This window comes from Symphalangus syndactylus, chromosome 11, assembly GCF_028878055.3.
Source record: "Symphalangus syndactylus isolate Jambi chromosome 11, NHGRI_mSymSyn1-v2.1_pri, whole genome shotgun sequence".
Taxonomy (NCBI): domain Eukaryota; kingdom Metazoa; phylum Chordata; class Mammalia; order Primates; family Hylobatidae; genus Symphalangus; species Symphalangus syndactylus.
In genome coordinates, this window is record NC_072433.2 from 113,610,878 (window position 1) to 113,754,310 (window position 143,433).

At 43.5% G+C, this 143,433-nt stretch overlaps 4 protein-coding genes and 2 pseudogenes across 8 annotated transcripts; 2 read left to right on the forward strand and 4 right to left on the reverse strand.

Moving 5' to 3' along the window:
* Window positions 1-6,723: 6,723 nt before the first annotated feature.
* On the reverse strand, window positions 6,724-58,080 carry ALDH7A1 (aldehyde dehydrogenase 7 family member A1). Of its 2 annotated transcripts, XM_055299162.2 has the most exons (18): window positions 57,720-58,080; window positions 56,389-56,442; window positions 55,725-55,790; window positions 47,139-47,219; window positions 46,066-46,189; window positions 40,303-40,435; window positions 38,619-38,663; window positions 34,588-34,665; window positions 32,096-32,193; window positions 24,320-24,361; window positions 21,442-21,536; window positions 17,906-17,990; window positions 16,280-16,386; window positions 14,011-14,127; window positions 12,178-12,275; window positions 11,911-11,984; window positions 8,308-8,383; window positions 6,724-6,986 (listed from the first exon to the last, which is right to left on the reverse strand). In XM_055299162.2, exons 1-18 carry the CDS (start codon window positions 57,990-57,992, stop codon window positions 6,932-6,934), a joined length of 1,701 nt encoding a protein of 566 aa, XP_055155137.1. In that variant the 5' UTR covers window positions 57,993-58,080; the 3' UTR covers window positions 6,724-6,931. The 2 variants fall into 2 exon arrangements, with proteins under 2 accessions (XP_055155137.1, XP_055155138.1); XM_055299163.2 differs by lacking the exons at window positions 16,280-16,386; window positions 17,906-17,990 and having other exon boundaries at window positions 57,720-58,013.
* Window positions 15,293-15,393, reverse strand: LOC129457866 (uncharacterized; annotated as a pseudogene).
* PHAX (phosphorylated adaptor for RNA export) lies at window positions 58,062-84,255 on the forward strand. The gene is made up of 6 exons (XM_055299164.2): window positions 58,062-58,278; window positions 63,029-63,532; window positions 65,632-66,245; window positions 70,772-70,892; window positions 75,484-75,567; window positions 81,896-84,255. The coding sequence occupies exons 2-6, from the start codon at window positions 63,170-63,172 to the stop codon at window positions 82,163-82,165; spliced, it is 1,452 nt and encodes a 483-aa protein (XP_055155139.2). The 5' UTR covers window positions 58,062-58,278; window positions 63,029-63,169; the 3' UTR covers window positions 82,166-84,255.
* A 725-nt stretch (window positions 84,256-84,980) lies between these two features.
* Window positions 84,981-85,335, reverse strand: LOC129493241 (large ribosomal subunit protein P1-like). Its single transcript, XM_055299175.2, has one exon. It carries the CDS (start codon window positions 85,321-85,323, stop codon window positions 85,021-85,023), a length of 303 nt encoding a protein of 100 aa, XP_055155150.1. The 5' UTR covers window positions 85,324-85,335; the 3' UTR covers window positions 84,981-85,020.
* Window positions 85,336-88,690: 3,355 nt separating this feature from the next.
* Window positions 88,691-93,414, forward strand: SPMIP10 (sperm microtubule inner protein 10). 4 transcript variants are annotated; one of them, XR_010114500.1, is made up of 3 exons: window positions 88,691-88,816; window positions 89,386-89,530; window positions 93,230-93,414. XR_010114500.1 is itself a non-coding variant. In XM_055299171.1 (3 exons), the coding sequence occupies exons 1-3, from the start codon at window positions 88,731-88,733 to the stop codon at window positions 93,375-93,377; spliced, it is 405 nt and encodes a 134-aa protein (XP_055155146.1). In that variant the 5' UTR covers window positions 88,692-88,730; the 3' UTR covers window positions 93,378-93,414. The 4 variants fall into 4 exon arrangements, 1 of the variants encoding a protein (XP_055155146.1); XR_008661087.1 differs by having other exon boundaries at window positions 93,168-93,287; XR_010114501.1 differs by lacking the exon at window positions 93,230-93,414 and adding an exon at window positions 93,168-93,199 and having other exon boundaries at window positions 89,386-89,639.
* Window positions 93,415-122,421: 29,007 nt separating this feature from the next.
* Window positions 122,422-135,752, reverse strand: LOC129492702 (bolA-like protein 3; annotated as a pseudogene).
* Window positions 135,753-143,433: the final 7,681 nt, after the last annotated feature.

Here is a 143,433-nt window from a genome sequence, read left to right on the forward strand (position 1 = left end):
TGGATACAAAGTCAACACAAGTCACTTCACTGCTAAACAGACGTTTGCTTTGACCAACAGTGACACCTACAGGTCAACACTGTAAAGACAAATTGATTATATCTGAATGTGGGCCAGATTTCTACAACCCTGGAATTGCCAGGCTGTAAGGATTCTCAAGAAGCAAATAGCAAATATTGAGTAGTTGTTGGATCTATGTTTCTATTTTCAAACCTAATCTACCTTGGGAAGTAAATGGTCTCTGCAATAATTTATGCATAAGATGGGGAATCCCATTCACCATAACAACTGAACTGGGCGCGGTGGCTCACACCTGTAATCCCAGCACTTTGGGAGGTCAAGGCAGGTGGATCACTTGTGGCCAGAAGTTCGAAACCAGCCTGGCCAACATGGCAAAACACTGTCTCCACTAAAAATACAAGAATTAGCCAGGCATGGTGGTGCGCACCTGTAATCCCAGCTACTCGAGAAGCTGAGGCATGAGAATCACTTGAACCCAGGAGGCAGAGGTTGCAGTCTGCTGAGACAGCGCCACTGCACTCCAGCCTGGGCAACACAGACTTAAAAAAAATATCCAAAATCATAAAATATATAGGAATAAACTTAAAAGTTGTTAAGACGTTGCATGAAATAAACGACAGAATTTTGCTAGGAACCATAAAAATTTGATCAAAATACGTATCACTGATGTTTTTAAGATCTGAGTATTACATATTAGTTCTTCCTAACTTATAAATTTGAGTCCAATAAAAATCCCAAAGAAATTTCTTTTTTAAAAACCTGGAAAATGTTTCTAAATTTTATTTAGGAAAATAATTAAAATATTAAAAGCTGAAAACGAATGTGGAAAACATCTTAATAACAATACCCAACATTTATTGAGCCCTTACCATGAACCTACCAGGCACTGTTAACTTTTATAATTTTACTATTTAATCCTAATAATTGCATGGGACCGATATTATTAGCATCCTCATACAGTGGAAATAGATTGTTTAAGCTTAGCAGCATCTGTGTTTCTTACCTAGGATAACAACTCTAATTTCTTTTAAGGGAATTACCTGTCCTTGATTTCAGCATTAGGACTATTAATCCAGGTGTTTTGCTCTCCCCTTGCCAAGGGGCAGGTAAATTACCTTAAAGGTAAATGATCCATGCTAGGTGAATTGCTTGGTCCTTTCCTGCAGTTTTGAGAAACAAAAAGCCTAAAAACAGTTGAAGTTCACTCATTCTAGCAGTGGCGTTTCTACGAGACAGTTGATTTTTACCTGCTACCTAGCTAGGTCCCTAGAGGTAAAGGAGACAAACTCAGGAAATAGCAACAGAATTCCATCTCCACTTGCAGACTAAAGGATAAAAAAAAAAGGAGTCACGTTAGCAGAATCTACAGAGCCACAGCAGAGGGGCCATCTAACAGGAGATGTAGACACAGAAAAAGGAATAAGCTTTCCGGCGACATGTCTCTAGAGGATCTCCTTCATGCCTCTCCAGAAGAGAAAACATGAGAAGCTCCTGGTGACAAACCAATTCCTTCTTCACGGATGTGAAATGACCAGGATGCTATAAAGTCACCATGCTCTTTCGCCATGCCCAAAGTTGTGTGTGTTGGCTGTTCCACTCTCCTATCAGCCTACAGAAGGACAAGCAAAGCTTACAGAAGAATGTTCCTTAGGAGGAAGCAGCAACCGTGAATCAGGATGAATGAGAAATCATCCCAATAAACACGCTTTGTGTACATTTTCCTTAAAAAAAAAATACTCTTGACATTTTTTTTTCTGCTCTGATTTTCTACCACTGGCCAAACACAATCAGAAGCCAGAGGATAAAGCAAGCCCAGATGAAGCGCACCGTAGAGATCAGCCCCTAAGGACACACTGCAGGAGAATGTTGGAGAGTGGATCTGGAGAGGCAAATTGGATCTGGGCTTTCCAAAACAGACCATGTTTGCTAAAGACATAATTGGTTTCCGCAGCTTGCCACAAAGAAACCAAACTGATACAACCCACGTTACAGACAAGAAAATGAAGTTCAAAGAGATCAGGTTACTTTTTGCAGGTTACATAGATAATATATGTAGAACTCTAAAACAATTTAAATAGAAGAAATTTAAAAGATCACAGAATTAAATGTTATTTTCCCTGTAGTAACTGCCCTTTTTATTGCTTAATTTGCTTTGTATGTTTCTCTTATTGTAAAATACAACATAAAACTCACCATTTTAACCCATTTTAAAATGAGCAATTGAGTAGCATTTAGTATATCTGTAGAGTTGTGCAATGACCACCACTATCTAGCAGAATCCTATAGAGCCACGGCAGAGGGGACATCTGACAGGAGATGTAGTCATAGAAAAAGGAGTAAGCTTGCCCTTCAGTCTGCATGTGGAAATGGCATTCTATTTATCTATATACACACACACATATACCAATTACTGAATCAGGATACACAGCTAAAAACAGATCCTGTTATATGTAAGAATGCAGTATACTATAAAAGAGGTATCAGTGTGAAAAGGACAACCCAATTGTCTAATTGGAGTTGAGGAATTATTTTTATTTTTAAAAGGGAAATAATGCAGACAAATCACAACATGTACCCCAAATCCAGATGGATTAAAGACAAAAATGTCAATAAAATATTTGTGGACCTTTCCAATAGAAGAAAAAATAAGAGCAAACTCTAACTGCCTACAACATTTTAAATCTAGAATCCCATATTCAATCAATATGGAGATAAAGTTCTTCCCCTTGGATAGGAGAGGTTTGGTTTGGTTTTCAATTTCCTCCAAAACAATCATTGGCAGGAAGCTTCTGCAGGATAGGCTCCAGCAAAAGAAGAGCATAAAGCAATACAGAGAAAAACAGGATGCAGTGAACAAGAGGCTGTAACATAGAAGAGCAGCAAAGGGGAGTTCAAGGATGACACCTTTGCAGCTGCCCTAGAGAGCAGCCACATGGGAGCATGGGGACAAAAGGCCCTTGGGGAGTCAATACCAGGAAAAAAAAAGCAAGCAAAACAAAAACTGAAACTGACACCAAGTAACTGGAAAATATTAATGATAGGCATGTGACACAGATCATCCAACTGTTTGGAAATTAGTAAGAGATTCTATTTATATGAAATATCCAGAATAGGCAAGTCCATAGAGACAGAAAGCAGATCAATGGTGGCTGGGGCCTGGGGGGGGTGGGAGTGGGGAATGACTGCTTAATAGGTACAAGATTTTGGGGGGGATGGCAATGTTTTGGATGGAACTAGAGAGTGGTGATGGTTGCACAACTAGAAATATGTAGGTAAGTAAGAGAAAACTAGAAAAGTCAACAGTAGAAAAGGTGGTTGTTGTCGAATGGAATCAGGAGTTGGGTAGAGTGAGAATGTGAGCTGCTAGTTTTTATTATAAGCATTCTAGCCCCATTTGAATTTTTTTTTTTAAACAGGGTCTTACTCTGTTGCCCAGGCTGAAGTATAATGGCATGATAACAGCTTACTGCAGCCTTGACCTCCTGGGCTCCAGCAATCCTCCCACCTCAGCCTTGTGAATAGTTGGGACTACAGGTGATCACCACTGCACTGGGCTAACTTTTGTATTTTTTGTAGAGACAGGGTTTCACCATCTTGCCCAGGCTGGCCTCGAACTCCTGGGCTCAAGCGATCTGCCCGTCTCAGCCTCCCAAAGTGCTGGGATTACAGGCATGAGCCACAGTACCTAGCCCCATTTGAATTTTTAGCTGTATGCAAGTATTACTTTGATCTTTAAAAATACACCTCACAATAAAGAAAAATCAAAAAGATATAGTTGTAACCTAACTTTCAAAACTTAAATTGGAAAAACTATAAAAGATCAATCTATTTTATTATATGAAAAACCTAAAACTCTGGTACATCAACATGTACTGTTTATGGGACTGAAGATTAATGGCAGCCACTTGTATCTAATCTCTTCACACCTCCTCTTTTAAAACTGTAAGACCAACAAATAGCACAAATAAAATGAAACGTGAGTGGTTATGTGGAAGGGGAGGTAAGTGCTAAGAGGGTAGAAATTGCAGAAATGGTCACCACTGCATATGTCTCCAGAGACCTAAATAAGGGAATCAGGGTAAGCAAGTGAATCAAGCCGGGTGTAAAAAATAAATAAATAAATAAATAAAAATAAAAACTGTGTTGGAGACCATAGGAATTTCATAAAAATACTGAAACCGAAAACACTTAACATTCCAAATCAGCTTTCCAATCTGCAACCTTTGTTAGAATGACGGCAAGAGGAAAATGGTCTGAAAGTGCCAGGGAACAGAAGAGGAAGGACACTGAGCCCTCTTGGTCCCTTCGGCATTTTCAGGAGACAGAATGCCACAGAGAATTTTCCACAGAGCTGGGCATGGTAGCGCACTCCTGTAATCCCAACAACTCAACAGGCTGAGGCGGCAGGATTGCTTCAGGCCACAAGTTCAAGATGAGCATGAGCAATGTAGTATGACCCAATCTTTACAAAAAAAAATAAATAATTAGCTGGGCACAGTGGCATGCACCTGTAGTCCCAGCTACTGGGGAGCATGAGGTGGAAGGACAGATTGAGCCCAGAAGTTGGAGGCTGCAGTGAGCCACTATTGCACCACTGCACTCCAGTGTAGGTAAAACTGAGACACCAAAAAAAAAGAAGTGTTCTGTGGTTGCAGAGCAGGAGAGAGAGGAGGCTTAACAGATTCCCACCCTGAAAGAGAAAGTGGGAAGCAGAGTACAAAATAGCACTCAATTTCCTTTGAGAAAACTGCCTCCCCTCCATTGTGAGAAGTCTTCATCTGGAGGGTCTGCCTCCCCACTGCTGCAGCCAGGAGCTAGGTCTTCACCCACTTCCCAGGGAGTCACAAGAGCCTGGCTGCTAGGCTCAGCGAATGGATGCTCTCTCCAAGTACAGCAAGATCCTAAGCAAGTTAGGCTTTAGTGCCGTGGCAGAAGCAAGCATGCTAAACACAATTCCCCACATCCACAATGGAGGCTTGGCATTGTCAGCAGTAGCGGTTGGAACACAGGATTTAGGAGTTATGAAATGCTCAATATAACCAGTAATGAGCAGCACAAGACCTCTCGCACCTTCAAATATAAGACCAGTAATAACACTCACAAATGTACATTTTAACTTGGGTAGTTAAAAATACTAACAAGTGATTTATATCTGCTAAATCAGCAAAAAAGAACAAAGAGGAACAAATTGAAGGCATATGTTTTAATGAACATTATAACCAAAAAAATTGAGTCCTTGTGCTAGAAACATGTAGAAGAAAAATTATAAATTTGTTTCAAAGAAAGCTTTCAGAATCAGTTTTACCTAAAATCTATAGCTAAGCACTCCCACCTACCCTCACTCATGACTTCTTCCTGCCAACCTTCTCTCAATAGCTATATCAGTATTTGGCTTGATTCATGTTCAATATTGACAACAGCATGTCTAGTTAAATACTGCTCACAGCTGGCCATGGGACATATTATGAATACCTTCGCTTCCCAGATACATTTATAATTGTTTAGTTTTTCATTTGCTTACTTCTCTGGGCCATAATTCAACCCCAAATTATTTGCCATTTGTCCAAATCTCTCCACATCCTGATGGATCAGATTGTCTACAAATGTCATCTTGTTCAAAGGCCTCTGCTCCAGTCCAACCTGGCAGGAGTAGAGGGGTGCCATGCAGAAGGGGAGCAGAGAGTGCCAGGAAGGCAGGAGAACAGGGGCCTTGGGTTGAACCAGCCCAAAGGCTCCTGCGCAGCTTCCCAATGAGAAAAGGTGAGACTATCAGCAAAGAGAAAGTGAACTTTGCCCAGCTCTCTGTGACCACATGCTGCCACATACACTGAGGATTGAGAACAGATCTAAGGGCAACTGCAGATGCCTAAAGCTAAAGAAAATGGTCTAAGGTTGTATAAAAAAAATCCAGATGCACTTTTTATTTTTTTTTTTTGAGACAGGATCTCACTGTTGCCCAGGCAGTGGCACAATCTAGGCTCACTGCAACCTCTGCCTCCTGGGTTCACACAATTCTCCTGCCTCAGCCTCCCTAATAGCTGGGATTACAGGCGCCTGCCACCACACTGGGCTAATTTTTGTATTTTTTGGTAAAGACAGGGTTTCACCATATCGACCAGGCTGGTCTCAAACTCCTAGCCTCTACTGATCCACCTGCCTCGGCCTCTCAAAGTGCTGGGATTATAGGCGTAAGCCACCTCGCCCAGCCTCCAGATGCACTTTCTATACAATTCTGCACAGGCAATTTTGGCCTCAGAGTCCTCCAGCAGGTGGCCAACTCCAGCACAGGAACAAAATCCGTCTACCCCACAAATCTCTTCTAAGTTGACAAAGCCTTCATAAGCAAGAACCACGACTGTGATGAATGCCTGTTGTCATTTTAAGCACTGCAAGTTATTCCACATGAATACTGAACTATGGTCCAAGCATATAGGGGAATGCATCTCCCTTTCAATCACACGCCATCCAACACATGCCATAGGTGGGTAATGTCAAGCAATATTCACCCTCCACCGCCGAATCCTTCGCTTGGTCAGGAGACACCCCGTATCTACTGCAAAGACTTCTCTTTTCTCCTCGGTTCTGTATTTTCCCAAATTCCCACCCTGGTATGTACTATTTTTTTTGAATTACAAAATAACCATTAACTTTTTAAAAGCCATGTACAACTAGTTGACATAATAAAAATCCATCTAACCCATCTTTTAGTAAATATGGCTATGTTGTAACAATTTTATTTTGATTTTTAAAAAAGGAGTCTCTTGATTTAATCAGGGCTTTGGGGTCATAGGGGGATTAGTCACTGTCACAGTCATAATAATGCATTTATTCAGGGAAAACTTTAATTTTGTCTTCTTCAAAAACAGCTGCCGGAACACCTCAAATTAAGGGATGTTCATCTAAAACACCTTTACTGAAACTTGATTCCTTGGGCCAGAGGAAGGTCTTTACTGTAGTTGATAGTACTAGTGGGAAAAAATGAACAGAATTAATGATAGTACATACATAACAGAAGATTTTCATGCCCACTTTTAAAATGTAGCAGATCTATATTAACAAGGTGAGATCTCCAAGTTATAACTTTTTAAGACAAACCTTTAAGATAAAAGACAATGTTAGTATGGATCCCGTTTTATTTAAAAGAAAAAAGACAGAAACATAAAAATCTGGAAAGACATATTATATGTGGGGTTTTTTTTGGTTGGTTTTTGTTTGTTTTGTTTTGTTTTGTTCAGTTTTGAGACAGGGTCTCACTCTGTTGCCCAGACTGGAGTGCAATGGCACGATCTCGACTCACTGCAACCTCCGCCTCCCAGGCTCAAGCGATTCTCCTGCCTCAGCCTCCCGATTAGCTGCGATTATAAGCACCCGCCACCACGCCCAGCTCATTTTTGTATTTTTAGTAGAGACGGGGTTTCACCATGTTGGCCAGGCGGGTCTTGAACTCCTGACCTCAAATGATCCACCTGCCTCGGCCTCCCGAACTGCTTGGATTACAGGCATGAGCCACTGCAGGCATGAATCACCTGAAGTCAGGAGTTCAAGACCAGCCTGGCCACCATGGGGAAACCTGGTCTCTACTAAAAATGCAAAAATTAGCTGGGCGTGGTGGTGCACGCCTGTAATCACAGCTACTTTGGAGGCTGAGGCAGGAGAATCGCTTGAACCTGGGAGGCGGAGGCTGAGGCTGAGGCTGCAGTGAGCTGAGATCAGGCCACTGCACTCCAGCCTGGGTGACAGAGCAAGACTCCATCTCAAAAAAAAAAAAAAAGTGTGCCCTCAAAAGTGCAATAAACAGCCCAGCATGGTGGCTCATACCTATAATCCCAGGACTTTGAGAGGCCGAGGCAGGCAGCTCACCTGAGGTCAGGAGTTCAACAACAGTCTGGCCAACACAGTGAAACCCCATCTCTACTAAAAATACAAAAATTAGCTGGGTGCTGTGGCTCACGCCTGTAATCTCAACACTTTGGGAGGCCGAGACGGGTGGATCACCTGAGGTCGGGAGTTCGAGACCAACCTGACCAACATGGAGAAACCCCAACTCTATTAAAAATACAGAAACCACGCATGAGACCATTTCATTGTTGGGTGCTGGGCACTAGATGAAGCTAGACAAGAAAGCTAGAAAAATAGTATCAAATAGATACTCAGAGGAAACAGCTGTGGAATGCTGGAAAAATCAAATCAAATGACACTGCACAAAGACAGCACAGACTGGAGAGTGTAAAAGCCCACTCCCAAAGGCTTTAAGCCCAAACCTATCTTCCCAAAACCTTTTCTTACCAAGTAGACCTTCTCATGTACTGTTTCCAGGCATCACTGCCAGACTCCCTGCCACCACCAGTGTGCTTTTCTCCTCCTAGAGAAATAAAAAATAATATCATATCTTTTGAGCAGTTTCCATGTGGGTTCATAGTTGGTATTAACGAAAAGAAGATACCAAAAGCATACCAGAACAACCTGATTATTTACTTTACATTTAGCCCACAATATCTCCCCTGCAAACAAATAAATCAAAGACAGAGACCAAGAGACCAAAACAAACAGAAAAAAGGAATTAAGAGGGAAAATAAAATATGAGGAATTAAGAGGAAATGGAAACAGAAAGAGACTGTAAAAAAAAAAAAAAAAATCCCATTAGCTGGGCGTGGTGGCACATGCCTGTAATCCCACTGTGCCCAGCCCATACATGTTATTCATAGTTTTTCTTTTGAGCAGGGCACAAGAATATGGGAGCTGTAACTGTCTTCTTTATCTCTCTCAATAACTTGTATTAAATTATCACGGAAAACACAGATATTCCCATTTGATAGAAATACATTAAGAAAATATAATAATTTTGAAATAAAAGCTTCTCTATTAACTAGTCACCTGGTCTTTCTCATGAGAGGGACAGAATCTCCATTAAATGGGTTCCAGAAAAATCACAGCTGAATGTTTGCCTTTCTAGCTCTCAAATGCACAAGCAAAGTAAAAAGAGATATAACTGACTTCAAAGAATGGGAAGCCAGTAAAAAGCCTGCACACGTTTGAAATAAAACAAGCCACAGCTAACAGCACCTCTGAAATTCCTGGCAGGAACAGAGTCGCAGAGGCTCTAAGGAACCAAGGCTGAGCACCTGCCTGAGGTTCCAGAGCTAGGGACGGCAGTAAATGGGACTGGGATGGTGTCTCTTGGTTCCTCACCCAGTGCTCATTCTACAAGATGACACCCCATGAGTCTTCCCCAACAAACTCTTTTATTGCACTTGAATAAAAGCTATTTCTACCCAAGGTGGGCAGGGAGGGAGTAGGGGGAGAGCGAGTAAAAGTAGAAGAAACAAGTCCTAGTCAAAATCTCCCAAGAGACTCCCTATCCAGCTACGCACATGCTGAGTGAATGAAAGAATCCACTTTCAAGGACCATGTTCACTATTCTGAGAACTGGTACCCCACTGCCCTCCACTTGCTAGCCAGGCCTGCAGGGCCCTCCCTGCCTGTTTTCTACTGCTTCTTCAGTCTGCAAGGGTACTGAGTGCATCCAAGAAGAAAATGAAAAGAACAGCTTCTTCTCTTTCTCCTACTAGTTGACTCCCATGTGTCCTGCTCCTGGACAGAAGCCTCTATCATAATAGAGGGTCAATACATAATGTCTAAAGCTTTCAAGGAGACAGCAGTGAAAGCACACTAGTTAGAAAAACTGACATCAATTCAAAGGTAAATTTGCTTTTTTCTTTTAGTAAAAAGAATCTCAGCCAGGTACAGTGGCTCACACCTGTATTCCCAGCACTTTGGGAGGCCGAGGCAGGTGGATCACAAGGTCAGGAGTTCAAGACCAGCCTGGCCAACATGGTGAAACCCCGTCTCTACTAAAAAAAATACAAAACTTAGCCGGGCATGGTGGCGTGTGCCTGTAATCCCAGCTACTCAGGAGGCTGAGGTGGGAGAATTGCTTGAACTGGGGAGGTGGAGGTTGCGGTGAGCCGAGATTGCACCACTGCACTCCAGCATGGGCAACAGAGCAAGACTCCGTCGCACAAAAAAAAAAAAAAAAAAAAAAAAAAAGAATCTCAATGTAGCCTCTGGGAAAGCAGGAGGAGAAGAAAAGTATGGGCAAAACTACTGTTTCCATTATAAGACTTTTTTAAAACTTTTATTTATTTAGAGACAGGGTCACACTCACTCTGTCACCCAGTCTGAAGTGCAGTGGTGGGATCATGGCTTACTGCAGCCTCAAACTCTTGGGCTTAGGCAAGCCTTGCACCTCAGACTCACGAGTAGCTGGGAATACAGGTGTGTGCCACCACACCTGGCTAGTTTTATTTTTTTGTAGAGACAGGGTCCTACTAACGTTGCCCAGGTTCATCTCAAACTCCTGGGCTTAAGCAATTACAGGCATAAGCCACCACGCCCAGCCCAAAACTTTTTTTTGGGAAGACAGAGTCTCGCTCTGTCACCCAGGTTTGAGTGCAGTGGAACAATCTTGGCTCACTGCAACCTCCGTCTCCCAGACTCAAGAGATCCTCCCACCTCAGCCTCCCAAGTAGCTGGGACTACAGGCACACACTACCATGCCTAGCTAATTTTTGTATTTTTTGTAGAGACGAGTTTTTGCCATGTTGCCCAGGCTGGTCTTGAACTCCTGAGCTCAAGCGATCGGCCCACCTCTGCCTCCCAAAGTGCCGGGATTCCAGGCATAAGCCACTGTGCCTGGCCACCAAAACTTTAAAAATTAACTATAAAAGCTTAAATGAAGAATAGTCAATTGACTGGGTGCAGTGGCTCATGCCTGTAATCCCAACACTCTGGGAAGCCAAGGCAGGTGGATGGCTTGAGCCCAGGAATTTGAGACCAGCCTGGGCAACATAGTGAAGGCCTGTTTCTAAAAAAAAAAAAAAAAAAAAAAAATTTAATTAGCTGGGTTGTGGAGGCACATGCCTGTAATCTCAGCTATTCATGAGGCCGAGGCAAGAGGAATGCTTGAGCCTAGGAGGTGGTGGCTGCAGTGAGCTGTGATCGCACCACCGCAATCCAGCCTGGGCAACAGAGCAAGCCCCCCAACTCAAAAAAAAAAAAGGAATAATCAATTGGAGAGAGCAGGCATGGGTTGGAAACAGGGATTAAATTACTACAAAAGGAGAAGATAGACATTCATGCATTCAGGCAACTGCACAGTGGAGTGCAGGGGTAAGGGGTGAACTGAAAACAGCAAAGTCAATGCATCAAATAGTAATTGTAGTATTTGGTCTAAAAATATAAAAGAATGCTACTAATGATATAAACTTTTACAAGTATTAATGCATGTTTGTTTTGCTTCTATATTTTAAAAAAACAACAAGCAATCTGTTTTATTTTACTTCGGATCATTTTTAATAAATAATACTTAATACACAATGGTTAGGGAGAGTTTTTTAGGAAAAACTACTACCAAGTTTCAGCATTAATAATGCATGGCTTATTAAGAGGAAACAGGAGCAGGGCCCAGTGAAAAGAAACAACTTTGTATTCCATCTAGTGAAAAAGAGTATGTTTAACATTTATATGCCTACTTTGCAAATAAAAACCAGAATATTTCATGTAAAATTTTCTGGCTTTGAAGCAGGGATTCTTAATCTTTTTTGGGTCTGGAAACTTCTCCCCAGAAAACAAATGCCACCATTTCAGGGGTTCACACATTTCAGGTTAAGGGCCTCTGCTCTAACCTGATGCTGCCTCTGAGGAGATGACGCAGGACTCTATGCGATAACTCTGAATACAGAATATAAGTTTTTTCAGGCATGTTAGATCACATAAGGTTATTTCAAAATATAAGGAGTGTTTCAGTCTCATGGTCAATCTTTTCTAAAAGCTACTACTGGTTTTTCTTTGCTGCCCAACATGGAAAAGGAGAAATGATTCTCTACGTACCAAAGGCACCTCCAATCTCAGCCCCACTCGTTGGAATGTTGACATTTACAATGCCACAGTCTGATCCCTTAGGTCTGTGTAAAAAGGGAAGCATGGTGAGAGCGATGAACAGGAAATTAAAAACAAACAAAAATAAATAAAAAATCTAAACCAAAGCTCAAAGGCTTTCAATACTGAAAAACTGATTTTCGACTACAACGGTTTTTTTAAGTCCACTCACCACATAAATAAGACTTATATAAATTTTCAAAATAGACAAAGTTGTACCCAAGCCAGCGAAAGATTCTGCCCAGATCTTTGGTGAAGATGCTACTTGAAAGTCCCTGTTTTACTTCATTATTCCATGCAAAGACCTCTTCTTCATTCTAAAAGGAGAGACATTGGAAGCTGTTAGATGTTACAGTGTTCAGGTTAAAGTTCACTAACATTAAACTCAGTTCCTGAGGTGTACCAGTATAATTTCAGTGTACAAAAGGAAACCAAAGAGTCAAGTTTACTCACTCTGTTTCTCTTATAATTCAGATCACTGATAATAAGCAAAACTTTTTGGGATTTTTCCCCTAATTATGAGAAACAAATATTAACACATTCTTCCTTTCATTCAAGCTACTACATATAATAGCTAATATCTATTGAGCTCTTATGTGTGTAACACACTGATCTAAGCACTTAACATGCATTTAGTTATTTAATCCTCATCCTATATCACAGGTTTCCTACTACCTCCCAATTTACACATTGGGCAACTGAGGCCTAGAGAAGCTAATCTGCTCAAGAGCTCACACAGCTTCATAATGTACACAAACACATTACAAAACACAAAATTATATTCTCTAGTCCCCATAAGTGAAACAATGATAGGTAAAATTTAAAGCAAATAATAAAGAAATGCAATGATGTAACTGCAACAAGATGCAATTCTCACTATTCTTTTACTCTTAATAATGGTACATTCAAATATTGATTCAATCTCTGCAGTCTCAAAATTAATCCTAAATATTTACTGGCAAGGCTAAGGCCTGTCTCAACCTAGGGAATGAGATCTTCTAATTCATTCACCTGTGTCAGTTTTTTGGGTTTTGTTTATTTGTTTGTTTTAGAGACAGGATCTCATCCCACCTCAGCCTCCCGAGTAGCCAGGACTACAGGTACATATCACACCTGGCTAATTTTTTAATTTTTTGTAGAGACAAGGTCTCACTGTGTTGGCCAGGCTGGTCTTGAGCACCTGGCCTGAAGTGATCCTTCTAAAGCACTGAGATTACAAGCATGAGCCATTGTGCCCAGCTTCTTCACCTATTAAAACCTCCACAGTTTGAGATCAACATATAAGATCAGGGAAAACAAAATAAAACTCCACAGCCTGTCCTCTGATGGAGTTTATAACTATAGGTCTTTTTTTTTTTTTTTGAGACGGAGTCTCGCTCTGTTGCCCAGGCTGGAGTGCAATGGTGCAATCTCGGCTCGCTGCAACTTCAGCCTCCCGGGCTCAAGTGATTCTCCTGCCTCAGCCTCTCAGGTAGCTGGCATTACAGATTACAGGTGCCTGCCACCACGCCTGGCTAATTTTTTTTTTTTTTTTAGTAGAGATGGGGTTTCACCATGTTGGCCAGGCTGGTCTCGAACTCCTGACCTCAGGTGATCTGCCTGCCTCACCCTCCCAAAGTGCTTGGATTACAGGCGTGAGCCACCATGCCCGGCCAACTATAGGTCTTTAGATTACCCCCACATCTTCTCATTTTGTCTGCTGACATGTTCACAGCACTCAGGCTATCAAACTATCCAGTACCACGGTTCAGGAGAAGGTGACTCTATGGCCTGCACAGCCCAGGATTAAGAAGTCACAGGAAATGATGACCACACACTCCATAAACTCCAACACTAGTCCACTACCCAGTCTGGTTTCCCTGGCAGCTAGCTTGGCATGCTACAGAGTTTTTAAGTGTTTATCTCATATTTTATCCTGAACCTTCATATATCTACTATTCAGATTACTTTCTAAAACCCTCTTAAAGGCTCATCAAGTGAAATTTAATCCGCCATCATTTTCCCCTTATCATTTATTTCAACATTAGACTAGCGAACAGAATGCATTTTTACCTTGAATTTAAAGACATAGAGAATCGGAGCAAAAGTCTCTGTGTGTGCAATGGACGCATCGTGGGCAAGACCTGTCACAATTGTCGGTTCTACGTAATTTCCAGGGCGATCCATAACCTAATGCAGAGAAATGAAATAAAAAGAATGAAAGCATTTTGTTTTCTAGGACTTGGGGTCAGAGGATGCAATCTTTGCCTACACTTATAAAAAAAAATTAGCATCATTTATAGGTGAATTATTTCTCCAAAATAACTTCCAATCATGAAAGAAAATTCTCTTTTCCTGATACTGGTTCTAACTTAGTTGGTCAGAGAAAAATGGAAATAAAGAGTCAGGCAGGGATGGAGAGCCATGCCATGTGACATAACCAAGTTACGTTGAACAAACACTGTTGCAAGAGGTTATTTTCACTCACCCTGTAGTGCAATGACTTGATCTCAGCTCACTGCAATCTCCGTCTCCCGGGTTCAAGCCATCCTCCCACCTCAGCCTCCCAAGTAACTGGGACTACAGGCACGCACCACCATGCCCAGCTAAATTGATTTTGTATTTTTAGTAGGGACCAGGTTTCACCATTTTGGCCAGGCTGGTCTTGAACTCCTTACCTCAAGTGATCCACCTGCCTCAGCCTCCCAGAGTGCTGGGATTACAGGTGTGAGTTAACATGCCCGGCCACAAACAAATCTTTCTATGTGGAGGTTTTTTTGTTTTTGATTTTTTTTTTTTATTATTATTTGGTTTTTTGTTTTTGATTTGGTCTTGCTTTGTTGCCCAAGCTGCAGTGCAGTGATGTCATCATGACTCATTGCAACCTCGAACTTGTGAGCTCAAGCAATCCTCCCACCTCAGCCTCCCAAGTAGCTAGCACTACATGTGCATGCCACCATATTCAGCTAATTTTTTTTTTTAGAGACAGGGTCTCACTATGTTGTCCAGGTGGGTCTTGAATTCCTGGCCTCAAGCAATCCTCCTGCCACAGCCTCCCAAAGTGCTAAGATTGCAGGTGTGAGCCACTGCACCTGGCAATATATGTTAATTTCTTTTTTAATGCTCACGATATGTATTTTTTTAATCCTTGCCTTAACTGACTTGTAAAAATAACCAATAAATAGATTCTAATTGCTCTGAATACAAAGTCTCCTACTGTACTTGAAAAGGAATTCTCCTTTCCCTACAAATACTAAGGACCCAATTCAAAAGCAACCACGACTCAGTTTCTTCTATGTCCTTCCAGAAATGTCCCATGCATTTTCTGTCTTTTTTTTAAATATGGAATGCTTTTTAAAATATGGATATGAATTTACATATCATCCTTGTGCATAGGCCATGCTGATCTTCTCTGTATCGTTCCAATTTTAGTACATATGCTGCCAAAGCAAGCACTGTTGTCATTCTTTAAAACATGTATTTCTCGCCAGGCACGGTGGCTCACGCCTGTAATCCCAGCACTTTGGGAGTCCAAGGCGGGTGGATCACGAAGTCAGGAGTTCCAGACCAGCCTGGCCAACATGGTGAAAACCGCTTCTCTACTAAAAATACAAAAATTGGCTGGGCATGGTAACGGGCACCTGTAATCCCAGCCACTCAAGAGGCTGAGACAGGAGAATCGCTTGAACCTGGGAGGCGGAGGTTGCAGTGAGCTGAGATCATGCCACCGCACTCCAGCCTGGGCAACAGAGCAAGACTCAGGAGCCTGAGGTGGGAGGATTGCTTTAGCCCAGGAGGAAGAGGCTGCAGTGAGCTAAGATCACGCACCACTGCACTCCAGCCTAGGTGGCAGAGCAAGACCCTGTCACAAAAACAAACAGAGCCAAGCGTGGTGCCCCATGCCTGTAATCCCAGCACCTTGGGAGGCCAAGGTGGGTGGATCACTTGAGGCCAGGAGTTAGAGACCAGCCTGGCTAACATGGGAAACCCCATCTCTACCAAAAAATACAAAAATTAGCTGGGTGCGGTGACATGCGCCTGTAATCCCAGCTACTCAGGAGGCTGAAGCAGGAGAATCACTTGAACCCAGGAGGTAGAGGTTGCAGTGAGCCAAGATCACGCCACTGCACTCCATCCTGGGCACAGAGTAAGACTCTGTCTCAAAAACAGACAAACAAATAAAAACATGTATTTCTCTGTTTTATAACAATATATATAAATAAAGATGGGAGAAGAAGGATGTCAAATGGGGTGGCTTTCCCAATATGCCCAGAGCCCTGCTTGTGTCTCAGGGAAAAGAAGTTTAAAAAGCTGTCACGACTGATCTCAGAGCATCCCTTACCTTGCCCCCAAAGACCACTGTGCCACCTTCTTTCTTTGCTTCTTCCACTGCTCCAAGAAACATGCTCACTGCCTGCTTGGTGTGGAGTGGCCCATAGAGAACATTAGCTGGAGAGAGAAAAGGAAGGCTGGCTCATCATTTTGCCCTTTATGGCATCATTTTATTATAACAGCTTTCTCAATGAACAGACCAATCCCTTCCTATATGCTCTCAGTTGAGAACATAAGTCAGCATCCTTTTTCCATAAAGAACCAGATGGTAAATATTTTATGCTTTGGAGGATATACGTGATCTCCATCCCAATGCTCAACTCCATAATTGTAGTGCAAAAGCAGCCACAAATGACATGCAAATGAGTGGGTATGTGCCGAAAAACTTTTTTTTACAGAAAAGGCAGGGCCAAGTCTGTTTGCCAACTTCTAGTTTAAAGGAATGGCTATCAATTACTCAAAGCACTGCACTCAAAATATAGGGTCAGTTTACTCCTTACAGTGTGACCATTCTCTAAGGAAACATCACAGTCTCAGTAGTTGGTGTGTAACTCAAGGGGGAGAGAATGATGCTGTCTTATGTTATGGCTGCTGGGGACTGGAGCATTGACAGTGACCCAGCGACAAAGGAAGAAGGAAGATGTAGGTAGGCCTCTATGAGGAGAAGGCAAGTTAGCAGAGCCATCCCCACTCTGGGTGAAGAATGTTTCCAGCAGACAGCACAGCAGGATAGAGCCTGGCATGCCTGGAACACTGAAAGGACGTTGGAGAAGGTGGAGCTCTGGGAGCAAGAGGGAAAACAGACACAGAAAGGCTGGTGAGAAGGCAAGCATGGCAGGAGGCAGACAGCAGACCAGGAAGGATTGGGAGCTTGTGAAAAAGAAGAAATCAAGAGGACTCTAGGTTTTAATCTAAAAGCAGGCCTGGCACAATGGCTCATACCTATAATCCTCGCACTTTGGGAGGCCGAGGCAGGCAGATTGCTTGAGGTCAGGAGTTCGAGACCAGCCTGGCCAAAATGGCAAAACCCTGTCTCTACTAAAAATACGAAAATCAGTCAGGCATGGTGGAGTGCACCTGTAATCCCAGCTATTCGGGAGGCTGAGGCAGGAGAATTGCTTGAACCCAGGAGGCGGAGGTTGCAGTAAGCCGAGATCAAGCCACTGCACTCCAGCCTGGGCAACAGAGTGAAACTGTGTCTCAAAAAAAAAGAAGAAAGGAAAAAAAAATTGAAAAGCAATGAGAAGTTACTGCGGAGTGTTTTAAGCAGGAGAGTGAATTATCTGATTGCATTTTAAAAATCAATCTGTAGCAATGGATGCAGAAAGGTCAGGGGATTCTTGCAGCCTTCCGTAAGAGGGATGGTGTCGGCTTGGACAAGGGTAATGATAATGAGAGAGAAGCGCACTAAATCTCATTCCATCTAAACAACCTCTCCCAGTCTCACCCACTAGCACACATCAAGCACCCAGGGTCGAAACCTAGGAGCAGACACGATACCCCAGAGCCTAATAACCTGCTTCATGTGCCTTCAGGCCTCTCAGGAAAGGGAAAGAAACTCCAAAACTCAGATCAGAAAACACTTGCTAACAGCTCTCAAAAAGGGATAGCTTTGAAAACAGAAGGAGATACTCACGGTCCCATGGGTTCCCAACTCGGACCTGTGCATAGGCCTTTTTAAGTCTGTTTACAACCTCATCATGGATGCTTTCATGTACAAACTAAACGAAAAAAGAGATATTCAAGGGCATAGTAAGATAAATGTACACGTTTTTAAACAATGAATAATTTCCTTGTTACTGAAATATTGTAATCTCTAAAAATATAAGCAAATCAAAGCATGTTTTTTAATTATATAATTTCTCATTTTAATATTAACTATATGAAGTTAAAAATTTCCTTTTAGGTAGATATTAGAATAAAATCATAAGCCATTTTTTTTTTTTTTTTTTAAGACAGAGTCTCACTCTGTCACCCAGGCTGGAGTGCAGTGGCGTGACCTCAGCTCACTACAACCTCCGCCTCCCGGGTTCAAGCAATTCTTATACCTCAGCCTCCCAAGTAGCTGGAATTACAGGCACCCACCACCACATCTGGCTAATTTTTTGTATTTTTAGTAGAGACGGGCTTTTGCCATGGTGGCCAGGCTGGTCTTGAACTCCTGACCTCAGGTGATCCACCCACCTCAGTCTCCCAAAGCACTGGGATTACAGGCGTGAGCCGCCGCACCCGGTCTGTAAGCCATGTCTTTATCACGTTTCCAAGGATGTACTTGGCTAAGCTTCATAAATGCATTAAAGAAGGCCTCAAGTACATCTGTCCCATACTGTAACCCTAAGTGCTAGTGAACACAGAGCATAGTCATAACTGATCTCTGCTGGGTAGCTACAAACACTTAACCCCTGGCCACATAGGTCTCCAGAGGAGGCCTTAATTAGGTGAGGACAACCCTTGCATTCTCTGGGTAGTTGTGAGGTCCATGCTATGCTCCAAGTGATGGAGCTGAACTTGCTAAACCATCTATGCTCTGGGTTAGTCTCCATGTGATGAATGAATTGACATTATTAGATAACTAGTCATGAAGCAGTCCATAGTTTTGGAATTTTTATATATATATACTGCTAACTCTAAGGAAATCTATTTGGACAATGACCAATATTATCTATTAATATTTAAAATTAAAATTGGCTAAATAGAGAAATATTTGGCTTTCATGTCATTTCATATTTTACCATGTAATAAAGGGTATAGTCATTTGGAGTACATGGTTTTTTTCTTAGCTTTAATGTAATCTTTAATGCAATTTAATGTTTATGGTGAACAAATTTAATAAACTTTATTGTTATAAATATAGTGTCAGATTATTTGAGAATGTCAGCTATGTAAAAATATTTATTTTCATTTGTGCAAAACACCTGAAAAAAGAAATACGAAAAAGTATGAGAGGCCGGGCATGGTGGCTCACACCTGTAATCCCAGCACTTCGGGAGGCCAAGGCAGGCAGATCACCTGGGGTCAGGAGTTTGAGACCACCCTGGCCAACATGGCAAAACCCCATCTCCGCTAAAAATACAAAAATTAGCCAGGCACAGTGGTGGGTGCCTGTAGTCCCAGCTACTCGGGAGGCTGAGGTGGGAGAATCACTTGAACCTGGGAGGTGGAAGCTGCAGTGAGCCAAGATCGCACCACTGCACTCCAGCCTGGCCAACAGAGAGAGACCCCATCTCAAAAAAATAAATAAATAAAAAAGAAAAGAAAAGTGTGAGTAAGGTAAAGATAATTTTCATATATCTTATGGCCGGGCGCAGTGGCTCACGTCTGTAATCCCAGCACTTTGGGAGGCCGAGGCGGGCAGATCACGAGGTCAGGAGATCGAGACAGGAGATCGAGACCATCCTGGCTAACACGGTGAAACCCCGTCTCTACTAAAAATACAAAAAAAATTAGCCGGGCATGGTGGGGGGCGCCTGTAGTCCCAGCTACTCAGGAGGCTGAGGCAGGAGAATGGCTTGAACCCGGGAGGCAGAGTTTGCAGTGAGCCGAGATTGCACCACTGCACTCCAGCCTGGGCAACACAGTGAGACTCCGTCTCAAAAAAAAAAAAAGAAATTTTCATATATCTTTTAGCTTATTCTAATTAATTTAGATTATGTCAGTCTCATTAAGAATTTGTTCACGCTCATCGTGAATGAGAGCAAAAACCCAAAGCCAATTCCTTAATAATTCAACTGAAGGCTTTTTTCATTACAAAAGGAAAACTGAACAATAATAAAAAAGGCTCAAGTCCAACAGAGCTTAAAAACAATTTTTTTAAAATGGCAAATGCAGCCAAATTTTGTACCTAACTAACACTTCCTCAGGGCTGGGCATGATGGCTCCCACCTGTAATCCCAGCACTTTGGGAGGCCGAGGTGGGTGGATTACCTGAGGTCAGGAGTTCAAGACCAGCTTGGCCAACATGGTAAAACCTCGTCTCTACTAAAAATACAAAAATCAGCCAAGCAGGGAGGCACGTACCTGTAAGTCCCAGCTACTCGGGAGACTGAGGCAGGAGAATCGCCTGAAACCAGGAGGTGAAGGTTGCAGTGAGCAAGATCGCACCACTACACTCCAACCTGGGCAACAGAGCGAGACTCCAACTCAAAAAAAAAAAAACTTGCTCAGTTATAGTATAGGCTTTTAGTAGCATAAAGTTATGAAAATCAAAGATGTAATATATACTAAACTGAAGTCCAGCTCAATCTTAGAGATTAAACTTCCCAAATCCCACACTGAAGCTAAACCACATCTCCTTATCTATACTTAATATTAATCTGTCCTCTCGATATATATATGTATGCAGGCTATATATGTATATAGAGAGGTCACACACTTACAGAGCCATTTGCTTTTCAGTGAATCATGTCATTTCAAGTCAAATCTAATTGTAGACCTGAGGCTAAAAATTAAAATGTTTATTGATTGGTTGAGATAGGGTCTCGCCCTGTCGCCCAGGCTGGAGTACAATGGTGCAATCATGGCTCATTGCAGCCTCATTGAGCCCATTCCTGGGCTCAATTAATCCTCCTGCCTCAGCCTCCCAAGTAGCTGGGACTACAAGCATGAGCCATCATGCCTTGCTAATTTTTTTTAGCTTTTTATAAAGACAGGGAATCACTTTGTTGCCCAGGCTGGTCTCGAACTACTGGGCTCAAGCAATACTCCTGCCTCAGCCTCCCAAAGTGTTAGAATTGTATGTTTACGCCACCATGCCCAGCCTAAAATGTTTAAAATGTTTTACTACTTAAAATGTTTTTATAAAAGAGCAAGACTCTATTTTTAGCTATAGTTTAATAATTCTTTTTATTTTTATCTTGCTTTATTCTCTAAATGACACTGGACTTCGTCCATATTGTTCTAGGAGTAGGACTGAAAATCGGTCTCATCTCCTAGTCCAACTCCAATCAACTGGTAGTCGAACCCCTATTAGCTTGGGGTGGGAAAAAGGCAAAGTCCCTGATTGATTAACAACATCTGCCATGAGCACAGAGAACTGGACCACATATTTGCCAGCCACATCTAGAGAGCACGTTGTTCTAGCAGTATTGCTGACACCTCCCTAACAGCAGAACTCATTAAAAAGTAATGTTTTAAGAGCAAGACAATCTCACGGGCCTATGCAGATATACTCACCAGTCGCCTAGCAGTGGTACACCTCTGGCCAGCTGTTCCCACAGCAGCGAAGAGAGCTGATGGAACAACTAAGCTGAGGTCAGCATCTTCAAAGGCTTAGGAAAGCACAAAAACACTTCCATCAGTGGACCAAAACAGGTAGACAGGGTATTTGTTAGCTGGTATAAAACAATGTTGTTTTGGCCGGGCGCGGTGGCTCACGCTTGTAATCCCAGCACTTTGGGAGGCCGAGGCGGGCGGATCACGAGGTCAGGAGATTGAGACCACGGTGAAACCCCATCTCTACTAAAAAATACAAAAAATTGCCGGGCGCGGTGGCTCAAGCCTGTAATCCCAGCACTTTGGGAGGCCGAGGCGGGTGGATCACGAGGTCAGGAGATCGAGACCATCCTGGCTAACACAGTGAAACCCCGTCTCTACTAAAAAATACAAAAAATTAGCCGGGCGTGTTGGTGGGCGCCTGTGGTCCCAGCTACTCGGGATGCTGAGGCAGGAGAATGGCGTGAACCCAGGAGGTGGAGGTTGTGGTGAGCCGAGATCGCGCCACTGCACTCCAGCCTGGGGGACAGAGAAAGACTCCGTCTCAAAAAAAAAAAAAAAACAAAAAAAAATACAAAAAATTAGCCGGGCGTGGTGGCAGGTGCCTGTAGTCCCAGCTACTTGGAGAGGCTGAGGCAGGAGAATGGCGTGAACCTGGGAGGCGGAGCTTGCAGTGAGCCGAGATTGCGCCACTGCACTCCAGCATGGGCGACAGAGCGAGACTCCGTCTCAAAAAAAAAAAAAAAAAAAAAAAAAAAAATGTTGTTTTTTGGTTTTGGGTTTTTTTTTTTTTTTTTTGAGACAGAGTTTTGCTCTCGTCGCCCACGCTGGAGTGCAATGGCGCAATCTCAGCTCACTGCAACCTTTGCCTCCTGGGTTCAAAAGATTCTGCCTCAGCCTCCCGAGTAGTTGGGATTACAAGCATGTGCCACCACACTTGGCTAATTTTTGTATTTTTAGTAGAAACGGGGTTTCACCATGTTGGTCAGGCCAGTTTCAAACTCCTGACCTCAAGTGATACACCCACCTTAGCCTCCCAAAGTGCTGGGATTACAGGCATAAGCCACCGTGCCCAGCAAACATTTTTATGAAGTGCAGTAAAAAAACATCAAAACTATTGTTGTAAAGTAAGCATATTAACGTTACAAAGACATATATACACATAAGGGGGAAAGGCACACTCTTCTTCCAAGGAAGATTATGAGCTCTACGATATTTAACCAGATATAGAAGGGTAAATTGAGGCTCTCACTCCTCTGGCCTCTTCATCTTTTATTTCTCAGGGGGTTTTTTGTTTGTTCTTTTTTTTTGAGACAGAGTCTTACTCTGTCACCCAGGCTGGAGTGTAGTGGCACTGCAGCCTTGACCTCCTGGGCTCAAGCAATCCTCCCACCTCAGCCTCCCAGTGGCTAGGACTATAGGTGCGTACCACCACACCCATGTAATTTTTGTATTTTTTGTAGAGATGGGGTTTCGACATGTTGCCCAGGCTGGTCTCAAATTCCTGGATCAAGTAATCTACCCGCCTTGGCTTTCCAAAGTGCTGGGATTACAGATGTGAGCCACTGCGCCCAGCCTATTTTAACTTTTCAAGCCTCAGTTTCCTCATCCATAAAATGGGGCAATAATGCCCGGGGTAATAATGGATGGTAGTAAGTAGTTAAGGAAGAGCTGTGCTCTGAGGTCTGGCTACCAGGATACAAATACTAGAATTTGTCACTTGCTATCCTGTCACTTCAGGTACATAATGATTATAAGTCTCAGAATATAACCTTCAAATTAGATTAATAGCAGTATTTACTTTATAGGATTGTTGTGGGGATTAAATGAAATAATGCATATAAAACTGCTGAACACAGTACCTGGCAGACACTAGTGCTCACTAAATGCGAACTATATTTTTTACTGAAGTCTCTCTTTAAAAGTTCATCCAGAGGCCAGGCGCGATGGCTCATGCCTGTAATCCCAGCACTTTGGGAGGCCAAGGCAGGCAGATCACTTGTGGTCAGGAGTTCAAGACCAGCCTGCCAACGTGGTGAAACCCCATCTGTACTAAAAATACAAAAATTAGCTGGGCATGGTGGCATGTGCCTGTAATTCCAGCTACCAGGGAGGCTGAGGCAGGAGAACAGCTTGAATCTGGAACGTGGAGGTTGCAGTGAGCTGAGATTGCACCATTGCACTCCAGCCTGGGAGACAGAGTGAGACTCCGTCTCAAAAAAAAAAAAAAAAAAAGTTCATCCAGAACAAACACTTGACCATACACTTCTTATATCTTACACATACTTCTTATCTGTATCAACTACAAATATCTAAGCATTTTTGTGACAAACTCAAACAGTTAAAAAAGAGCATTAAGTAATCTCCAAGCTTATAGGTAAGTGATTTTTTTTAATGCCTTAAGGACATGTTCCTTCCCAATATAAAAGCACTCAATATTCCACTAAAGACAAAATAATGTCTTTGAAATCTAAAGAAATGATCAAGTCACATAAGAGTTACTTAAGTTATTCTAGAGAAATGTGGCCTGTTTTCAGCAAACAGAAGAAAAAAAAAAAAAGAAATAATGCCACACTACAATGGCAATGGAAGTCTCATTCACAGGTTCCAGATGATCCCAGGTAACATGTTCTAAACATGAATACCTTTCCTTCCTAGTTACCTCTGCCTTCGAAACAAGCTTGTGTCCCGTCTCCCAAGTAAAATTCCTAAACAGAGGAACTAGGTCTCAGGCATACGCAACATGGAAGAAATGAGATCCCAAACAAGTTCCATATACTCAGAATGGCGATTGTGGAAACTGAACAGAATACAAACAAAAACAAAGAGACAGCCTTACCAATAATGGCATTGTTTCCTCCAAGTTCCAACAAACTTCTCCCTTTAAAAAAAATTATATATAAAAATTAATGCCTAGTTCCACATTTACTGCACACTGCTACATAGCCTAATCCCAATTAAATTATATAGCCTGTCCAATTATTTTTTATATAGCCTATCCCAATTACACCCTATCCCAATTATTTTTCAACTTATTTTCTAATTTATAAAGTAGCATTACTACTGTATCAATATCAAATGTCCTGATTTTAGTAACTACTTGGTTATACAAGAGAATGTTCACATTCTTAGGAAATACACCAAAATATTTAGTAATAAAGGGGACACATCTTTGACTTACTCCAAACAGTTCAACAATAATATGCATCCACAGAGTGTGTGTCTGTGTGTGTGTGCATGCACACGTGCATAGATTTTGTTGGAGAGAGAGAAAATGATAAATCAAATGGGGCAAAATGTAAGCAATCAGTGACTCTGATTAAAGGGTTTACAGGAATTCCTTATGTTGGTCGTATAATTTTGGTTTGAAATTATACATGAAAGTCTACAGCCAAACCAAACCAACCTGAACATGCCCAGTCTTGTCTGACATTATTCAAGAAAAATAAAGTAAAATGGGACAGCCACTGTAGAAAACAGTATGGCAATTGCCCCAAAAAATTAAACAACAGAGCCTGGACAACATGGCAAGACCCTGTCTCTACAAAAATTAAAACAAACTAGCTGGGCATGGTAGTGTCGGCCTGTAGTCCCAGCTACTCGTGAAGCCCAGGAATTTGAGACAACAGTGAGCTGTGATCGGACCACTGCACTTCCAGCCTGGCCAACAGGATGAGACTGTCTCAAGTAAGTAAATAAATAAATAAATAAATAAATAAATAAGAGAATTACCACATGACCGAGCAATTCCACTTCTGAGTATATAACCAAACATAGTAAGGCAGGGACTCTGTAGATATTTGTATACCAATATTCATAGCAGCATAATTCACAACAGCCAAAAGGTGGCAGCAACCCAAATGTGCATCATCTGATGAATTAATAAATGTGGTATACCAATACAGTGAAATATTATGCAGGCTTTATTTTTATTAATTTTTTTTTTTGAGACAGGGTCTGACTCTGTTGCCCAGGCTAGGGTGTACTAGCATGATCATGGCTTACTGCAGCCTCAACCTCCTGGGCTCAAGCAATTCCCCCACCTCAGCCTCCCAAGTAGCTGGGACAACAGGCATGCACCACCATGCCCAGCTCATTTTTGTACTTTTTTTTTTTGGCAGAGACAAGGGTCTTGGCATGTTGCCCAGGCCGGTCTCAGACTCCTGGGTTCAAGAGATCCTCCCGCCTTGGCCTCCCAGAATGTTAGGATTACAGGCATGAGCCACCACACCTGGCTTATTATAGAGCCTTAAAAAGGAAATCCTACTACATGCTACACGATGGTTGTACGTTGGGCCGGGCGCGATGGCTCATGCCTGTAATCCCAGCACTTTAGGAGGCCAAGTTGGGCAGATCAAAAGGTCAAGAGATCAAGACCATCCTGGCCAACATGGTGAAACCCCGTCTCTATTAAAAATACAAAAATTGGCTGGGCGTGCTGGCGGATGCCTGTAATCCCAGTTACTCAGGAGACTGAGGCAGGAGAACTGCTTGAACCCACGAGGCAGAGGTTACAGTGAGCTGAGATCGCACCACTGCACTCCAGTCTGGCAACAGAGCGACACTCCATGGTTGCATCTTGTAGACATTACGTTAAGTGAAATAAGGTAGTCACTAAAGGACAAATACTTGTAACCCCACTCAAATGAAAGTAGTCCAAATCAATGAAACAGAAAGAAGTAGAAAGGTGGCTACCAAGGGCTGGGTGTAGTGCAAAGGAGGGATTCGTGTTTATAGGGTATGGAGTTTCAGTTTTACAAGATGAAAAAGTTCTAAAGATAGGCTGTATGATCATGTGAATGTACTTGACACTACTCAACTGTGTACCATCTTAACCATTTCTAAGTAAATTTTATGTTGTGTGGACTTTCCCCCACAATTAAAAAGAAAGAAAGAAAGAAACCTATGGCCCATAAGGCCACCACAAAAATCTCTCCTTACGGCCGGGCGCGGTGGCTCACGCTTGTAATCCCAGCACTTTGGGAGGCCGAGGCGGGCGGATCACGAGGTCAGGAGATCGAGACCACGGTGAAACCCCGTCTCTACTAAAAAATACAAAAAAAAATTAGCCGGGCTTGGTGGCGGGCGCCTGTAGTCCCAGCTACTCGGAGAGGCTGAGGCAGGAGAATGGCGTGAACCCGGGAGGCGGAGCTTGCAGTGAGCCGAGATTGCGCCACTGCACTCCAGCCTGGGTGACAGAGCAAGACTCCATCTCAAAAAAAAAAAAAAAAAAAAAAAAATCTCTCCTTACAATTTGATAGTGTCTTCCAATCTTTCCTCTGTGCATTTATATCTAGTTGAGATTATATTATTTCATTTTACTTTATTTTTTGATGTCTTACACCTTTCCCCTAAGTTATTAAAAGTCAAGAAAAGAAAAATCACTCCATAGCATTCCATCATGATTACATATCAAATTTTATTTAGCTGTTTCTCCAGTGTTGAATATATTTGTTGATTATCTACTTAGGTTAGGACTCTTGATAGACATTGCCAACCTATATTCTAGAAAAGTTATATAGCAGTCCATGAATGCCATTCTTTTTTTTCAGTCAGAGTCTTGCTCTGTTGCCCAGGCTGGAGTACAGTGGCATGATCTCGGCTCACTGCAAACCTCTGCCTCCTGGGTTCAAGTGATTCTCCTGTCTCAGCTTCCCAAGTAGCTGGGACTACGGGCATGCGCCATCACGCCCAGCTCATTTTTGTATTTTTAATAGAGACAGGGTTTCGCCATATTGGCCAGGCTGGTCTTGAATTCTTGACCTCTGGTGATAAGCCCGCCTCAGCCTCCCAAAGTGCTGGGATTACAGGCTTGAGCCATCGCAACCGACCCACCATTTTTTTTTCTTTCTTTTTTCAAGAGTCACTCAGGCTGGAATACAGTGGTGCTATCATAGCTCACTGCAGCCTCAATTTCTGGGTTCAAGCAAACCTCCACCCTCAGCCTCCCCAAGTAGCTGAGAAAACAGGCACGTGTCACAACACCCAGCTTGTTTTGTTTTAACAGACAGGTTTTCACAATGTTGCCCAGGCTCTGGTCTCATTCCTAGCTTCCAGCGATCCACCCACCTTGACCTCCCAAAGTGTTGGGATTACAGATATGAGCCACTACACCTGGCCTATAGATGCCATTCTTACCTTACTCCTCTCAGCATAAAGATCTGAGAAATGTGTTTGCCTCAATTTTAGACATATGTTTATTTATTTATTTTTGAGACAGAGTCTCACTCTGTCGCCAGGCTGGAGTGCAGTACTGCAATCTCAGCTCACTGCAACCTCTGCCTCTGGGTTCAAGCAATTCTCTTGCCTCAGCCTCCGAAGTAGCTGGGCATGCCGCCACACCCAGCTAATTTTTTTGTATTTTAGTAGGGATAAGAATTTCACCATGTAGCCCAGGCTGGTCTTGAACTCTTGAGCACAGGCAATTCACCCACCTCAGCCTCCCAAAGTGCTAGGATTACAGGCGTGAGCCACTGTGCCCAGCCTTAGACATATACTTATTACTGATCTTTTGATCATCAATTTCCTTAAGTGCACTTTAAAATCAGCTTCCACGTGAATAACTTTTATTCATTTGTGATATCAGGAGCATATGTGACAACAGCAGAGTATCCTCTTATTTCCATTGCTCTGAAACAAGGTAAGCATCAAGTGAATATTAATTATGAAGACATGGCTGTTATTACCAAAAGCCACCAAATGCTACACCAACTCTAATCTCTGCTGCAATCACTGAATGAATGACAGCTTGCTGGCTATAGCATAGCACTATGCTAGGTGTTAAGAAAAGAGGGAAGGAAATGGAAGCTTTTACGCCTGACATTAGCTTCTCCTGCCTGGCTGCAAGTGACGTTTGGCAGAATAGGAGGGATCTATACTTTCTACATCTTTCCAGTTCTCCATCAGGCGCTCTCTGACTATACTCCTAACCACCAACTCCTCCAAGAAAAGCACCTATAACTTAAGACAGGTAGATACACTTTAAAAATTATAATTCTACTACTACTACTACTACTACTACTACTACTACTACTTAGCCAAAAACAACCAACTACCATCTTGAGTAAGGAAAAGGGGAGAAAGCTGAGAAGATGAAATCTGCTAGTGGGACTAATGATGTTGAGAATCTTTTCCTGTGCTAATTGGCCATTTAAGATGTCTATTCTAGGCCTGGTGCGGTGGCTTATGATTGTAATCGCAGCACTTTGGGAGGCCAAGGCGGGCGGATCACGAGGTCTGGAGTTTGAGACCAGCCTGGCCAATATGGTGAAACCCTGTCTCTACTAAAAATACAAAAATTAGTCGGGCGTGGTGGCGCATGCCTGTAATCCCAGCTACTTGGGAGGCTGAGGCAGAAGAATCGCTTGAACCTGGGAGGCAGAGGTTGCAGTGAGCCGGGATCTCCCCACTGCACTCCAGCCTGGGCAACAGAGCATGAGATTCCATCTCAAAAAAAAAAAAGAAAAGTCTATTCAAATCCAATGCCCATTTTTAATTGGGTTGTCTTTTATATTCTTACATGTTAAGAGTTCTTTATATATTCTACACACAAGTTCCTTATCAAACGACTTCCAAACATTTTTTGCCATTCTGTAGGTTGTTCTTTTCACTTTTTCCTGATGTCCTTTGAAGCACAAAATGCTTTAATTTTGATAAAAACTAATTTGTCTTTTAATTGTTGTTGCTTGTGCTTTAGTTGTCATTTCTAAGAAACCATCGCCTAATCCAAGGTCATGAAAACTTATTCCTATGTTTTCTTCTGAGAGTTTTATAGCTCTTTGATACATTTTGAGTTTGTCTTTGCATAGGAGATGTAGTAGGGGCCTGACTTCACACTCATGTGTATAGATAGCTAGTTGTGTCAGTACCATTTGTTAAAAAGACCATCCTTTCCCCTTTGAAATGTCTTGTCACCCTTGACACAACTGACCATAAATGCAAGGGTTTATTTCTGGACTTCCAATGCTATTCCATTGATTTTTATGTCTATCCTTATGCTGGTGCCACATAGTCTTGATTATCATAGTTTTGCCATAAACTTTTTGACTGAGAAGAGAAAGTCCTTCAATTATCTTCTTTTTCAAGATTGTTTTGGCCTTTTAGGGTCCTTTGCATTGTCATGTGAATTTTAGGATTAACTTGTCAATTGTTACAAAACAGAAAACTGGGATTTTTTACAGGAATTGCACTGAATCTGTAGATCATGTGGACCATATTGAAACCTTAACAATGTTAAATCTTCCAAAAAATGAAAAGGGGATATCTACTCATTTATTTAGGTCATCTTTAATTTATTTTGATGATGATTTGTAGTGCTCCATGCAACAGACTTACACTTCTTTTGTTAAATGTTTTCCTAAGTATTTTATTCTTTTTGACGCTACTACAAATTAAATTGTTTTCTGGATTTCATTTTTGGATTGTTCATTGTTAATGTATAGAAATATAGTTGATTTTTGTATCTCAATCTTGAGTCCTGCAACCTTGCTGACTTTTTTCATTAGCTGTTTTTTAATAAATTCCTTTTTAAAAGCAATGCCTACATAGTTAAACAGTTGACAGATTAGTCAAATGTTGTCTTATGCTGGGGTTAAAGTCTAAAATTCAGCCTAACAGCCAAAAATTGATAGCCAATATTATCCTCAAAAACCTTGGAAATCATCCATAAAGCACAGTACAGTATACAAAGCTATGTCTATACAACCCTTTTCAATCATGTATCCAGGATCCATATCCATGATCCATATGCATATGGATACATATGGATCCGTATCCATGATCCATATACATGAGAGAAGAGCAGATTTAAGCCGTCTATTCCACACTCACTGTAAGTTCTATACTCAGTGCTCCTGTTCAAATGATGACATTTTTCTCACCACTATATTATAATGAGAAATGATGACATTTTTCTTCTTTAATTTGCCAGATAGGACTAGTACAATTTGATAAGTGTAAAAAGTAAAGTAGAGGTTCCTCTTCAAAGACTTTCCTCCCCATCTAATTAAAAATAAATAATAACTACTCTTAAAAGCAAAATTTATTCAAAGACTTGTGCTCCTAAATATTTGCCCTGGCATGCTTATACTGGTCCAAGCACACATTAGGTCATAGCCTGTTCCTCTTCCTTATTTAAAAATGTTTTTACCTTTCTTAGCATTCCACAAGTTACTTTCTCCTTCCTTTGTTTTCCTCTACCTTTGCGTCTTTTAAAAAGTTCTAAGTTGCTAGCCAATCGGGACAAATACAAAATGTGAGGTCCCATTCCAGCCAATGGAAACTGGACACAGCAGTAGAGTGGACGCGTCAGGTTATAAATGACCCTGTCTCCTTTGTTCAGTGTACTCTCTGGCAAAACTGCTGGCGACAGCACCCTTTCTACAGGAAGTAAAAATGGCCTTACTAAATAAATTTATGTTCGGCCGGGCGCGGTGGCTCACGCTTGTAATCCCAGCACTTTGGGAGGCCGAGGCGGGCGGATCACGAGGTCAGGAGATCGAGACCACGGTGAAACCCCGTCTCTACTAAAAAATACAAAAAATTAGCCGGGCGCGGTGGCGGGCGCCTGTAGTCCCAGCTACTCGGAGGCTGAGGCAGGAGAATGGCGTGAACCCGGGAGGCGGAGCTTGCAGTGAGCCGAGATTGCGCCACTGCACTCCAGCCCGGGCGACAGAGCGAGACTCTGTCTCAAAAAAAAAAAAAAATAAATAAATAAATAAATAAATTTATGTTCAAGTACTATTTCTTTACAGCACCAAAAAACAAACATTTCAAACATAAATATTCTACGTGATTCAATTATACCCATTTAGAGAGAAAATGACTTCCTTTCATAATTTTTTTTTTAGACGGAGTCTCACTCTGTCACCCAGGCTGGAGTGCAGTGACGCGATCTCGGCTCACTGCAAGCTCCGCCTCCCGGGTTCACGCCATTCTCCTGCCTCAGCCTCCCGAGTAGCTGGGATTACAGGCATGTGCCACCACGCCCGGCTAATTTTTTGTATTTTTGGTAGAGACGGGGTTTCACCATCTTGCCAAGGCTGGTCTTGAGCTCCTGACCTCCTGATCCACCCGCTTTGGCCTCCCAAAGTGCTGGGATTACAGGCGTGAGCCACCGTGCCTGGCTTGAAATTTTTGTTTGTTTTTTTTTTTTTTTTTGAGACGGAGTCTTCCTCTGCCGCCCAAGCTAGAGTGCAGTGGCGCAATCTTGGCTCACTGCAAGCTCCGCTTCCTGGGTTCACGCCATTCACCTGCCTCAGCCTCCAGAGTAGCTGGGACTACAGGCGCCCGCCACCACACCCGGCTAATTTTTTGTATTTTTAGTACAGATGGGGTTTCACCGTGTTAGCCAGCATGGTCTGCACCTCCTGACCTTGTGCTCCGCCTGCCTCGGCCTCCCAAAGTGCTGGGATTTTCATAAATTTTGGTATTTAAATTTAGGACTTCCCTAATATTTAACTGCTAATAACTGTACCCTTTTCTTTTACTTAGACATTCAAATAAACATGACCACTGCCTCCATGGAAAAGGTTGGGGGGAAAACAAAAACTCAACTTTTAGATTTCACCTCCATATTTGAGAGAATGAAAATCCTCATTAGAAAGCCAACACTTACCAAACCTCTCCTGCACCATCAGGGCCACCTGTTTTCCCACCTGAGTGCTCCCGGTGAAGGACAGCAGGTTCACTCGTTCATCTTTGGCCATTGCTGTGCTGCAAGGGAACAGACACGGTCAGTCACCCAAGCAGAGAAACCCAGCAAGGACAACATCTAATGGTACCCAGCATTGAAGTGCCCTTGAAAAAGCAGTCCCTCAAAGCTACAAGAAAGTCTGTCCCAGGGGAGCAAGGGAAGGTCTTCATGAGAAGGAAAAAAGTTTTTCACAAGTAGAACCATTAGGCAGAAGAGGCTAACCTGCTGTGAGCATTTGAATAGAAATCACCTAGAGGAAGTTGTTAGGGAAGAAAGTCTTTCCTGTACTGAGTGAGTGACTGGACAATACGATCTTAGCATTTCCTTGCTGAGCATTCCGGTTTTACAGACTTCTAACTGCTGTGTAATTCCTTTAAGGATTAAAACATGGGCAGGACCAGCCTAGGCAACATGATGAAACCCCATCTCTATAAAAAATACTAAAATTAGCCAGGTATGGAGGCATGCGCCTGTAGTCCCAGCTACTTGGGAGGCTGAGGTGGGAGGATCGCTTGAACCTGGGAGGCGGAGGTTACAGTGAGCTGAGATCAATCCACGGCACTCCAGCCTAGGTGACAGAGTGAGACCCTGTCTCAAAAAGATAAAAATAAAAGAATTCAAACTTAAAACCCTGTAGGGAAATATCCTAAAGCAGGGGTCCCCAAGCCCCAGGATGCTGACCAGTACCAGTCTGTGGCCTATTAGGAGCCAGGCTGCACAGCAGGAGGTAGGCAGCAGGCGACCCAGCGAGCATTACTGCCTGAGTGCCACCTCCTGTCAGATCAGCAGCAGCATTAGATTTTCATAGGAGTGTGAACCCTATTGTGAGCTATGCATGCAAGGGATCTAGACTGCATGCTCCTTATGATAATCTAATTAATGCCTTACGATCTGAGGTGGAACAATTTCAGCCTAAAACCATCCCCCTGCCGTGGTCCATGGAAAAATTGTCTTCCACTAAACCAGTCCCAGTCCCTGGTGCCAGAAAGGTTGGGGACCGCTATCCTAAAGTATTCCTCATGGAAGCCAACTTATAAAGGCTATGCTAGGATTTCCAGTTGCTTCTAAGGAATGCAAATCAGACACTACTGATTTGAACCTCTTTGTTCCTAGTTCAGCTACAAAGGGTCCAGTGTGAGCCAAGCAGGGCAGCCACAGCATCAGTCTAACGTAGGGCTGGACGGCTTGGCTCAATTGCCTAGGTCAGTCTTCCGAGGTTCAACCCAGCAAGTATGAGCACTAATACTCAAAGTGGCTGCTGCTTAACATGCTCCTGTATATACTACCATAATTATCTGAGCTATTGCAAGGCCAGCACAAGGACTAAATACCTAGAATGCAAGAATACAGTCAAAGGCCAACTCATGTTTTAAATGACACTTAGATAATATTTCACTCTGCATTGTACATGTGGGAGTTGTATTTTCTAAAATTTTCTTATTAATATGAAAAACAAAGTAACTTATTGCTCCTTTTTGAGATTGCCCAGTAAGTACAACAGTATGTTAAAACTGTTGGAAGGCGAGGAAACTAACGCTTTAGCCACACCAGTATGGGTCGTAAGACTTGACTCCTGGAAAACTCACCTAATCAAAGTCTAAGCTGGTAAGAACCTCAGCTTTCATTCCAGTTCAGCACAATTATAGTCCATGTCATCTTAATATCATGCCAAGTAAAAGCAGCAAGACACAAAAGGCCACATATTATATGATTACATTTATACAAAATGTCTCAAATAGGCAAATCCATAGAGACAAAATTCTTTAGTGGCTGTCAGGGCATGAGGGATGGAGGGATGGGAAGAGACTGCCAATGGGTATGGGATTATTTTCTGGGCTGATCAAAATGTTCTGCAATAAGATAGTGGTGATAGTTGTACAATACTCTGAATATTTTAAAAACCACTATATTGTACACTTTAAAAGAGCATTTTATGGCACACGAATTGTGAATTATATGGCAATTAAAAAAGAAAAAAACAATTTTACTAAAAAGAGGCTTTGTTCCCAGGGTTCCCTTTTTCAGTCAGCTGAGAAACTCAGACAATAGGCTAGGTTCTTGGCAGGCAGTGAGACCCCAGACTACAATTTCATAGCTTTCTTTGTAAGTAAACACCTTGATAAACCAAGTGTCAGGAAGTCACAGGCTGCTCCCGATTATAGCAGTTTGTTACTTCGGAATATAAACACCTTACAAACAGTACCTCTGGGCAATTAAAAAGACAGTTCTTATTCATCCTCCAATAGAGGTTAGGCATTAATAAAATAAGAACCCAACAAAGTCCATAATAATATGATTTCAAAAACCATTCTCAACTCCTTAGTTATAAGTGAGTTCATTATTCTAGTAACGATGATTCTAGTTGGTCAGCCTGGGGTCCTTCAACAGAGGATGCTCTCAGCCTAGTAACCTACCCAATATCTGCTCCACCACAAGTCAAGGAACAAATTGCACCAGGCAGCTTGTTGTCCTCCAGAACCTTGGCTATTATCCTAGAAAGGAAAAAGCAATTACTGACGCAATAATTTAATTTCTTAAGTCATTTTTTTAAAAACAAGGAATAAATTCCAACCACTTGACTCTCCTTTTTTCAACTTTCTCTCCCATCTCTCAAATATACTACTCTCTTGCTTTTTCAGCCCACTTTTCAATTTCTAAGTCACTGTTCCTAAATGGACTTCTAACATTAAGAACCCTCTTATACCAGACTCTGTCCTCAAACATTCAGACCTAGATTTCTCCTCACATATTGAAAATGCCGTTTTCAAAAAACTGTTAGCAGAATTTTTTTTTTTTTTTTTTTTTTGGTCCTAAAAGAATCTTGAGGCCAGGTGTGGTGGCTCATGCCTGTAATCCCAGCACTTTGGGAGGCCAACGCAGGTGGATCACTTGAGGTCAGGAGTTCAAGACCAGCCTGGCCAACATGGTGAAACCCCATCTCTACTAAAAATACTAGCCAAGAGTGATGGTGGGAGCCTGTAATCCCACCTAGTCAGGAGGCTGAGGCAGGAGAATCGCTTGAACCTGGAAGACAGAGGTTGCAGTGAGCTGAGATCGTGCCACTCACTCCAGCCTGGGAGACAGGGAGACTCTATCTCAAAAAAAAAAAAAGAATCTTGAGAAGAAGAAAAAAACATAGAACATAAATAGAAGACACAAAGCACTGTTCAGGTAGCTCAAACTGTCATTGTTTTCAAGTATTTTCTCCCAAACTATGAGGACACATCTGGTTCAAGACAGCAAACTGATGACTGGGCCTTTTATTTATTTATTTATTTATTTATTTATTTATTTATTTATTTATTTTTTGGTCTTACACAAATCTATTAAAATGATGATTAAAAAGGAATAAGACCTAGAACGATGAAGGAAATTAGAGGTAGTCACCACCAGCAAATAAGAGATTTAAACACATCTCTGCAAAGCAGAGTTAGAGAAGTTGTAAAGCACAAATTGGGGAAGGGGAAGGGATCCCCAAAACCTAAAGTAAATGCCACACACACAAAAGAAGGAGCTGGGGCCACCCTGCAGAACCCTGAAAGAGCTTGGGGCTAGTTCCCACCAAATCATGTCGGTCAGAAAATATCAGTGCCCTGCAGGCTAAAGAATTGTGGACAAGCAGAGTTTTTTCTCTTGTTAAAATGAGAAATACATTTAAATACTACTTAAATCTGATTTTGAGTTATAAAAAAATGGCTAAAATAATTCTGGTTTCTCTGAAAAAGGATTCCATTCATTTTGAGTTTCCAGAGGACCAAAGAGCAAAGGTTATTTTCATCAATCATCTCAACTTACTGGCTACTTTCCAATTTGTTTAAATTTCAAAAACTCCCAAATCCCGTGCTCACTTTCATAGAAAAGGTATCATTATCACACCTAAGTTCCCCTAAAATATCCTTTATAGCTGTTTTCTTTCTTCCTTCCAATCCAGGATCCAATCAAGGATAATGAACTCCAGCTCTCATGTCCAAGACCAGGTTTCAGGATGTACAATTCTTCCCAGGGACTCCGGGTGTCTATATTGTCTGCACAAGTACACTGCACTCTCTTTAAGGGCAAGGCTTTTGTTTTGTGCCTATGGGTAAAGGTTAACAAACCCCTGCCCCTAAGGCATGAGAATCTAACTTGAAGTTGAACTCTAGCACTGTTCTCCACGTTACCTGATAAGTGTCAGAGTGTCGTCAGTGTTTCTTAGACAACCCGGCTTATGGTAAAAATGACCCCTGCCTGGTCACTTCCATCTGAACTGAATATCTATGAGCTATTAATGGGAATGCCATGCCTTTTGGCCTTTACTGAGTGCAGTGACACTTGTAACTGCATGTCCCTGTGGCCCCTGAAAGCTACAATTGTTACAAGAGATTTTGGTTTCTGTGAGGCATTAGGCTTTAAGCCAAGGTAACCCCACACCTCTACAATGTGGCTCTCACTTTCTTGTACCTGTATGATTGTGACAAGAACACTGATTAAAGAGGAATACCTGATGCCATCCTCCTGACAAGCTATGCTCCTGTCCTATATCCTTCTGAATACACAGAAGAACCATATGTGGCCTGTGGTCATGTTAGGAATCTGAAAATTTAGTTGAATTTACAAAGACCTCCTTGTAGCACTGCATCACCCACCCTTAGTTAATTCCAGCAAAATTTAGCATCATTTTACTTATTATCTTCTATTACAAAAGCAAATAACATTTTCAATGCTTTGAAAACTATCAACCAGCATATAAACTCTTATATGAACATTTCAAATTCTTCAACCATTTAAAGCAAAAAAAAAAAAAAGGCTTAAAGCAAAACCAGTATCAAAATGAACAACATTTTAACCAGCTACTTCGTAACAATTAAGTCAGTTCACTACCTCCACATTAATTATTCTGCTGGGTTTTGTTTTTTTTGTTGTTTTTTTGGGGGTTTATTTTTAGGCCGGGGCAGTGGCTCATGCCTGTAATCCTAGCACTTTGGGAGGCCGAGGCAGGCAGATGACTTGAGGTCAGGAATTCAAGACCAGCCTGGACAACATAGTGAAACCCCAAGTCTACTAAAAATATAAAAGTTAGCTAGCTGGGCATGGTGGCTCACACCACTTTGGGAGGCTGAGGCGGGCAGATCACGAGGTCAGGAGATCGAGACCATCCTGGCCAACATGGTGAAACCCCATCTCTACTAAAATACAAAAAATTAGCCAGGCGTGGTGGCACATGCCTGTAATCCCAGTTACTCGGGAGGCTGAGGCAGGAGAATCACCTGAACCAGGGAGTCGGAGGTTGCTGTGAGCCAAGATTGCGCTACTGCACTCCAGCCTAGCAACAGAGCGAGACTCCATCTCAAAAATAATAGTAATAGCCGGGCACGGTGGCTCACGCCTGTAATCCCAGCACTTTGGGAGGCTGAGGCGGGCGAATCACGAGGTCAGGAGATAGAGACCATCCTGGCTAACACAGTGAAACCCCGTCTCTACTAAAAATACAAAAAAATTATCCGGCTACGGTGGCATGCACCTGTAGTCCCAGCTACTTAGGAGGCTGAGGCAGGAGAATGGCATGAACGTGGGAGGTGGAGCTGGCAGTGAGCCAAGATCACACCACTGCACTCCAGCCTGAGTGACAGAGCAAGACTCCATCTCAAAAAGAAAATAAAAATAATAATATTCTAATATGAAGAACTCTCTTGCCCACAGACTCCACCCCAATTTCTCTACTAATAATTCTGAAATCAGAATGCAGACCACGCAAGCAATGGAACATCAAAGGTACATCCTAATCTTACATGGGAAGGCACCCTAACTCTATACATCCTCCAAATTCCAGAATGACAAATCAGTCACATTGCTTTTATGACTTAACCAGAGCTGCCAAATTCTCAAATACAAGCACTAATAATTTTTTAACCAACTTAAAGTATAATTAAAAAAGAAAGAAATTTGCTGTAGGCAACTCTAAGTGTTGAGCTAAAATGAACCACAAAAAAAATAATAATAATTTTTTAACCAAAAGATGCGATACATTTTAGTGTTAGATGAATCAGCAGATTAGTATAATAATCAGTTTTGTTAACACTCTATTAAGCAAAAGCAATAAAAGTATTAGCTGGATAGAAATCTATTCTCAAAACCATTAACTTGTTGAATAGTGAGAAAATATAGCTCCTAAACTGCAAAAATTTCCATTCCACTGAAGATGCTTTTATCTTCCAAAGTGACAAAATAATGTCTGCAAGAGTTCAATCAATATGTCAATATCTGGCATGTTTCCAAAGAGTTAAATTAAATGACATGGCACTGAAAGCACTCTGTATATAAAAATAATATTACAAGCAAAGGAGAAAGAGGTTATCCAAATTCCATGCTATGTGACTCTCTGACATCAGATTAAAAAGTCAGGGCCTATCAATCACCCTTTCAATATTATTGCATACCCAGGAAAAAGAAAGCCACATGTACTTACTTTGTGACAGCCACACTAATGAGGGAAGTGGTTGGAGCTCCTTTCCTTAAGAAGGTTAAAACAAAAAAAGAAAAAGAAAAACTTATTTAACGGAAACCATAAATACCTTTTATTATCAAACAGAAGCAAAAGTGTGAGAAAAAGCTCTGTCCAGTTAGACAACTAACAAGTGAGTCTAGTAACTGAAACAGAAATCTGCCCTTCAGCTGGGTGTCTTTGAGACCTAAGGAACAACAAAACTTTCATGAACATAAAAATGGCACCAAGCAATTCTGAATCAGCTTGCTGCACTGATCACAGGAATCACTACATTAACCTCAGCCAATTATAGGAACAGAGTGAAGCAGAAATCTACCAACGTGCTGCATTAAGTAAACTTTCCTTGGAAAACTCAGAGCTGAGGAAAACTACACAATGGACCTTTTTAGATTAGAATGTTGGAAAACATGAGTTCCTTTCACAACATGGGGCAAAACCCTGAAAGAGCTCGGGGCTAGTTCCCACCAAACCATGTCAGTCAGAAAATATCAGTGCCCTGCGGGCTAAAGAATGGTGGACAGGCAGGGCATGGTGGCTCACGCCTGTAATCCCAGCACTTTGGGAGGCCGAGATGGGCGTATCACGAGGTCACGAGATTGAGACCATCCTGGCTAACACAGTGAAACCCCGTCTCTACTAAACATACAAAAAAAATTAGCCGGGTGTGGTGGCAGACACCTGTAGTCCCAGCTACTCAGGAGGCTGAGGCAAGAGAATGGTGTGAACCCGGGAGGGAGAGCTTGCAGTGAGCCGAGATCACGCCCCTGCACTCCAGCCGGGGCGACAGAGCGAGACTCTGTCTCAAAAAAAAAAAAAAAAAAAAAAAAGAACTGTAGACAAGCAGAGTTTTTTCTCTTGTTAAAATAAGAAATGCAGTTATTAGTCCTCCCAAATATGTCCTATTTTACAGTTAGTTTTTGAATACATTCAACTGAGTACCACACATTTAAAACAAATTAATAACTAGTGGAACAGATACAAGCAAAATGAGCTAAAGACAATTGTCCTGATTTTCCTTATTTAATTTCTTCCACTGAACACAAAAGCAAAAAACAAGTAACTGTTTGCCATCTAAAATATAACATTTTTACTATCAGATATTTTGTAGAGTTGAAAAATTTAAGACCTAAATGGGAACACTGACCACCTAAATGGGAACACTGACCAACTGCCTCAGAATTACTTGGGAGTTCACTATCAAAGTTTTATTGGCCAAGTGCAATGGCTAATACCTGTAATGCCAACACTTTGGGAGGCCGAGGCAGGTGGATCACCTGAGGTCAGGAGTTCAAAACCAGCCTGGCCAACATCGTGAAACCCCATCTCTACTAAAAATACAAAAAATCAGCTGGGCATGGTGGCACATGCCTGTAATCCCAGCCACTTGGGAGGCTGAGGCAGGAGAATTGCTTGAACCTGGGAGGCGGAGGTTGCAGTGAGCTGGGTTCGCACCATTGCACTCCAGCCTGGGCAACAAGAGTGAAACTCCATCTCAAAAAAATAAAATAAAATAAAGTTTTATTGAAGAAGCCAGGTGTAGTGACGCACACTTATAATCCCAGTTACTCAACAGGCTGAGGTAGTAGTATCTAGAAATGGCTATTTTTATCACTCCCTACTAAATAGGAAAGTGAGCAGGTCTTACCAGAGGCAGACATTTCCACAGATCATGGCAATGGCGTTGTTCCAGCCATACACTGCCACAGGGAAATTGAATGCCGTGATGATTCCAACCAGGCCTACAGGATTCCACTGCTCAATCAGCGCATGACCAGGTCCTGAGGACAGGAAAAGGATGGAACATGCAGAAGCATGTTAATTTAATGCCCATCAAGTTAATAAAAACAAACGTACAGCAGACCGGAGAAGATTCCAGATGCCTCATAGTGGGAAATTGCTACACAGCCATGGGATATCGGTACATTAACTAATGTACAACAAAAGTGGTTATTACTATACTACCTTGTAAATCATAATGATATCCATTATGCCTCTGATCTTCATAGGAACTCTGCGTAGATCAGAGCAGTATCAGTGCACCTAGGAGACAAGGACACTTTCTAGAGACGATGCGTGCCCTAGGTGGTATGATCACAAAGGGCAGAACATGACCAGGGCACAGGGGCTTAGGCCCATGTTCTTTGTTTTGTTTGGTTTTGAGTCAGTCTCACTCTGTCACCCAGGCTGGAGTGGAGTGGGGCAATCTCAGCTCACGCAACTGCACCTCTCGAGTTCAAGCAATCCTCGAGCCCCGCCCTCCTGAGTAGCTGGGATTACAGGCATGTGCCACCATGCCCAGCTAATTTTTGTATTTTTAGTAGAGAAGGAGTTTCACCATGTTGCCCAGGCTGGTCTCAAACTGACCTCAAGTGATCCGTCCACCTTGGCCTCCCAAAGTGCTGGGATTACAGGAGTGAGCTACCACGCCTGGCCTCCAATATTCTTTATGTTACCTGATGAATCCCTGGGCCAACTTCTCTGAATTCAAGACAAGGTGGCTCATTTATTGGTGGAAGATGGGAAGGGGGAGTTTTAATAATTATATATATGTTGAATAAATTACGAAGGCCAGGCGTGGTGGCTCACTCCTGTAATCCCAGCATTTTGGGAGGCTGAGGCACGTGGACCACCTGAGGTTGGGAGTTCAAGATCAGCCTGGCCAACATGGTGAAACCCCGTCTCTACTGAAAAAACAAAAATTAGCTGGGGGTGGTGGCGGGTGACTGTAATCCCAGCTACTTGGGAGGCTGAGGCAGGAGAATCGCTTGAACCCGGGAGGCAGAGGTTGCAGTGAGCCGAGATCCTGCCATTACACTCCAGCTTGGGCAACAGAGGGAGACTCTGTCTCAAAAAATAAATAAATAAATAAAATGAATTACACAAATCTTTACATTCACTATAAACAAAGCTAAAATTACAAATAAGCTAGGAGCAGTGGCTCATGCCTACAATCTCCAGCACTTTCGGATGCTAGGACGGGAGAATCACTTGAGCTCAGTTTGAAACTTGGATCAACAGGGCAAGACCCCTGTCTCTACAAAAAAAATTAAAAATTAGTTAGGTGTGATTGGTTATATGCCTGTAGTCCCAGCTACTTGGGAGGATGAGGCGGGAGAACTTCTTGAGCCCAGGAGGTTGAGGCTGGAGTGACCTGTGATTGCACCACTGCACTCCAGCCTGGACAACAGAGGAGTAAGACCCCGTCTCAAAAAAAAAAAAAAAAAAAAAAGAAAAGAAAAGAAAAAGAAAATACAAACAAAAATATTGTATTTTAAATACAAACTTTAAAGTCACCCATAATCCCACAAGGTGTTTATTTTAATTAAAGGCAGCTGGACAGTATAGAACCATACCACAGGAATACCAAGGTTCACAAATCCCAGTTAAAACCACAGACCAACTAGAAAGGTGGCTGTCCCAGCCATCAGTCTTTCTGGCCACACTCACACTGCTAGCTAGGATGGGGGACCATACCAGATGCAGCACCTCACTCCTGGGCCCTCCTTAATCTAGGCACCTTAATCCCTAGAGATGAAGTGCTGGCACAGCCTCTTCCTGGCAGGGCCTGCCTCCTCCTCTCCTGCCCTCCCATCTCTGCCCTGATGTCACCCCCTTGCTTATAACCCTCTGGATTTTGGATACCTACTGTAGCTATTCTCAGAATAAAGTCCAATCTCCTTGTCAGACAAAGTCTCTTCCCGAGGTTCTCTTTCCACTCTACTTGCCCTACCACTGCACCCTCCAGCTGTGCTGAAGCAATGCAATCTCCCCAAATAAGCCAGACCCTCTCAGCCTTAACACAGGCTTCTTCCTTCTTTAAAACAACTTCCAGCACTCCACCCCTTCTCCTTTTTGTCCCATTTGGGACCTTACCTTGGCTAACCTTCTCTTGGAGGCCTTCCCCAACTGCACTCATGAGGCTGGGTTAGGGGCTCCCATCTACGTGCCCACCATCCTACCGTCTACTCCCTCATATTACTTACCATGCTAGATTATGCTGGATATAATTACCTGTTTATTTATCTCCCACTCTAAGGTATAATTTATAAGCTTATAAATCCCTTGAGGACAGGGACTATGCCTATAGCTCGAGTATCACCTAGTAGATTACCCGGCACCTGATAGATGCTCCATAAGCATTTATTGAATTAATAAAGCCAAAGTCACCCCAAAGCCTCTACATAGATGAGAAAACTGCTTTAAAAAAAAAAAAAAGTGTAAGCTAGGTATGGTGGCTCATGCCTACAATCCCAACACTTTGAGTGGCCAAGGCAGGAGGATTATTTGAGCCAAGGAGTTCTAGACCAGCCTAGGCCACATGGTGCGACCTCGTCTCTACAAGAAAAATTTTTAAATTAGCTGGGCTTGGTGGCATGTGCCTGTAATCCCAGCTACTCAGGAGGCTGAGGTGGAAAGATTGCTTGAGTCCAGGAGGTCCAGGCTGCAAGGGGCTATAATCACACCACTGCACTCCAGCCTGGGTGACAGAGATACTATCCCAAATAAACAAACAAACAAAAATGTGCAAGCAATTGAGAAAAATTTTAATTGTGAGGCAGGCATCGTAGTAGGTATAAATCAAATAGTTACCTGCTTGCACATGTACATATCCCCAAATTGGAGGTTTATTAACTTTTTTGTTGTTATTGTTGTTGTTGAGACGGAGTTTTGCTTCTGTTGCCCAGGTTGGAGAACAATGGCGTGATCTCGGCTCACTGCAACCTCCGCTTCCCAGGTTCAAGCGATTCTCCTGCCTCAGCCTCCCGAGTAGCGGGGATTACAGGAATGTGCCACCATGCCCAGCTAATCCGTATTTTTATTAGAGATGGGGTTTTTCCATGTTGGTCAGGCTGGTCTTAAACTCCCGACCTGAGTCAAGTGATCTGCCCACCTCTGCCTCCCAAAGTGCTGGGATTACAGGCGTGAGCCACCACAGTGGGCCTATTAACTTTTCTTAGCTAGAAACAAACTCTTGAAAGTGTTCAATGACATAAAGTTAATATTGGATAATGGGAATCATTGCTAAATATCTAATTAAGGACATTAATTGTCCTTAATTAGACCTAAAAAGACTCCCCCAACACTTTCTACAAGTAGGGAATTTACTCAATATTCCAAGAAAAAAGAGAAAAATACGATTTTTTGAAAAATATTTATTTCCTGATTATAAATGTAACCTAATAACAATCACGGAAATTCAGAAAATACAGAAAAATAGAAGAAAATCCACTACTAATAATTCTGCCACAGAGATAACCACTGCTACCACTTTAGCATACACTTCTATCCCAGCATTGCCAATGCAGACATACAGTCACCTGTTTTGCTCTATCCACATTGCAAACATCACAAATCGCTTACATTCGTAACCTCATTTTTTTTTTTTTTTGAGACGGAGTTTCGCTCTTGTTGTCCAGGCTGGAGTGAACGGCACGACCTCGGCTCACTGCAACCTCCGCCTCCCAGGTTCAAGCGATTCTCCTGCCTCAGCCTCTTGAGTAGCTGGGATTACAGGCATGCACCGTCATGCCTCGCTAATTTTGTATTTTTAGTAGAAATGAGGTTTATCCATGTTGGCCAGGATGGTCTCTAACTCCCGACCTCAGGTGATCTGCCCGCCTAGGCCTCCCAAAGTGCTGGGATTACAGGTGTGAGCCACCCTATCCAGCTTTTTTTTTTTCTTACTCTTGCTGTCATCTTATTATCTTCATTGTTAAAACCTCAGAGTATAAGATTGGTTCTTACAGAACAGCTTGTAATAGCAAAACACTGAAAACAACCCTATATATACATGATTTGGGAGCTGCCTAAATAAATTATAGTCTCTTTATAACAAAATAGCCGCAAACACAGATGAAGGAAGCCCCTTAATTGAATAATATGAAAACAATTTCAAGCCTGACACAGTGGCTCACACCTGCAATCCTAACACTTTGGGAGGTTGAGACCGGCAGATCACCTGAGCCCTGGAGTTTGAGACCAGCCTGGGCAACACTACAAAATTCCATCTCTACAAAAAAAAAAAAAAAAAGCCAGGTATGGTGGCATGCACCTACAGTCCCAGCCACTGAGGAGGGTGAGATGGGAGGACCGCCTGATCCCAGGGATGTTGAGGCTGCAGTGAACTGTGATCATGCCACTACATTCTGGCCTGGGCAAGACAGTAAAATCCTGTCTCAAAAAAAGAAAACAAAAAAACAATTTCCAAGATTTATTGTTGAATATAAAAGTATAAAACAGAATGTACAGTTTGCGGCCGGGCACAGTGGCTCACGCCTGTAATCCCAGCACTTTGGGAGGCTGAGGCGGATGGATCATGAGGTGAGGAGTTCAAGACCAGCCTGGCCAAGATGGTGAAACCCCATCTCTACCAAAAATACAAAAATTAGCCAGGTGTGGTGGTGCACACCTGTAATCCCAGCTACTCGGGGGTTTGAGGCAGAAGAATCGCTTGAACCCGGCAGGCAGAAGTTGCAGTGAGCCAAGATCGCGCCACTGCACTCCAGCCTGGGCGACAGAGCGAGACTCTGTCTCAAAAAAAAAAAAAAAAATGCATAGTTTCCTACATATTTGGGTGTATGTGCTCTAAAAAGATACACAAGGGCCTAGCAAGGTGGCTCATGCCTATAATCCCAGCTACTCAGGAGGCAGAAGGGGAGGATCACTTGAGGCCAGAAGTTTGAGACCAGCCTGAACAACACAGCAAGATCCTACAAAATATAAAAAAGACACACAAGAAATTGAAAGCATTCACTACTTCCATGGGGTACCATGGCTTAGTTACGGGGGTAGGAGGGAAACTTTTAATCCTTCACCCTTTTATTGCTTTCTTATTTTCTGATATGAATCTATCGCTTCTTCAAAAAAATTAACGTTAGTATAATTTAAAAATAAGTAAATAAAACCTTCCCATAAAAGTGTGGGTTAGGGGAAGACAACCTTCACAAACATTATTTTTAGTACATGCTAATAGTCTACCAAAATTGGCTTAGATTTTTTCCCCTTATGATTCAACATTTAGGTCATTTCTAATGTTTTTTATTGACGCCACAATGAACTTCTTTAAACATAACTTCTGTCTTATTTCAGATTATTTACTTAGATTCTTAAAACTGGGCTCTTTAAAGTTAGAGCTCTTTGGGTATATTTCCAAATCACTTTACAGATGAGTTAAAAGTGTCTTACCCATGGACTTGCCAACATTAAGTTTTATCTTTAAAACAAAAAGATTCCTGATCTAACATTTTCATCTGTTTTAATTTGCATTTCTTTAAAAGATTGAGGATATTTTCACATATTTATGCCACTTGAAATTTCTCTTTTGCAGTCTATAGCCAGAATATTTTATTTTTTTTGGAGCTCTGTATATCAGAGTACAAAACTCAGCTTAACTAATTTCACTGCTTACTTTCAGAAGGCAAGATAGGTCCTCCAATCATCCTTGATAAACCAACAGCATAGTCACAGATATCCACATACTCCTGAACTTCACCCACACCTTCCACTAAGATTTTCCCCATCTCCAAAGACACCTAGAAATATAAAACGACAAGCAGAATTTTTCCAACAGAATTCACATTATAAACATTAAATTAAAGAAAGGGGGAAGCGAAACATATTTTGTAAATGTAATAAACTGAAGAAAGTCTGTTTTATTTTCCAAAGAATTTTAAAACACAAGAATTGCCTTCACTTTTTCCTGTCTACCTTGTTAATCTTTCCTCTAAGGAAAGAATTTTTAAAATATATAAAGTACAACCGGGCACAGTGGCTCATGCCTGTAATCCCAGCACTTTGGGAGGCCAAGGCAGGCAGATCACCTGAGGTCAGGAGTTCAAGACCAGCCTGGCCAACATGGTGAAACCCCGTCTTTACTAAAAATACAAAAATTAGCTGGGCATGGTGGCACACAGCTGTAATCCCAGCTACTCGGGAGGCTGAGGCAGGAGAATTGCTTGAACCCAGGAGGGGGAGGTTGCAGTGGGCCGAGATCCTGCCATTGCACTCCAGCCTGGGCAATAAGAGCAAGACTCCACCTCAAAAATAAATAAATAAAATATAATATAATATAATATAAACTACTTTTCTTAAAAACTCTTCTAGCCAAGTGTGGTGGCCCATGCCTGTAATCCCAGCACTTTGAGAGGCCGAGGCAGGCAGGATCATCTGAGGTTAGGAGTTCAAGACCAGCCTGGCCAACATGATGAAACCCCATAACTACTTTAAAAATATAAAAAATTAGCCAGCCGTGGTGGCACAAGCCTGTAATCCCAGCTACTCGGGAGGCTCAGCCAGAGGAATTGCTGGAACATGGGAGGCGGAGGCTGCAGTGAGCCAAGATTTTACCACTGCACTCCAGCCTGGGTGACAGCGAGACTCCATCTCAAAAAAAAAAAAAACCTCACAATCTTATATACAGAAAAGCATGACAGCCTTATTCTCCACTCAAAGAATTGTGTATACACTACAAAAATACTTTACCAAGCTTCCTAGTACTTGGATCTTCTCCCGCAAGGCATCGCCAATCTGTCTTACTATTTCTCCTCGTTTTGGAGCAGGAATCTAAGAAAAGAATGCAATTTTTGTGTCTGATTCAAAGCATAAATTCATGTCTATAACACAGTATTGGATGTGTGCTGTAAAAGAACAAAGTACAATCACATCAAAGAAGACTTTTGATCACATCGAGACTGTGATATGGCCAGACACTGGAGCTAAAATAAGAAGCAAGGCATTCATGGAGCAAATATCTATATCTACTGGAAGGCACAGAGGAGAAGAAAAGGCAACAAATAATTACAAATTGCCATCAGGGTTTTAAGGACAAAGGAAATAAAAAGGAAGCTGAGACAGAGAAAAACAGCAAGATTGGAAGGGAAATGGGTAAGTTACTTTACCTTAAAGGTTGGCAGGAAGCCGGGCGTGGTGGCTCACACCTGTAATCCCAACACTTTGGGAGGCTGAGGCGGACAGATCACGAGGTCAGGAGTTCGAGACCAGCCTGGCCAACATAGTGAAACCCCGTCTCTACTAAAAATACAAAAATTAGCTGGGCATGGTGGTGTGCGCCTGTAATCCCAGCTACTCAGGAGGCTGAGGCAGGAGAATCACTTGAACCCGGGAGGCGGAGGTTGCAGTGAGCTGGCATCGCGCCATTGCACTCCAGCCTGGGCAACAGAGTGACACTCCATCTCAAAAAAAAAAAAAAAAAAAAAAAAAGGTTGGCAGGAAAAATCTCTACGGAGGTAATATTGAAGCTGAAACCTGAAGAATGGGAAAAGTAAGCCATAGGAATATTCTTCCCAGGGATAAGGAAAAAACATGTAAGAGGGATCCATGGAAAATAAAAGGGGCTGATTGGGAAGGCCAGTATGTCTAAAGCTAGAAGCTTGTAAGGTGTTGGAATCTTACTCCAGGTGCAGTGTGAAGTCTTGAATGTCTTTTAAGGTGCAGAATAAGAGGATTTGCTTTATCTTTTAATATCGCTATCTGATAGGTAGAGGATACATTGAAGGGGAAAAGAGTAGAAGCAGGGAGATCAATTAAGAATTTATTATAGGCCAGGCGCAGTGGCACATGCCTGTAATCCCAGGACTGCGGGAGGCCGAGGTGGGTGGATCACCCGAGGTCAGTAGATCAAGACCACCCTGGCCAACATGGGGAAACCTCATCTCTACTAAAAATACAAAAATGAGCAAGATGTGGTGGTGAGCACCTGTAATCCCAGCTACTTGGGAGGCTGAGGCAGGAGAATCACTGGAACCCAGGAGGCAGAGGTTGCAGTGAACCGAGATCATGCCACTGCACTCCAGCCTGGGCAACAAGAGCAAGACTCTGTCTCAAAAAAAAAAAAAAAAAAAAAAGATATAGTGACTTAGTCTTAAGATTGCAGTGGTAGCCAGGCGCTGTGGCTCACGCCTGTAATCCAAGCACTTTGGGAGGCCGAGGCAGGTGGATCACAAGGTCAGGAGATCAAGACCATCCTGGCTAACACAGTGAAACTCCGTCTCTACTAAAAATACAAAACATTAGCCGGGCATGGTGGCAGGCGCCTGTAATCCCAGCTACTTGGGAGGCTGAAGCAGGAGAATCACTTGAACCCAGGAGGGGGAGGTTGCAGGGAGCTGAGATCCCGCCATTGCACTCCAGCCTGGATGACAAGAGTGAAATTCTGTCTCAAAAAAAATAAAAAAATAAAGTACAGGTAAAAGGAACATTCCCCTCCATGAAACCTTCCCCCAGGCAGAAGCCAATCACACCGTCCCCCTAACTCCCACTGCTCCTAATCACAGCACTGCTCACACTTGTCTCACAGAGCTTAGCTGTGAGCTCAAAGCTCTTCCTTGCTCTCTCTTCCCCCCAAGTGTATCACCATGTCTTAGTACAGCTTTTCTGGATGGTCACTTTGTAATCTATTAACATTTAAAACATTCCTACCCTTTGTTTTATCTATTTATTTTTTGAGACGGAGTCTCGCTCTGTCACACCCAGGCTCAAGTGCAGTGGCGTGATCTCGGCTCACTGCAACCTCTGCCTCCCGGGTTCAAGTGATTCTCCTGCCTCATCCTCCCAAGTAGCTGGCATTACAGGCACCTGCCACCACACCCGGCTAATTTTTTGTATTTTTAGCAGAGATGGGGTTTCACCGTGTTGGTCAGGCTGGTCTTGAACTCCTGATCCCAGGTAATCCGCCTGCCTCGGCCTCCCAAAGTGCTGGGATTACAAGCATGACATTCCTACCCTTTAACTACGCAGCTCTGCTTACAGAAACTGAGCTTATATACATAAGTATGCAAAAGTATAGGTACAATGATACTCATTGCAGTGCTGTTTCTAGTAAAGAAAAAAAGAAACCAACTGTCCATCAGCACATGATTGGTTAATTATGGAACAGTGATAAAATAAGGTAGGTTTTTATGGGAAAACATTGAAAAGCTATAATAGAATAATAGAAAACAAGAAAACACTACGGTAAGTAAACTTTTGCTTAAATTTGGAGGAACATATACCAAGCTGTTCACAATGGTTTTTTCTGGGGAGTGAAATTATAACAGATTTTCATCCACAATTTATATGTTTGCAATGTCTGTCATTTTCACAACATATGCACAGTTTTGCAAACAGGAAACAAAAACCTGTAGCATTATATCAATCAGCACATAACCTATACATTTCCTAGCACATGGTGTGGGTTTAATGATGTTTCAATTGAATTTAGTCAGCACATTTATAAGTTTAGTTAAGTTGGTTAATTTCAACTCAGAATAGCCAGTATACATGGCTTTTACCTCCCATTCTGGACGCATTTTATTCAGTAAGTCTTTCAACAAATAATTATTGCACATGTTCTATGTGCCAGATACTGTGCTAATCCCTGGATATTCTACTGCAAATGAGGCAGTTACAATTCTTGCCCTCCATAGAGCTGACAGTCCATGGGGGTGATAAAGGCAAGAAACAGGCAATTACAATCTAATTAGTGGCAAATGCCATGAAAGGGGAGCTAGATTTCACAACTGGAGCAACCTGAAATAGGCTTTTTACAAGTTTAGAGCTTAGGGCTAAGACCTAAAGCATGCCAGGTGTTGTGAAGAGGTAGGCAAAGTGGAGGAAAAGCATATAGTTAGAGGGGTACAGAGCATATGCAAAGGCAGAAAAGCAAGAGAAAGTGGTTTTGGAAAATTATGGCCGGGGTGGTGGTTCACGCCTCTATTCCTAGCACTTTGGGAGGCTGAGGCAGGTGGATTATTTGAGATCACGAGTTCAAGACCAGCTTGGCCAACATGGTGAGAACCTGTCTGTACTAAAAATACAAAAATTAGCCACGCTTGGCACCTGTAATCCTGGCTACTCAGTAGATTGAGGCAGGAGAATCACCTGAACCCAGGAGGCAGAGGTTGCAGTGAGCCGAGATTGCACCACTACACTCCAGCCTAGGTGACAGAGTAAGACTCTGTCTAAAAAGAAAAAAAAAAGAAAGAAAGAAAAAAAAAAAACAGTTCCGTCTTCAAGGACAGAGAGACTTCTGCTCTTTCTCACCAGAGATGGGAGGGAAAATGAGGACACATGGGGATGCAGAGGGCAGAAATAGGCTGCATTCTGTGCTGAAACTGGCTCATGGAAGAAAGCAGCAAGTCTATTCCTTAGAAAGAAATCGGTTTCTATAAACTACCTTTCCATATGTTTCACTTTATTTCCATTTCCTTTGAAGAAAAACGTTCCTTTTGAAAAATTCTAGAATTGGCCGGTCGCAGTGGCTCATGCCTGTAATCCTAGCACTTTGGAAGGCCGAGGGGGGTGGATCGCTTGAGGTCAGGAATTCGAAACCAGCCTGGCCAACATGGTGAAACCCCGTCTCTACTAAAAATATAAAAAAAATTGGTGGCGGTCGCCTGTAACCCCAGCTACTTGGGAGGCTGAGGTAGAATCGCTTGAACCAGGGAGGCAGGGGTTGCAGTGAGCCGAGATAGCACCATTGCACTCCAGCCTCGGCAACAAGAGCAAAACTCTGTCTCAAAAAAAAAAAAAAAGAAAGAAAAATTCTAGAATTAACTCAAATGAACTACATGGAACAGTGGTTTGTCCTAACACAGTCAAGGCCAGCCAAACGGATGAGGGCCAAGCAGAGAAGCCTCACATGAGGGAGGATCGAGATGGGAAAGCTTCTGTGACGAGAAGGGGGTCAAGCTTTGGTCTGTTCTTACCAAGCCTCTCTAAGTCCCTGCCCTATTGGCAGGAGCCCCAGAGCACAGTTAGGGAAAACTCTGCCTCTTGCCTAAACCTTGAACTCAATTGCTTAACACAAAATCAAACAAGTAGGATCCCCAACTGACTGTCCTATTATCCAGGAAAGCAACCTGTTCCCACTTAGCACTCCCACTCTATTTACTGGGAAATCTAAAAAGCACCAGAAGTATGAGAAAGGATGTTAGGTGCAGAGGCTGGCATGGTGGGTAAGAGTTGACTGCCAAACGAGATCCTGAATGTGAAAATAGCAACAAAAAAAGTACAGCCCAATATTTAAGAAAGATCATAATGTCAGCTGGCACTCCGTAGGGCAAAGATAGGTTTAAAAACCAGTTCATTCCAGGTGTGGTGGCTCATGCCTGTAATCCCAGCACTTTGGGAGACGGAGGTGGGTAAATTGCTTGAGCCCAGGAGTTTGAGACCAGCCTAGGCAACAGAGCAAAACCTCATCTCTACAAAAAATACAAAAATTAGCCAGGTGTGGAGGAACATGCCTGTAGTCCTAGTTACTAAGGAGGCTGAGGTGGGAGGATTGCTTGAGCCCAGGAGGTCAAAGCTGCAGTAAGCCGTGAGCTGTGAGCATGCCACTGTACACTAGCCTGGGCGACTCTGTGTTAAAAAAAAAAGGAAAGAAAGAAAAGGAAACTTGGGAAGAGGAATGAGGGACTAATGGGAATTCTGTACTTTCTACTCGTTTTTCTGTAAACTTAAAACTGCTCTAAAAAATAAAAGTCTCTTAATTTCTTTTCTTCTTTGAGATAGAGTTTTGCTCTTGTTGCCCAGGCTGTAGTGCAATGGCTCGATCTCAGCTCACTGCAACGTCGGCCTCCCAGGTTCAAGTGATTCTCCTGCCTCAGCCGCCCAAGTAGCTGGGATTACAGGCATGCACCACCACGCCTGGCTAATTTTGTATTTTTAGTAGAGACGGAGTTTCTCCAGGTTGGTCAGGCAGGTCTCGAACTCCCAACCTCAGGTGATCCACCCACCTTGGCCTCCCAAAGTGTTGGGATTACAAGCATGAGCCACCGTGCCTGGTCTATTTTTTATTTTTTATTTTTTTTAAGTATATATGTACAGGAAGGCCGGGTGAAGTGGCTAACGCCTGTTATCCAAACACTTTGGGAGGCCAAGGTGGGTGGATCACGAGGTCAAGAGTTCGAGACCAACCTGGCCAGCATGGTGAAACCCTGTCTCTACTAAAAATACAAAAATTAGCCAGGCCTGCCACCCCGTCTGGGAAGTGAGGAGCACCTCTGCCCGGCCACCACCCCGTCTGGGATGAGAGGAGTGCCACTGCCCAGCCGCCCCACCGTCCGGGAAGTGAGGAGCGCCTCTGCCCAGCTGCCCAACTGACTGGGAAGTGAGGAGCGCCTCTGCCCAGCCGCCCCACCGTCTGGGAAGTGAGGAGCACCTCTGCCCAGCCGCCGCCCCATCTGGGAAGTGAGGAGCGCCTCTGCCCGTCCGCCCCATCTGGAAAGTGAGGAGCGCCTCTGCCCAGCCGCCCCACCATCTGGGAAGTGAGGAGCACCTCTGCCCCGCTGCCGCCCAGTCTGGAAAGTGAAGAGCGCCTCTGCCCAGCTGCCGCCCCATCTGGGAAGTGTGGAGCACCTCTGCCCAGCTGCCCACTGGGAAGTGTGGAGCACCTCTGCCCAGCTGCCGCCCTGTCTGGGAAGTGAGGAGCGCCTCTGCCCGGCCACCCCACCATCTGGGAAGTGAGGAGCACCTCTGCCCAGCTGCCGCCCAGTCTGGAAAGTGAAGAGCGCCTCTGCCCGGCCACCGCCCCGTCTGGGAAGTAAGGAGCGCCTCTGCCCAGCGGCTGCCCTGTTCGGGAAGTGAGGAGCGCCTCTGCCCAGCTGCCCACTGTCTGGGAAGTGAGGAGTGCCTCTGCCTGGCCGCCGCTCCGTCTGGGAAGTGAGGAGCGCCTCTGCCTGACCACTGTGCAACTTTCCAAGTGTGAAGTGACAGCCTTCTGTGTGATCTTTTCTGTCTTCTCCAAGTTTGCATTTTTGATGTTAAAGTTTACTTTTTAATTGAAAGTTTTAAATTGGAGAATATATTAAAAAAAAAAATTAGCCAGGCCTGGTGGCGCACACCTGTAGTCTCAGCTACTTGGGAGACTGAAGCTGGAGAATCACTTGAACCTGAAAGGCAGAGGTTGCAGTGAGCCGAGATCATACCACTGCAGAGTGACAGAGTGAGACTCTGTCTCAAAAGAAAGAAGTATATATGTATAGGAAAACAACAATTTAAAAAAAATTATGCAGCTGGGCATGGTGGTTCATGCCTGTAATCCCAGCACTTTGGAAGGCCAAAGAGGGCAGATCGTTTGAACTTAGGAGTTCGAGACCGCCCTGGGCAATATGGTGAAACCCCATCTCTACAAAAAATACAAAAAAATTAGCCAGGCATGGTGGTGTGTGCGTGTAATCCCAGCCACTTGGGAGGCTGAGATGGGAGGATCCCAAGCCCAGAAGGCAGAGGTTACAGTGAGCCGAGATTGAGCCAGTGCACTCTAGCCTGGGTGACAGAGCCAGACCCTGTCTTTAAAAAAAAAAAAAAAAAAAAAAAGCAATAACTTTAGGATGGTATGCAATGCAATCATCACAGGTCACAAAATTTTATAGACACCATGTATATATGGATGTACAATAATCACAACTATGAAATAAATACATGAAAGACTGGAAGGAAATGCACCAAAACCTAAACCTAATAATCATTTTGCATTGCAGAGGTTGGGGTAAGGGGACTAAATTTGTTTATCTTATTTACGGCATCAATATTTTCTTAAAATATATATATATATTATTTTTATGATCAGAAATAAATACAAGTAAGTTTTTAAAACAATGAAGGACACTGTTTTGGACAGTATTCTCTATCCAGGTAGGGTGAACTTTACCTAGCACATTGTTTACTTGTGGAAGTGGTATTTTTCTGCCCAAGGATACTTTTGATTGTGTATAATGGAACCCTAGGCCATACTTCTATCCATAATTAAAGTAGAGGAAAGATGTGCTTCATGCTTTACACAAAGACGTCTCTTGGCTGATAAAAAAAAAAAAAAGTGTCATCCAACCCAGGGCTCTCTTGCACAGGCTGCTACTCTGCAACCCACCCCAACTCCACCCAACCCCCCTTGCAATCACTGACTCAGAGAAAATACTGCAGCTCAGCAGTCCCACATCCAGCAGCACAGGCTTTAACTCAAATGTACTGAGGCTTTTCCTGTGCCAGGCTCTCCAGTAAGTCCTTTAAATGGAGATTAAATTTAACCCTCCCAGGAGGCAGGCACCCCCAGTCTTTTCTTTTTACAAGACAAAGCACACTGAGGATGGGGGTAGTGGGAAGGTTGGGAAATCAGGCTATCCCGGTTCGCCTTTACTCTCCCCTTTTCAGGAGCCTAGCTCCCACCTAGTGACAAGTCAGTGTGGCCAGCCCAGCACCAGTCACAGTTCCTACGTTTGCTCATTTAACCAATGGTGGAGACTCAGAGACCAAGGAGGCTGACTCTGTCTCACAGCCTGATTAGACAGTCAAGGAACGTGAGCCTCTGGCCCTGAGAAAGGGATGCTGCCACTGCTCTTTTTTTTTTTTTTTTTTTGAGACAGAGTCTCACTCTGTCACCCAGGCTGGATGCAGTGCAGTGGTGCTATCTTGGCTCACTGCGGCCTCCGCCTCCCAAGCTCAAGCAATTCTCCTGCCTCAGCCTCCCGAGTAGGCTGGATTACATGCGCCACCACGTTCGGCTAATTTTTGTATTTTTACTAGAGACAGGGTTTCACCATGTTGGCCAGGCTGGTCTCGAACTCCTGACCTCAGATGATACACCCACCTCAGCCTCCTAAAGTGGTGGGATCACAGGCATGAGCCACCAGGTCCGATCTGCTGTTGTTCTTTAAACCAGGAATGCTGACCTATTGCTGAGATACTCCCAGACAAATCTGGCAGGGGGAGAGAGGAGGAGCAAACGAATATTTCTAGCATAGATCTTCTATTCATTTTCTATTTAATTATAAATTCAAGTAATTTCAGTGAAGAATAGTGTTCACAGCTCAAGTTTATACTACACCAGCACAAAGTTTTAATTCATTTAAATTTATCCATTCAATGAATGGCAAGTACAAAAAAGGCACTACCCTAGAAATATGGCAGAGGTGTTTCCAAAACAGCAGGAGCCCTAGTACAGTATCACAGCCCCCAAGGAGCTCACATTTTAACAAGGCTGCACCGACCTGCTTATCGGATGTTTATGTATCACATTGCTTACAATAGGCAAAGTGATCTCTTCTGAATTCTAGAAACAAAGACCATACTTACATCTGTCCAGATTTTCCATGCTTCTCTTGCTTTCTTTACAGTTTCTTCATAGTCTGCCACACTGGCCTAAATTAAGAATTAGGGGGACAGAGAGGGGGAAATAAAGATAAGTGATGATGATCTTCTAGAACACACAAATATTTTCAGAAAAGAATTGGAAAATCTCTAGGATTCCCTAACATTTATGGCTGAGAATGATTCCCACAGTCTACACTTCCAAAAACTAGCTAGAATCCGGTAAAACAGGTTGGTATCCAACTATGCTCTAAAACCTTGCTTTTCAAAGCAAAATCTGTCAGCTTCATCTGGGAACAACATGTGAGGCATATTAGAAATGCAGAACCTTGAGCTCCAACCCAGACTTCAGAAATCAGAAGTTTCATTCTAACAAAATCCTCAGGTACTTCAAAAGCACTGCCTTAAATGGCCCCCTGCCTAGTCTTTCTATGCTTCACCTTTTCTGTGGTTCTTTCCTTTTCACGCCCTCACCCAACAGAGGACAGTCTCCCCCAGACAGTCCTAAATGACAAATGAAAAATAAACACATTATTCTCTGCCTTTGTGATTTTATATTATTCTTGACCTGCCTAACTGGCTTCTGCCTCTAAAGAAAGCCTGCACAAACTCCTTGTGTGTAATTCGAATTAAACACACACACACTTACCTGTCGGACTCTTGCTATTGGCTCGTTGTTAGCAGGGCAATAGGTCGTAATAACCTTAAAACAAAAGAATGACGATCATGTATAGAAAACGTAATCCCTTCTGAAGTAAAGGAATAGTCCAAACGGGGAAGAAAAACAAGAGAGGAAAAAATGACATAATATCCAAACTCAAAAAGCTGAGGTTAACTTCTGTTGCATATAAACCATCCTACAGAGGTTGTCTTTCATTTCTGACTTGAACATTAGAAACTACCTTTCTGCAAAACTCTCCCCTGACATATCAATATTGGCATATAAACAAAAGCCTTAACGTAACCAGTTATTTTGCCTCTTTTTCCATTAATAACAGCCCAAACTGACCAGTTTTAGTTATTTCTTCTCTCCCTTACTCTGCCCACCCTCTGCTCAGAGATGAAATGGCCAAGGCAGGAAAACCATGGGAAAGGCCTGTGTCCACATCAACTGGAGAGGTCTCAGGTCAACAATGAAAGGGAAAATTAAGGCACAGCTAAAAAGGCCTTCAAGAGCCTAATGATCAGATACCACATGGAAATCAGGATGAAACACTGAGGTTTGAGGAGCAATTAAAATTATCTCTATCTCCTACAGCCACGGATTACCAAAAGACGTGTTCCCTCTACCAAGGCAGGTTCATTATATAATATACAACGTCCAGTAAAGTTTGTTAACTGTTACATAACATCTTCCTATAAAAAAACTTTCTCTTAAAAAAAAATCTGGGCGATAATAACCTTACCTTTCCATTGTATTCTATAAAACATTGTATTGAGCAGTAATGGGCATCATGCACGGTGTTAAGCCCTGGGCAATGGAGAAATGCTGAAAACCCAGTCCTCAAAGGAGTTCACAGCCCAACGTACGACAAGGCAGGATTTCGGCAAGTCCGAGCTTGCAAACTCCCAGGGAATTCAGGAAGGAAGATAAAACTACACTGAAGAACGTTACCTGCGGTGCACGTCGCAGCTGAAGAGCCAGAGTTAAGCTCTAAATTAAGATCAGTTGCACCGCTCAGTGTGCCACATTTCTCACAAGACCATAGATCCCAAGACCATAAGGTTTTAAATATGGGCTGGAAGTTTAGCCCCTACGGCTCCAAAATGACGTCGATTCTGCATAGCACACAAGGACCTAAAATCTAAATTTTTGTTTTAAAGGCGCCCTACACGAGAAAACTTTTACTGTGGAGCTTCAAAATCTCCCATCCTGTACTACCGCCTCCAGCGCCAGCGGGGGAGTGGGTAGGTCAGTGGCCGCACGGCCTCCTCGAGCGAACCCCAGCGGCTGCAGAGATTTCTTGGGCGCCCGCGTACCTCTCCCCGGCCTCCCCAGCTTCCATTATACACGCCCTCGTTTTCCTCGCGGAGACCCAGCTCTTTCAGCCACGCATACTGGGGCTGATTGATGAGGAGAGTGGACATGAAAGCGGCAGGCCTGCTCCAAGGTCCAGGGAGCTTGCAGGTCTTTGGAGCGTGCACACACAGCGCGCGGGGAAGGCGCCACATACTGAGCCCGGGACTCGGGATGAGCCTAAGGCCCTGAGAGCTGCTGAAATAGAGCCCCGCCCCCCGCCCGGGAGAACCCATTGGGCAGACCCGACCCCTCCCACTCGGCACGACCCCGCCACCGCCCCGTCGACCCCTGGTCTTCCGGAGGAGCCGGCGGCTGAATCCTGCCTGGAACAATGGGAGTGCTACAGGGAGGAGTGGGCTGCTGCCATCTGGTGAAAGACTCCGGGAGCCACAGCTCCAGCTTGGGAATTCTTTTCAGCAAAATATGGGCGCCGAAGTACAGTAGGCTATAGCAGGGGTTCTGAAACTGTAAAATGCGTGTAATGACCTGGTCGTCGTGGTAAATGCACATTCTGATTCAGTAAGTCTGGGCTAGGGTCGGAGAGCGGACATTCCTAACCAGCTCCTTAGCGATGGTGACGCCTCTTGTCCCTGGAGTAGCCAACGGAGGGTTTGTATGGGGGGGGGGGTGGAGGAAAGGTGGTTTGTTTGGTTACAAACTAAAGTTTTCCAATTAATGATAAATATTAGATTGCTGCATTTCCTCTATAAATATCCTGCCTGGGTATATTCTTAATTTTTTTTTTTTTTTTTGGATACGGAGTTTCGCTCTTGTTGGTCAAGCTAGAGTGCAATGGCGCGATCTGGGCTCACTGCAACCTCCGCCTACTGGGTTCAAGCGGATTCTCCTGCCTCAGCCTCCCGAGTAGCTGGGATTACAGGTGTGCGCCACCACACCCGGCTAATTTTTTGTATTTTTAGTACAAACGGGTTTTCACCATGTTAGTCAGGCTGGTCTGGAACTCCTGACCTGAGACGATGTGCCCGCCTCAGCCTCCGAAAGTGCTGGGACTACAGACATGAGCGACCGCGCCCGGCCTCTTACTTTTTTTTTTTTCAGATGGAGTATCGCCCTACCACCCAGGCTGGAGTGCAATGGCACGATCTCCACTCACTGCAACTTTCACCTCCCGGATTCAAGTGATTCTCCTGCCTTAGCCTCCCCAGTAGCTGGGATTACAGGTGCACACCACCACACTGGCTAATTTTTGTATTTTTAGTAGAGATGGGGTTTCTCCATGTTGGCCAGGCTGGTCTCGAACTCCTGACCTCGTGATCTGCCCGCCTCTGCCTCCCAAAGTGCTGGGATTACAGGCTTGAGCCACTGTGTCCAGCCTATTCTTACTTTTTTTTTTTTTTTTTTTTGAGACGGAGTCTCGCACTGTCGCCAGGGCTGGAGTCCAACGGCCCAATCTCGGCTCACTGCAACCTCCGCCTCCTGGGTTCACGCCATTCTCCTGCCTCAGCCTCCTGCATAGCTGGGATTACAGGCACCCACCACCACGCTCAGCCAATTTTTTGTATTTTGAGTAGAGACGAGGTTTCACTATGTTGGCCAGACTGGTTTCGAATTCCTGACCTGGTGATCCACCCACCTCAGCCTCCCAAAGTGCTGGGATTACAGGTGTGAGCCACCACGCCCAGGTCTTACTCTTAAAGAATAAAGACAGTTTTGATCAATTTCCTTCATTCTCCATTTCTGTCTTCCTACAATATCCTTTCCACTCATGCATGCCCCATCTCATTTCACAACGACTGGGCCTACCCTGTAAAACGGAAATGCTAACATCTCAATCATCATTATTTGAACATGAGTTTAAAATATGCTTGCCCACGCTAGACTGCAGTGGCAGGATCATCATGGCTTACTGAAGCCTCAACCTCCGAGGCTCTAGTGAACCTCCTACCTCAACCTCCCAAGTAGCTAGGACTACAGGCATGCCATCACACCCAGCTAATTTTTGAGGGTTTTTTGTAGAGACAGGGTTCCCCCATGTTGCCCAGGCTGGTCTGCACCTCCTTGGCTCAAGGGATCTGCCTTGAGCCTCCCAAAGTGGTGGGATTACAGGTTTGAGCCACCACTCCTGGCCCCTTTCATCTCTGCATTCAAACATAAGCTTATCTCTTCCACATTTATAGTACAAATGATTTGAACAAACACTCTGCATGTATCAAACAGCTACTAGAAACTGCAGTTAGTACTAGGCATACATGAATGATGCTTCCTTTTGTAAATGCTACAGTTTTTTCCTGTTAGGGCAAGAACCATCTCTGACTCATCTTTGCATTGCTCGACAGTTCCTAGCATTGTTCCAAGTTTATGCTCACTTACATGAGTGTATGAACAAATGAACCAATGAATAACACCGTCGAAAGAGTACCAATGCCCTATTTGACATTGGTAATCTCTATCAACAACCCTGCTGCTGTCTTCCATCTACATGGAGGACCATGGTGCTAATTTTTCTAATTTTAATTCTCAGACTTTATTTATTTATTTATTTATTTTTTTGTTTTTTTGAGACGGAGTCTCGCTCTGTCCCCAGGCTGGAGTGCAGTGGCGCAATCTTGGCTCACCACAACCTCCGCCTCCCGGGTTCAAGTGATTGTCCTGCCTCAGCCTCCTGAGTAGCTGGGACTACAGGCATGCACCACCACATCCGGCTAATTTTTGTATTTTTAGTAGAGACAGGGTTTCACCACGTTGGCCAGGATGGTCTCCATCTCCTGACCTCGTGATCCGTCTGCCTCAGCCTCCCAAAGTGCTGGGATTACAGGCATGAGCCACTGCGCCCGGCTAATTCTCAGACATTTTAACTGATTCTCATCACTTTCTATCAGCCAACAAGATTCTTTGTCCACATATCCCAAAACCACATTCTTCCTTCTCTTCTCTTCCATTCGCTTCAACGAAATTAAAATACATAGACAGATGCACTAAGGATTAGGAGCAACACATAGTGTCAACAAGGAGTGTTGGCTGCCCTCTCTTCAAGTCAAGAAGAGAAGTGTGCCCACCCTTCTAAACCAATTCTGGCTGGCTGGGCACAGTGGCTCATACCTGTAATCTCAGAACTTTGGGAGGCCAAGGTAGAAGGATCGCTTGAGTGATCAGAAGTTCGAGACCAGCCTGGCCAACATGGTGAAACCCCATCTCTACTAAAAATACAAAAATTAGCCGGATGTAGTGGTGCACGCCTATAGTCCCAGCTACTTGGCAGGCTGAACCTGGAGAATTGCTTAAACCCAGGAGATGGAGGTTGCAGAGCGCCAGGCCATTGCACTCCAGCCTGGGGGACAGAGCAAGACCCTGTCTCAAAAAATAAATAAATAAGCCAATTCTGGTAATATAGGCACCAGCAACTGCTCACACTGAAAATAGGGATTGCATCCTTCTTCTACCTCCTTTTTTCAAAACTCCTGTTAGCCCTGCTTAACAGGAGTTCAGGAAAAATCAGAAATAATGAATTGTAATGATGTTGAGCAGGAAGAGACAGAATTAAATGAATCATATATGAAAGCACTTGTTGAAAACTGCAAAGCCCTATAGAAATGAAAATGTAGTGGCTAAACTCAGGACACCTTAAAACAGTTCTGTATTAAAAGTGGCAGAGGAACCAGGTGCTATGGCTCACGCCTGTAGTTCCAGCACTTTGGGAGGCCAAGGAGGGCAGATCAGGAGTCAGGGTGGTCAGGAGTTCAAGAGTGGGAGACAGAGTTATTACTCAAATCGATCTCTTGGAGAATTCAGGGACTAGTGTTTTTCAAAGATAGTTTGGGGAAGGGATGGAGTGGCTAAGCAATGGGTTCTTGCTGCTTATTGGTTGGGGATGCAGTCATAGGGGTATGAGAAATTGTCCTCAAGCAGCTCAACAGCTTCTGTGTGGGAACCCAGAAGCGGTTAGAGGTTCAGGTGGAACCATTGGTAGTAAGACATGCAAAATACCTGAAAAGGTATCTCAAAACGCCAATCTTAGGGTCTACAATAGTGATGTTATCTGGAAGAGTAATTGGAAAAGTTGCATACCTTGTGACCTCTGGGATAATGACTGGCAACGGTTTATGTCTACACCTTAGCAGAATTCAACCTGCTTTATCCTTCTACCCTGGTGGTCTCTTACTAGCTTTACAAAGGCGGTTGGCTTTTGGGGAAGGGTTATTATCATTTAAACTATAAACTAAATGTCTCCCAAAGTTACATTGACCGGCCCAAGGCCAGGAAAAATTAAGGGCAGCTTGAAGGCTAAAAGCAAGATAGAGATTGGCTAGATCAGATCTCTCCCACTGCCGTAAATTTCTCCCTGTTACAATTTTGGCAAAGGCAGTTCCAAGATAACCTTTAAAGAATGGGGTGGGTTGAGAGAAGGGCCTCTCAGGCCGAGTGAACAGCAAATGCAGAGGCCTGGCCTGAGGAACAACAGGTTCAGCGCGCCAGCGGTTAGGCAGGGGGACACACCAGGACCAGTGACCAGCTGCCCAGTCCACATGACCTTGTTTGCCATTGTAAAAAGTAAAATAGAGGTTCCTCTTCAAAGACTTTCCTCCCCGTCTAATTAGGAATAAATAGTAACTTCTCTTAAAAGCAAAATTTATTCAAAGAGCTGTGCTAACATTGTTAAATATCTGCTAGCCATAATAAAAAAAAATGTACTTTATGTTCTTAGCTCCCACAATTTAGCCTAAATATTTGCCCTGGCATGCTTATACTAGTCCAAGCAAGCATTAGGTCATAGCCTGTTCCTCTTCCTTATTTAAAAGTGTTTTTATCTTTCTCAGCATTCCACAAGTTACTTCCTCCTTCCTTTGTTCTCCTCTACCTTTGCCTCTTTTAAAAAGTTCTAAGTTGCTAGCCAGTCGGGACAAATATAAAATGTGAGGTCCGATCCAGCCAATAAAAACCAGCCACAGCAGTAAGGTAAACATGTCAGGTTATAAATGACCCTGTCTCCTTTGTTCAGTGTACTCTCCTGGCAAAACTGCTGGCGAGTGTACCCTTTCTGCAGAAAGTAAAAATGGCCTTACTCAATAAGTTAAATTTATGTTCAAGTGCTACTTCTTTACGACACCGGAAAACAAACATTTCAAACACCATGCTGAGAACTCAGTCCTTGTTTTGGGGAGGAATGCACTTGGAAGATTCGAGCTAAGGTACCATCGTCCCTAGGTATCCGCGGGTCATTGTTTTCAGGACCCCCACAGATACCAACATCCACCATGCTCAAGCCCCTTACATTATGTGGCGGTGCACGGTGGGTCCTTCCCATCCGCAGGTTCGGCATCCGTGGATAGGGAGTGGATACAGAGGGCGGACTATACTGCTTGAAAGGCTTCCCTGGAAGCAATAGGTAGAGTGGATTGTAGAGGAGCAAGAACAGAAGCGGGGAGGCTTGTCCAGAGCATACAGGCGAAGGATGTACGGCCAAAGAAGGAATCCCAGACGACCGCGATACGTGACATATTTATATTTGCACGAAAATAAAGTTTGGAAGAAAAGTGTTGGGGGAACAAGGGATTCATTTTCCCGGGGTAGTTGGAATGCAATGGGACACCTCAGGCCGCTGGGACAGGCTGGCCTCCGCGCGGGGGCGCCCGAGCAGCCGCGCCGCCGGGCCTTCCGGCCGCCCCGCCGGAAGTGCTCTCCTGACCCGCCGCAGTGCAGCGCACCGCACCGCGGGAAGATGGCGTTGGAGGTCGGCGATATGGAAGATGGGCAGCTTTCCGACTCGGATTCCGACATGACGGTCGCACCCAGCGACAGGCCGCTACAATTGCCGGTGAGTGTGAAAGGAGGGTGGGTGATCGTGGCTGGGCGCGCCGAGCTTGGGCCCCGGGGAGAGCACAGGCAGCGGTGAGGGTGAGGGGTAGGAGCTAGGAGCCCGGGCCAGAGGGAGGAGCCCTGGCTGTCGGGTCAGCGGCCGCAGAAGGGGCAAGTAGGCGTACCCCGGGCGGGCTCACGGAGCCCGGGCTGAGGGGGCCGGGGGACGAGGGGCGGCGGCGGCAGCGGCAGCGGCAGCGGCTGCGCGTGCGAACCCCGACCCGGCGGCTCCCTGCGAGGCGGGGCGCGCGAGCCCTGGCGCCTCCTGGAGGCCGGCTTGCGGCGGCCTTTTGCCGTCTCACCTCCGCCTACCGCTCTTTCTTTTCTAAACTTAGGGCTACCCCACCTCAGCGCCGTTAGGTGACCATAAAGGGGCAGATTTTGCCAAATATGTAGCATCTGGGGTGTGATGCTCATTTTCTCCCTGAGCCGAAGGGAGACTGAGGACCAGGAATGAAGTTTATCGCTCACTCAAAGACCTGGTTTTCCATGTTTCCACAGAACCTAGCTTTGTTATGCGGTACCATGGCACTAGGTTTTTGCATTAGCTTCTCTGGTTTTGTTTGTTGTTTTGAGGCAGTCTTACGCTGTTGCCCAGGCTGGAGTGCAGTGGCGCGATCTCGGCTCACTGCAACCTCCGCCTCCTGGGTTCAAACGATTCTCTTGCCTCAGCCTCCCGAGTAGCTGGGATTACATACGCCCGCTGCCACGCCCGGCTAATTTTTGTATTTTTGGTAGACATGGGGTTTCACCATGTTGGCCAGGCTGGTCTGGAACTCCTGACCTCAAGTGATCCACCTGCCTCGGGTTCCCAAAGTGCTGGGATTACATGCCTGAGCCACCGCGCCCGGCCTAATTTTTGTATTTTTAGTAGAGACGGGGGGCGGGGGGGTTCTCCATTTTGGCCAGGCTGGACTTGAACTCCCGTCCTTAAGTGATCCACCCGCCTCGGCCTCCCAAAGTGCTGGGATTACAGGCGCGAGCCACCGTCCCCGGCCCAGCTTCCCTGCTTTCTAAACGGGAATTTGTCTTGACTGCCGTGGTAGGTAGCAACCTCTTTGAGAGGGCGTTGGTGCCAGGCTGCCTGTGTTCAGATCCTGGGGCCACCGATGTGTGACCTACAGCAGGTTTATTTAGCCTCACTGCTTTTTGTCACCATCTGTGGAACTAGCATGATGTACCACTGATAGGGTTATTACAAGGATTCTATGGAGCATACAGTGCGCAGTAATGCCTGATAAGTGTTATCTCTGATTACTATTTGAAGATAGGAAGATAGATCGTCCCAACTTCCATTTCTAGCGTAGTAGGAGTTTAACAAATACAAATACTTGCTTTTGCATATAAATGTTTAGGAAATTAGTACCAAGATATTTTGTTTTTCAATCTTAGGTTGTTTTTACATAAATTGACCCATGACTTGGTAAATAAATTTAATGCCGTGGACTCTGGGGTTTTAAAAATATGCCCAGGCTGGGCGCGGTGGCTCACGCCTGTAATCCCAGCACTTTGGGAGGCCAAGGCGGGTGGATCACGAGGTCAGGAGATCGAGACCATCCTGGCTAACACGGTGAAACCCCCTCTCTACTAAAAATACAAAAAAATTAGCCGGGCGTGGTGGCGGGCGCGTGTAGTCTCAGCTACTCGGGAGGCTGAGACAGGAGAATGGCGTGAACCTGGGAGGTGGAGCTTGCAGTGAGCCGAGATCGCGCCACTGCACTCCTGCATGGGCGACAGAGCGAGACTCCGTCTCAAAAAAAAAAAAGTAACAATTATGTATGTCATTTTAAAACATTCTGACAGTAACTGAAAAGTTTGAAATCTTGTTGAGATCTTAGAACAAAGTGCTGCATTAGTTGTAAAGATAAGAATTTGTGGCTTTTAAATTGGCAAATTCCATGTGGAACTTAGAAGAGTAGGAACTTGATTGGTCTCAGACTTGTCTTTGAAGATCAGTACCATTTTGGAATGGCACAGTTGAATCTCTAAATTTTTAAAAATTAGGTAGGTGGAGTTTATGTGTTTTGTGAAATTGATTGTGTTTCTTTTCACTTGCAGAAAGTGCTAGATGGTGACAGTGCTATGAGGGCCTTCCAGAACACGGCAACTACATGTGCACCAGTATCACATTATCGAGCTGTTGAAAGTGTGGATTCAAGTGAAGAGAGTTTTTCTGATTCAGATGATGATAGCTGTCTTTGGAAACGCAAACGACAGAAATGTTTTAACCCTCCTCCCAAACCAGAGCCTTTTCAGTTTGGCCAGAGCAGTCAGAAACCACCTGTTGCTGGAGGAAAGAAGATTAACAACATATGGGGTGCTGTGCTGCAGGAACAGAATCAAGATGCAGTGGCCACTGAACTTGGTATCTTGGGAATGGAGGGCACTATTGACAGAAGCAGACAATCCGAGACCTACAATTATTTGCTTGCTAAGAAACTTAGGAGGGAATCTCAAGAGCATACAAAAGATCTAGACAAGGAACTAGATGAATATATGCACGGTGGCAAAAAAATGGGATCAAAGGAAGAGGAAAATGGGCAAGGTCATCTCAAAAGGAAACGACCTGTCAAAGACAGGCTAGGGAACAGACCAGAAATGAACTATAAAGGTCGATACGAGATCACAGCGGAAGATTCTCAAGAGAAAGTGGCTGATGAAATTTCATTCAGGTGAGCATTTGAATTACAAATAAGTACTTGACCAGATGGCTTCTATTTACAGGAAATAAAATAAATGCCAAATACTTAAATACTTTAATGATATGTTCCTCCCCCCACTTTTTTTTTTTTTTTTTTTTTTTTTGAGACAGGGTCTTGCTCTGTCACCCAGGCTGGAGTGCAGTTGCTCACTGCATCCTCCGCCTCCTGGCTCAAGGGATTCTCCTACCTCAGCCTCCTGAATAGCTGGGATCACAGGTACGCACCTCCACGCCCAGCTATTCTTTGTATTTTTAGTAGTCCAACTGTCCATGGCCAACGGGGTCTTGCCATGTTGTCTAAGCTACTCTCGAACTCCAGAGCTCAAGGGATCTACCTGCCTTTGCCTCAAAGTGCTGGGATTACAGGCATGAGCCATGGGCTGGCCTAATTTATTTATTTGTTTTTGAGAAAGGATCTCACTCTGTTGCCCAGGCTGGAGTGCAGTGCTGCAGTCACACCTCACTGCAGTGAGCCTAGAACTCTTGGGCTGAAGGGATCCTTCCACCTCAGGTTCCTGAGTAGCTGGGACTACAGGCTCAGGCCATCATGCCTGGTTAATTAAAAAAAAAAAAAAATTATGGCCTGACACGGTGGCTCACGCTTGTAATCCCAGCACTTTGGGAGGCCGAGGTGAGTGGATCATGAGGTCAGGAGTTCAAGACCAGCCTCGCCAACACAGTGAAACCCCATCTCTACTAAAAATACAAAAATTAGCTGGGCATGGTAGTGGGCACCTGTAATCCCAGCTACTCGGGAGGCTGAGGCAGGAGAATCTCTTGAACCCAGGAGGCAGAGGTTGCAGTGAGCCGAGATTGTGCCACTGCACTCCAGCCTGGGCGACAGAACTAGACTCTGTCTCAGAAAAAAAAAAAAAAAATTAGGAGTTTCACTGTGTTGCCCAGGCTGGTGTCAAACTCCTGGGAGCAAGCAGTCCTCCCACATTGGCCTCCCAAAGCGCTGGGATTATATGCATCAACCACTGCGCTGTCTGCAGAATTTTTTTTTTTTTAAGAGATGATCTTGCTCTGGTCACTCAGCTGGAGTGCAGTAGCACAATCAGAGCTCACTGAAGCTGAACTCCTGGGCTTAAGCAATCCTCCTGCCTCAACTTCCCAGATTGCTGGGATTATGGGTGTGAGCCACTGTGCCTGACTCTGAAAATTTTTCTTTAAGAAACTGGGGTAATTTGGTTATATGAATACATTCATAATGTATTTTTCTGTTTGTTTTTTGTCTGTTTGTTTTTTGAGACAGTCTTGCTCTGTCACCCAGGCTGGAGTGCAGTGGTGTTATCCTGGCTCACTGCAACGTCCCCTCATGAGAATTGCTTGAACATGAGAGAGCCACCTGAGTAGCTGGGACTATAGGCATTCGCCACCACACCCAAATTTTTTTTTTTTTTTTTTTTTTTTTGTATTTTTAGTAGTGATAGGGTTTCACTATGTTGGCCGGGCTGGTCTCGAACTCGTGGCCTCAAGTGATTTGCCTGCCTTGGCTTCCCAAAGTGCTGGGATTACAGGCGTGAGCTGCGCACCCGCTGTGTTTTCTTAAATTTGGACAAGCCTGATAGAATAATTTTGTAGACTTTTATGAACTGTTAAACAACTTGTTGTATTTAGTGCCATAGAGCTTTTTAAATAAAGCATATATTTTTAAATCATGGGTTGTTTTTGTTTGTTTAGTGTTTTCAAGAATTTTTGACTTTTTTCTTAACTTTGAGGTATATTTTACAGATAATATTCACCCATTTCTAGTGTTAATTTTTTTAGGAAACACACCAAGTTGTATAACCATCACCTCTGAAACATTTCTGTCACCCAGTAAGATCCCTTATGTCCACGTGCCAGTTTATAGTTAATTCCTGTTCTCATCCCAGATAACTGCTAATCTACTTTCTGTCTCTATAAATTTGCCTTTTCTGGATATTTCATATAAATGGTGTCATATAGTATGTAATCTCGTGCCTTGCTTCTGTCAGCTAGTGTTATGTTTTTGTTTGTGTGTGTGGTTTGTTTTTTTGATTGTTTGTTTGTTTGTTTTGAGACAGAGTGTCACTCTGTTGCCCAGACTGGAGTGCAGTGTCACGATCTCAGCTCACTGCAACCTCCGCCTCCCGGTTTCAAGCAATTCTCGTACCTCATCCTCTTGAGTAGCTGGAATTAACAGCCATGTGCTACAACGCCCAGCTAATTTTTATATTTTTTAGTAGAGACAGGGTTTCGCCATGTTGGCCAGGCTGGTCTTGAACTCCAGACCACCTCGGCCTCCCAAAGTGGTGGGATTCGAGGCGTGAGCCACTGCGCCCAGCCAATATTATGTTTTTGAGATTGATCCATGGTGTAGCAGGAATCAATACATTTTTATAGTGTGTGTATATATGCATATATTCATATTGAATATTCTACTTTTTGGCTATTATGAATAATGCTGTTACGAACCTTCACATCCAGATCTTTAAACATATATTTTCATATCTTTGTTTTCTTTTTTTTTTTTTTGAGACAGAGTCTCGCTCTGTCTCCCAGGCTGGAGTGCAGTGGCACGATCTCGGCTCACTGCAACCTCCACCTCCTGGGTTTTACGCCATTCTCCTGCCTCAGCCTCCCGAGTAGCTGGGACTACAGGCATGCACCACAAATGCCCAGCTAATATTTTTTGTATTTTTAGTAGAGATGGGGTTTCACCATGTTAGCCAGGATGGTCTCGAACTCCTGACCTTGTGATCCCCCTGCCTTGGCCTCCCAAAGTGCTGGGATTACAGGCATGAGCCACCACGCCCGGCATCTTTGTTTTCTTTTGTTTTGTTTTAGACGGAGTCTCACTCTGTCGCCCAGGCTGGAGTGCAGTGGCACAATCTCAGCTCACTGCAACCTCCGCCTCCTGGGTTCAACCAAATCTCCTGCCTCAGCCTCCCTAGTAGCTGGGATTAGAGGCGTGCGCCACCACGCCCGGCTAATTTTTTTTTGTATTTTTAGTAGAGACAGGGTTTCACCATGTTGACCAGGCTGGTCTCAAACTTCTAACCTCAGATGATCCATCCCCTTCAGCCTCCCAAAGTGTTGGGATTACAGGCGTGAGCCACCTCACCTGGCCATATTTTCATTTCTTTTGGGTAAATACCCAGAAGTAGAATTGCTTGGTGTATGGTAAATTTACAGTTCATGTATTTTTACCAAGTTCAGATTTTGAATTAACATTTTCATTAGCTCTAAATTACTAATGAACAGTGTCACAAATTTGAAAACATATATGGTTCAAGAGTAATACAGCTGGTAGGAAAACAAGTATTTACTTTCCAGGCAAGCCTATCTGAACACCAGTACTTGATTTTTAAAATACTGGGGAAGTTTGGAATTTGAGTGTTGGAAAGAAACTTAGAGATGTTGTAAACCAAAACCTTCATTTCACAGATTAATATTAGACCTGGAGTTAAACCCTGATCCTTGTGTTCCTAGTCTATTTCTCTTTCCGCAAAAATGCACTGCCTCCTGTTGAGAAGAAACAAAGGGTGCCAGGTCTGAAGTCTTTTTTTTTTTTTTTTTTTTTTTGAGACGGAGTTTCACTCTTGTTGCCCAGGCTGGAGTGCAATGGTGCCATCTTGGCTCACTGCAACCTCTGCCTCAGGGTTCAAGCAATTCTCCTGCCTCAGCCTCCCAAGTAGCTGAGATTACAGGCATGTGCCGCCACACCCGGCTAATTTTGTATTTTTTGTAGAGACAGGATTTCTCCACGTTAGTCAGGCTGGTCTCGAACTCCCAACCTCAGGTGATCCACCCACCTTGGCCTCCCAAAGTGCTGGGATTACAGGCGTGAGCCACTGCGCCCAGCTGAATTCTTGATCTGTTGAGAGTGTGAGCTTTGACACTGGAAGAATTACTTAGGCTACCTACGTTTCTAACCTCTCAATGACAAAATGAAAACGATAGTACCTGTGTTATACATTCTTTAGAGAATCAGCTGGCATAGTGCATGTAAGGTTCTTAGGATTGTGCTTATTATAATCATAATAAGCCATCAGTAAATGTTAGCTATTTCTATTTTTTGTTCTGAGGCAAGGTACTATCAAGATACTATGAGGGAAAGGTACTATCCCATTTTAAAGCTCCAGACATCTCTGGAATTACGAGAGCCTTAGCCTTTAGGCATAATAATTGAAAGTATATATGTCTGTTATTTATTTTGACAATAGTGGACTGCCTTTATCATCTTTTGCATTCAGGCCTGCATTCATCGTGCTGCGTGTGCATTTTGAAATCTGCTATAATCCAATAAGACAAGCCAATTATGAGAGTTTAGATGGAAACTTGAGGTTACCATCTCCTTCTGTGACCCAAGATTAGGAATATTTACATGTCAGTGATTCCAAGGATAAATATTGAAGATTTAGAAAACCAAGATTTACTAGAATCAGATTTTTATTCTAGCTGGAGACTAAGGTAGATTTCTTCAACTTTGTACAACAAACAAAGAGGTTAATTTTACTTGTTTCTCATCAGGTTACAGGAACCAAAGAAAGACCTGATAGCCCGAGTAGTGAGGATTATTGGTAACAAAAAGGCAATTGAACTTCTGATGGAAACCGCTGAAGTTGAGCAAAATGGTGGTCTCTTTATAATGGTAAGACTGCTTAACTGTTTTTGTTTTTGTATTGTTTATTCTGTGGTTTTTTTTTGTTTTTGATTACAAATTTAACTTGGCCTTTGTTGCATCTCTGATATATCATGCATTCTTACAGTATGTTTGAGGTTTTTAAACTGTTATCAACAATGAAGACTGGGTTAAAAAAAAAATTAGTTGCCAGGCGCAGTGGCTCACGCCGGTATTCCCAGCCCTTTGGGAGGCTGAGGCGGGCCGATCACCTGAGATCGGGAGTTCAAGACCAGCCTGACCAACATGGAGAAACCCTTTCTCTACTAAAAATACAAAATTAGCCAAGCGTGGTGGCACATACCTGTAATCCCAACTACTTGGGAGGCTGAGGCAGGACAATCAGTTGAACCTGTAAGGCCAGAGGTTGCGGTGAGCTGAGATCACACCCTTGAACTCCATCCTGGGCAACAGGAGCGAAACTCCGTCTCAAAAAAAAAAAGAAGAAGAAGAAGAAAAAGAAAAAAAAGATTAGTACAGTTGTTTTTGCAGTTAGTACTTTCCTGACCAAAAAAAAAAAAAAAAACATAAATTGTAGCCTGTTGCCGTATAGTCACCAAAACATTTCTTACATGATTCGTTAAAGGTAGGGGTTGAATTTTTTGTTGTTGTTTTTTGTTTTTGTTTTTGTTTTTTTTTGAGAAGGAGTCTCACTCTGTCGCCCAGACTGGAGTGCAGTGGCGCAATCTCGGCTCACTGCAACCTCCGCCTCCCGAGTTCAAGCAATTCTCCTGCCTCAGCCGCCCAAGTAGTGAGATCACAGGCATGCACCACCACACCCGGCTAACATTTGTATTTTTAGTAGAGACGGGGTTTCACCATGTTGGTCAGGCTGGTCTTGAACTCCCGACCTCAGGTGATCTGCCCACCTCGGCCTCCCAAAGTGCTGGGATTACAGGCGTGAGCCACCATGCCCGGCCTCCAAATTTACTTTCTTTGGATACATTCTTTCCTTGAATTCAGTGCTTTCTACATGCCAGGCACTGTTCTAGAGGAGGGAACTTATGTTGTGGTTGGGGGAAAGGAAGAAAGTCTATAAACAATAAATATAACTTCAAGTATGTTAAAAAGTGATACATTGACCAGACACACCTGTAATCCCAGCACTTTGGGAGGCCAAGGAGGGTAGATTGCTTGAGTACAGGAGTTCGAGACCAGCCTGGGCAACAAGGTGAAATCCTGTTTCTACAAAAAATATGTATATATTTATTAGCCAGGCTTGGTGGCACATGCGTTTAGTCCCAACTACCCAGGAGGCTGAGGTGGGAGGATTACTTGAACCTGGGAGGTCAAGGCTGCAGTGAACCGTAATCATGCCACTGCACTCCAGCTTGGGTGACAGAGCGAGACCCTGTCTCAAAAAAAAAAAAAAAAAAAAAAAAGTGATATATCCTATGGGAAAAGAAAGAAATCAGATGGAGCTATAGGGAATTGTAGCAGAGAGGAGGACATTGCAGTTAAACTAGAGTGGTCTGGGTAGGTGTTATTAAGAAGGTGCCATTTGAACAAAGACTTGAGGTGAAGCAATGAATACTGCAGGAAGAATAGACCAAGTAGAAGTAACAGCCATTATAGAAGTGAAGGGTGCCCAGCAAGGCCAGAACTGCGTGAAGTGAGCAGTTTACTTGCTTTAGGTTCAAAATTTGAGAGTCTTAAAAACTCAATAATCAAAATAAATAATATTTGAATGTACCAGTTTCAAAACTCAAAATTAATGCAAAAAATCCATAATGGACAAAATTTTAAAGATAGGCCCTTACCCTGTACTTGGCAAGACTGCTGTCTCCACCCTAATCTCTACCTATTTCCTGTCTTAACAAGGGGCCAATGTGGCAGGAGCAGAGTGCATGAGAGAGTGAGTAGGATATAAGGTCAGAGATAATTGGGCCAGGTCTAGTGGGAACTTGTTTGCCATCTTAAGGAATTTTCCTTTTACTTTAAATGAAATGGCCCATAGAGGGTTTTGAACAGATAAGAAATGCATTTCCTAGGCCGGGCTTGGTGGCTCACACCTGTAACCCCACCACTTTGGGAGGCCGAGGCAGGCAGATCACCTGAGGTCAGGAGTTCGAGACCAGCCTGACTAATGTGGAGAAACCCTGTCTCTATTAAAAATACACAAAAGTTAGCCGGGTATGGTGGTGTATGCCTGTAATCCCAGCTACTCAGGAGGCTGAGACAGGAGAATTGCTTGAACCCGGGAGGTGGAGGTTGCCATGAGCCGAGATCGTGCCATTGGAGTCCAGCCTGGGCAACAAGAGTGAAACTTGGTCTCAAAAAAGAAAAAGAAATGCATTTCCTTTCAGCTGCTGTTCTGAGAATAGACTGAATTGGGGATAAGAGTAGAAGCAGGAAAAGCCATTCCAGTGGGTCTGACCAGCATGGTAGCAGTGAGGTGAAGGTCAGATTCTGGGTGTATGTGGAAGATACGGCCAACAGAATTTCCTAGTGGATTAGATGGAGAATGTAAGAAAAGGAAGAGTCAAAGATGACTCCAAGGTGTTTAGCCAGTTTAAAGAGCAATATCCAAAAATTCACATTGGCTCCAAAGTCTCAAAAGTCTATTTAACATGAACATGGAAGGGTATGTATAATGGATTGTTTAATGAAAAGACACAGATTACAAACCAATTGGCCAGGCACAGTGCCTCATGCCTGTAATCCCAGCACTTTGGGAGGCTGAGACAGGCATATCACCTGAGGTCAGGCGTTCGAGACCAGCCTGTCCAACATGGTGAAACCCCATCTCTGGTAAAGATACAAAAATTAGCCGGGTGTGGTGGCATGTGCCTGTAATCCCAGGTGCTTGGGAGTCTGAGGCAGGAGAATTGCTTGAACCAGGGAGGTGGAGGTTGCAGTGAGCAGAGATTGTGCCACTGCACTCCAGCCTGGGCAACAAGAACATGACTCTGTCTCAAAAATAAATAAACCAATTTATATGACAGAATCCCATTTGGGGTTGGAGTTACAAATATATGTGGCATATGAAAAAGTAAAAAGATGTCCAGGTGTGGTGGCTCACACCTGTAATCCTGAGACCAGCCTGGGTGACATGGTGAAACCTAATCTCTACAAAAAAAAATACAAAAATTAGCTGGATGTTGTGGCACATGCTTGTAGTCCCAGCTACTTGGGAGGCTAAGGAGGTGGGAAGATCCCTCGAGCCCAGAAGGTCGAGCTGCAGTGAGGCATGGTCACACCACCTCACTTAGCCTGGGTGAAGAGCCAGACTGTGTCAAAAAAAAGTTAAAAGATTATATGTGTCAAAATGTTACAATGATTACCTATGGTTAGTGGGATTATGGGTGGTTTTTTCTTTTCTTTTTCTTTTTTTTTTTTCCTTTTTGATACAGGGTCTCACTCTGTCATCCAGGCTGGAGTGCGGTGGCACAATCACAGGTCACTGCAGCCTTGACCTCCCTGGCTCAAGCAGTCCTTCCATTTCAGTCTCCCGAGCAGCTGGGACTATAGGCTTGAGCCACCATGCCCAGCTAATTTTTGTATTTTTGATAGACACAGGGTTTCACCATATTGTTGACCAGGCTGGTCTCGAACTCGTGACCTCAGGTGATCCACCCGCCTCGGCCTCCAAAGCTCTGGGATTACAGGCGTGAGCCACTGCACCCAGCCTCAAATGCCAGTTCTTGAATAATACATTTATCTTCTCCAATTTAAGATAGTATCTATATCATAGACTAAATACCTATATACATTTGGCTTTTTTTTCTGGGTTTTCTATTTTGCTTCACTGATTATTCTAGTTTTATTTTGGTACCATACTGTTTTAATTATTTAGAGTTTATGATGTGTTTTAACATCTAATAGAATATTCATGGTGGGTGCGGTGGCTCACACCTGTAATCCTAGCACTTTGTGAGGCCGAGCTGGGCAGATCACCTGAGGTCAGAAGTTTGAGACCAGGCTGGCCCACATGGCGAAACCCGTTTCTACTAAAAATATAAAAATCCGCCAGGCGTGGTGGCAAGTGCCTATAATCCCAGCTACTCGGGAGGCTGAGGCAGGAGAATCGCTTGAACCCCAGAGGGGCAGAGGCTGCAGTGAGCCGAGATCACGCCACTTCACTCCAGCCTGAGCGAAAGAATGAAACTCCGTCTCAAACACTAAATAAATAAATAAATAAAAACATAAAAAATTTTAAAAAATAAATAAAAAGAGAAATAAAAACAATTTCATAGTATTCAATATCTAGACCTTATTCACTGACTTAGCCAGGTGGCAGATTAAAACAGAAAATCCAGTCATTTGTTAGGTCATTGAGCTGAGTGGCCTATTTCTCTTTGTTACCATATAGATTTTTTAAATCACGGAATTTCAGAATTAAATAAGACCAAATATCTTTGGCCTTCATTTTATAGATGAAGAAACTGAAACTCATATTTTGGTAATTTACTCATGTTACCTATTTCATAAGAGTCAGAATCAAGACTGGACTTCAGATCTGGTATTTCTTGTATCCCCTTAATTGTGTCTCTGTTAAAAGATGCCTTGACCATTTATGGGAAGAGTATATGCAGTTTAACTTTTCTGTTCCTTTTTGTAGAATGGTAGTCGAAGAAGAACACCAGGTGGAGTTTTTCTGAATCTCTTGAAAAACACTCCTAGTATCAGCGAGGAACAGATTAAGGTAATGATAATGTCCTCACCTCTTAAGCTGCATCGTAATTTGACTTCTGCTCACCCTCTAGCTTCATTTTCTATGGATACCATTACCTGCTCTGCCTTCAGCGGACTGATTTTGTTATTGTCTTATTCTAAGTAATATTTGTGCCTTTTATTTTATTTATTTATTTATTTTGAGGCGGAGTCTCACACTGTCACCCAGGCTGGAGTGCAGTGGCATGATCTCAGCTCACTGCAACCTCCGCCTCACAGGTTCAAGTGATTCTCGTGCCCCAGCCTCTCAAGTAGCTGGGATTACAGGCACATGCCACCATGCCTGGCTGATTTTTGTATTTTTAGTAGAGACGGGGTTTCACCATGTTAACCAGGATGGTCTCCATCTCCTGACCTCGTGATCCACCTGCCTTGGCCTCCCAAAGTGGTGGAATTACAGGCGTGAGCCACCACGCCCGGCTGGAGACAAAGTCTTACTCTGTTGCCTGAGCTGGAGTGCATCATCACGGCTCACTGCAGTCTTGACCTCCCTGGTCTTAGATGATCCTCAGCCTCCCAAGTAGCTGGCACAACAGGCAAGCACCACTATGGCCAGCTAATTTTTGTGTTTTTTGTAGAGACGGACCATGTTGGCCAGGCTGGTCTCCAACTCCTGGGCTCAAGCAGTCCTCCCACCTTGGCCTCCAAAAGTGCTGGAATTACAGGTGTTAGCCACCTTGCCTGGCCCTCCTTTATTCTTTTTAACCCCACATTTTCCTTCGTGATTTAGACCTTTTGAAGAGTTAAAGATGGTTAGGTCAGGCGTGGTGGCTCATGTCTGTAATTCCAGCATTTGGGGAGGCCGAGGTGGGCAGATCAGTTGAGTTCAGGAGTTCAAGACCAGCCTGGCCATCATGGTGAAACCCCGACTCTACTCAAAATACAAAAATTAACCAGGCATGGTGGCGGGCGCCTGTAATCCCTGCTACTCGGGAGGCTGACACAGGAGAATCGCTTGAACCTGGGAGGTGGACGTCGCAGTGAGCCGAGATCACGCCACTGTACTCAGCCTGGGTGACAGAGCGAGACTCTTTCTTTAAAAAAAAAAAAAACTTACAGGTGGTTAGCTTACAGAATATTAGGTTACCTTATTATATTTTGGTGATTGTCTCCTCGTGGCTTTGTTTCATTCATTCTTCTGTCTCCAGTATTATAAACTAGAAGGTGTAGACTCTTTAGTATTTTAAATCATGTTTGTTACTGGGAATATCTTTTATGGACATTCTTCTACAGAATGGGTTTTTCAAAACTTAAAATTTGTTATCTTTTAATTTGTTAATCAGGGAACATGATTTGCACTTAGCATTTATTCAAATACTAAATATTGAGAACTAAACTCTTGCATAGGAAAGAGGTAGTGCACATCTAACACAGCTGTTGTATTTGAGTAGCCCTGCATTTTCCCTATGATAACAATGGTGATAAAGGTAATCGGAATGTGTCTTTTAGCCATACTGACTGTAATGCTAATGATGACAGATAAAGCAACTTACCTTGAGCTGGTCCTGGTAATTGCATTTTGCATCTGCTCAGTGTTCTTTTTCCTTAAGTTTTCTGGCTCTTCACTTAATAGTCATTTTAATAGAGTCTGCTATATTGACATTCCTATAGGAAATGTTACTGCAGATTTAAAATCTCTAGTAACTACTTTTTTCATTTCATTGTAACAGTTGTTTCAGTAATATGATTTGTAACAATGTAAGTTTCCTTAGGAGCACAACTGTTGAGTGGTAGCAAAGATTGTACTCTAATGTTCTCTCCCCTCACCCAAAATAATTCTTGACAAAAAGTATGTACTTAAAAGATACCTTCTAAGTAACTAAACCTTGGACAAACAATATTCTCAGGCAAGAGAGAAGAAATACTGTAACATTTATTGATTTCCTCCCACTGGACCAAAGATTAATATTATGTAACTTAATCTTCACCACATTGTATCATCGTGGATGTTACTTTGTTATGCAAATGAAGAATAATCAAAATTATATGCCTGAGATCACACAGACCACTCTGACTCCAAACCCATGTTGGAGTTATTTTCACTGTATTATGTCTTTCTAATTCAGTTACTCCAGCTCATTTAGGGAAAGGATTTTAATACTAGAAAGTTTTTCTGTTAAACTGCCAGAAACTTTGCATTATAATAACAAAAAATAGAAACATTTGGAATATCTAATAATAGGGAAATGTTGACTTAACAAGGACATTCTTTTGTTTGTTTTTTTTTTGAGATGTCTCACTCTGTCCCCTAGGCTGAAGTGCAGTGGCACGATCTCGGCTCACTGCATCCTCCGCCTCCCAGGTTCAAGCAGTTCTCTCACCTCAGCCTCTCAAGTAGCTGGGATTACAGGCATACCACCACACCCGGCTAATTTTTGTATTTTTAGTAGAGACGGGGTTTCACCATGTTGTCTGGGCTTGTCTCAAACTCCTGACTTCAGGTGATCCACCCTCCTTGGCCTCCCAAAGTGCTGGAATTACAGGAGTGAGCCACCGTGCCTGGCCAAAAAATTCTTTTTAAAAAGAGACGATTTCACTCTGTCACCCAGGTCTCACACTATGTTGCTCAGGCTGGTCTTGAACTCTGGGGCTCAAATGATGTTCATGCCTTGGCCTCTCAAAGTGCTGGGATTACAGGTGTAAGCCACTGTACCTGGCAGTTTTGTTTTGTTTTGAAGAGGTAGGTCTTCTGCTATCACTCAGGCAGGAGTCCAATGGCACTCTCATAGTTCACTGTAGCCTCAAACTCCAGGGCTCAAGTGACCCTCTTGCCTCAGCCTCCCAAGTAGCTGGGACTACAGGCACACACCATCACTCTCAGCTTATTTTTTAAATATTTTGTAGAGACAGGGTCTTCCTATATTGCCCAGGCTAGTCTCAATCTCCTGGCCTTAAGCAGTCCTCCTGCCTGGGCCTCCCAAAGTCCTGGGATTACAGGTGTGAGCCACCGTACCTGACCAGTAAAATTTTATTATAGATCATTTATTTCAGATGCCACCCAAATGATGATGTTATAATTATTCTTTTAATTGCTATATTGCTAACAGTCACCATATGTAGAACTTAGAAGCCAGAACTTGACTAAGTTTGTTTTCCTGTTTTAAAATTCCATTTGGGTACATGACCTCACAATTAAGTTTTGTTTTAAAAAATACAAAGTTTTCTGAAGGAAAAAAGCAATAGTTTTAAAACTTTACTTGCTTTGTTCAAAAAGAAAAAAAAAAAGCTCAGCTAAAACACTAGAGTTAGATCCTTAACTTGGAGAGTTAAATATATATAGATATGGATGGGGGGGGGAAATTTTCCCTCAAATTACCTGCCTGCAATTGTGATAAAGATATTAACAACATGTTGCAACAACATTTTGGGGACCATTTCCCACTTTGTTCTATTAAATTCATAACACATGGGAATGAAGTTTGTTTTTATTTTGTTCTTTTTTTTTTGAGACGGAGTCTTGCTCTGTCACCCAGGCTGGAGTGCAGTGGCGCAATCTCGGCTCACTGCAAGCTCCGCCTCCCGGGTTCATGCCATTCTCCTGCCTCAGCCTCTCCGAGTAGCTGGGACTACAGGCGCTCGCCACCACGCCCAGCTAATTTTTTGTATTTTTAGTAGGGACGGAGTTTCCCTGTGGTCTCGATCTCCTGACTTCGTGATCCGCCCGCCTCGGCCTCCCAAAGTGCTGGGATTGCAAGCATGAGCCACCGCACCCGGCCTTGTTTATTTTTTTAATTTTTGAGATGGAGTCTCCTAGCTCTGTCGCCCAAGCTGGAGTGCAGTGGCGAGATCTTGGCTCATTCGGGGTTCAAGCAATTTTGCTGCCTCACCCTCCCAAGTAGCTGGGATTACAGGTGTCCGCCACCATGCCTGGCTAATTTTTGTGTTTTGTTTGTTTGTTTTTTGAGACGGAGTCTTGCTGTATCGCCAGGCTAGAGTGCAGTGGCGCAGTATTGGCTCACTGCAACCTCTGCCTCCTGGGTTCAGGCAATTCCCCTGCCTCTGCCTCCCGTGTAGCTGGGATTATAGACTTGCATCACCATGCCCAGCTAACTTTTTGTATTTTAGTAGAGATGGGGTTTCGCCATGTTGGCCAATATGGTCTCGATCTCCTGACCTCATGATCTGCCCGCCTCGGCCTCCCAAAGTGCTGGGATTACAGGCGTGAGCCAGCATGCCCAGCCTAATTTTTGTATTTTTTTTTTTTTTTAGTAGAGATGGAGTTTTACCATATTGGCCAGGCTGGTCTCGAACTCCTGACCTCAAGTGATCTGACCACCTCGGCCTCCTGAAGTGCTAGGATTACAAGCATGTGCTACCGCACCTGGCCAAAGTTTCTTTTTAATAAGGCTTGCCATATTTGGAGAGAAAAGGGCAACTTCGTAAAATTTACTCAGTGTTACCAAGCGTTATACTACTTAGAATTCTTAGCAAGATGCTTGGATACGCTTCCATATAAAATGAAAATGCTTCTGCTGTGGCTTCTTCATATTCTTTGAATTAAAGGTAAGTGAACTCTTGGAAAAAATTGCAAATCATCACACTTTTGTGAAGGCAGTATAATAGATTTTAAGAATATTTGGCCGGGTGTGGTGGCTCACCCCTGTAATCCCAGCAATTTGGGAGGCTGAGGCAGGTGGATCACTTGAGGCCAGGAGTTGGAGACCAGCCTGGGCAACATGGAGAAACCCCATCTCTACTAAAAATACAAAATATAGTTGGACGTGGTAGCTCACGCCTGTAGTTCCAGCTACTCAGGAGGCCAAGGCATGAGAATTGCGTGAACCCTGGCAGCGGAGATTGCACTGAGCTGAGATCAGACCACTGTCCTCCAGCCTGGGTGACAGAGCCAGACTCTGTCTCAAAAAGAAGAAGAAAAAAAAAAAAGAATGTAGGAGAAATCACCAGCTACTTGGGATGCTGAGGCAGGAGGATTGCTTTAGTCCAAGAATTCGAGGCTGCAGTGAGGTATAATTATACCACTGTACTCCAGCTTGGGTGATAGAATGAGGCCCCATCTCTATCAAAAACTTTTAAAAAGGAGAATATTAGCGAAATCATGTATGAGTTCAGACTTCATACCTTCACATGTTAGCCCTGTAATCTTGTGCCTCATTTTTCACATCGGAAAACAAGGATAGTATAACTACCTCATAAAGGCTTTTGTAAGGATGAAATGAGTTAATGTGTGTGTAGAGTCCTTAGCAAAATGCCTGGCACGTAAAAGTACTCACTTGATAACTGGTAGCAAGCCTCATTATCTTCTGAATTTACCTTTGTCTTTTCTCATGTATGTACCCTCCTTCTCCATCCTCAGTTCCTGAGTATTTGCTTTTCTTATTTCTCTTCATCAAAACACTCATATTCTGAAGTTTTCCCTTACTCGTTCATTTCAAAGATCTTTACACCTTCCACTGTTAATTCTGTGTGCTGCTTATAACTATTTAGCATAAATTTTAGGAGAGGCTCTCCTTTATCCCACCATCTTCCATAGTGCTTTTTATAAACAAGAAGGGATTGGGATTTGTATTCTTTAAGAATATAATAGGGACTGGCTTGGCTGAAGCTGTTAGGAATCCTTGCCCAGAAGATAATAGGGTCCCAGAAGTGTGTTCTGCCTACATCAGCTTCTTTTTGAAACCTTTGAACTGTCTCTGTTTTAGTACAGGTTGATGATCCCTAATCTGAAAATCCAAAATGCTCCAAAACTTTTAGTTTTGGTTTGGTTTTTTTTTTTTTTTTTTTTTTGAGACACAGTCTCGCTCTGCCGCCCAGGCTGGAGTGCAGTGGTGCAATCTCAGCTTACTGCAACCTCTGTCTCCTGAGTTCAAATGATCCTCCTGCCTCAGCCTCCCTAGTAGCTGGGACTACAGGTGTGTGCCACCACGGCCAGCTACTTTTTGTATTTTTAGTAGAGACAGGGTTTCACCATGTTGGCCAGGCTGGTCTGCAACTCCTGACCTCAAGTGAACCACCCACCTCTGCCTCCCAAAGTGCTGGGATTACAGGCGTGAGTCACCATGCCCAGCCTTCATTTAGGAAATTTTTAACTGTAGAGATGATACGTTATGGTAGAATAAGCATGGGCCCTAAACCTAACACTAGGCTGGGTTTAAATCAGTTTCAATCTTTACTTGCAGTGAGTACTTACTTAATATCTTGAACTCCATCTTAATATTGAGCCTAATAATATTTGCTTATTTTTTGTAAGAAATGGAGGTAATGATTTTAAAGGGACAGTCATGGAATAAACTTTTAATACATGGTAGTTCTTATTTACTAACGTTGTTCCTTTATTACAGGACATTTTCTACATTGAAAACCAAAAAGAATATGAAAATAAAAAAGCTGCTAGGAAGAGGAGAACACAGGTGTTGGGAAAAAAGATGAAACAAGCTATTAAAAGTCTAAATTTTCAAGAAGATGATGATACATCACGGGAAACTTTTGCAAGTGACACAAACGAGGCCTTGGCCTCTCTTGATGAGTCACAGGAAGGACATGCAGAAGCCAAGTTGGATGCAGAGGAAGCCATTGAAGTTGATCATTCTCATGATTTGGACATCTTTTAAGTACATTTTCAACAGTTTGAGGACTAAGCCTTTCTAAAATAACATTTTAATAAACCATTTTTACTGAGATTGCAACGTTTTGCACTGATAAACATGAGAATCTGGAGGAAATAATTGTTTTCTTGTTTAAAATATGTGCAGAAAGGAATGCAATTGATAGAACATTTAAAGATATCTCATGTCTGACAAAATAAGAATATATAGCACAGGATTTAATTTCTCAATCTGTTGCATGTGCTAATTATGAGTATTACTAGTTGATAATCAGTTTTGTCTAGGTCATAACATACTATTCGAAAGTTTGTTTGCTTTTTCAAGTTTATCTTTGTAGTGAATTATGCTTTGGCTTTAATTAAAACATTCCACTAAAATCATAATGGGACATATAAATTATTAAGCTGTTAGAAATGCATTCAAATTTGTTTTTTCTGTGTTCTAAGAACTCAGGCAATTTTAAGGATAAAAACTAACGTTGGCCAGGCACGGTGGCTCACGCCTGTAATCCCAACACTTTAGGAGGCCGAGGCAGGCAGATCACTTGAGGTCAGGAGTTCAGACTAGCCAGGCCAACATGTTGAAACTTCATCTCTACTAAAAATACAAAAACTAGCCAGGCGTGGTTCTGCATGCCTGTAATCCCAGCTACTCGGGAGGCTGAGGCAGGAGAATCACCTGAACCTGGGAGGCAGAGGTTGCAGTGAGCTGAGATCATACCACTGTACTCCGGCCTGGGTGACACAGCAAGACTCTGTCTCAAAAAAAAAAAAAAAAGAGGTGTATACTGATGATTCTTCCCACTCATTTGTTTGTCCGGAAGTAAATAAATGACAGAAGTTTTTCAAGTAACTATTTGTTCTTTTGGGGGTTTTTTTAGTTAGGGTCTCGATCTGTCACCCAGGCTGCAGTGCAGTGGCAGGATCTCGGCTTACTGCAGCTTCCGTCTCCCAGGTTGAAGCGATCATGTGCCTCAGCCTCCTGAGTAGCTGGGATCACAGGTGTGCACCACCACGCCTAGCTGATTTTTGTATTTTTAGTAAAGACTTTCGCCATGTTGTCCAGGCTGGTTTCGAACTCCTGGCCTCAAATGATCTGCCCACCTCTGCCTCCCAAAGTGCTGGGATTACAGGTGTGAGCCACCACACCCAACCTTATTCTTCTTAAATTTAACGTGTTTTTTGACTTCTTAATTAACTTGGTCATATACTAGATGTGATCTACTCCTGTGGATTACCACATACATTAAAAAAAATTTCAAGCTAGGCGTAGTGGCGCACACCTGCAATCTCAACACTTTGGAAGGCCAAGAGAGGAAGATTGCTTGAGCCCAGGGGTTCGAGACCCACCTGGGCAACATAGTGAGACCCTGTCTCTAATTTTAAAAAAAAGAAAAAAACATTCCCAGTGGCAGCCTGCCTAAGACTCTCTTACCTTATGTTAAAGAAGTCAGGTATTTAAAATGTTACATATGCCGGCGCAGTGGCTCATGCCTGTAATCCCAGCACTTTGGGAGGCTGAGACGGGTAGATCATTTGAGGTCAGGAGTTCAAAACCAACCTGGCCGACATGGTGAAACCCCGTCTCAACTAAAAATACAAAAAACTAGCTGGGCATGGTTTTGCATGCCTGTAATCCCAGCTATTTGGGAGGCCAAGGCAGGAGAATCGCTTGAACCCAGGAGGCAGAGGTTGCAGTGAGTCGAGATCGTGCCACTGCACTCCAGCCTGGGCGACAGAGCAAGACTATGTCTCAAAAATAATAATCATAAAATGTTACATGTGCATGAAGTTTTAAATTACTCATTGTTATTAATGAAGAAAATAAAGGTAGTTTAGACATTCCAAGAGTTAACTATAGTTTACAAAAATATATTAAGCAAAAATATGCTTGATATATTAAGCAGAAATTTTGTATATTAAGCAAAAATGTAAAATTCAGCAATTATAAACTATTCCTTACAGACAATGTACTTGAAGTCTCTTGGTAGTTCGAGAATGTGGTCATTGAAGTTGGATCTAAGAATAAAGTGGTTATCGGTTGCTTTTTATTTATAAAGAATGCAAAAATAAAATTAGATTTTTGGCAGTCCTTAATGAGCTTCAAGTGATTATATTTTTAAATCTTGAATGTTTTTTCATAAAATTGCTATAAGCAAGAAAAATATTTTTAAAAGGTAATTTGATACTGACCCTAAGACAATTTATGGGACGTGATTTTAGAAATTGTACATTAAGAAAGATAATTATTCTGAATACTTAAATGCCACATATTAATGTAAATATTGCCTATTTTTCTAGCAGAAGTTATGCCTATTAAAGGGCATTGATGCCTGAAGCCACTTTATTTTCATCAAGATTGTTTCTTCCTCATACCTTCCTGGTTTTTTAGCAATAGTTTCTTTTTTATTTCTTTTTTTTTTTTTTGAGATGGAGTTTTCACTTTTGTTGCCAAGGCCGGAGTGCAATGGTGCCATCTCAGCTCACTGCAACCTCTGCCTCCCGGGTTCAAGCGATTCTTCTGCCTCAGCCTCCCAAGTGGCTGGGATTACAAGCACACGCCACCACACCCAGCTAATTTTTTTGTATTTTTAGTAGAGGGGATTTCACCATGTTGGCCAGGCTGGTCTCAAACTCCTGACCTCAGGTGATCCGCCTGCCTCAGCTTCCCAAAGTGTTGGGATTACAGGCATGAGCCACCACACCCAGCCAATAGTTGTTTCTTTAACATTTGGAAACCACTCAGATTTCTGGCTTGTGTTACATCCTACTGCCATGCAGAAAGCAGTGCTTCAATTTTTAAGGTTATTTATTTCTTTTTTTCAAAGTTTAGGTTTTTATTGAATATGCTATAAAAGAGGTTTAGTCAGAAAGATCAAAGCCCATGTCCTCATCAGACTCCTCGGATTCTTCTTTCTTTGCTTCCACTTTCTTCTCAACTGAAGCAGCAGCAGTGGAGGGGGTAGGATCTCCAGCTGCTGCAAGTCCGCCAGCCCTTATATTGCAGATGGGGTTCCCAATGCTGACATTGTCTAGGGCCTTTGCAAACACACCAGGCCAGAAAGCTTCAACAATTACACCAGCTGCTTTAATGAGGGCATTGATTTTATCATTATGCAGAATGAGGGCCGAGTAGATGTAGGCGAGCTCGGAGAAGGAGGCCATGGCACGGGTGTGTGTGGGGCTGGCGCTGCTGGATGTGGTGCTAATCGCCAGATGAAGTGAGGCTCTCACCCCAGTGTGGCCTTAGCTTCCTTGGAATGACCAAGCACCTTGGCAGCAGCTGAGGAAAGGGCAGTTTTTAAGGTTCTTTAAAAATTTATCGGCCGGGCATGGTGGCTCACACCTGTAATTCTAACACTGGGAGGCCGAGGCAGGCAGATTGCCTGAGCTCAGGAGTTCGAGACCAGTCTGGGCAACACGGTGAAACCCCGCCTATACTAAAATACAAAAAATCAACCGGGTATGGTAGCGTGTGCCTGTGGTCCCAGCTACTCGGGAGCCTGAGGCAGGAGAATTGCTTGAACCCAGGAGGCAGAGGTTGCAGTGAACGAAGATCATGCCGCTGCACTCCAGACTGGGCACAGAGCAAGACTCCGTCTCCAAAAATAAAAAATTATCTAAGATGACTTTGAACCTTTCTGGCTATCCAAATGTATGGATATGTATTCTTTCAGTTTATGCTCTCATCAAACCAGCATATCTTGCAGTAATTAATTCTTCCTGCTTAGCCTAATATTAATATTTTTCCTACTTGCCAGTGGGTAGGACTTACACTAATAACCCTCCACCTCTGTTTTAGTAGTTTAAGCATTTATCCTCACTAGTAACCTTTCTTTATTAAAATCAGTTTTCATAATCTAAAATATTCTGCAATATGACAAATCTTAGGGGATAAAATAGGCTGGATTGGTTTGAGTTTAAACAAATTGGATTTACACTCTTGAGCTGCATGTAATAGATAGTGAAACATAAATGGGACACGTATCAGTTGTGCGGTATATAGTCATGTTGAGCATTTTTTCATGTACTTGACCTTTGCATGCGTTCTTTTGAGAAATGTTTACTAAGATCTTTTACCTTTTGAGACAGAGTCTCGCTGTGTTGCCTGGGCTGGGAGTGCAGTGGCATAGTCATGGTTCACTGCAGCCTCGACCTTCCAGGCTCAAGCGATCTTCCTGTCTGAGGATCCATCATGCCTAGCACCACACTGGTCTCGAACTCCTGGGCTCAAGCAATCCTCCTGCCTCAGCCTCCCAAAGTGCTGGTATTATAGGCATGAGCCACCACACCCAGTCCTTTTACCCATTCTTAAATCAGATTGGCCATTTTTCACTGTTCTTTATATAGTCTGGTTTTTAACCCCTTGTCAGATATATATTTTGCAGATGTTTTGTCCCATTCTGTAGGTTGTCTCTTCACTCTTGTTTCCTTTGCTGTGCAAAAGCCTGTCAGTTTGATGTAATCCCATGTGTTTATTTTTGCTTTTGTTGGCCTGTTTTGCTGAGGTCTTATTTTAAAAATCCTTGGGCCAGGCAAAGTGGCTCACACCTGTAATCCCAGCACTTTGGGAGGCTTGGGTGGGTGAATCACATAAGCATAGGAGTTCAAGACCAGCCTGGGCAACATGGCAAAACCCCATCTCTACAAAAAATTTAAAAATTAGGCTGGGCGCGGTGGCTCACACCTGTAATTCCAGCACTTTGGGAGGCCAAGGCGGACAGACCGTGAGGTCAGGAGATCAAGACCATCCTGGCCCACATGGTGAAACGCTGTATCTACTAAAAGTACAAAAATTAGCTGGGCATTGTGGCACGTGCCTGTAATCTCAGCTACTCGGGAGGCTGAGGCAGGAGAATCGCTTGAACCAGGGAGTCAGAAGATGCAGTGAGCTGACATCGCACCGCTGCACTCCAGCCTGGTGACAGAGCGAGACTCTGTCTCAAAAAAAAAAAATTTAAAAAATTAGGCAGGCATGGTAGTGCACACCTGTGGTCCCAGCTACCCAGGAGGCTGGGGTGGGAAGATCACCTGGGCCCATGATTGATTGAGGTTGAGGCTGCAGTGAGCCGTGATTGCGCCACTGCACTCAACCTTGAGTGACAGAGAACCTCCCTGTCTCAAAAAAAAAAAAAAACCTTGCCCAGACCAAGGATGTAGAGTATTTCTGTATGTTTTCTAGTAGTTTTGTAGTTTCAAGTTACATTTAATCCTGATCCATTCTGAGTTGATTTTTGTGTATGGTGAGAGATAGGGGTCTAGTCTCATTCTTCTTCATGGGGATGTTCAATTTCCCCAGCACTGTTTATTGAAGAGACTGTCTTTTCCCTCGTGTGTGTTCTTGGCACCTTCGTTGAAAATCAGTTGACTGTCGGTGGCATGCACAATATATAAAGAGGAAAATCAGCCATGGACCAATAGAGAATGTTAATTTGAAGTGATTATTTTTTAATTACTGAATAATTGTTCAGTTCAACATATTTTCTAGGATGTGTCAAATTTGTATTATGTCACAAACATCTTCATTTTTAATTGCTCATTATAAGAATGATGTTTTACTCAAAAAGGAATTTGTTTTATTTTGTTTTGTTTTGTCTTGTTTTTTGGAGACAAGGTATTGCTTTGTTGCCCTGACTGGAGTGCCGTGGTGCAATCACAGCTCACTGCAGCTTCGACCTCCTGGGTTCAAGTGATCCTCCTGCCTCAGCCTCTCAAATAGCTGGGACCACAAGTACACGTGACCATGCCCAGCTTATTTATTTATTTATTTATTTATTTTTAATTTTTTTTTTTGAGATGGAGTCTTGCTCTGTCACCCAGGCTGGAGTGGAGTGGCATCATCTCTGTTTGCCGCAACCTCCACCCCCTGGATTCAAGCAATTCTCCTGCCTCAGCCTCCCAAGTAGCTGGGATTACAGGCGCACACCACCATGCCTGGCTAATTTTTGTGTTTTTAGTAGAGAAGGTGTTTTACCATGTTGGCCAGGCTGGTCTTCAACTCCTGACCTCAAGTGATCCACCTGCCTTGGACTCCCAAAGTGCTGGGATTACAGGCATGAGCCACTACACTCGGCCAAATTTTTTTATTTTTTGTAGAGACCGGAATTTACTATGTTGCCCAGGCTGGTCTCAAATTCCTGGGCTCAAGTGATCCTCCTGCCTCATCCTCCCAAAGTGCTAGGATTACAGGCATGAGCCACTGTGCCAGGCCAGAAGGGGGATTTTTTTTAAAGCCCTGAAAATAGCTCTGAGCTGGACACTTTCTTTTTTTTTTTTTTTTGAGATAGAGTCTCACTCTGTCACCCAGGTTGGAGTGCAGTGGCGCAATCTCGGCTCACTGCAAACTCTGCCTCCTGGGTTCAAGTGATTCTCCTGCCTCAGCCTCCTGAGTAGCTGGGATTACAGGCACCCACCACCACACCTGGGAGCTGGACACTCTAACTGCTACTGTAACTGCTGGGAGTTACCATGAAGTTAGAAAAACATTGTTACATCAGAGCAGCGTTGTCGTCATAATTAGACTAGTGAGTTAGTGAAGTTTTAGATGAGAATTCCATCCATTGCTGTCAGGAATGGCTTCAGGGAAAGATACTTGTCTTACTTTGCCTAAACTCACTAACAATTGCTCTGATGAGAGTCTCTACAAATCTGCTAATAAGTAAGGACTTATGGGGTTCTGGGGTTTTTCGTTTGCTTGTTTTGCAACCTGGGAGCTACATAGATAAGGTCAATAACTTTGTGTTCCCCTTTGGCATCTATATAGAAAGCTTTATGTTCCGGACAGAAGTATGTGTGCAGGGAAAGCAAGTCTGACCTGAGTGTAGAGCATACATAAATTCAGAAGCCAATATAGTTTCTGCTTTTTGTGGCTGGCCAGACATTTCCTTTAGGCAGTTGGTAGGCCTGAGGCAAATCTAGGTGCCTTGCCTTTTCCCTTGAAGTCAAGTTAAAATGGGCAGGGCGCAGTGGCTTATGGCTGTAATGTCAACAGTTTGAGAAGCCAAGGTGGGGGGATCACTTGAGGTCAGGAATTTGAGGCCAGCCTGACCAACATGGCAAAACCCCGGCTGGGCATGATAATGCACTCCATCTCATTAAAAAAAAAAAAGTCAGATTAAAATGGACATTGTGGGCAAATTGTAAAGGACAGCATGTAGTTAGAGTTACAGATACTTGGCCCTGACTTGATCTTGGTGATACGTGGGTACTTAAATGGTTATCTTTTAGCTGAGTTTCAGTGGCACAGCCGCCTGTCCTGCAGCAGCAGGGGACCAGACATGAATGCACAACTGCCTCCAGTCCCTGGAATGATGCTAAAATGATTGTATTTGGCTCACAAGATACCTTTTCTTCTTGCTTTCCTAATCATCAGGTATGAAGAGATTCATTTGCCACGATTTTCATTAAAGCAAGGGATGATCCCAAGATGTTATGTTATGCCTTGGAAAGAAAACATGATATTCAGGAATGTGAATCTAAAGGTATTTCTCCGGCCGGGCGTGGTGGCTCACGCCTGTAATCCCAGCACTTTGGGAGGCCAAGGTGGGTGGATCACGAGGTCAGGAGATCGAGACCATCCTGGCTAACACAGTGAAACCCCGTCTCTACTAAATATACAAAAAATTAGCCGGGCGTAGTGGCGGGTGCCTGTATTCCCAGCTACTCGGGAGGCTGAGGCAAGAGAATGGCGTGAACCCAGCGGGTGGAGCTTGCAGTGAGCCGAGATCGCGCCACTGTACTCCAGCCTGGGCAACAGGGCAAGACTCCGTCTCAAAAAAAAAAAAAAAAAAAAAGGTATTTCCCCATAAGCACACATAAGAAAAAAAAAAAAAAAATTAAGCCGGATGCGGTGACTCGTGCCAATAATCCTAGCACTTTGGGAGACCGAGGCGGGTGGATCACTTGAGGTCAGGAGTTCGAGACCAGGCTAGCCAACTGGCGAAACCCTGTCTCTACTAAAAATATGAAAATTAGCTGGGCGTGGTGGCGGGCACTTGTAATCCCAGCTACTCCGGAGGCTGTGGCATGAGAATCTCTTGAACCCAGGAGGCACCGGTTGCAGTGAGCCGAGATTGCGCCATTGCACTCCAGCCTGGGCGACAGAGCTGGACTCTGGCTCTAAATAAATAAATAAATAATATATATAAAATTTAGCATATCTGTGATAGATGTGCATAACTATATGAAAGCTATTTTGATGTACTGTCACATAAACTTGCAAACAAATGTTAAATAGTAATATCTGTTTAAATGACCTAATTATATACTGAAGAATTTCAGAAACTCCACGTCATGCTATCTTGCAGTTGTTAAACTCATCATCAGAAGATGCCATTAATATTAAAGGTACACTACAAAGTGTATATTTTTTAGGTTATACTGCATATTCAGATAGAGAGGCATGGGAATATTTTGGCTAGTTTACACATGATTTACCCATTCAATGCTCCTCTTCAGTCAGCAGTTTTATTTATTCCTTTTTTTCTTTTTGGAGACAGGGTCTCGCTCTGTCATCCAGGCTGGAGTGCAGTGGCGTGATGACAGCTCACTGCAGCCTCAATCTGCTGAGCTCAATTGATCCTCCTGCCTCAGCCTCCCAAGTAGCTGGGATTACAGGTGCACATCACCACGCCTTGCTAGCTTTTTGATTTTTAGTAGAGATGAGGTCTCACTATGTCTTCCAGTTTGGTCTTGAACTCCTGAGCTCAAGCGACCCTACTGCCTCGGCCTTCCCAAATTCTAGGATTACAGGAGTTAGCCACCAAACCGGGCCTATTTTATTTATTTATTTAGAAACAGGATCTCACTCTGTCACCCAGACAGGAGTGCAATGATGCAATCATGGCTCACTGCAGCTGCAGCAACCTCCTGGGCTCAGGTGATCCTCCCACCTCAGCCTCCTGAGCAGCTGGGACTACAGGTACCTGCCACCATGCCTGGAGAGTTTTGGTATTTTTTATAGAGATGGGATCTCTACTATGTGGTCCAGGCTGGTCTCCTGGGCTCAAGCCATCCTCCTGCGTCAGCCTCCCAAAGTGCTAGGATTACAGGCATGAACCACTGTACCCGGCTCCAGTCAGTAGTTTTATAACAGCAGGAAAACTACTATAGGTAAAATGCTGCAGCCACTGTAGAAGATAGTGAGACCATTCTTCAAAAAATTAAACATAGAATTACCATATGATTCAGCAATTCCATTTCTAGGTATATGCTCAAAATAATCAAAAGCAGGGATTCCAACAGGCTTGTTTTAAAACATTTTTTGACTGGTGTGGTGGCTCATGCCTGTGATCCTAACACTTGGGAGGCTGAGGCAGGAGAATCGCTTGAATCCGGGATACAGGTTGCAGCAAGCCAGATCACGCCATTGCACTCCAGCCTGGGCAACAGAGCGAGACTCCATCTCAAAATAAATAAATAAATAAATAAATAAGTATGTTTACTCAGACTTACTACAGTCTTAATATTAGTCTGCATTTCATGTAATTTAGTGGCGTATCAAGGTCATTTTCAATGTCCTAAGTAGCTTCAGCATGGTGACAGTATTGACTTTTTTATTTATGAGAATTATAGGTTGTAAACTTTATAAGTTGAAATCAGTAAAGAAAAACTTTGTTTTGATTGCATCAAAACACTTATTCTTGACCTTGCTTTTAAAGCTATAATTCAGCATCATTTTTCAGAGCTATTTTACTTTTGCAATTTAGTTGACAGTGTTCCTACCAATGAAACTTAAATAAGTGAATTAAGTAAAGTGAATGTGCCCACACTGAGTAACTGCTGGTAAATGCTAACTTATGCTTTCCTTCCTTTTATTTATCCTCACCATTTTTCCATTAGGAGTTAAAAAACTGCATCTAACAGCATTAAAAAATATAGCACAGAGGCTGGGTGCAGTGGCTTATGCCTCTAATCCTAGCACTTTGGGAGGCTGAGATGGGGGATGATTTGAGGCCAGGAGTTTCAGACCAGCCAGAGCAACATAGCGAGATCCTGTCTATCAAAAAAAAAAAAAATTATCCAGGCATTGGGGTGTGTGCCGTAGTACCAGCTACTTGGGAGGCTGAGGCAGGAGGATTGCTTGAGCCTAGGAGTTCCAGGCTGCAGTGAGCTATGATTGCACCACTGCACTCCAGCCTGGGTGACAGACTAAGGCCCCATCTGTGAAATATATATATATGAAACACAGCATACCAGAGTTGGGGCTGCATCCCAAGAACAGACCAGAATGCTATTTGGCAATATTGAAGAATCAGAAGTAGATGTGTATTTAGTTAATAACTTCAAACAGTTGTTATTTATTTATTCAACAGTCATAACAGCATCATCATACTTTAAACCTTTTTGATACTTAGTAGTTGGCAAAGCTTTTTCATTCACATATATTTTATTTGCTACTCAAAGAATCCTTTAATATTCCCATTTTATATTTGAAAAAACTGAGTCTTCTGGGAGTAAATGACTTGAAAAAGTCACATTAAGTAGTGAAGCTAAAGTTCAACAATCTGCCTCCAGATGTATCATCTTTATAGTCTGCATGACTCTGGTAGTCAGATCACACTGACCCGCAAAGCATTGCTTTTAGAAAAGGGATGTTCCTCTGTTCAGCAGAGCTTCCTTCTCAACAAGGATAGTTAGAAAAACTATTGGGTAACTTCCATCTTTTTTGGAGAGGGGATGGGGTCTCACTCTATTGCCCAGGCTAAAGTGCAGGGGTGTGATCATAGCTCACTGCAGCCTTGATTTCCCAGGATCAAGGGATTCTCTTGCCTCAACCTCACAGACACGTGCCACCACACCCACCTAATTTTTTATTTTTTTTATAGATGGGGTCTTGCTCTGTTGCCCAGGCTGGTCTCAAACTCCTGAGCTCAAGCAATCTTCCTGTCTTGGCTTCCCAAAGTGCCGGGATTACAGGCATGAGCCAGGGCTCCTGGTGAAACTTCCTTCTTAATCTAACAAGAAAATTGTGTTTGATGTGATACACAGGAGATTTTCTTTTCTCTTAGCAAGCAGAAGTATGTGGGATCCATACTGGCCCTTTAGAAGACTCTCTGTTTTTGAATCACAGTGAAAGGCTTTGCCATGGGGAAGATCGGAAAGTTGTCTTGCAAAAAGCCCCACCAGAAATAAAAATTGCAGATATGCCTTTGCATTCGCCTCTCTCCAGATACCAAAGCACTGTGATTTCCCATGGCTTCAGGAGGCGACTAGTCTGATGAAAGAAGAATAAAATAATAAAGTGTTTCAATCTCTGTTCTCTTACTGTCTCTGATAAATGTTTAAGTTCGTTGTAAATTTGTGTTTCACCTACAAGTTCAATTTGTTTAAAGGTCTTAAGTCAGTTGTATAATTTATAGATTATACAAGCTTTAGCAAGGAAACAGACTGAGATAATCTGAGATGAAGTGGAGGAAGACGGAAAACTGCTTTGCTGACATTCATTTCACACTAACTACATAAGAATCAGCAGACCAGTCCAGTTCCACTGCCCAACCTTACCACATTCCTCTACCTTTCTCTCGCTATATCTTTATTATTCATCCTCTTTGATCTTCAATGTCAGATGAGCCAAACTGAAATAGAGTTGCAGTATGTTTAATTAATTAATTTATTTATTTTTGAGACAGAGTCTTGCTCTGTTGCCCAATGGCTCACTGCAACATCTGCATCCCAAGTGGCTGGGACTATAGGTGCACGCCAGCACGCCTGGCTAATTTTTTACTTTTTGTAGAGATGGGGTTTCATCATGTTCCCCAGGCCAGTCTCAAACTCCTGAGCTCAAGTGATCCAACCACCTAAACCTCCCAAAGTGCTGGGATTACAGGTGTGAGCCACCACGCCTGGCAGGATTTGGAAATATTTTTGCTGCTTGCTGATTCCACCTAACCTCCTCTTTTCTGACCCACGCCTCCAACACACATATATCTAAGATTCTGGATACTGGTAATTAATCACCATGGTAATTAGAAGTGTTTAGCAGACAACTCTTTGATGCATCAAACAATTTTAGTGAGAGAGATGTACTTTCTGTATTGGTTTAGAGTATACAGGTGCCAATTTCCTACAGCAAATAATTCATTCACATAATTTGGCTACATAACAACTACTATATGTAAAGTGGTACAGCCACTGTAGAAGACAGCCTGGCAGTTCCTCAAAAAATTAAACATAGAATTACCATATGATTCAGCAATTCCACTTCTCAGAATATACTCAAAAGAATTGACACCAAGAACGTGAACAGATATTTGTACACCAGTGTTCACAGCAGCATTATTCACAATAGCAAAGATGTGGAAACAACCCAAATGTTCATCACCTGATGAATGGATAAACGAAATGTGATATACACATGCAATGTAATATTATTTATCCACAAAAAGGAGTGATATTCTGATATATGCTACAACATGAAGGAACGTTGAAAACATCATACTATAGGCGTGGGCAAGGACTTCATGTCTAAAACACCAAAAGCAATGGCAACAAAAGCCAAAATTGACAAATGGGATCTAATTAAACTAAAGAGCTTCTGCACAGCAAAAGAAACTACCGTCAGAGTGAACAGGCAACCTACAGAATGGGAGAAAATTTTTGCAACCTACTCATCTGACAAAGGGCTAATATCCAGAATCTACAATGAACTCAAACAAATTTACAAGAAAAAAACAACCCCATCAAAAAGTGGGCAAAGGACATGAACAGACACTTCTCAAAAGAAGACATTTATGCAGCCAAAAAACACATGAAGAAATGCTCATCATCACTGGCCATCAGAGAAATGCAAATCAAAACCACACTGAGATACCATCTCACACCAGTTAGAATGGCCATCATTAAAAAGTCAGGAAACAACAGGTGCTGGAGAGGATGTGGAGAAATAGGAACACTTTTACACTGTTGGTGGGACTGTAAACTAGTTCAACCATTGTGGAAGTCAGTGTGGCGATTCCTCAGGGATCTAGAACTAGAAATACTGTTTGACCCAGCCATCCCATTACTGGGTATATACCCAGAGGACTATAAATCATGCTGCTATAAAGACACATGCACATGTATGTTTATTGCGGCACTATTCACAATAGCAAAGACTTGGAACCAACCCAAATGTCCAACAACAATAGACTGGATTAAGAAAATGTGGCACATATACACCATGGAATACTATGCAGCCATAAAAAATGATGAGTTCATGTCCTTTGTAGGGACATGGATGAAACTGGAAAACATCAACCTCAGTAAACTATCGCAAGGACAAAAAACCAAACACCGCATGTTCTCACTCATAGGTGAGAATTGAACAATGAGAACTCATGGACACAGGAAGGGGAACATCACACTCCAGGGACTGTTGTGGGGTGGAGGGGGGGAGGGACAGCATTAGGAGATATACCTAATGCTAAATGACAAGTTAATGGGTGCAGCAAACCAACATGGCACATGGATACATATGTAACAAACCTGCACATTGTGCACATGTACCCTAAAACCTAAAGTATAATAATAAAAAAAAAATAAAAAATAAAAAATAAATGATTTTACCTTAAAAAATAAATAAATAAATAAATAAACAAATGAAACAACCTAGACACAAAAGAGTAAATATTGTGTGGATTCCTCTTATGTGAGATCCTAAAATGGTCACCTTCATAAAGAAAGAAAGAATAGCTGGGCATGGTGGCTCACGCCTGTAATCCTAGCACTTTGGGAGGCCAAGGCGGGTGGATCACCTGAGGTTGGGAATTTGAGACCAGCCTGACCAACGTGGAGAAATCCCGTCTCTACTAAAAATACAAAATTAGCCGGGCGTGGTGGCGCATGCCTGTAATCCCATCTACTCGGGAGGCTGAGGCAGGAGAATCGCTTGAACCCAGGAGGTGGAGGTTGTGGTGAGCTGAGATTGCACCATTGCACTCCAGCCTGGGCAACAAGAGCAAAACTCCATCCAAAAAAAAAAAAAAAAAAAAAGGAAGGAAGGAAAGAAAGAAAGGAAAAATAGTGGTTACCAGGGTCTGTGGGGGAGGAGGGAATGGGAAATTATCATTTAATATGTACAGAATTTCAGATTGGAATGATGGAAAAATTCTAGAGATGGATGGTTGTCTAAGGTGAATGTACTTAATGCCACTAAATAGGATATTCAAACAGTGCTAGCCAGGTGTGCTGGTGTGGGCCTGTAGTCCCAGCTACTGCAGATGCTGACGTGGGAGGATTACTTGAGCCCATTAGTTAGGGACCAGCCTGAGCAACATAGCAAAACTTTTTAATTTTATTTTATTTGTTTTTGTTTGTTTTTTGAGATGGAGTCTCGCTCTGTCGTCCAGGCTGGTGTGCAGTGGCGTGATCTCAGCTCATTGCAGCCTCCTCCTCTTGTGTTCAAGCAATTCTCCTACCTCAGCCTCCCGAGTAGCTGGGACTACAGGCACGCACCAGGCCACCCAGCTAATTTTTTGTGTTTTTAGTACAGACAGGGTTTCACTGTGTTAGCCAGGATGGTCTCAATCTCCTGACCTCGTGATCCGCCCGCCTCGGCCTCCCAAAGTGCTGGGATTACAGGCGTGAGCCACCGTGGCCCAGCCAAGCACAGCTATTTTTAATGTGACAAATGCTCGGTATGCTGTCTTCATATCGCATGGCACGTATAAATTCTGTTTAACTTATGCCAGGCACTTCGTAGCATATCAAAGATAACTGAGATGGCAGCCTTGGATAAGAGGTGGTTCAGACTTGAGGTTCTTGGCATATTCTCACCAAAAAAGCTATTTAGTAATATTTTTAGTAGAGACTGGGTTTCACCATGTTGCCCAGACTGGTCTTGAACTCTTGAGCTGAGGCAATCCACCCATCTTGGCCTCCCAAAGCGCTGGGATTACAGGCATGAGCCACTGCACCCGGCCAGTAACACATTTTTTTTAAATATTAGGTTATTTATTTTAGTTATTTGTTTATTTATTTATTTATTTTGAGACAGAGTCTCACTGTGTCACCCAGGCTGGAGTGCAGTGGCGCAAACTCAGCTCACTGCAACCTCCGCCTCCCAGGTTCAAGCAAGGCTCCTGCCTCAGCCTCCTGAATTGGGTCTACAGGCGTGCGCACCATATGCCCGGCTAATTTTTGTATTTTTAGTAGAGACGGGGTTTCACCACGTTGGCAGGCTGGTCTTGAACTCCTGACCTCAGCTGATACACCCACCTCGGCCTCCCAAAGTGCTGGGGTTACAAGCGTGAGCTACCACGTTTATTTTCCTAGAGACAAATTATTGCTATGTTGCACAGGCTGGAGTGCAGTGGCTATTCACAGATGCAAACATAACATAGTGCAGCTTTTCTAAAAAACAATATCGCCTGGCGTGGTGGCTCATGCCTGTAATCCCAGCACTTTGGGAGGCCAAAGTGGGCGGATCACGAGGTCACGAGATCGAGACCATCCTGGCTAACACAGTGAAACCCCATCTCTACTAAAAATACAAAAAATTAGCCAGGCATGGCAGCACGTGCCTGTAACCGTAGCTACTTGGGAGGCTGAGACAGGAGAATGGCTTGAATCCAGGTGGCACAGGTTGCAGTGAGCCGAGATTCGGCCATTGCACTCCAGCCTGGGCGACAGAGCAAGACCCTGTCTCAAAACAAACAAACAAACAAACAAAAACAATATTTTAAGATTTAAGTATGTACATTTTTTAGACAGAATGCTATTGCACACTTAGTATACTACAATATAGTGTAAATGTAACTTTTCTTTTCTTTTGAGATGGAGTCTCGCTCTGTCACCCGGGCTGGAGTACAGTGGCGCGATCTCTGCTCACTGCAACCTCCGCCTCCCAGGTTTAAGTGATTCTCCTGCCTCAGCCTCCTGAGTAGCTGGGATTACAGGCACGTGCCACCAAACCCAGCTAATTTTTGTATTTTTAGTAGAGAGGAGGTTTCACCATGTTGGTCAGGCTGGTCTCGAACCTCTGACCTCGTGATCCACCCACCTTGGCCTCTCAAAGTGCTGGGATTACAGGCGTGAGCCATCACTCTCAGCCGTAAATGTAACTTTTATATGCATTGGGAAACCAAAAAAAATTTCTGTTATTCACTTTATTGCAATACTTGCTTTATTGCAATTCTTCCAGTGAAGGAAATTAAAAGTACTACTCAAGGGAATACATGAATGATAAGTGACATAGCCATATTGCTGATATGGGGAAAGTTTTAGTGGTCTACATAGAAGATCAAGCCAGCCACAAAATTCCCTTAAGCCAAAGCCTAATTCAGAGCACTTCCAGTGGTCTGCAACTGAACGTGCAATATCCCCCTCCCTGCACTTCTGGGTTAAATCACATTAATCAGGATGTATAAGGTATAAGTCACATTTGACGAAATGTGATTTAACCCAGGAATGCAGGGTTAGATTAATATCCAAGAATCAATTAATGTAACACTCTATATCAAAAGAATAAAACACAAAAGCCACATGATGATCTCAGCAGACACTAAAAAAGTGTGTAACAAAATCTAACACTCCTTCATGATAAAAACTAGGAATCAAAGGAAACTTCCTCAACCTGATAAAGCCCATCCATGAAAAACCCACAGCAAAAAATTTAAAAACAAACAAAACAAAACAAAAAACCCACAGCTAATATGATAACTAGTGGTAAAGAAAGACTGGATCATTTCCTCCTAAGATCAGGAACAAAACAGAGATGCCTGCTCTCACCAATTCTATGTGTCATAGACTCAGCTTCTTAAACCTCATGAGCCAGCCTCTGCTAGCTTCAGACGATTCTTCACCTTCTTAAACCTCATGAGCCAGCCTCTGCTAGCTTCAGACGATTCTTCTGCAGTTTCCTCACCTCTCAGCTTGCTCTGGATTAGGCTTTGGCTTAAGGGAATTTCGTGGCTGGTTTGACCTTCTATATGGATCACTTAAACTTTCCCCATGTCAGTGATATGACTGTTTCATTTATTAATATCATTCATGTATTCCCTGGAGTAGCACTTTGAATTTCCTTTAAGAACTTTTCCTTTGCATTCCAAACCTGGCTGTTTCATGCAAGAGGCTTTCTTTTGGCCTATCTTGGCTTTCAACATTTCTTCACCAAGCTTAACCATTTCTAGCTTTCAATTTTGGTAGAGTTTGAATGTATGTTCCTGTCCAAATCTCATGTTGACATGTAATCTCCAGCCTAGGAGGTGGGACCTGGTGGGAGGTGTGTGGATCATGGGGGCAGATCCCCCATGAATGGCTTGGGCCATCCCCTTGGTGATAGGTGAGCTTTCACTCTGAGTTCACACGAGATGTGGTCCTTTAAGTGTGTAGCACTTCCCCCCACCCTGACTCTCTCTTGCTCCTGCTTTTGACTTGTGATGTGCCTGCTCCCACTTTGCCTTCCACCATGAGTAAAAGCTTCCTGAGGCCTCCCCAGAAGCCAAGCAATGGTGGTGCCATGCTTCTACAGCCTGCACAACCATTAGCCCATTTAACCTCTTTTCTTTATAAATTACCCAGTCTCAGGTATTCCTTTATAACAATGCAAGAACCTAATAATACAAATTTAAAGTGGGAGATGTGTGTACTTCCTTTCTCTTGAACACTTAGAAGCCATCATAGGGTTATTAATTGGACTAATTTCAATATTGTTGTGTCTCAGGGAATAGGGAAGTCCAACAAGAGGGATAGGAATAGGGGAATGGCCAGTCACTGGAGCAGTCAGAACACACACCACATTTATCCATTAAGTTTGCTGTCTTCTATGGGTGCAGCTCATGGTGCCCCAAAACATGGTGTTCCAATAGTAACATCAAAGATCACTGATCACAGATCCCTACAACACATATAATAATAATGAAAAAGCTTGAAAAATTGTTAAAATTTCCAAAATGTGACACAGAGACATGAAGCGAGTGCATGGTGTTAGAAAAATGGCATTAATGACTTACTTAACACAGGGCTGCCACAGATCTTCAATTTGTAAAAAACACAGTGTCTGCAAAACACAAGAAAATGAGGTATGCTTGTGATTCTTTTTATATGCTGCAGGATATGATTTGATACTATTTTGCTGAGGATTTTTACATCCATATTCAAAAGGGATATTGCTCTGTACTTTTCTTGTGATGTCATTGTTCAGCTTTGCTATCACATTAATACTGGCCTCATAGAATGAATTGGGAAATATCCTTCCTGTTTTTTGAAAGGGTTTGAAAAGAATTGGTATAAATTCTTCTTTAAATGTTTGGTAGAATTGACCAGTGAAGCAATCTGTAGCCTGGGCTTTTCTTTGCAGTTAGGTTTTGGGTTACTTATTCAATTTTTTACTTCTAATACGTCTATTCAGATTGTCCTTTTTTTTCCTTGAGTTTTTGTTATTATTATTATTATTTTTTTTTTTTTTTTTTGAGACGGAGTTTCACTCTATCTCCTAGGCTGGAGTGCAGTGGCGCGATCCTGGCTCACTGCAAGCTCCGCCTCCTGGGTTCACGCCATTCTCCTGCATCAGCCTCCCAAGTAGCTGGGACTACAGGCGCCTGCCACCAGGCCCGGCTAATTTTTTGTATTTTTTTAGTAGAGACGGAGTTTCACCGTGTTAGCCAGGATGGTCTTGATCTCCTGACCTCGTGATCTGCCCACCTCGGCCTCCCAAAGTGCTGGGATTACAGGCATGAGCCACTGTGCCCGGTCTGAGTTTTTGTTATTATTGATAATATTAAAAATAAATAACGTTGAATTAATATGAATGTAGTTGGATTTATATTTGCCATTTTACTGTGTTTTCTGTATGCCTCATGTCCTTTTTGTTCCTCAATTTACATTTACTGCTTTCTTTTGAATTAAGTGAATATTTTCTTTTTTTTTTTTTTTTTCTTGGTGAGACGGAGATTTACTCTTGTTGTCCACGCTGGAGGGCAAAGGTGCAATCTCGGCTCACCACATCCTCTGCCTCCAGGTTCAAGCGATTCTCCTGCCTCAGCCTCCCTAGTAGCTGGGATTACAAGCTACTAGCCCGGCTAATTTTGTATTTTTAGTAGAGACGGGGTTTCACCATGTTGCCCAGGCTGATCTTGAACTCCTGATCTCAGGTGATCCACCCGCCTTGGCCTTCCAAAGTGCTGGGATTATAGGCATGAGCCACTGCACCTGGCCTAAGTGAATATTTTCAAAGTAGCATTTTAATTTATTTAATAGTTATTTAATACATTTTTTGAATTATTTCTTTAGTGGTTGCTCTCAGGCTTACCATATGCAACTTAATTTATCAGCCTCAGATTTCAACTAGTTTAATTTCAGTGAGATATAGACCTGTTACTCCGATATAGCCCTATTTCTTGCCCCCCATTTTTGTGTTATTACTGTTACCCATATTACATTTTTAAATGTTACAAATACAACAGTACATTGTTATAATCATTATATAATTTTATGTCTTTTAAAGAAGCTGAAAGAAGGAAAGATAGCAAGTATATATTTTGTTTTTTTAAATTGTTAATTTTTTTTTTTTTTTGAGACAGAGTCTCACTCTGTCGCCCAGGCTGGAGTGCAGTGGTGTGATCTTGGCTCACTGCAACCTCTGCTTCCCAGGTTCAAGCAATTCTCATGCCTCAGCCTCCTGAGTAGCTTGGATTACAGGCATGTGCCATCACACCCTGCTAATTTTTGTATTTTTTAGTAGAGACAGGGTTTCACCATGTTGGGCAGTCTAGTCATGAACTCCTGACCTCAGGTGATCCACCCTCTTTGGCCTCCCAAAGTGCTGGGGTTACACGCGTGAGCCACGGCACCCATCCAGGCAAATATATTTGTTTATGTTCTAGGTCCCAAAATACAGTGTATACATATTATTTTATACCATTGCTGTTTAAATCAGTTAAAAAAATAAAGCAGAAGAAATATGCATTTATACTATCTTGAATAATTACATAATTACACTTACTGGGTGTTAGGGACCAAATATTTTTGTCCCCTCAGATTCAAAGATTGAAACAGAAGAAATATGCATTTATACTATCTTGAATAATTACATAATTACACTTACTGGTTGTTAGGGACCAAATGTTTTTGTCCCCTCAGATTCAAAGATTGAAACCTAAACTCCCAATGTGATTGTATCGGGAAGTGAGTAGGTGTAGATGGAGTCATGAGGGTTTAGCCCCCATGATGGGATTAGTGTCCTTATAAGAAGAGGAAGAGACCAGAGCTCACTCACTCTCTCCACCATGTGATAACACAGCAAGAAAGTGGCCATCTGCAAGCCAGGAAGAAGGCTCTCACCAGGAACTCAATCTTTTGGGACCTTGGCCTTGGACTTCCCAGATTCCACAACTGTGAGACATGAATGAATGTTGTTTAAGCCACACAGTCTACTGTATTTTGTTACAGCAGCCAGAGCCAAATAAGTCACTACTGCTCTTTGTGTAGATTCAGATTACCTTCTGAGATTAATTTCTTTAGTCTGAAGAACTTCCTTTACTTTTTTTTTTTTTTAAGGCATGTCTACTAGCAATGAATTGTCTTAGTTTTTGTTAATCTGGGAAATCTTTATTTCACCATCATTTTTGAAAGAAGCTCTGGTGGATATAGGATTCTTGGTTGTCAGCTTTAGTTTTGCTTCTTTTTTTTATTTTTAGAGCACTTTGAATATGTTTGTTATTCCACTGCCTTCTGGCTGCCACTGTTTCAGCTGAAAAGTCAACTGTTAATGTTATTGGGGTTCCCTTGTAAGTGACTCATTGTTTTCTTTGGCTATTCTTTGTTGCTGAGTCTCCGCATTTTTCCTATAATGTTTCTATTTGTGGGTCTATTTGTGTTTATCCTACTTAGAGTTCATTGAGCACTCTAGATGTGTCAGTTAACATTCAATAAATTTGGCAAGACTTCAGCCATTATATCTTCAATTTTTTTTCTGCTTCATTCTTTTTCCCCTCTCCTTCATGCTTCCATTACTTCTGTGTTGATGAATTTAGTGGTGTCCCAAATTTCTCTAAGACTGTTAATTTTTCTTCATTCTATTTTCTTTTGTTCTTCATGTTACACAAACCCTATTAATCTATCTTCAAATTCACTACTTTTTTATTCTGCCAGTTTGAAGATACTATTGAATCCCCTCCTCCCTATCCCCAACCCCTAGTGAATTAATATTTAATTTCTTGTTATACTTTCCAACTCCAGAATTTCCATTTGTCTCTTTATAGTTTCTATCTCTGTTACTGTTATTATCTATTTAATGCAACATTTTTCTCATATCTTCCTTTACTACTTCTTTTTTTTTTTTATTATAAAAGGATACAGTTTAAGAACAGGCACGTGGAAGACATGCATAAGGCAAGGTATGGAGGAAGGAACAGGGAGCACCTATGCTGTCTTCAGGTGCACCACCCTCTCAGCACCTGCATGTGTTCAGCAACCTGAAACTATTCATTTTATTTTTTTCTTTCTTTTTTTTTTTTAATGACAGGGTCTTGCTCTGTCACCCAAGCTGGAGTCCAGTAGTGTGATCATGGCTCACTGCAGCTTCCACCTCCGAGGCTCAATCACTCCCCCTACCTCAGCTTCCAGAGTAGCTGAGACTACAGGCACATGCCACCACACTTAATTTTTTTTTTTTTTTTTGAGACAGAGTTTCACTCTTGTCACCCAGGCTGGAATGCAGTGGCACGATCTTGGCTCATTGCAACCTCCGCCTCCCAGATTCAAGTGATTATCCTGCCTCAGCCTCCCGAAGTAGCTAGGATTACAGGCGCCTGCCAACACGCCCAGCTAATTTTTTTGTATTTTTAGTTGAGATGGGGTTTCACCATGTTGGCCAGGCTGGTCTTGAAGAACTCCTGACCTCAGGTGATCCACCTGCCTCAGCCTCCCAAAGTGCTTGGATTACAGGCATGAGTCACATGGCCTACTAATTTTTTTAAAAATTTCATTTATTGGCCGGGCGCGGTGGCACATGCCTGTAATCCCAGCACTTTGGGAGGCCGAGGCGGGCGGATCACGAGCTCAGGAGATCGAGACCATCCTGGCCTACATGGTGAAACCCCGTCTCTACTAAAAATACAAAAAAAAAATTAGCCGGGCGTGGTGGCGGGTGCCTGTAGTCCCAGCTACTCAGAGAGGCTGAGGCAGGAGAATGGCGTGAACCTGGGAGGTGGAGCTTGCAGTGAGCTGAGATCGCGCCACTGCACTCCAGCCTGGGTGACAGAGCAAGACTCCATCTCAAAAAAAAAAAAAAAAAAAAAAAAAAATTCATTTATTTATTTGTAGAGACAAGGTCTGGCCATGTTGCCCAGGCTGGTGGAACTACTTCTTTAATCATAGTTTTCTTCAGTTCTTTGAACATATTTATAATGTTTCCTTTGAAGGCTTTGTTAAAACTGACTACTTGGCCAGGCACAATGGCTCACACCTGTAATCCAAGCACTTTGGGAGGCTGAGGGGGGATCGCTGGAGCTCAGGAGTTCAAGACCAGCCTGGGCAACATAGCAAGACCCCCATCTCAATAAACAAAAGAAAACTGACAGCTGGTCATTTCTGTTACTTGCTTTTTTTTTTTTTCCTGGTGAATGGATTATACTTCTCTCTTTTTTTGCATGTCTCAAAATTTTTTGTTGGAAAATGGATATTTTAGAAAATATATTGTAGCAACTTTGGGTACTAATTCCTTCCAGTCCCACCCAACTCTAGTGCATTTTGTTCTTATTTGCTTGTTTACTTGTTTAGTGACTGGCTGAATACTTTTAGAGAAGTTTAATCTCTCCCCACCCCCATTCCCACCCCCACATCCACCTGCAGTGTTAAACCTCTGATGTTGTTTCTCAGGATCTCAGCCTTGGCTATGCCCAGTTACCCTCTGATGACAGTGGTTTTGGCAGGACTCTCTTCAATATTTATTTCCCTGACTCCACCCAGCTGTTAAGCTCCACTAATTGCAGGCTGATTGCTCTATTGTTTTCGACAGCACCCTAAGGAATGAATTGCTCCAAAGACTAATCCCATTACATTTGGGCTCTTTTTTTTCAGTCTCAGCTCACTGTAGCCTCCACCTCCTGGGTTCCAGCTATTCTTCTGCCTCAGCCTCCTGAGTAGCTGGAATTACAGTCGCACACCACCACACCTGGCTAATTTTTGTATTTTTAGTAGAGATAGTTTCGCCATGTTGGCCAGGCTGGTCTCGAACTCCTGACTTCAGGTGATCTACCCACCTTGGCCTCCCAAAGTACTGGGATTACAGGCATGAGCCACTGCAACCAGCCTTGGGCTCTTTTGAAGGGATAGTTCTCAAGGTCAGTGAGATTTGTTCTTACTCCAGAAGGATCCTTCCAGCTATCTCTTTCCCTGGTTCTCTCAGTCAAACTAGCCAGCCTACAGTTTGTATCTCCAGCGGGTCTACCAATCTCCTTTCGATTGCCTGTCATGACAACCTCCTTTGTGTTGGAGAACCCCTTAGGCTTAAGCTTCTCCAAACACTTTTGCAAAAAAGTCATGTCCTATGGGAAGAAAGTAGGAGCTATGTGTATTACGGCCTGCTTCTCCCCTCAGGCAAAATCTCCAAGCTGTGGCTGTGGAGTTTGGGATGATTTTTAAAAAGGCACATAGGCCAGGCATGGTGGCTCACGCCTGTAATCCCAGCACTTTGGGAGGCTGAGGCGGGTGGATTACCTGAGGTTGGGAGTTTGAGACCAGCCTGACCAACATGGAGAAATCCCATCTCTACTAAAAATACAAATTTAGCCGGGCGTGGTGGTGCAAGCCTGTAATCCCAGCTACTCAGGAGGCTGAGGCAGGAGAATGGCGTGAACCCGGGAGGTGGAGCTTGCAGTAAGCCAAGATCGCGCCACTGCACTCCAGCCTGGGTGACAGAGCAAGACTCTGTCTCAAAAAAAAAAAAAAAAAAAATCTATTTTCTTCCCTCACACCTGACGCATATACTTTCTGTGCCACCTCCTACCATCCCCCGCCCCCCCCCCCTCCGCTCCTTCAGCTATACTCACTCTTTGTTGAGTCTCCCACAATTACCATTATTTCTGGCCCGGACTTCAATCCAGCCTCCCACATTATTCCTGATACCACACCTGACCCCCATGACTGTATCTCTGATCCACCTGGCATTCACCCCATTTCCCCATATTTCCTTCTTTCCTGTTCCTCACCCTCATCACACTTGGCTTATTGATGGCAATTCCACCAGGCCTAATCGCCACACACCAGCAAAGACAGGCTATGCTATAGTATCCTCCACATCTACTGTTGAGGCTACCGCTCTGCCCCTCCACTACCTCTCAGCAAGCCAAACTCATTGCCTTAACTCAAGCCCTCACCCTTGCAAAAGGACTGCATGTCAATATTTATACTGATTCTCTTTTCAGACTCAGCCCACTTACACACCCAAGTGAAATAAACAGCCTTGTTGTTCACACAAAGCCTGTTGGTGGACTCTCTTCACACAGACTCGCATAACATAGAAAACCTAAGTACGGACTAAAGAATTAGAAGAAATACTAAACTAATTCTCTCTTCTTATTTGGCAAGTACTGAAACCTAAGTAAAGGTATATGAGAAAAGATAAACAGTGAGCTATAATTTACATAACTATGCCATTCTATAACCCAATTCAGTCCAGGACTTGAGAAATAACTGGGAGTACCTCACAGAGGAGTTATTTTATACATCACATTTAAGGAGCAAAAAGCTGGTAGCCCTGAATTTCTAAAAGCTATTTAGGATAAGTAGATTTTTACTTCTTATAATCCCCTAATACTACCTTACCACTAAAATAGACCAGAGCCAATTAAGCCACTTCTCTTTAACAGGAAGCAGTATCAGCACTCTGTATCTATTAAGAATCTTTCCAGGGCCAGGCACGGTGGCTCACACCAGTAATCCCAGCGCTTTAGGAGGCTGAAGCAGATGGATCACCTGAGGTCAGGAGTTTGAGAACAGCCTGACCAGCATGGAGAAACCCTGTCTACTAAAAATACAAAATTAACCAGGTGTGGTGACACACGCCTATAATCGCAGCTACGCAGGAGGCTGAGGCAGGAGAATTGATTGAACCCTGGAGGCGGAGGTTGCAGTGAGCAGAGATCGCACCATTGCACTCCAACCTGGGCAACGAGGAAAACTCCGTCTCAAAAAAAAAAAAAAGAATATTTCCATTGTTTTCCCTTCCACTGAAAACAAAGGTAAATTTAGCTGGTAATGGAATAATTTCCAGCAAGGTCTTCGAGTAAAATTTTGAGGTATTTCTTATGTTTATACCACTCAACTAGAATTCAAAATCCAAGGTAATTACTGAGACCAAATAAATTTCCTAGGAATGAGGAATGGGAATGTTGCAGGGCATCCTGAAGGGGCTACACCCTCTATGAACAGATACCTTGCACTCCAGGAGCTCATTTGAGTAAAATTTTTGTACATTTCCAGAATTAAATGGGAAAAAAAGAAGGTGAACATAAGAGTTGAACTGAACAATGCACAGTGCTTGGTTCTGGCCTCATGAAAACATCTGAATATATTGCTTGCCTCTAATGGTGCTGTGAAAGTTATCAGGAATAAAAATGGAGTACCTAATGTTAAAAATAAAACCCTGACAAGTAGAGCCAGGGAAGGCTGTGAAGAGAGGATTCTCATGTCTGTATGCCTGATAACAAAAACTATCACAAAAGTCTCCGCAAAAACCAACCTCACACAAAGTCCATTGCAAACTCACACAAAAAAAAAACTTCTGCAAGGACATCTGCCTAGTAACTCTTTGTCCAGTTTCAGACTGATGTAACCCTTGTTACTGATCTCTGCAGCCAAGAATAATTATTTCAAAACAGTTATGCAATCCTCTTCATTAAAAAGAAAACAAAACAAAAAAACCTTTGTCTTCCTTTACTTCTCTGAATACATACATACTATGGCATGTGTATTCTCATTGCAATGCTCTAGTCCCAAGTAAATATAATTTTCTTTCGGAGAGCCTCTCTCTATGTGTTATTTAAGTTGACATGGTGTCAGAAATGGGACCTGAAAAAGATCACTTTTGGAAGACATTGGCACTTCTTGGAATTGGAGTGCAGTAGTCAGGTGAGCCCTTTGAGCTCTCTGCTTCCATGGCTAGCCTTTTCTGCGCTGAGTCCACTCTCAGGCCAGGCCTCCCTCTTTTTGGTAGAACCGCTTGACTTAGTTTGGGATCTGATTTGAATAAGCCCATCTTAATGGCAAACCATCCATCCCTCCTGAGATGATAAAAGACTTTTTGTCTTTTATGGTAACTTATTTCTTGTATAAGAATGTATATCTTTCTAGACTGAGTACTCTGGAGTCTATAGAATTGACATTCTACCTGTGAGGCGTGTCTTTTCTGGTTAATTTATTTTTGGTTTGGTTTGCACGCCTAGTTAAATATTTGACCTGCACTCCTGGGTTAAAATTTTTGTGAACATTCTTATCTTGGTTTCTTTTTATTTAATTTAACTCTTTTCCCTTGATTATTGCTAAAAATCTTTCAGGAACAAAATTAATTGTTCTGGATGGTGGGCAAAGGATGGCTAATTAAAAGCCAGTGGGGCATTCATCACCATCTAAAAGACTGGTTTAAACTTCTACCATTTCCTGACAGGATTTATAGAATTTTTTTGTTCTTGAGATATTAATAAGAAATGGAAAAGGATTTTCAAGCAATAAGGCATGCCAGGTTTTTTGGGACTCCAGAGAACTACAAATTATAGCCCATTTTTAAACTGATGCACATTTTTAAATTGATGAACAAAATTACATCAAGAAAGATTCAGGCCAGGCACGGTGGCTCACGCCTATAATCCCAGAACTTTGGGAGTACGAGGCAGGCGGATCACCAGAGGTCAGGAGTTTGAGACCAGCCTGGCCAATGTAGAGAAACCCCATCTCTACTAAAAATACAAAGAATTAGCGGGACATGGTGGCACGTGCCTGTAGTCCCAGCTACTTGGAGGCTGAGGCCGGAGAATCACTTGAACCTGGGCGGTGGAGGCTGCAGTGAGCCAAGATCATGCCACTGCACTCCTGGGGGGCAGAGCAAGATTCTGTCAAAAAAAAAGAAAAAGGAAGGAAGGAAGGAAGGAAGGAAGGAAGAAAGGAAGGTTGGTTCAGAGCTCAAATGGTGATTATTCAAACTATAAAAAAAAAAAAAAAAATTCACAACTATAGAGCCAGCATGTAGTCTTCTAAGTTCTCCATCTTTCTATTTTTTTTTTTTTTTTTTCTCCCTACTTTACTTTCAGTCTGCTGACAAGTCTACTGGTCTTGAGATAAAACTCACTGCTTATGGCATTCCAGCCATGATTTTTTTTTTTAAAGTCTTAGAATTTCAAATTTCTTAATTTGAAAAGGGCCTTCAAATTAATGACTTTACAAATTACAACATCTTTATGGTAACCAACAACTTAGATAGCTTTAGGAAATATAAATTAAAGTTTTCCTAACAATTGATTACAATGATAGAACACTGAATTGAAAAATTAATAATTTAAAAGAAAAAGAACTAGGTAAATGTTTATAAAAGGCTGTCATATCAAACAGGTCAACACTTTAAAGCTTAGAAAAATAATATCAGGAATCTCTGCTTGGCATAAAAATTTTACTTTTTCTGCCATACAGAGGCCAAGAAGAAACAACTGGGAAAAAAATGATAAAACTAACTGCTGAACAAAAATATAAGCTTGTTCTTGGCTTCTTAACCTTTACAGAAAGACTAAATATATTTGATTTATTAATAAATATTTTAAAAATTACAGCCTGGGCAACAAAGCATGACCTTGTCTCTACAAAAAATAAATCAGTAAATAACCAGTTATGGTGGCATGCACCTATAGTCTCAGCTGCTCATGAGGCATTACAGGCATGAGCCACTGCACCCGGCCGTTTTTTGTTGTTGTTGTTGTTTGCTTTTTTTTTTTTTTTTGAGACAGAGTCTCGCTGTGTCGCACAGGCTGGAGTGCAGCGGCATGATACCGGCTTACTGCAACCTCCACCTCCCAGGTTCAAGCAATTCTCCTGCCTCAGCCTCCCAAGTAGCTGGAATTACAGACCCACGCCACCCTGCCCGGCTAGCTTTTTGTTTGTTTGTTTGTTTGTTTTTTTATTTTTAGTAAAGACGGGGTTTCACTATGTTGGCCAGGCTGGTCTTGAACTCCTGACCTCAAGTGATTTGCTTGCCTCGGCCTCCCAAAGTGCTTGGATTACATACGTGAGCCACTATGCCTGGCCCTCTTACCTTTTTTAATGCTACATTTTTCATTTGGCAGGATAATGATACTATTGAAATCTCATAATCAGAAGCTTCTGCTGTCAATTTAGCAGATTCTAGCCTAAGAAATCCTTTTGTATTCATTGGTTAAATAAGAAAATTTCTGTGCTATTGTTAATACTACCTGCTGTAACTGGATAAATTCTTTGGGAAAGTTGAGACCCTTTATTAGTCTGTTCGCGAAGAAATACCTATGCTGGGCACAGTGGCTCATGCCTGTAATCCTAGGACTTTGGGAGACTGAGGTGGGAGGCTTGCTTGAGCCCAGGAATTGGAGACCAGCCTGGGCAATATAGCAAGACCCTTGTCTCTAAAGAAAATAAAAATATATTCTTTAATTATTAAAAAAAAAAAAAGAAGAAATATCTGAGTCTGGGTAATTTAGAAAGAAAAGACGTTTAATTGGCTGACAGTTCTGCAGGCTGTCCAGGAAGCATAGCAGCTTCTGCTTCTGGAGAGGCCTCATACAATCATGTCCGAAGGGGAAGGAGGAGCAGACACATCACATGGCCGGAGTAGGAGCAAGAATGAGAGCAGGGAGGTGCTACATACTTTTAAACAACCAGATCTCACGATAACTCACTGTCATGAGAACTGCACAGAAAAGATGGTCCTACCCATTCATGAGAACTCCTCCCCATGAGCTAATCACCTCCCACTAGACCCCACCTCCAACATTGGTGATTACAATTTAATGTGAGATTTGGGTGGGAACACAGATCCAAACCATATCAGACCCACATACACAAAACAAGAAAACAGGCCACAACAGGTATTTGTACAACATGCAATTCCGTATGGTCATTTGATTTAATCAGTTAGTTGTTTTTAAGCCTAGGTTTATGGCTCAAAAACATATTATGCAAATTGGGATTGTCATATTATTATTAATTTTACTTTGTATTTTTCCTTTTTAAACTTTGTATCTGTTACTTGTTAAATTTTTACAGAAGTACAACTCTTAACAAAATGATACTGGCTCAACACTTTGAGATGATGGTAAAAGACTATGGAACAGACAAAACTGAACTTAAGGCCGGGCCCGGTGGCACAAGCCTGTAATCCCAGCACTTTGGGAGGCCAAGGTGGGCGGATCACGAGGTCAGGAGATCGAGACCATCCTGGCTAACACGGTGAAACCCCCTCTCTACTAAAAATACAAAAAATTAGCCGGGCGTGTTGGCGGGCGCCTGTAGTCCCAGCTACTCAGGAGGCTGAGGCAGGAGAATGGCGTGAACCCGGGAGGCGGAGCTTGCAGTGAGCCGAGATCGCGCCACTGCACTCCAGCCTGGGCGACAGAGAAAAAGACTCCGTCTCAAAAAAAAAAAAAAAATGAACTTTAATAATGGACTTTAGGTATACTTAGCCTGAGAGCCCCTCCCTTCAGACCTCCCTTGTTGCTTAAATATTGCTAAAGGTCTTTTGACCCTGACTTCCAGTCACTAGTCACTACCCTCAGCATGAGAAGAAACCAGCAACTGGGACAAATTCATCCCTGCACTGAGGGACATCAAAACCTAAGTACAGGCTGGGCACAGTAGTTCACGCCTGTCATCCCAGCACCTTGGGAGGCCGAGGCGGCAGATTACTTGAGGCTGGGAGTTTGAGACCAGCCTTGCCAATATGGCAAAATCCCATCTCTATAAAAAATATGAAAATTAGCTAAGTGTGGTGGCACGCGCCTGTGATCCCAGCTACTCTGGAGGCTGAGGCAGGAGAATTGCTTGAACTGGGAAGGCAGAGGTTGCAGTGAGCTGAAATCTTGCCACTGGACTCCAGCCAGGGTGACAGAGCAAGACTCTGTCTCAAAAAACAAAACAAACAAAACAAAATACCTAAGTACAGGGTGATTAATCAGTGATACTTTCAGAGAAAGACCTTGATCAACAGAGGAAAATGTGAAAGTTGTCAGAATGAAAATAAAATCGCTACTGTTAAAAAACACACACACACACAAAACCCTAACAAATAGAGCCAGGAAGGCTATGAAGAGAGAGTTCTCACACTCGTATGCCTGAAAACAACAACATCACAAAAGGCTCTGCAAAAACCACAGCCTCACACAAAAGCTATTGAAACCTTAAACAAAAAATACTTCTGTAAGGACATCTGCCCTGCAACTGCCTGTCCACCTTTGGATTGGTATCACCTTTGTTATTGATCTTCGTAGCCAAAGATAATTATTAGAAAACAATTATGTAATCCTCCTTATTTATTTCCTTTAAAAATCCTTTGTCTTCTTTTACCTCCCTGAATACGCATATAGTTAATGATTGCAAAGCTTTATTCCCAAATATTATTTTCTCTTAGAGACCCTCTCTCTGTTACTTAGGTTGACCATGCTAATCCATTCACCATTCTGTGAGATCTGACTCGAAGACTATCTCATTATCCTAAAATATCCATTTTTCTGCTCTTCTGCTTAATTTTCCCTAAGTTTCTGTGACCCCTCCAAGTTATTTTCCAGTGAGCAATTCTATCATTCCTTATTTAATTTCACTCTCTTAAATGTAAACTCTAATTAATTTATACCTTTGGCCTACTCCTTTCAGAGCCCTCTTCTTTCACAATTTGTTAGTTTGAGATTGTAAACTTCCGCACAAGAGAGCAGAATATTATGCTGGGTGGGTTAGTCCCAGTGATTGCAAAAAATGCCAGTGAGTATAATTTTCATATGCTGAGAATACTGGTGATTACATTTCACACTCATTAGCTTCTTGTCAGGCTGAGCAACACCAAGAGCAGGTCTGTAGGTGGATCCCATATAGGGGAGTGTGGGAAAGGAGGTGAGCAGTGGCTGGAATCTAGCCAGCACCCCACTCACCAAGCTGTGTGAATCTCAGTGCATTCATTGAGGCCCTGGCAAATGGGGATCAATACAAAAATACTCAGTAAGACGTCTTCTCTGACTTTAACATGATTTACTGATAGAAGCCTGACTTTCAGAAAACATCTTTTTCTTCTTTTTAGAATGTGGGAAGATGTGTGTGATAGAATACTGAATAAGTTGAGATTTACCTAGTTTTGTGGACAACAATAACGTATATGACCAGAAAACAAAGTCAGTGCATCCAAATGTTTCTAGTATTATTTCTGCATGGTGGAGTTATGGATGATTACTATTTACATCCTTATACCTTTAAAAATTATCAACAGCATGGCTGGGCTGGGCGATAGCTCACACCGGTAATCCCAACACTTTGGGAGGCTGAAGCAAGGGGATTGCTTGAGCCCAGGAGTTCGAGATTAACCTGGATAACATAACAAAACTCCGTCTCTACAAAAAATACAAAAATTAGCTGGGCGTGGTGGTGCACTCCTGTCATCCCAGCTACTCCAGAGGCTGCGGTGGGAGGATCACTTGAGCCTGAGAGGTTGAGGCTACAGTGAGCCGTGATTGCACCACCACACTCCAGCCTGGGTGACAGAGTAAGTCCTTGTCTCAACAAAAAGAAAAAAAAAAAGAAAAATTATCTACAGCAGACATATTTTATCAGAAAAGAAGGAACAATTTTTGCTTTGCACACACTGCTCCTCATGTGGAATACACTCTCCCTCTGTTCTGTCTGTTAGAATTTCACATCCAAGATAAATGTCAAGTCTTCTGTGAAACCTGTTTCCTAGTCTATTTTCTCCTTAACCTGACTTTTCCACCCTGATTTTTCCAAGTTCATTATTTGCCTAATATTTCTGCCTCCTGACCAGAAGAGGTCGGTGTTGCGTCGCTTAATAAAAAACAAATCGTTTCTAATAAATTGTTTTGGGGTTTTTGTTTGTTTGTTTTGCTCTTTTTTACTAAGGGAAAACCTTTTCTTTAGAAACATCATATTATATTTCCTAGAGATATTATGATATTATAGAAGTTAGACAGAAACATCTATCAGTGCCTCTGTAACTAATAAGTTTTCAAGTGGAGTATTTTATCAACAAATGGGAACTTAAACCCTTTGGACTATTCTCATTAGTACCTAGCACTTTACTGAGCCACAGAGAATTTTACCTGATATGTAAAAATTTGAAAGTAGAAAAAGAGAAAACAGAGAATATATTTAAACAGGAAAACCAAACTTTTCCGGGGACAAACCAAAATGCTTTGAAGTACCATTAGCACAGTACTTCAAAGCATCAGCTTGGGAGTTAGACCAACTAGGATTTGAGGTTTTTTTGTGTTTTTTGTTTTTGTTTGTTTGTTTGTTTTTGAGACGGAGGCTTGCTCTGTCACCCAGGCTGGAGTACAGTGATGCGATCTTGGCTCACTGCAACCTCTGCCTCCTGTGTTCAAGTGATTCTCCTGCCTCAGCCTCCCAAGTAGCTGGGTTTACAGGTGTGCACCACCACGCCCGGCTAATTTATTTTGTATTTTCAGTAGAGATGGGGTTTCACCATGTTGACCAGGCTGGTCTCAAACTCCTGGACTCAGGTGATCTGCCTACCTTGGCCTCCCAAAGCGTTAGGATTACAGGCCTGAGCCACTGCGCTTGGCCGGTATTTGAGTTTTGACTCCATCACTTACTGTGCAACTTCAAGCATGCTCCATACACCACATGTCTCATACTCAGTTTCTCATCTGGAAAATGGGGATACTGATAGCTAATTCACAATATTGTTTTCATTTTGTGGTGGTGATGATGGGTTTTTTGCTTTGTTTTGTTTTGTTTATTTGATACAGGGTCTCACTCTATCCCCCAGGCTGGAGTGCAGTGGTGTGATCTGAGCTCACTGCAACCTCCAAGCAGTGACTACAGGTGCATGCCACCACACCTAGCATAGCTGTCCCCTCTTTAATTTTCATTGTGGGAACTACTCTCCTGGCACCAAGTGTCTTACAATAACCTCTTAGTTCATCCCCTGCCTCTCTCTCACCTTTCCCATAAATAAATTGGGACAGCTCAGTTAATTCTGTATGCTGCTACTAGAATGATGTAGTCACCTGTGGTCCCTTCATCTTCCTGTTCAAAAGCCATTCATAGGCCGGGTACAGTAGCTCATGCCTGTAATCCTAGCACTTTGGGAGGCCGAGGTGGGTGGATCACTTGAGGTCAGGAGTTTGAGACCAGCCTGGCCAGCATGGCAAAACCACGTCTCTAATAAAAATAAAAAAAATTAGCTGGGCGTGGTCGCGCGGGCCGGTGGTCCCAGCTACTCAGGAGGCTGAGGTGTGAGAATTGCTTGAACTCAGGAGATAGAAGTTGTAGTGAGCCGAGATCACCACTGCACTCCAGCTTGGGTGACAGAACAAGACTGTCTAAAAAAAAAAAAAGCAATTCATGAAATGTTCTGTGGATGGATGGTGGTGGTGATTCCACAACAATGTGAATGTACTTAGTGCCACTGAACTGTACATTCAAAAATGGTTAAAATGATAAATACTATGTTATGCATATTTTATTACCAAAAAACCCATTAATGATTCTAACATCCACAACACAATGTTCTATGGGGACCATCACCATCCAGCTCCAGTCAGTCTTCATTAGTACAGCTGCATCTTACTGTATGATGCTCATACCACCCCCAGCACCCCCACATATGCTTGCACTCACACTCCTTCCTCAGCAACAACTTCCTTCAAAGTCCTCATACCTAGCCTGTGCTTTGTCTTGGATTTAGCTCTTTTGTTTTTCAAACTTGCTGGTATAACCATCTGCTGACCTTCCAGCCATTCAAAGTCCAGTTCAACTGCATTTCGTCCATGAAGTCTTCCCTTTCATATCTGTCGTGTTAGAAATAATCTCTTCTGCTGGCCTTCGGTGTTTTCTATCACTATTCTGCCCGTATAAATCTTCTTAACGACTGAGACCATGCCTTAATCCTCTTGGTATTTCCCCTCACTTTTACCACAGTGCTTCGCACAGAGCAGATCTGCAATGACCATTTATTGAATGGCTGACGTGAAAGACAAAGACGAGCCCAGAAGCTGATGCTGGGATCCTTGTGGAGCTTTGCACAACCCTGACTATTAAGGTCCAATCCCCAACCTGTCCGCACAGGCATTTAAAGGGCTTTGCACGCTTCAGTGTAACATTTCATTTTGATGGTTTTTGGAAATGTTAGTTTTCCTCTTTCTTCATTTTATTAGTCAGTAAATTCTAAATTAAGAAATTGAGGGACCAAAATATAATGGGTTAATAGTCAATATTCCTTAGGTTCCCATGAAAACCTGTAGGAAAGGAATATTCTTTTTTTTTTTTTTTTTTTGAGACAGGGTCTCACTCTGTCAACCAGGCTGGAGTATAGTGGCACGATCTCAGCTCACTGCAATCTCCACCTCCCAGCCTCAACTGATCCCCCTGCCTCAGCCTCCTGAGTAGCTGGAATTACAGGCATGTGCCACTACCACCTGGCTAATTTTTTGTATTTTTTTAGTAAAGGTGGGGTTTCACCATGTTGGGCAGGCTGGTCTCGAACTCCTGACCTCTAGGCCACCCACCTTGGCCTCCCAAAGTGCTGGGATTACAGGCGTGAGCCACCATGCCCAGCCAGGAAAGGAATATTCTATCTCTCTAACTCCATTTCTTTATTGGGTGTGCTAGCAGCATTTTGCTATTGGACGGCTTAAGGACATAATTTTAAAGATAATGAATTAATACTGATAAAATTTTAAATGTTAAGCACCATTATCTTATTCCTTTCTTTTTTTTCTTTTTTTTTGAGACGGAGTCTTGCTGTCAACAGACTGGAGTGCTGTGGCGCGATCTCGGCTCACTACAACCTCCGACACCCTGGTTCAAGCAATTCTCCTGCCTCAGCCTCCCAAGTAGCTGGGATTACCGGCATGCACCACCATGCCCAGCTAATTTTTGTATTTTCCGTACAGAGGGGGTTCCACCATGTTGACCAGAATGGTCTCGGTCTCCTGACCTTACGATCCGTCTGCCTCGGCCTCCCAAAGTGCTGGGATTACAGGCATGAGCCACCACGCCTAGCCCTTTTTTTTTTTTTTTTTGGTCACCCAGGCCGGAGTACAGTAGAGCAATCACAGCTCACTGCAGCTTTGACCTCCTGGACTCAAGCTGTCTTCCTATCTCAATTTCCCAAGTAGCTGGGACTGCAGACACGCACCACAACACCTGGCTAATTTTTGTATTTTTTGTAGAGGCATGTTTTTGCCATATTGCCCAGGCAGGTCTTGAATTCCTGGGCTCAAGCAATCCACATGCCTCAGTCTCTCAAAGTGCTGCGATTACAGCTGTGAGCCACTGTGCCCAACCATTATCTTCTTAATGAGTGATTGCTGAGCAATACTTTATCTTCCAGGAAAATAACCATGGAAGAATGCATGGATGTCCCTTGTGTAACTTTGCCTCCATTGTTGCCAGGAGTTAACATTATGTTAACATCTCCATTATAAAGATGCATCTTCACCTATAATCCCAGCACTTTGGGAGGCTGAGATGGGAGAGTCTCTTGTGCCCAGAGTTCGAGACCATCCTGGGCAACATGGCAAAACCCCATCTCTAACCAAAAGCAAAATCAAAACCGAAAAAAAAAACCCGCCCACATAAATTAGCCTGGTGTGGTGGCACACACCTGTAGCTTCAGCTACTTGGGAGGCTGAGGTAGGAAGACAGCTTGAGCCAAGGAGCTGGAGGCTGCAGTGAGCCATAATTGCATCACTGCACTCCAGCCTGGGTGACAGAGTGAGACACTGTCCCCCCAAACTCCTCCCAAAAAACAGATGAATCTTCATTGTAAATGATTTGTCAGTGTTAACAATGAACTCTGGGCTTCCTAGCTATTTTTACTAGCTTAGCCATTTTACTTGGCCATTTTTACTAGGAGAAAAGTTTAACTCTTTTTTTCCTTTTTTTTACCTTTTTTTTGTTTTTTTTTAAATTTTTTTCTTTTTTCTTATTTTTGGAGAAAAGTCTCTTAAAAAACAAGAAAACAAAAACACAAAGAAAGAGTTTTGAACCTACTTGAGGACTGAGCTCCTGGTCTAATATAAATATACATTTTGTATTTCAAAAAATAGCATTCTTAGGCCAGGCGCGGTGACTCATGCCTGTAATCCCAGAAATTTGGGAGGCTGAGGTGGGTGGATCTCCTGAGGTTGGGAGTTTGAGACCAGCCTGGCCAACATGGTGAAACCCCATCTCTACTAAAAATACAAAAATTAGCCAAGCGTGGTGTCATGGGCCTGGAATCTCAGCTACTTGGGAGGCTGAGGCAGGAAAATCCCTTGAACCTGGGAGGCGGAGGTTGCAGTGAGCCGAGATCGTGCCATTGCACTCCAGCCTGGGTGACAAAAGCCAAACTCCGTCTCAAAAAAAAAAAAAAAAAAAAATTAGCCAGGCACAATGGCAGGCCCCTATAATTCCAGCTACTCGGGAGGCTGAGGCAGCAGAATCGCTTGAACCCAGGAGGCGGAGGTTGCAGTGAGCCGAGATCATACCACTACACTCTAGCCTGGATGATGGAGTGAGACCTTGTCTGAAAAAAAAAAAAAAGAAGTTGCTTTTCCTTTAGGTGGATGTGGTGGTACACACCTGTAATCCTCGATACTCAGGAGGCTGAGGCAGAAGAATCACTTGAACCCGGGAGGTGGAGGTTGCAATAAGCCAAGATCGCGCCACTGCATTCCAGCCTAGGTGACGGAGCAAGACCCTGTCTCAAAAAAAAAAAAAAAAAAAAAGAAATTGCATTTCCTTTTGTTCCTAAGCAGATAGCTACCAATAAAAGGTTAAATCTCTCTGTAGGTAACTACTCTGTGTTCACCTTCTTTTATGTGAAGTGCTAATTTATGATTTACTTAGAGCGAAATGAATACATAATTGACTATTACCCTCCCTGCTCCTTTTCTCCTGCAACATGTGGACTACCATACACTTCCTCTTTCCCCTCCAGCCCATTTTTCCCCTTTAAATATTGAAGCCCTCAAAATCATCTTTGGAGAAAGGCACAGACCACAGACTGTGTGATTGTGTGTTTATTTCTTCCAGGCATGTCCTTAAACTTGACAAAATAAACTTCTTAATTGATTGAGACCTGTCTCAGATCTTTTTTGTTTACAGTAGTCACAGCCACAGCCCACATAACTGAGGCAGATTTAAAGAAATTGGATCATGGGTAAATGACTTTCATTTCCTATAAGCAAGGTTGATGATGTGGCTATTTCAGTAGTACAGGCTGCTTATGACCATGTTCATTCTGATTGATGAATACTAGTGCTGAACAGTGTGTCAGTGATTTTGATTACTCCTCCTTTCTGAAAGCTTTTAGGCCTAGCCTTTGAAAACAGAATGATCTAGAAACAGAGAGAAGAATCATTCTCCACCACCAAACACAGAATGCTGAGTCCTCAGTACTGAACCCAAAGGCTGGTAGGTCATAGAGAGTATATCCTGAGTCAATAGAGGCAACTGCTTTTTGTTTTTGTTTTTGAAACAGAGTCTCGCTTTGTCGCCCAGGCTGGAGTGCGGGGGGGACAGGCTGCAGTGCAGATCTCGGCTCACTGCAGCCTCCACCTCCCAGGTTCAAGCGATCCTCGTGCCTCAGCCCCCCAAGTAGCTGGGATTACAGGCGTGCGCCACCACACCTGGCGAATTTTTGTATTTTTAGCAGAGATGGGGTTTCACTATGTTGGCCAGTCCGGTCTCGAATTCCTGGCATCAAGTGATGCACCTGCCTTGGCCTCCCAAAGTGCTGGGATTACAGACGTGAGCTACCATGCCCGGCCGAGGCAACTGTTATATAAATACTTAAAGGTTAGCGAAAAGATTGTTTAGACTCCATGCAAAAGCACTAACCATAAAAATTAAAAACTTATCTTCATCATAAGATTCCATTAAGGGAGTGAAAGGAAGGCCATAGACTGATAGAAGACACGTGAAATACATAAATCCAAAGTCTTCCATTCAGAATATACAAAACACCCCTTTAAATCAATAAGAAAAAAAATAAGCAATCAATTTTTTTTTGTTTTGGAAATGGGGTCTTACTCTGTTGCCCATGCTGGAGTGTGGTGGCACAATCTTGGCTCCCTGCACCCTCTACCTCCCAGTTTCAACCAATTCTCCCATTTCAGCCTCCTGAGTAGCTGGGACTACAGGCGTGTGCCACCATGCTCAGCTAATTTTCGTTTTGTTTTGTTTTTGAAATGGAGTCTCACTCTGTCACCCAGGCTGGTGTGCAGTGGCACGATCTCGGCTCACTGCAACCCCTGCCTCTCAGGTTCAAGTGATTTTCCTGCCTCAGCCTCCAGAGTAGCTGGGATTACAAGTGTGCACCACCATGCGTGGCCTTTTTTTTTTTTTCGTAGTTTTAGTAGAAACAGGGTTTCACCATGTTGGCCAGGCTTGTCTTGAACTCCTGATCTCAAGTGATCCACCCGCTTCTGCCTCCCGAAGTGCTGAGATTACAGGCGCAAGCCACCATGCCTGGCCTAATTTTTGTGTTTTTTGATAGAGACAGGATTTTGCCATGTTGGCCAGGCTCCAATCTTTCAAATGGGAAACAGACAAACAGGCATTTAACAAAAGAGAGCATCCTCTTTGTTCTCTGGCAGTGTGAGGGAAAAGCATGCCCCTTTATTTTCTCTAGGGACTTCTTGTCTCCTATGGATAGGCCTTGGGCAAATCACACACACACACACACACACACACACACACACACCCCCCAAGCACAGATGAGCAATAATTCTCAGCGATGATGAAGTTCAAATCCAAACTAAGAACAACACACATTTTCCCAAACACAAAAATAATTTTCAAAGATGACTCCTGCACACAATGAAGAAAATAATTTGGGCTCTCCAGATCTTTGCACCAACAAGAAAATTCTTTGAGATGCTTTACTTAGCAAAACAAAACAGCCATTTATACCTAGTCTGTACAATCAGCAGCATGAAGAATTAGCAAAGGCTTTGAAATCAGTTTTCTTTTTTTTTTCCTGAAGATCACCAGAAGGACAAAAATGTACTGTCCTCTGTCTGGAGTCTTTGGAATTTAACTCTCTCTCTCTCCCTCAGACACCCACCCACCCACCCACCACTTTTTTCCTTTAATACTTTTTTTTCTTTTTTCGAGACAGAGCCTCACTCTGTTGCCCAAGCTGGAGTGCAGTGGTGTGATCTTGGCTCACTGCAACCTCCACCTCCCAGGTTCAAGCAATTCTTCTGCCTCAGCCTCCCGAGTAGCTGGGACTACAGGCATGTGCCACCACACCTGGCTAATTTTTCGTATTTTTAGTAGAGATGGGGTTTCACTGCGTTAGCAAGGATGGTCTTGAAGTCCCGACCTCAGGCAATCCACCCGCCTCGGCCTCCCAAAGTGCTGGGTTAACAAGCATGAGCCACTGCGCCCTGTCTGTCTTTTTTTTTTTTTTTTTCTGAAACACAGTCTCCCTCTGTTTCCCAGGCTGGAGTGCAATGGCGCAACCTCGGCTCACTGCAACCTCCATCTCCCGAGCTCAAGCAATTTTCCTGCCTCAGCCTTCTGAGTAGCTGGGACTACAGGTGCGCACCACCATGCCCAGCTAATTTTGTACTTTGAGTAGAGATGGGGTTTTGCCATGTTGGTCAGGCTGGTCTCAAATTCCTGACCCCAGGTGATCTGCCCACCTCAGCCTCCCAAAGTGCTGAGATTACAGTCATGAGCCACCATGCCTGGCATCTCTGGCCACTTCTGATCTGTATTTCGTTACTATAATTTTGCCACTTCAGAAATGTAACATTAATGGAATCATAAGCCATATAACCTTTGAGACTGGGTTTTCTCACTCAGCATAATGCACTTTTAACTAATTAATTAATTTATTTTTTGAGACAGAGTCTCACTCCATTGCCTAGACTGAAGTGCAGTGGCACGATTTCAGCTCACTGCAACCTCTGCATCCCGGGCTCAGGCAATTCTCCTCCCTCAGCCTCTCAAGTAGCAGGCACCACAGATACGTGCCAGAACACTCAGCTAATTTTTTGTATTTTTTTCAGCTGTTTCCTTTAATTAACATCTAAATAGATTATACATGTTCTATAATTATAATATGGAAATGTATATGAGCAAAATATGTAAATTTTTTGGTGAATGCTTAGGGAAGAATGATGTCAGTCAACTTCATCCAAGGTCTTAAGCAGCAGCATCTATGCAGCCAGGATGCAGTCAGAGTTTGGGGACAGAGGTAAATATCCGCAATCCATGCATCTCTTTGATTTCTTCTTTTAGTGCCTGATTAACCATCTGGTGCTGTTGGACTGTTCTCTTCTCCTTAAATTCTTCTGATTCAATTTTAATTTCATACATCGTCCCACAACTCCAGAAATGTCACTGACTTTGATAGCTGTAGCTCGTAGAAGCTTTTCTTTGAGAATTTGGGTCACTCTGAGCTCCCCCTCAGTCTGGATGGCAAACATCCCATGGTGAAGTGGTAGCCTGCGGATCCCGCGGAGCAGAGGCACTGGTGCAGCCGGGCTCCACGCTGCCGTGCCCCGCTGACGCGACCTGCCGCCCGAGGTCACGGTATGCCCCTAATTTTTTTGTATTTTTAGTAGAGATGGGGTTTGACCATGTTGGCCAGGCTGGTCTCGAACTCCCGGCCTCAGGTAATCCACCCACCTCAGCCTCCCAAAGTGCTGGGATTACAAGTGTGAGCCACCGTGCCCGGCCAGACCAGCCCTTTGCAACATTGTAACCTCTGTGAGTTTGTTTTCATTAAATACACTTTCTCTTTTCTATATTTACAAGCCATTTTCCTAAAGATTGGGGCCTCATATCTTCAAAATGATAACTCCTTTCTTTCTCCTTTTTTTTTTTGAGATGGAGTCTCACTCTTTTGCCCAGGCTGGAGTGCAATGGCACGACCTCAGCTCACTGCAACCTCTGCCTCCCGGGTTCAAGTGATTCTCCTGCCTGAGCTTCTCAAGTAGCTGGGATAACAGGCGTCTGCCACCACGCCTGGCTAATTTTTTATATTTTTAGTAGAGATGGAGTTTCACCATGCTAGCCAGGCTGGTCTTGAACTCCCAAACTCAGGCAATCCACCCTCCTCGGCCTCCCAAAGTGCTGGGATTACAGGCATGAGCCAACACACCTGGACTTTTCCTTCTTTCCTTCCTTCCTTCCTTCCTTCCTTCCTTCCTTCCTTCCTTCCCTTCCTTCCTCTCTCTCTCTCTCTCTCTCTCTCTCTCGTTCTTTCTTTCTTTCTTTTCAGAGTCTTGTTCCGTTGACCAGGCTGGAGTGCAGTGGCGCGATCTCGGCTCACTGCAACATCCGCCTCCTGGGTTCTAGCGATTCTCCTGCCTCAGCCTCTCGAGTAGCTGGGACTACCAGCACGCGCCACCACGCCCAGCTAATTTTTGTTTTTAGTAGAGACGGAGTTTCACAGTGTTGGCCGGTATGGTCTTGGTCTCTTGACCTTATTATCCGCCTGCTTGGGCCTCCCAAAGTGCTGGGATTACAGGCGTGAGCCACCGCACCCAGCCTGCTTGCTTGCTTGCTTGCTTTCTTTCTTTCTTTCTTTCTTTCTTTCTTTCTTTCTTTCTTTCTTTCTCTTTCTTTCTTTCTTCTTTCTTTTTTCTTTCTTTCCTTTGTGGTCAGTATTATAAAGGTGTTCATCCTTTGGTCTTTCTGGGGACTTGATTAATTATTTTCAAGTACAGGAAGGTTCATTGTCATTCTGGTATTGGAAGACAAAGATGATACTTGTGTCATAGTTTTTTCAAGCAATCGCCTGTGCATTTTATCCTAAGTGTTTACCAGGCAAGAAGTCTTTGACTGGTGCTACCTGTCAGAGGAGATAGAAGTTTTTGTGAGCCAAGCGTCAGAGTGGGTTCCAAGAGGGCACAGGATTTGAGGAGATGAGAGCTGGGCATGGTGGCATAGGCCTGTAGTTCCAGCTACTCAGAAGGCCAAAGCCGGAGGATCGCTTGAGTCCGGGTGTTCAAGGCCAACCTGAGCAACATAGTGAAAACCCACCTCTGTTAAAAAGAAAAGGATTTGAGGAAATTAAAACTGCAGTGGACTTTCTACATGAGGAAAAAGTACAAACAGAGGCAATGAGAAAGTAAAAAACACCCACTGTATTTATGGGAAGGTGAAAACCTCCTGGGTAAAATAGAAGGCTTCTGTTGGAGAATAAAAAAAGATACTGTTAGATAAGAAATGTGATCCATCCTGTAAAAAACTTTAAATCCCCAAACAAGTGATTGACACAGATTACTGTGAATTAGAGGGGATGTTCATGATCAGAACAGGATTTGACAAAAATTAATCTGGCAATACTTCAAAGGATGAATTGGAGACAAAGAGACAGGGACACTTGTTTGGAAACACATCCAGGTAAGAAGTGCCAGATTCACATCAAAGCTGCGTGAATGGAGAAAAAGGGGCTGCTCGTGACATTTTATGTTGGAATGAATGACATACACGATGGAGAATTGGGCACGTGGACACAGGTTTGACCCACAGCGGAAGAGGTGAATTGTACTTGGGAGTGATCTTTATAAAGGAGGGTCAGGAAGGCAGTATTAAAGAGAGCTATTTTAACCTCCAAAAAAAAAAAAAAAAAGGTAATAAAGCATTTTTCTAGAAAGACAGATGGTGATACAGAGAGGAAAAAAAAAATCGGCCAGGCACAGTGGCTCACACATGCAATCTCAGCACTTTGGGAGGCCGAGGCAGGTGGATTACCTGAGGTCAGGAGTTTGAGACCAGCTTGGCCAACATGGTGAAATCCCACCTCTACTAAAAATAAAAAAAGTAGCCAGGTGTGGTGGCACATGCCTGTAATCCCAGCTACTCTGGAGGCTGAGGTACGAGAATCGCTTGATTCTGGGAGGCAGAGGTTGCAGTGAGCCAAGGTTGCACCATTGCACTCCAGCCTGGGCAACAAGACCAAAAGTCTGTCTCCAAAAAAAAAAAAGAAAGAAAGAAAAAAAGTAAGAAAGAAATCAAGGTGTGGTGTCAGAAGTAGTAAGATGTAGGGAGTTTTCTTTTCTTTTCTTTTTGAGACAGAGTTTCGCTCTTGTTGCCCAGGCTGGAGTGCAATGGTGCAGTCTTGGTTCACTGCAACCTCTGCCTCCCAGGTTCAATCAATTCTCCTACCTCAGCCTCCCTAGTAGCTGGGATTACAGGCATGCGCCACCACACCTGGCTAATTTTTGTATTTTTAGTAGAGACGGGGTTTCTCCATGTTGGTCAGGCTGGTTTCGAACTCCTGACCTCAGGTGATCCTCCTGCCCCAGTATCCCAAAATGCTTGGATTACAGGCATGAGCCACTGCTCCTGGCGAGAGCTTTCTTTTACGGTGAAATTTTTTAAGGAAGCATTTAGTGTGACTAATCTGTTTTCCCCTTCTGAAATAGTTCACTTAAGTACAGCCTAATCAGGAGGGAATAGACTATGCATGCAAGGTCAAGATTGGACTTGCTTTGTTACCTTCTAAAGACTCATGAGAGTGGCAATATTTAAGAATTGATACATTGAGAACAAGTCATGAACTGATGTGTGGGTGTGCATTTTTAATCAAAGCAGGAATGGCATATCTAATCATGTCACTAACTCAAATTTCTCGTGTCTTACTGCAAATCAAATTAAGACTATGACTCTCATTTATCTTATTAAAAAAGCAATTCCCAACATGTATTACTTATTTATTTAGAAAATAAATAACTATCAACCTGCTTTGGAGATATAAAATGCCCTGAGGAAGCCATAGTCAGAATAAAAGCCAGCTACTGCAATTATCTCATACTGTCCTCTTGGATTCAGAAACTCAGAGCTGGGCATGCACCTGTCATCCCAGCTACTTGGGAGCCTGAGGTGGGAAGATTGCTTGAAACCAGGTGTTCGAGACCAGCTTGGACAATGTAGTGAGACTCCTATCTCAAAAAAAAGAAGATTCACAAGCCTAGTTTCTCCCTGTTTCCTCTCCTTCACCACATTCCACTGATGTTGGCCTTCCTCCTGTACTTCAAATATGGTGAGTTTGTCCCCATCTCAGAATGACCTGGAAAGTTCTTCCTGAGATTTTCACATGGCTGTCTCTTTCTTATCATTTATGTATTTATGTATTTATTTATCTGAGACAGGGTCTCACTCTGTCACCCAGGCTGTCACTGCAGCCTCGACCTCCCAGGCTCAAGTGATCCTCCCACCTCAACCTTCCAAAGTTCTAGGATTACAAGTGTAAGCCACCATGCCTGGCATCATTCAGTTTTTTCTTTCCCTTTTTTTTTTTGATCAATAAAGCTTTTTAATCACCTGGGTGCAGGTGAGCTGAGTCCGAAAAGAGAGTCAGCAAAGGGTGGTGGGATTGTCATTAGTTCTTATAGGTTTGGGATAGGTGGTGGAGCTAGGAGTAATTTTTTGTGGGCAGGGGGTAGATCTCACAAAGTACATTCTCAAGGTCAGGGAGAATATTACAAAGTACCTTCTTAAGGGTGGGGGAGAATATTATAAAGTACCCTCTTAAGGGTGAGGGAGGATATTACAAAGTACCTTCTTAAGGGCTGGGGAATATCACAAAGTACATTATCGCAAGGGTGGGGAGGGTGTATTGTCATAAGACCACTTGATCAGTCAGGGTGGGGCAAGAACAGATCACAATGGTGGAATGTCATCTTTCATAGTTCTTCAGTTGCTTCAGGCCATCTGGATGTATACATGCAGGTCACAGGGGATATGATGGCTTAGCTTGGGCTCAGAGGCCTGACTTCTTATATTAATTATTAATTATTCCTGTCTTCTTATATTAACAAGTAAAACAAAACAAAATGGTGATGAAGTGTTGTGGCGGCGAAAATGTTTGGCGGTGGTATGGAGAGATAATGGGTAATGTTTCTCAGGGCTGCTTCAAGCGGCATTAGGGGTGGCACGGGAACCTAGAGTGGAAGAGATTAAACTGAAGAAAGATTTGGGGGTAAGGGGTGATGTTGTGGGGCTGTTAGGAGAATTTGTTCTTTAGAATGATTGGTGATGGCCTAGATGCGGTTTTGTATGAATTGAGAAACTAAACGGAAGACACGAGGTCCAAATAAAAGAAGGAGGAAAATAGGTATTAAAGGACTAAGAATTGGGAGTACCCAGGACATCCAATTGGAGAGTGTACAAGGGGGACCAGTGTAATTATTTACTTGGCTGGCAAGTTTTTGGGCTTTACCCTTGAGTTTTTTTTATGTTGTCATATACCAGGCCAGATTGATTTAGGTAAAAACAACACTCTTCATTTAAAAATATACAGAGTCCCCTTTTTATTTTTTTAGCAGTAAGTTGGGTCCTCGGCAATTTTGGAGGAAAGAGAAACGCAAAGCCAGCAATTGTTTGTTAAAGAAGGATTAGAAACGGCTAGGAGAGAGTAAGATTGATAGTGTGGTGGAGATAGCTGGGGAGAGGTAGAGGGTGGCATCAAATAAGAGTGAATATAAAAGTAAAGAATAGGACTTCATCAGGGTGAAAGTATTGGCGTGTGCCCTATCAGCAAAGATCATCTATCCACTCCAAGAGGGAGTCAAGAGTGGCAGATTGGGGAAAGTACCAGCAGATATCTGCTATGACGGTTTAGAGGAAAAGTGTAAACCGGCAGTGTAAACAAGGGCAGGGCATATATGAGTAACTGAGAATGGTGAATAGGAGTATGACTAGAGAGAAGATAGAAAGGATGACAAGTTTTTGGGGTGCAGTCCAAGTAGTGGGGGTGACTGTGTAAAGCCCTGTTTTAAAGAGTAGGGTAAGGAAGAAGAGACCTAATAAAAATGAAAGGATGTATTAGGCTTATAAGGGTTACTATTATCCTTTAGGAATGCAGCTGAGTTTAAGGGAAGTAGGAGAGAGTACTTATGACTTCCAGGCGGAAGAGGAGAAATCAGGCTGTCTGTCTGACGGCCACAGCTTTACTCTGGAATGATGAACCTAAAGGGAGGAGGGTCCTGCAGATGAACAGCCATTGGGGTACTATAGATGACTAAGTGGGGTCCAGTCCACCGAGGTTGTGGAGTTTGAGGAGTCAGATTCTGAACAAGAACTGATGTACCAGCTAGGGTGTCTTCATATGGCTGGGAATCTAGGGTAGGCAAAAGAAGATTAGCAGCTCAGCGAATTTCCTGTCTAGCTTGCTGGAAGACTGGAAGATAATCACCTAGAGGGCTGGTGTCTGGAATGAGAGTGGGGCCTAATAAAAAGGAGTGTCCAGACAGGAGCTCAAATGGGCTGTACCCTGTAGCATCCCAAGGACAGGCCCGAATTCTGAGAAGGGCAAGTGGTAAAAGTACTGTCCAGTCCTTTTTAAGCTGGAGGCTGAGCTTGGTGAGGTGTATCTTTAAAACAGCATTAGTTCTTTCTACCTTTCCTGAGGATTGAGGGCGATAAGGAGCATGAAGTTTCCATTGAATGCCTAGGGCCTGAGAGACTGCCTGAGTGACTTTAATAAAGTTTGGTCCGTTATCAGACTGTATAGAGGTGGGAGGGCCAAACTGAGGAATTGTCTGACAGAAGGGAGGAAATGACCATGGTAGCCTTCTCATACCCTGTGGAAAAGGCCTCTACCCATCCAGTGAAAGTGTCTACCCAGATCAAGAGGTATTTTAGTTTCCTCACTCGGGGCATGTGAGTAAAGACAATTTGTCAGTCCTGGTCAGGGGCAAATCCCCAAGCTTGACATGTAGGGAAGGGAGGGGGCCTGAACAATCCCTGAGGAGTAGTAGACTAGCAGATGGAACACTGAGAAGTGATTTCCTTGAGGATAGATTTCCATGATGGAAAGGAAACGAGAGGTTCTAAGAGGCAGGCTAACGGCTTGTAACCTACATGGAAGAGGTTATGAAATGACGACAGAATAGAATGGGCCTGTGAGGCTGGAAGGAGATATTCTCCTTGGTCCAAGAACCATTTGCCTTGTGTGGGAAGAGACTGATAGGTGGAAGTTCGAATGGGAGAGTAGGTGGGAGTGACTGATAAGAAGGAGAAAAACTGGCCATGAGGGACAGAAGTTGGAACACTAGCTGCTTCTTTAGCTACCTTATTAGCATAAACATTGTCCTGAGCAATGAGATCTGATGCCTTTTGGTGGCCCTTGCAGTGAATGACTCCAGCTTCCTTTGGAAGTAAAGTATCCTTGAGAAGAGTTTTTATTAAAGAGGCTTTAATGACGGAGGACCCTTGTGTAGTGAGGAAACCTCTTTTTGCCCATGTTAACAGCATACTGGTGCAGGATATGGAAGGCATATTTAGAGTCAGTATAAATATTGATGCGTAGTCCCTTTGCAAGAGTGAGTGCCCAAGTTAAGGCAATGAGTTCAGCTTACTGAGAGGTAGTGGAGGGGCAGAGCGGTAGCCTCAATGATAGATGTGGAAGATACTATAGCATAGCCTGCCTTTGCTGGTGTGTGGCAATTAGGCATCGTGGAGCTGCTATCGATAAACCAAGTGTGATCAGGGTGAGGAACAGGAAAGAGGGAAATATGGGGAAATGGAGTGAATGTCAGGTGGATCAGACAGATACAGTCATGGGGGTCAGGTGTGGTATCAGGAATAATGCGGGAGGCCGGATTGAAGTCCAGGCCAGGAACAATGGTAATTGTGGGAGACTCAGCAAAGAGTGAGTACAGCCAGAGGGCAGAAAATATATGCGTCAGGTGTGAGGAAGAAAATAGATTTTGGAAGTTATGAGAATTGTAGAGAGTGAGTTGAGCATAGTTTGTGATTTTGAGGGCCTCTAAAAGTATTAAAGCAGCGGCAGCTGCCACACGCAGATATGAGGGCTAGGCTAAAAGAATAAAGTCAAGTTGTTTGGACAGAAAGGCTACAGGGTGCGGACCCGGCTCTCGTGTAAGGACTCTGACCACACAGCCCTGCACTTCAGCTGTGTGTAATGAAAAACGTTGGGATGAGTTAGGGAGAGCTAGTGTGGGAGCAGTTTTAGGGCTGTTTTTTAAGGAATGGAAAGGGGAGTGGGAAAAGGATTTAGGATTTATGGGGTGAGCTAGGTTTATCTAGAACAGAATAATGGGTTGTAGAGGGAGATATTGAGGATAGGAGAGTGTACGGGTTGGGCACCATGGGGTGGATAGGCAACACAATTTGGTTGATAAGGCGCAGATCCTGAACTAACCTGTAAGGCTTGTCCGGTTTTTGGACAAGTAAAATGGGGGAATTGTAAGGAGAGTTTATAGGCTTTAAAAGGCCATGCTGTAACAGGCGAGTAATAACAGGCTTTAATCCTTTAAAGCGTGCTGTGGGATGAGATATTGGCATTGAGCGGGGTAAGGGTGATTAGGTTTTTGTGGGATGGTAAGGGGTGCATCATCCGTCACCAAGAGGGAGTAGAGGTGTCCTATACTTGTGGATTAACGTGGGGAGATACAAGGGGAGGATGTGAAGGAGGCTTTGAACTGGGGGAAAAGGTGGCAATGAGGTGTGGCTGTAGCTCAGGAATAGTCAGGAAAGCAGATTATTTAGTTAAAATGTCTCGACCTGGTAAGGGAGCAAGGCAGGTGATGATAACTAAAAAGGAGTGCATTAAAGAATGTTGTCCAGCCGGACACAGTGGCTCACGCCTGTAATCCCAGCACTTTGGGAGGCGAGGCATGCGGATCACGAGATCAGGAGATCGAGACCATCCTGGCTAACATGGTGAAACCCCATCTCTACTAAAAATACAAAAAATTAGCTGGGCGTGGTGGCAGGCGCCAGCAGTCCCAGCTACTCGGGCAGCTGAGGCAGGAGAATGGCGTGAACCCGGGAGGCAGAGCTTGCAGTGAGCTGAGATAGTGCCACTGAACTCCAGCCTGGGCAACAGAGCGAGACTCCACGTCAAAAAAAAAAAAAAAAAAAAAAATGTTGTCCAAGTTGGCACCAGAGTTGGGGAGTTTTAAGGGGTCTAGCAGCCTGGCCGTCAATACTTACAGCAGTTATGGAGGCAAGAGAAACGGGTCCTTGAACAGAAGGTAATGTGGAGTGGGTAACTCCCGTGTTGATTAAACAGGGGATGGACTTACCCTCCACTGTAAGAGTTACTCGAAGCTTGGGGTCCGTGATAGTCCGGGAGCTTCCAAGGCGATTGGCCACCGTCAGTCTTCAGCTGCTAAGCCAAGGAGATCTGGGAAGGAGTCGGCCAAGGAACGTTGGGTTTGAGCTCTAGGAGCTTTAGGAGTGGCAGGGATGTGAGTTGAACAGTCCGACCTCCAGTGGGGGCCTGCAAAGATAGGGCACAGCTTAGGAGGAATCTCAGGCTACGGGCATTCTGAGGCCCAGTGGCCAGGCTTTTGGCATATGAAGCAAGGTCCACAAGGAGGTTTTGAAGGAGCCCATGGGAGCTGTGGCTTGGATGTTCTGAAGTTTTTGTATGCTGGAGACATGGTTTTGGGTTGTCTTACAGTGGAGGCAAGTAGCTGTAACTCAGAGATGCACTGTTGCTTGGCTGCTGCTTCTCTATTATTGTACATCTTGAAGGTGAGGTTAATTAAGTCCTATTGTGGGGTTTGAGGGCCAGAATCCAATTTTTGGGGTTTTTTCTAATGTTGGGAGGGGGTTGGGTAATAAAATGCATATTGAGAATAAAACGGCCTTCTGGCCTCTCCGGGTCTAGGGCGGTAAAGCATCTAAGGGTTGTTGCCAAATGGGCCATGAACTGGGCTGGGTTTTTATATTTGATGAAGAAGAGTCTAAATGCTAACTGATTTGGGAGAGGTCAGTTAAAGAAAAAGGAGCATTAACCGTGACTATGCCTTCAGCTCCGGACACCTTTCTAAGAGGAAATTGTTGGGCAGGTGGGGGAAGAACGAAGCTGTAAACCAGAGCAGGTGTGAGGAGGGGAGGTGATAGAATGATTATAGGGTGGGGGAGGGGAGGCCGAGGAAGAATTGGGATCTGGCTAGGCCTGGCGAGGAGCAGCCTGGGGAGGAGCGGAGAGGTCAGATGAGTCCGTAGGAAAGGAGGATTCAAAGGACTCAGAGCTTGGAGTGGTGACTGAAGGAACAGACAGGAGAGACAGAAGAAAGATTTGGGACGAGTCGCATTGGGAGCAGAGATTAGGAAGGGCCCGATGTGTGAAAGAATGCCTGGACGTCAGGCACCTCAGACCATTTGCCCATTTTTCAACAAAAAATATCGAGATCTTGTATAAGGATCTTGTATAGGATAGACAAATCGAAAGTGCCATTCTCTGGCCACTTGGAACTGGTGTCGAGTTTGTACTGGGGTCAAGCAGTATTGTAGAAGAAAATAAGACGTTTAAGTTCTTGAGAGAAGGGGGAATGGAGGGCGGAAGTTTAGTGAAAAGACCGCTTACCCGATTTGAAATTGGTGAGATGTTCCTTGGGCTGGCTGGTCTGAGGACCTGAGGTCGTAGGTGGATCTCCTCATGGAGTGAGGGCGAGGACAGGGGGCTGGTCTCCTGAAGGAGTCCTCCTGTCCCAGGTTTTCAGCACCAAATGTCACGCACATCCGTGTGAAGAGACCGCCAAACAGGCTTTGTGTGAGCAATAAAGCTTTTTAATCACCTGGGTGCAGGTGGGCTGAGCCCGAAAACAGAGTCAGCCCAGTTTTTTCTTTTTTCTTTTTTTTGAGGTGGAGGCTTACTCTGTCACCCAGGCTGGAGTGCAGTGGTGCAATTGCAGCTCACTCCAACCTCTGCCTCCCGGATTCAAGCAATCCTTGTGCCTCAGCCTCTGGAGTAGCTGGGATTACAGGTGTGCACCACCACGCCTGGCTAATTTTTGTATTTTTAGTAGAGACGGGGTTTCACCATATTGACCAGGCTGGTCTCAAACTCCTGGCCTCAGGTGATCTGCCTACCTCGGCCTCCCAAAGTGCTGGGATTACACGGGTGAGCCACCTTGCCCAGCCACACTGTTCGGCTTTTAAATTAAATGTCATTTCCTTGGGGAGGTAGAGCAGATGCCGCTGGGTGCCCTGCCCATAACCCCTCACCAGGCTGTGCATTCATCCTCCAGCTGCTACGGGCCTTGGCTGCTAATGGCTCAGGCCATTGTCCTTTCACAGAGGATTGTTGTTGGCTGAGAGGAGCCTCTTCCCCTAGAAGTGGGTCCTGGAGATGATGGCTGAGAGGTTACGTCCTCCTCCTTGGAGGAGCCAGGGCCAAAGACTCACTGATGAAGGGATATAGCAGCCTTCTCGCCTCGGGGTGGGACAACTTCTGTGGTACAATTAACAGCTGAGAGCTTGCCGTGGGGATCAGGTGGAGGCTAAACTTCCTTTATTATTATTATTATTAGATATATTTTTTTTGAGGCAGAGTCTCACCACTCTGTTGCCCAGGTTGGAGTGTAGTGGTATGATATCAGCTCAATGCAACCTCCGCCTGCCTCCCGGGTTCAAGCGATTCTCCTGCCTCAGCCTCCCAAGTAGCTGGGATTACAGGCACACACCACCGTGCCCAGCTAATTTTTGTATTTGTAGTAGAGACGGAGTTTCACCATGCTGTCCAGGCTAGTCTTGAACTCCTAATCTCAAGTGATCTACCCGCTTCGGCCTCCCAAAGTGCTGGAATTACAGACGTGAGTTACTGCGCCCGGCCGGGAGGCTAAACTTCTGAAGTCATTTTGCCTAACTTTTTCCCTGGTGTCTTCTACTTTTCTTACTCCCAGCTTCCTTCTTAAAATCACCGAAGCAAGAATTCCTGCCTCAGTTTCTGCCCACCGGGGAACATAATCTAAAGGTAGTGACAGAAGTGGGCCTAGGAAACTGACTAGATCTAGATTTGGACGTTGGATCATTCGTCCACTAGATGGCAGTGAGAACCCCATCATCGGTGGTGGGAATTACTGTGATGATGCAATTGCTAAAATGTTCACCAGTAGTTTACTGGGGACGAAGTGTAGTTAGAAGTTGTGTTAACTTGTGGAATGGCTCTGGCATTTGAGTGTATGGAGAAAGCATGGGAAACCTGGGCACGCAGGACCACTGTACTACTTTTTCAACTTCTTATGAGTCTCTAATTCTTGCAAAATAAAAAGTTTAAAAACTGAAGATACGCTGGGCGAGATGATTCACGCCTGTAATCCCAGCCTTTTGTGAGGCCAAGGCAGGAGGATTCCTTGAGTCCAGGAGTTTGAGACCAGTCTGGGCAACACGGTAAAACCTCATCTCTACAAAAAAATACAAAAATTAGCTGGGTGTGGTGGTGCATGCCTATAGTCCCAGCTACTCAGAGGCTGAGGTGGGAGGATCACTTGAGCCAGGGAGGCCAAAGATGCAGTGAGCCGTGATTGTGTCCCTGCACTCCTGCGTGGGTGACAGGGTGAGGCCCTGTCTCAAAACAAAACAAACCACTGAAGTAAATAAATAGCAATATCATGAAAACAATATTGTATCCTAGGTGGACTAGTAAACATTAGTACCATCCTCAAGGATTAAGGGATGCAGAGCCAATGATTCTCACATATCCCCATTTAATTCAATAACTTGGTTTCTGCAAAAATCAACTGAATTGTGCCAGATGGCATGGACTACCAGAAACTCAACAAATAATATCCCCAATTAAAGCTCTTGGACTGGAAGCAGTATTTTTACTAGAACAGATTAACATAGATTTTGATATGTGCTGTGTAGCTCTTGGACTGGCAACTATATAAATATAAATTAATGCAATTGAATGTATTCATGACTTTGTGTCCGGACTATGTTAACGCTCCTATTCTCCATCACAATGCAGTCCAGAGGGACCCAGATCATGTGGCCATTCCACAGAATTTCACATTCAGCAGTTATGTTGATATGATAAGTGAACATAAGAAGTACCCTGGGTTGCTGGTAAGACACATGCACTTCAGAAGGTAGAACATAAGCCCTTAAAGGAGTCTGCCACATGCATTGGTGAAGTTTACAGGGGTCCAGTGTTCTGAGGCATGCCGGGACATGTCCTCTATGGTGAAGAACAAGCTATTGTACCTTCCAACTCCTACCACTAAGAAAAAAGCACAGAGCATGGTAGGCCACTATGCATATTGGAGTTATATATCACACTTGGAGAACACTGCTTTGATTCATTTATTAGATGATGATGAAGGTTACCAGTTTATTTATTTTTATTTTTATTTATATTTTGAGACAAAGTCTCACTCTTGTCACCGAGGCTGGAGTGCAATGATGTAATCTCGACTCACTGCAACCTCCACCTCCCGGGTTCAAGCAATTCTCCTGCCTCAGCCTCCCGAGTAGCTGGGATTACAGGTACCCACCACCACACCTACCTAATTTTTGTATTTTTAGTAGAGACGGGGTTTTACCGTGTTGGCCAGTTCATCTCAAACTCCTAACCTCCCAAAGTGCTGGGATTACAGGGGTGAGCCACCACCTCCAGCCTTAAAGTTACCAGTTGAAGTGAAACCCTGAGCAGAAAAAGGCTCTGTAGTAGATCCAGTTTGCACTGCAAGGAACATTGCCACTTGGGCCATATGACCAAGGAGATTCTAAGGTACTAGATGTATCTGTGGTAGATAAAGATGCAGTGTAAAAGCTCAAATATGAGAATCTCGGGGCAGATGCGAAGGGTTCTGGGGCAAGGCCAAGCCACTGGCAGCAAAACTATATACCATTCAAAAAACAGCTTCTGGGCCAGGCGCGATGGCTCATGCCTATAATCCTAGCACTTTGAGAGGCCGAGGCAGGCAGATCACTTGAGGTCAGGAGTTTCAGACCAGCCTTGCCAATGTGGCAAAACCCCATCTCCACTAAAAATACAAAAATTAGTTGGGCGTGGTGGTGTACGCCTGTAACCCCACCTACTCTGGAGGCTGAGGTAGGAGAACCCAGGAGACGGATCTTGCAGTGAGCCAAGATTGTGCCACTGCAATCCAGCCTGTGTGACACAGCGAGGCTCCATCTCAAACAAACAAACAAACAAACAACAACAACAAAAACCAGCTCTGGCATGGTGGCTCATGCCTGTAATCCCAACAGTTTGGGAGGCCAAGGTGAGTGGATCGCTTGAGCTCAGGATTTCAAGACCAGCCTAGCCAACATAGTAAATCCCCATCTATACTAAAAATACAAAAAATTAGCCAGGTGTGGTGGCATGGGCCTGTAGTCTCAGCTACATGGGAGGCTGAGGCATGAGAAATGCTTGAGCCTGGGAGGGCAGAGGTTGCATTGAGCCAAGATCAGGCCACTGCACTCCAGCTCAGGCAACAGAGTGAGACCATGTCTCAAAAACAAACAAACAAAAAGCCCAGCTTCTCACACACTATTGGGACCTGGAAGAGACTGATTATGAGACATCCAATGATCATGAAATTAGAGTGAGCTGCCTATTATGACCTACCAAGTCATAAACTCGAGGACGCCAGTGCATTCCATCATAAGGTGGAAACAGTACATCTGAAACTGGGATCAGGTAGGTCCAGAAGGCACAAATAATCTGTACGAACTATGTCAGTAGTCCAGGCTGACATATCACCCACTATTCTTACACAAACATTTTTCCTTCAGCTCATACCTATAGTTTCATGAGGCTTCACTAGGACCACCCGATAGAGAAAGAAAAATCCTGGCCTTGGTATGTTGCTATAGGCAGAAAAGAGACTGTTGATGCTCTACGGCCCATTTGGGCTGAAAGATAATGGTGGAGGCTAATTATCTCAATGGCCAGAAATTCAGGGGGCGGGGGGGTCCTGGTTATCTGCTATGTGTGAAGAGAAACATTGCCCAGCAAAAGGTGGGGATACATGGTTCATGGGCAGTGGCAAGTGGTCTGCCGGCTTGGAAATAACAAGACTGAAAAAAATTATAAAGAATGCCTGGAGAGGCTGGACACGGTGGCTCACGCCTGTAATCCCAGCACTTCGGGAGGCTGAGGCAGGTGGATCACCTGAAGTCAGGAATTTGAGACTACCCTGGCCAACATAGTGAAACCCTGTCTCTACTAAAAATACAAAATTGGCTGGGCATGGTGGCACACGCCTGTAATTCCAGCCCCTTGGAAGCTGAGGCAGGAGAATTGCTTGAACCCGGGAGGCAGAGGTTGCAGCAAGCCAAGACTGCGCCACTGCACTCCAGCCTGGGCAGCAGAGCGAGACTCCGTCTCAAAAACGAACAAACAAAAAAAGAATGCTTGGAGAAGAAGCATGTGAGTAGATTGACGGGAGTGGGCAAGAAATGCCAGCTGATGTCCACTAGAGAGCATGCACTGCACATGAGGCTCTAAACAAGCAGTCACCTAGTGGATGCCAGCTAGCTTCTATCCTCAGCCACACCAGCATTTGCACAGTGGTTTATGAGCAGAGTAGCCGTGGTAGAAGCAATGTGAGTTATGCGTGATTTCAGCAGCATGGGTTGCCTCTCAACAATGCTGATCCGGTTACTATTGCTGCCGAGTGTCCAGCCACAGGAACAAAGAGCAAAACTGAGCCCTCCAGGCAATACAGCACCTTGAGAAAACCAACCGCTACTTGGTGGCAAAATGATTATATCAGACCCCTTTCATTCTGCAAAGAGCAACAATTCATCCTGGGCAACACTGTATTTATTATAGCCTCAGGACCAGCTGCAGCAGTCAGGGTTATTAAGTCTGTTCCACTAGCCCTTCTCTTATAAGGTCCCAGAAACTGCACCAGCCAGAATCCCAGAAAACCTGCAGCCAGATGGACTGACATTAACATGAGAAACATTTGGAGCTGAATGGTACAAAGGGTAGACTGTAGCAGATGCTGTTGGTGCCCTCATAAATCCCCCTGGACAGGCTGGTGTGCCAGCATTGGCTGCTAATGGTTTACACATGTGCTCCTCGCCAGAGACTTGCATTTGGCTGAAGGGAGCTGCCTAAGCCACAGATGACTGAAAGATTAACATACTCCCCACCCCACAGATTATCTGGGGTCAATGACTGATGGATGCAGGGGGCTAGGCCCAGCCCCTTGCTTCCGGAAGGTTCACCAAACATTTGTGCTCCCCCTTCCACAGTGCCTGGAGGCAGTGTCCAGCCATAGACTGCATTTCTCAGCCTCCTTGCAACTAGCCAGGGCCATGTGGATAGTTCTCATCAGTGGAATGTGAGAGGAAATGAGATGTATTCTCTCAAGACCAAGAAGATTAAGAAGGCTTCTCTGCTTGTTCTTTCTCCATCCTTCATCCTACATGCAGAGGACATGGAAACCCTACAGCTGGGTTAACCCTACTGGTTAACCCTATCCAGATTAAAGGAGCTTGGGTTCCTGAATCGCCTCATGGAAGGCTGCCACCAGTCAGGAACACCTGCACTGTTAAGTGAATGAGAAACTTTTACTGTTTAGCCACCAAGGTTTAGGAGTTGTTTTATTTTATTTTATTTTATTTTATTATTTATTTTTTGAGACGTAATTTCACTCTTGTTGCCCAGGCTGGAGTGCAATGGTGCAATCTCAGCTCACCGCAGCTTCCGCCTCCCAAGTTCAATTCTCCTACCTCAGCTTCCCGAGTAGCTGGGATTACAGGCATGCGCCACCAAGCCCGGCTAATTTTTGGTATTTTTAGTAGAGACGGGGTTTCTCCATGTTGGTCGGGCTGATCTTGAACCCCAACCTCAGGTGATCCGCCCACCTAGGCCTCCCAGAGTTCTGGGGTTACAGGAGTGAGCCACTGCGCCTGGCCAGGAGTTGTTTTTTTAAAGCAGCAGCAAGAGGGATATTAATCTAACTAGTATACCCTCTACCTAGGAACTCTAATGGAATTTCTGATGTACTAGAAAGTTGAACTGCATGTTTCCAAAGGTTTCTTCTCATCCAGATTCTCTGGCACATCTCTGAAAAATGACTGAATTGTTTTAGTTATTCTGCCTAAAGGTTACATTGCTAACAGTGTCACTTACCTATTCTATTGTAAACATGATAAAGCACAAAAGCCCACGGCTGAGAACTAGATTCCAGTTCTGGCTCCTCTACCAGCGTTTATAGGGTCTGGTAAAAATGTAACTTTTTTTTTTTTTTTTTTGAGATGGAATCTTGCACTATCATCCAGGCTGCAGTGCAGTGGTGCGGTCTCAGCTCATTGCAACCTCCGCCTCCTGGGTTCAAGCGATTCTCGTGTCTCAGCCTCCCGAGTAGCCGGGATTACAGGCACCTGCCACCATACCAGGCTAATTTTTGTACTTTTAGTAGAGAGAAGGTTTCACCATATTGGCCAGGCTAGTTTCAAACTCCTGACCTCAGGTGATCTGGCCACGTCAGCCTCCCAAAGTGCTGCGATTACAGGCATGAGCCATTGCACCTGGTGGTAAAACGTAACTTTACCTCTCTGAGCCTGAGTTTTACCAAATGTAAGATGAAATGTGAGAGAGGTCAATGGGACCTCTAAGAGTCTTCCTAGCTCTGATATTTAATGATTATCTATAGTGTATTTCTTCAAGAAATACACAGCAACAGTTCTTTATAGGTTGAGAGGAGTGGGAGCACAGAACTTCAGTGCATTAAATTTTGCAGTCAACTTACAATAAACTATTTAATCACTGAGTATCTTTTATTTTTGGAATTTAACATTTGGAGATGAGTCAAAGACACTAGATTCTTTGCTTCTGGCGCTAGATATAATCACATCGACTCAAATATTCCATTCAATTAAGGCAGTAATTGGGGGTGATTTATCTTTCAGAGGAGTGGAAAATGGGGCCAAGGAAGTCTGGTGGGAAATGGCTGTGTTTGGCAATACGAAGAAACACTCCAGGGCACCTGGCCACCACCGCATCAGTGACGCATAGCCCAAGCCAAGAATGAATTCAACGTTAAGCTACAAGCTATTGAAGTTTTAATTCCTTTAGAAACAAATAGGTATGGCTGTGTTCCAATAAAATCCTATTTTTTGGTTTCAGTAATCATTTTTTTAAAGAAAGTCATTTTGAAGGTACAAAATTATTAACAAAAGATTTCCAAAACTACCACAGATAAATCTGTTTTTCTGGTAAATGTAAAGTCTTCTGACATTCTGTTTTTCTAAATCACATAGTTTTTGTTTGGTTGGTTTTTGGGGATTTTTTTGTACAGGACAGGGCATTTAACTGATCTCTTGATGCTTGTATAAGAAATCTAGGCCAAGTGGGCCAGGCGTGGTGGCTCATGCCTGTAATTCCAGCACTTTGGGATGCTGAGACAAGGAGATCAAGACCATCCTGCCTAACACGGTGAAATCCCGTCTCTACTAAAAACACAAAAAATTAGCGGGGCGTGGTGACAGGTGCCTGTAGTCCCAGCTACTCGGGAGGCTGAGGCAGGAGAATGGTGTGAACCCAAGAGGTGGAGCTTGCAGTGAGCCAAGATCGTGCCACTGCACTCCAGCCTGGGTGACAGAGTGAGACTCACTCTCCAGAAAAATCTAGGCCAAGTATAGACAAGGAAGGGACTGGAAAGCATCTGGGTCTCTGACTTTTTCTGGGCTGCCTATGTCTCACTCATTGTGTAATATGCATGTTTCCACTGGGCTGACTTTCCCACAAGGGAGGACAATGAGCAATCCTCAGAGGCTGGGGCTACTAGATTCAGTTTCAGCTGTTGGATGATGCCTTGCTGAACAGCCATGCAAGTTGTTGTCAAATTCTAGTGGTCAGCTGCAGTTTGAGCAACGACATCTTGTAAGGCTTTTCAAGGGACAGAAAAGACGGATGATCTCTTCCCCCTCTTTGTCAAGCATTTTGCTCCGTTCAGTTTACCACAAACCTGGCTCTTCAGTGTTTAATCTGTGTACTCCTATTACTAGTATAAAAGGAACAGTGATTTCCTTAAGAACTGAGACCTAAGGTGTTGCTGGCTTTCTCTGCTGAGTATCTGGGGAATTATTTCAAAATCTCCTCACAGAAAAATGCATCAAACACTAGAGGAGGTTAATATAGTTTGGATATTTTCCCTCTCCAAATCTCATGTTGAAATTTGATCTCCAATATCGGAGCGGGTCCTAGTGTTTGGGTCATGGGGGCAGATCCCTCATGAATGGCTTGGTGCCATCCTCGTAGTAATGAGTGAGTTCCCTCTTGCTCTACTAGGTTCCCTCAAGAATTGGTTCTTAAAAAGAGCTTGGTACCTTCCCCTCTCTCTTGCCTCCTTCCTCTTGTCATGTGATGCCTGATCCCTTCCGCCTTCTGCTGTGAGTGGAAGCTTCCTGAGGCCCTCATTAGAAGCAGATGCTGGTACCATGCGTCTTGTACTGCCTGCAGAACTGTGAGCCAAATATAACCTCTTTCTTTGTAAATTACCCAGTCTCAGGTATTTCTTCATAGCACTGTAAATAGACTAAGACAGAGGTGTTGGAGGATCTAAGACCTGTTCCATTAGGAACGAACAGCATCTAGCACGTGCTTCTAGTATCACCTGGACTTAAAATCTCCGTGGCCTCTGTGTTTCCTCCTTTACCTTCTATAACCATTCACTTGCCAACTTATGTCTAGTCAATGTACACAGGGTTTTTCATACCATTCCTTTCTAAAATTGCCATCACTTATTTCAGGCTCTCTCAATGACACCATAGCATTAGACTCTGAACAGCCTTTCTAGCCCCAAGGCATCTTGACATGCTAGTAGACTATTCATTTTAAACCCATTTCCCATCCTATTTATTTCTGCTCATTTCTTCTCAGTGGTTGCCTACTGCATACGTAATTAAATATAACCTTACCCTGGCATATCTTAAAATTAAGCTTTGACTTGCTTAATTTTCCAGCATTAATTTTTCTTTTCTTTTCTTTTTTTTTTTTTTTGACATGGAGTCTCACGCTCTTGCCTAGGCTGGAGTGCAGTGGTGCAATCTCAGCTCACTGCAACCTCCACCTCCCAGGTTGAAGCTATTCTCCTGCCTCAGCCTCCCTAGTAGCTGGGATTACAGGTGGGTGCCACCATGCTGGCTAATTTTTTTGGTATATTTTTAGTAGAGACAGGGTTTCACCATGTTGGCCAGGCTGGTCTTGAACTCCTGACCTCAGGTGATCCACCCACCTTGGCCTCAAAGTGTTGGGATTACGGGCGTGAGCCACCTCACTGGCCTGAATTGTATTTTAAAAGGAGCTCTCGGCCAGGAGAGCTGGCTCATGGCTGTAATCCCACCACTTTGGGAGGCAGAGGCGGGCAGACCACCTGAAGTCGGGAGTTCGAGACCAGCCTGACCAACATGGTAAAGCCCCATCTCTACTAAAAACACAAAAATTAGCTAGACATGGTGGTGCGTGCATGTAATCCCAGCTACTCAGGAGGCTGGGGCAGGAGAATCGCTTGAACCTGGTGTCAGGCCTCTGAGCCCAAGCTAAGCCATGGTATCCCCTGTGACCTGCACGTATAAATCCAGATGGCCTGAAGCAAGTGAAGAATCCAAAAGAAGTGAAAATGGCCAGTTCCTGCCTTAACTGATGACATTCCACCACAAAAGAAGTGAAAATGGCCGGTCCCTGCCTTAACTGATGACATTACCTTGTGAAATTCCTTCTCCTGGCTCATCCTGGCTCAAAACCTCCCCCACTGAGCACCTTGTGGCCCCCCTCCCCTGCCTGCCAGAGAACAACCCCCTTTGACTATAATTTTCCACTACCCACCCAAATCTTACAAAACGGCCCCACTGCTATCTCCGTTCGCTGACTCTCTTTTCAGACTCAGCCCGCCGGCACCCAGGTGATTAAAAAGCATTATTGCTCACACAAAGCCTGTTTGGTGGTCTCTTCTCACGGACGCGAGTGAAACCCAGGAGGCGGAGGTTACAGTGAGCCAAGATCATGCCACTGCACTCCAGCCTGGGTGACAGTGAGACTCTCAGAAAAAAAAAAAAAAAAAAAAAAAAAAAAAAAGGAGCTCTCTGACTTCCTGAAAGTAAACTGTGGAAAGACCAGGATAAAAACAGGAAAAATCATTTAGAAGCCTCTGCAATAATCTGTGATGGTGGCTTAGACCAGGGTGGTGGGCAAGGTTATGGAAAGAAGTCAGAAAGAAGTCAGACTCTAGAGATATTTTAAAGGTAGAACTGACAAGATCCACCGATGGGTCAGATACAGGATGTGAGAGAAAGGGAAGAGCCAAGGATAATTTTAGTTATCCTTTGTCAACTAGAAGGATGAAGTCCGCATTTACTACAATGTGGTAGACTATAAGAGGAGCAAGTTTTGGAAGGTGGGGTGGAGGGAAGACAGATTTTTATTAC

Excerpts from the sequence above, each read along its gene's own strand:
- LOC129493241 (XM_055299175.2), bottom strand. The coding sequence starts at position 85,323 with ATGGCCTCCTTCTCCGAGCTCGCCTACATCTACTCGGCCCTCATTCTG.
- ALDH7A1 (XM_055299162.2), bottom strand. The coding sequence starts at position 57,992 with ATGGGTTCTCCCGGGCGGGGGGCGGGGCTCTATTTCAGCAGCTCTCAG. Across the intron at positions 47,220-55,724 it reads CATGGAAAATCTGGACAGAT|ATTCCTGCTCCAAAACGAGG; the intron begins GTAAGTATGGTC and ends TTCTTTTCTTAG. Across the intron at positions 14,128-16,279 it reads CAGTGGTCTTTGGGGGCAAG|GTTATGGATCGCCCTGGAAA; the intron begins GTAAGGGATGCT and ends TCTCTGCATTAG.
- SPMIP10 (XM_055299171.1), top strand. The coding sequence starts at position 88,731 with ATGGCTTCAGGGAAAGATACTTGTCTTACTTTGCCTAAACTCACTAAC. Across the intron at positions 88,817-89,530 it reads CTCTACAAATCTGCTAATAA|GTATGAAGAGATTCATTTGC; the intron begins GTAAGGACTTAT and ends CCTAATCATCAG. Across the intron at positions 89,640-93,167 it reads TCAGGAATGTGAATCTAAAG|CAAGCAGAAGTATGTGGGAT; the intron begins GTATTTCTCCGG and ends CTTTTCTCTTAG.
- PHAX (XM_055299164.2), top strand. The coding sequence starts at position 63,170 with ATGTACGGCCAAAGAAGGAATCCCAGACGACCGCGATACGTGACATAT. Across the intron at positions 63,533-65,631 it reads ACAGGCCGCTACAATTGCCG|AAAGTGCTAGATGGTGACAG; the intron begins GTGAGTGTGAAA and ends TTTCACTTGCAG. Across the intron at positions 70,893-75,483 it reads ATGGTGGTCTCTTTATAATG|AATGGTAGTCGAAGAAGAAC; the intron begins GTAAGACTGCTT and ends TCCTTTTTGTAG.